Genomic DNA, 144179 nt, shown 5'->3' with positions numbered 1-144179 from the left:
TCAATAAATCCGGGCACTTGAAAATTTGAAAAATATTGGCAAGTATTTAAGAGATGTGCTGAGGTATCAATAAAAATTTCTCTTGAGATATGATGTCATTATTAATTGTAAGAAATGACAAAAATGTAGCCTCTTTCTGACTAAAAAAAAATGTTTTATAGGAAAGAATCTGGCTCTGAAGGGTTCATCATCCAGCAATCATGGAAAATCATGGAAATGTCAACACTGAATACTGATCTAAACCAAAACTGTACTATAACTTCTCGAGGTAGTGGGAAATGTAAGGAAAACAGGTTTGCTAGTGTGAAAAATGTAAAACATTATTTACTGAAACAGGATATGATAAATAAGTCACGCCAGTATGAGCAGATGAAACATGGAAGTAAACAACAGGGAAAAAAGGCATATCAACTGAAAGCTAGTTCATTTGAGAAATGAGATAGAGATGGGCAAGGGTTTATAATAAGAAAACTATACAGGCTGGCACAATGGCGTAGTAGGTTAAGCCTCTGCCAGTGGTGACGGCATCCTATATGGGTGCATGAGTCCTGACTACTGATACAGGTTCTTGTTAAATGCCTAGGAATTCAGTGAAAGAGGGCCTAAGTCCTTGGGCCCTGCACTCACATGGGAGAATTGGAAGAAGCTCCTGGCTCCCAGGTTCAGACCAGACCAGACCACTTCCAATGATTGTGTCCCTTATGGAAGTGAATCAGCAGATGGAAGATCTGTCTCTCCTCTCTCTAAAACCTTCCTTTCAAATAAAAATAAATAAATCCTTTTTTTAAAAAAAATTCACTAATCTTTTCTATATAATTTTAAAAATGTTCTTGAAAGTCAGAGACACAGGGAGAGATACACAAAGAGAGGTCATCCATCCTTGGATTCTCTCCCCAAATGCCTGCAACAGGCTGGGGTATTCTGGGACAAAACCAGAAGCCAGAAACTCAATTCAGATCTCTCAGGTAGGTGGCAGGGACCCATGTGCTTGGGCCATTACCTGCTGCTCACCAGTTGCGCATTAGAAGGAAGTTGGAAAAGGCAGTAAAGCTGAGACCTAGCTGCTCTGATTGGGGATGTAGGTCCCAAGGAGGGCTGCTGGGAAGTTTTCAATTAGAGATCACAAGCTAGAGACTCTGAAGAAGGCAGGAAAAGTTAATGGATAACCATTCTGGCCACCAGCCCAAAAGTGTGTCTCTGGGCAAATTAGAAAATAAATATCCAGGCCTGGTGTGTTGACTCAACTGGCTAATCCTCTACCCCAAGCACTGATATCCCATATGGGTGCCAGTTCTTGTCCCGGCTGCTCCTCTTCCCATCCAGTTCCCTGCTTGGGGCTTTTGAAAGCTATAGTGGATGATGCAAAGTGTGGGGATCTTGCACCCACATGGAGACCCAGAAGCAGCTCCTGGTTCCTGGCTTAGGATCTCTTCAGTAATGGTTGTTGTGGCAATTTGGTGAGTAACCCCGTGGATGGAAGATCGTTCTCTCTGTAAACCCGACTTTCCAAAAACAAACAAAAACCCCAAACTTCAAAGAAAATACCCTCTACTGTTTTATCATTTTACTACCATCAGCCAAAAAATCAAGATGATGAATGCCAAAATCCCTCATCCAATAAATCCTGCACTGCACCACCTTGGCACAACTGTCTGCAACAGTCCTATGTATACTTAGAGTGAGAATGGGCTAGTGAGGGGGCGCTGGTGGTTGGCACAACAAACGAATCCTCCAACTACAAGAGCTGGTATCCCATATGGTTGCCAGTTCATGTCCTGGCTGTTCCAGTTCTCATCCAACAGCGGAGGATAGTCAAAGTCCTTGGGACCCTGTACTCAGGTCTCCATGTGGGAGACCTGCAAAAAGCCCTTTGCTTCGTATTGGCTCAGCTCTGGCCATTATGGTTACTTGGGGAGTGAGCCAGCAGATGGAAGATCTTTCTCTCTCCTCTCTTTAAAATATAAATGCATACATATACTTTTAAAAAAATACTTTTTTTTTTTTAAGGAAAGGACCTGTGAGGATTGTGAGCATGCTCAAGGAAAACACCCCTTGTCTCATAACTTCCTTAGTATTATTAAAGCAGATTCATAATTTATTTGGTAGATTTTAACAATACAAGAAATATTTCCCAAAGATTCTTCTCCACTAAACTAGCAGCTACAAAGATTGCACATGTGTCACACTCATTTCAGTCAACTTCTACTAACAACTAAGTCTCTTAATATCAATGACAGTGTCACAATTGATATTTCATTTTTAACAAATCCCTTGTACATCACCAAGAATTTAATTTTTTTTACCTCTAAGAAGTTATGCATACAAAACTAAACTTTTTGAGTTCTAAAGGTAAAACAGGTTGTCAATCATTTGTTTTACCTTTGTACACAAATATGAAAATATATGTACATGTATGTTATCATTTGGATACTCAGGGGTCACAGGATAATTCAAAATTGGTATATGAGGGATATAAAAAGATAAATCATTTCCTTGATCTAATCATTTTAAAGTGCATCATTCATGATTAGCAGCGGTTAAAGTCCTTGCCTTGCACACACACCAGGATCCCATATAGGCGTTGGTTCTAATCCCAGCGTCCCCACTTCCCACCCAGCTCCCTGCTTGTGGCCTGGGAAAGCAGTCGAGGATGGCCCAAAGCCTTGGGACCCTGCACCCGTGTGGGAGACCTGGAACAGCTCCTGGCTCCTGGCTTCAGATTGGTACAGCTCTGCCCATTGCTGTCACTTGGGGAGTGAATCATCAGACGGAAGATCTTCCTCCCTGCCTCTCCTCCTATCTCTATATATATATCTGACTTTGCAATAAAAATAAACAAATCTTTTTTTTTAATTAATTTTATTTATTTATTTATTTTTATTACATTGCATCATGAGACACAGTTTTACAGGCACTGGGATTCCCCCCTCCCCTCCCCAAAACCCGCTCCCCCCCCCCATGGTGGATTCTTCCATCTTGTTTAGAGCCTTACAATTTTACAATTCTTTGATGTAGATCAGAAGCAGTCTACTCATATCGATTATTGATTCCTTGATTACTTCACAATATCTTATTGCATGAGATACAGGTTGTTTGGGGTTGAAATAATATTACTGTTTCAGATTGACATCAATTTATAACAACCACATCAACAACAACACTAACAACATCGACAACAAAGTATATCACCCTGAAAAAAAGTAACACCACTGAATAGCCAACACATGCATGACAAAAAGGAAAACACAGAAGTCTCTCGGGAAAAATGGTGCCATCATATACTTCATAAGCACATGATGAATTCTACTAGAGAATAAAGATTATTTGGAAGCAACCAAACTGAAGTAAAAACATCAAAAAACCAGCATAGATTGGACTGTTGGAGTTACCCTTTCCATGTTGGCTTCCTTATATGAGAGAGAATATATGGTATTTGTTCTTTTGTGATTGACTCATTTCACTCAGCATAATGGTTTCTAGTTGGGACCACCTGGTTGTAAATAGAATAATTTTGTTTTTCTTAATAGCTGCATAATATTCCATGGAGTAGATATACCACAGTTTCTTTAACCACTCTTCCTTGGACGCACATCTGGTTTGCTTCCACGTCTTTGCTATTGTAGATTGTGCTGCTATAAATATAGAATTACAGATCCCCTTCTCACAGGCAGATTTCACACCTTTTGGGTATATTCCTAGGAGCGGGATAGCTGGGTCATATGGCAGGTTTATTTGCAATTTTCCCAGCACTCTCCATACTAATTTCCATAGTGGTTGTACTAGCCTACACTCCCACCAGCAGTGAAGGAGGGTACCTTTCTCCCCACATCCACGCCAGCAGGTGTTGTTATTCGAGTTCTGGGTGTAGGCCAGCCTCACTGGAGTTAGGTGGTACCTCAACGTGGTTTTCATTTGTATCTCTCTGATGGCTAGGGAGCCTGAGCATCTTTTCATATGCCTGTTAGCCATTTGAACCTGTTCTTCTGAGAAATGTCTGTTCATTTCTTTTGCCCATTTTGTTACAGGGTTGTTGTTTCTGCTGTCCCTGGGTTTCTGAAGCTCTTTGTAGATCTTGGATATTAGTCCCCTATCACTTGTGTAGTATGCAAAAATTTTCTCCCATTCTGTTGGTTGCTTCTTCACTTTATTAATTGTTTCCTTTGCTGTACAGAAGCTTTTTAGTTTGATGTAGTCCCATTTGTTCATTTTGGATTTAATTGCCTTTGCTTTGGGTGTCTTTTCTAAGAAGTCTTTCCCTGTTCCAATATCTTGGAGTGTGTTTCCTATATTTTCCTTTAATAGTTTGATGGTTTCTGCGTGTAAATTTAGGTCCTTGAGCCAGTTAGAGCTGATTTTTGTATAATGCGACAGGTGTGGGTCTTGCTTCTTTATTCTGCAAGCTGCTATCCAGTTGTCCCAACAGCATTTGTTGAATAAACCAGGTATTTTACCTGGATTGTTTTCCGTTTTCTTGTCAAAGATTAGGTGAGTATACATGTGTGGATTTCCTTCTGGTGTTTCTATTCTGTTCCACTGATCTTCTTCTCTGTTCCTGTACCAGTACCAGACTGTTTTGATAACCACTGCTCTGTAGTATGTCTTGAGGTCTGGAATTGTGAGTCCTCCAGTTTGATTTCTATTTTTCAGGATAGCTTTAGCTATTCGTGGTCTTTTGTGATTCCAAATGAACTTTTGTATCATCTTTTCTATTTCCGAGAAGAATGTTGTTGGGATTTTGATTGGGATTGCATTGAATCTGTATATTGCTTTTGGTAATATGGTCATTTTGATAATGTTGATCCTGCCAATCCAAGAACATGGTAATGTTCTCCATTTTTCAAGGTCTGCTTCTATTTCCTTCTTAAATGATTTATAGTTTTCATCATAGAGGTCTTTCACATCTTTAGTTAGCTTAATTCCTAGGTATTTAAGATTCCTCTCCTCTATTTTAAAGGGGACAGTACTTACAATTTCCTGCTCAGCCGTGGAATTATTTGCGTACACTAGCGCCATCGATTTGTGTTCATTAATTTTGTATCCTGCCACTCTGCCAAAGTCTCTTATGAGTTCCAATAGTCTCTTGACTGAGTCTTTTGGCTCCCCTATGTAGAGAATCATGTCATCTGCGAATAGTGATAATTTCAATTCTTCATTTCCAATTTCTATACCTTTAATTGCTTTGTCTTGCCTAATAGCTCTGGCTAGGACTTCCAAAACTATATTGAAGAGTAGCGGTGACAGTGGACATCCCTGTCTAGTTCCAGAATTTAGCGGAAAAGCTTCCAATCTTTCCCCATTTAGTATGATGCTGGCATTGGGTTTTTCGTAAATTGCTTCGATTATGTTGTAGAATGTTCCTTCTATGCCTATCTTGCTTAGGGTTTTTAACATGAAGTGGTGTTGGATTTTATCAAATGCCTTCTCTGCATCTATAGAGAGGATCATATGGTTTTTATTTTTCAATTTATTGATGTGGTGTATCACATTTATTGTTTTGCGAATGTTGAACCATCCCTGCATGCCTGGGATGAATCCCACCTGGTCCGGGTGAATGATCTGCCTGATGTGTTGTTGGATCCTATTGGCTAGTATTTTATTAAGGATCTTTGCATCTATGTTCATCAAGGATATTGGTCTGTAGTTCTCTTTTTCTGTTGTTTCTCTCTCTGGCTTTGGTATTAAGGTGATATTAGCTTCATAGAAAGAGCTTGGGAGGATTGCCTCTTTTTCTATTGCTTGAAAAAGCTTGTGTAAGATTGGGGTAAGTTCCTCTTGAAATGTTTGGTAGAATTCAGCTGTGAAGCCATCTGGTCCAGGACTTTTCTTGGTTGGGAGGGCTTTAATTACTGATTCAATCTCAGTGCATGTTATTGGGCTGTTTAGATTGTTAATTGCTTCTTGATTCAATTTTGCTGGATTGTATGTGTTCAAGAATCTATCCATCTCCTCTAGGTTTTCTGATTTGTTTGCATATAGTTGCTTGTAATAGGTCCTGATGATTCTTTGTATTTCTGAGGTATCTGTTGTTATATCTCCTTTCTCATCTCTGATACTATTGATGCATATTTTCTCCCTCCTTTTTTTGATTAGTTGAGCTAGTGGAGAGTCTATTTTGTTGATTTTCTCAAAGAACCAGCTTTTTGATTGATTGATCTTATGTATAGTTCTCTTGGTCTCTATTTGGTTTATTTCCTCCCGTATTTTGACAATTTCGTTTTTCCTACTAATCTTGGGACTCCTTTGTTGTTGAGTTTCTAGTTCTTTCAGTTGTAAGGTTAGCTGATTTACTTGGTGCTTTTCTAGTTTCTTGACATAAGCACTGATTGAAATGAACTTTCCCCTCAGCACTGCCTTGATTGTGTCCCATAAGTTTTGATAAGTTGTGTCGATGCCTTCATTTGTTTCAAGCAATTTTTTAATTTCTCCTCTGATTTCCTCTCTAACCCATTGCTCATTTAGTAACATATTATTCAGTCTCCACATGTTTGTAATTCTTCCTTGGTGTTTTGACTGCTTGGTCTCAAGCTTCACTCCTTGGTGGTCTGAGAAGATGCATGGTATGATTTCAACTTTTTTAAATTTGCTGAGGCTTATTTTATGGCCTATAACATGATCAATTCTGGAGAAAGTTCCATGCACTGATGAAAAAAATGTGTATTCTCTGTCTGTAGGATGAAAGGTTCGATAGATGTCAACTAAATCCATTTGCTCTAGAGTTTGGGTGAGTTCTATTGTTTCTTTGCTGAGTTTCTGGCTTTTTGATCTGTCCATTTGTGTTAATGGGGTATTCAGGTCTCCCACTATGATCGTATTGGAGTTTATTTCTCCCTTTAAGTCCGTTAATATTTGTTTCATGTAGCTAGATGCTTTGGCATTTGGAGCGTAAACATTTAGTATGCTGATCTCTTCTTGCTGAAGGCATCCTTTGATCATTATGTGGTATCCTTCTTCATCTCTTTTGACGCTCTTTACGTCAAAGTCTATGTCATCTGATATAAGAATGGCTACACCTGCTCGTCTTTCCTTACCATTTGCTTGGAATATCTTTTTCCATCCTTTCACTTTCAATTTTTTCTGATCTTTGTAGGTGAGATGTGTCTCCTGTAAGCAGCAGATAGTAGGGTTTTGTTTTTTGATCCAGTCCTCCAATCTATGGCGTTTGACTGATGAGTTTAAGCCGTTTACATTCAGAGTTATTATGGATAAGGGGCAGTTTGGTCCTGTCATTATGGCGATGTGTTGTTCTATAATTGAGTCGTTTGTTAGCCTTTTAGTGGGATGTTCTCCACATTTGCCTTTGTTGCTGGTGGTTGTTATTTCTTTTTTCTTTCATGGGAAGATCCTTGAATATCATTTGTAAGGCAGGTTTAGATGAGGCAAAATCTTGAAATTTTTCTTTACTGTGGAAGAATTTTATTTCATTTTCAAAGACAAAGGAGAGCTTTGCAGGGTAAGTTATTCTGGGCTGAAAATTTTTCTCTTTTAGGATCTGGAATACGTCACTCCATTCTCTTCTGGCCTGTAGTGTTTCCTCTGAAAGGTCAGCTGTGAGTTTGATTGGAGCTCCCCTATAGGACACTTGATTTTTTTCCCGTGCCCATTTAAGGATTTTTTCTTTTTGTTCAACTGAAGAGAACTTGATTATCATGTGTCGCGGTGAAGTTCGGTTTTGGTCAACTCTGTTTGGAGTTCTGTATCCCTCCTGTATATAATTTTCCAATTCTTTGCTCAGATTAGGGAAGTTTTCCTTTATTATTTCACTGAATACTCCTCTAATGCCAACTTCTCTTTCTGCACCCTCTGGAACTCCCATAACTCTTATGTTGGACCTTTTAATCATATCTTTTAATTCTTGGATACTTTTTTTAGCTTGACCTAGCTCTGCTTCCAGCTTTTTGCTTGTTGCTTCATGGTGACAGGAAATATCTTCTAATTCTGATATTCTTTCTTCTGCTTCATTCATTCTGTTGTTGAGACTCTCCACTGTATTTTTAATTTGCTCTACTGTGTTTTTAATTTCTGATATATCAGCCTTAATTTGATGTATTACTGCTATTTCTTCTTTGAACTCTTGTTTGTACTTCTCATTGTAGACCATCAGCTTTGCAACGAGTTTTCTGAGTTCTTTGTCCCCCATTTTCTCAATGTCTTCCTCAGTTAACTCTGAGAGTGGGCGGAGCTTTTGCTCTTTTGTTGGAGAGTCTTCAGTAACATTCACAGTACTTTTGTCTTGTCTTTTACCTTTTGTAGTTGCCGCTCTGTTTGACGAAATCATCTCTATGGTATATTACCTACAGGTCTATAAGTTGATTTTTATGTTCAATCAGTGCCCCGGATGTGGGAAACACAGCTGTCCTGACAATTGCTTTGTCTGTGGTACTGATTTTGTAGGCAGCACTGAGCTTGTCGCCCGCTGCTGGCCGATAAGTCAGAGTACCTCCTGGGGGTATTTTGGGTGGAGTTGGTGGCGTGCCTTGTATGGGCTGTTTTCTCTGCAGCTGTGCAGTGCTCTAAGATGGTGGTATTTTTGTCCCCAGGTCAGTACTTGGGTGACTCAGCTGTTCTCCCTTCAGTGTAACACTGTCTGGTCCCGTGACACTGTTATCTGAGAGCTGCCGAATTAGCACATGCGCAGATTACCACTCCTCCTCTTGCAGCTTATCAGTGGTTGGAGCACTTGCCACAGTGTCCAAGATGGCGCCCGTAGGGGCACCAGCAAAGGTCGGGAGGTGGGGGGGCTGTCCGCCGTCAGCTCCAGGGACCACACCAACCCTGCAGGGAGCGAAGCTGGCGTTTCCCTCCCCACGTAGATCAGTCCCGGGTAAACAGTCAGAAAGGAGCTGCTGTGCGGCTCTGTCAACTCCCCGTTCTGTCTCTCCGCACAAGATGGCGCCCTGAGTCCCCTGCTCCCTCCGCCTATTGCTGGTTCCAGTCACTCAGCTTGATTGTCAGCGCCCAGACTATATTAACTTTCCTATTCCCCACGCGGACCCAGGCTCTCACCTGGCGGTCACAAGAGCTGTGTGGAGGCCGCTGCTGGATGTTTGGCTGGCGCTGGAAACGGATCGCTAGAGCCTGGATCACTGGGATCTGAGTTGCTACTCGCCAACTGCTGGTGGGTTCTTCGGTCCACTACAACACTGCTGTCTCGTTTCCGCAGCTTCCCTGTGTCCAGGGGAGTTCCAGGTGCCCCCTGCTTACTGCCTGAGCCCTATTTTTTCCCTGAAATCTACTTATTGTACCTCTCCTTGCCTAAAGACTCTCCATTCCACCAAACACGTCTGCACTCTATGCCGCCATCTTAGATCTCCAAAAATAAACAAATCTTTAAAAAAACCCATGATCATATAGTTAACACATTCTTTCTGTGGGAATGCTCTAAGGACCATCATAAAGAATGAAAGTGTATTATTCCTTTGTAAAGCCTTCTTATTAGTTTATATGAGAGAGAGAGTTTATGGAGATGTGTTTTGAAGGGAAACAATATTGTTTTCCTGTGGGAATCAAAGCTCAGTGTTGAACATAAAGACATTGTTGAGACATAGTAGGATACGAAAGGTGGATGCAAATAACATGTCAAAGCGGACGTCTGGGTAACGGGGTTGGGGTTCTCGGGGAAGATGCAGCTCAGCAGTCACGATCATCCTCGGCCCTGCTGTGACTGTTGCCATATGATGGACATGTATTCACGGCTCTGTCTGTGGCTCACAGAGTCATGTTTGCAAAGGAAGGAAATGACAATTTGCACAGTCAGTTCTAACCTTAAGCTTTAGTTCATATTCTTCACATCTAATTTTTCAACTTCTCACATTGAAAATATGCTGAGTTAAATTTGAAGCTGAAATCAACCAGCGGATTTTCCTTTCTTTGGTTCTATAGGTATGTCCCAATATTTCATAGGATATATTTACTCTAAAAATATTCATGGTTTATCTGAAATGCAAATTTATTTCTGTATAATTCATTTTCTAAATCTGCCAACCTTACATGAATAAAATCACACAGTTGTGCCCATGGAACTGGTACCACTACACAGTTTCCAGCTTCAGTTGGGCCTTCACTTTCAGAGGCAGCAGCACTCTCCCTCTCTCAAGTGCACTCTCCTTTTTCTTCATGACACTTTCCATTCTTCTAGACTCTTTAGTTTCTCAAAAAGTTTCTGGGAAACCCAGTACAACAGCCTCATGGCTAAATCCTCTCTTTGCATGGTGTCAGGATCCCATGTGGGCACTGGTTTGTGTCCTGGCTGCCCTACTTTCTATCTAGCTCCCTGCTTGTAGCCTGGGAAATCAGTAAAGGATGGCCCAAAGACTAGGACCCTGCACCTACATGGGAGACCTGGAGGAGGCTCCTGGCTCCTGGTTAGGGATCTGCTTAGCTCCAACCATTGTGGCTACTTGGGGAGTGAACCAGTGGATAGAAGATATATCTCTCTGTATATCTGTTTTTCAAAATAAAAAAAAAAAGCTTCTGGAAACTTCCATCAGATTCACATTGAAAAGGGGTTGGGGAATGGGTGTGTGTATGGGAGCTAGGGTAGGTGTAAACGGCTCTCTTCCTTTCACAACCTTTTGTACCTGTGTCCCTATCCTTTCTAATGTGGTTCAAAAATTAGAACTGAAAGTGTTTGCCTTGCATATTGTCCAGGATCTGAACCCTTCCCCTGTTGTTCTTACTCCCTGCTTGTTCTCTTTCCCTGGATCAAGGTTGTTTGAAAAAACAAGTTATTTGTTGTTCAGTCAAAGCCCTCCCCCTCCCTTGGTTTTTTAACTGCCACCCTCTCTCTCCTCTATTCTTGGCAGTCAGGCACTTGGAGAAGAAGCCTACATTGGCAAGTCCCAAGCCCAACAAATTGTCAGCTTTATCTGGAAATGTTATTTAAGTGGTTTATTTCACATTCCTCTCCAGTCCCACTAGAACCTGAGGTGCGATCCCCCAAGAGAGTTTGACTCCTGACAGAAATACTACAGATGGCTTTCACTTTCTACAGCCATGCAGGATACTTTCACTTGGTTTGGTCCTCAGACTGATGGCCACATATTCACTCCTTATTTTCTCACATTAATGACTTGGGTTCCTAAAATGACTTCCCCTTACCTTCAGAATAAAATCCACATTCCTTATCATGCCCAACAAAATTCTTTTTCTTCTTTTTCTTTAATTTGATTAGTATTACCACTTTATGATACATTTCTATATGCTTTGGGATTTCCCTTACCCCTCCCCAAGTTCCCCTATATTATTACTATTGTATAGTTCTTCATAAACAGTCACATATCCATCACAGGCATGGACAATAGGATGCTGGAGTCTCTGCAGATGACAAGTCTAGCTGTTGGATCCCTGCTATCACATGGGTGGAGCTCTTGTTTCTTGGCTTCAGCCTGGTTCAATTCTGGCCATTGGGGACATTTACATAGTAAACCAGTATGTATAAGATCTCTTTTTTGGGCCCAGCACAATGGCTCAGTGGCTAAATCCTTGCCTTACATGCACCTAGTCCCACATAGGTGCCAATTTGTGTTTCAGCTATTCCATTTCCTATCCAGCTCCCTGCTTGTGGCCTTGGAGAGCAGTAGAGAATGGCCCAAAGCCTTGGGACCCTGACTCCTGTGGAAGAAGCTCCTGCCTCCTGGTCACATCAGATCAATTCCAGCTGTACAATCATTTGGGGAGTGAATCAGCAGATGGAAAATCTTTCTCTGTCTCTCCTTCTCTCCATAAACTTGCTTTTCCAATAAAAATAAAAGATGTCTTTAAAAAGGAAGGGATCTCTTTTTTTTCTTTGTGCCTTTCAAATAAGTAAATAAATAAACAGGTAAATGCATAAGTAAACTTCTAAAAAGTGTAACTCAGATTTGTACATGTACCTCATCAAAACCAGCTGGTCATGTATTCAGTTGTTTTAGGTTTGCTTTGTATTTTTTGGCTTTGTGACCTGTATTTTGTATAACCTCTTCCCCACAAAATCATTCAATGGCTATCAAATATTCCTAATAAATGTAGAAATCCAACTAGTAACCTCAACTAAGAATAGTGTGCCTTTTAAAAAATTATTTATTTCTATCAAAAAACATACCTACAGAAAGAAGGAGACACACAGAAAGAGATTCCTTTTTCTAGTTCACTCCCCAAGTGGCCATCATGGCCAGGGATGAGCGCATCTGAAGCAAGGAACTTTCTCCAGGTCTCCCACGTGGGTGTAAGGTCCCAATGCATTGGGCCGTCCTCGACAGCTTCCCCAGGCCATAAGCAGGGACTGGATGAAAAGTGGAGTAGCCAGGACACAAACTGGCACCCATACAAGATGCTGGGCATGCAGGGCAGAAGACTAGTCAGCCAAGCAGACTTGATTTTATGTGCAACAATGCTGGCCTCATAGTGAGCACTGCCTTTTAAAAAAATAATTACTTAGCTTAGGATGCTTAGAGACACAGAGAAAGTGAATGAGAGAGCTCCTTCTCCTGGGTCACTCCCAAATTCCTACAATGGTTGGTAACAGGTGAGGCTGAAACAGGAGATGGGAATTGAATTCAGGGATTTATTGGAAGTGATAGAAGTTCAACTACTTAAGTCATCACCACTTCCATCAAGAATTTGATTAGGAGCCAGAGTTAGGCATCACATCTAGAAACTTAATATTGAACATGGGCATATTAACTGCTGTCTTCAACCACTAGGCTAAACACCCACTTCTCAAATGCATTCTTAATTGCTGGGCTATGGCACCTTGTTGCCATAGGGAAATTATTGTCATGGGAAGAATTAAGACGGAATGATTAACTACTTGTTAAGATTGTTTTCACAGGGGTTGGTATGTTGGCCAAACTATCTAATCCTCTATATCCAAGCACAGGCATGCCGTCCATATGTGTGGAGTTTGTGTCTTAACTGCTCAATTCCCAACCAGCTCCCTGCTTGTGGCCTGGGAAAGCAGTGAAGATGGCCTAGAGCCTTGGGACCCTGCACCGCCTGGGACACAAGGAAGAATCCCCTGCCTCCTGGCTTCATATGGCTTATTTAGGGAGTGAATCAGTATATAGAAGAGCTTCCTCTCCATCTCTCTTTCTCTGTGTAAATCTGACTTTCCAACAAAAATAACTCTTTAAAAATTGTGTTCATAAAATTAGTCATTCATTATCCTTAACTTCCCTCTGAAAAGACTATGCTTAACAGGGAGTGTTGTGGCATAATGTTTACGGAAGTGAACCAGTAGATGGAAGGTCTCTCTATCTTTCCTCTCTGTAAATTCCTTCAAATAAAAATAAAATAACAAATCCTAAAAAAAAAGTTTTCAGGCCTGGCGCAGTACATAGCGGCTGAAGTCTGCCCTGCACGCGCCAGGATCCCATATGGGCACTGGTTTGTGTCCTGGCAGTCCTGCTTCCCATCCTGTGGCCTGGGAAAGCAGTTGAGGGCAGCCCAAAGCCTTGGGACCCTGCACCTGCATGGGAGACCCAGAGAAGGCTTCTAGCTCCTGGCTTTGGATTGGCATAGCTCTGGCTGTTGCGGCTGCATGGGAAGTGAACCAACAGACAGAATATCTTCCTCTCTGTTTCTCCTTCTCTCGGTAAATCCGATTTTTCCAATAAAAATAAATGTTAAGAAAAAAAATTAGCTGTGAAAATTTTAAAATAAATTAAAAAATCCTTCATGGATTATTACTATTTAATATAAAAGGCAATCCAAACCTAGCTTGATTCTGAAGTTTGTAAAAAATTTTTTGAAGGTTTGGACATTTATTTTATCAATGCTCATTGTAAGAATTAGGTAAGTTGTAGTTGAATCTGAAGAAACTTTTATTTATAATAAATTGTTAAGTCCGTATTACTTAGCTGTATGATTTCACTGTGCAATAAACAAAATGAAATATTGTCCTTAAAGAGACAAATCATTAATACTTTTGAAAACTGCACTTTTTTATTTGCAAAGAAGATTTTATATATAGAGTAGGAGAGACAGAGAAGTCTTCCATCTGCTGGTTAACTCCCCAAATGGCCGTTAACAGTCAGAATTGAGCTGATGTGAAGCCAGGAGCCAGCAGCTTCTTCTGGGTCTCCCACTTGTGTGCCGGGGCCAAGAATTTAGGCCATCCTCCACTGTCTTCCCACATCATAAGCAGAGAGCTGGAAGGAAAGTAGAGCAGGCCTTGGCGTGATGGCTCAGTGGCTAAATCCTCATGTTATAAGCGCTGGGATCACAAATGGATGCCAATTTGTGTCCTGGTTGCTCCACTTCCTTCCCTGCTTGAGGCCTGAGAAAGCAGCAGAGGACGGCCCAAAGCCTTGAAACCCTCCACCCACTTGGGCGACCCAGAAGAAGCTCCTGGCTCCTGGCTTCAGATCAGCTGAGCTCCAGCTGTTGTGGCCACTTGGGGAGTGAACCAGTGGATGGAAGATCTTTCTCTGTGCCTCTTCCTCTCTGTAAATCTACCTTTCCAATAATAAAATAAAATACATACTTTAAAAAAAAGAAGGAAAAAAGTAGGGCAGTCAGAACTTGAACTGTTGCCCATAGGGGATACCAGTGTTGTGGGCAGAAGATTCACCTGTTATGTCATCATGCCTGCCCCAAAACTGTACTTTGTGAATTGCTACTTTAACCTCTCCAAATTTGGTAAACAGATTATGGGTAGAAATAAATCATTTTTCACAAATGATTCCTGTCTTTCTTTATTGATTTTAGTATTTTAGAAGCCAAAAGTAATTTAGTATATGCCATTTATATACATAAGATGACTTTTCATAAAGCCAGAAATATATTTGATGCACGAGTCTGGATACCTCTTAAGATGTACAGTGCAGACTCCAGAACTGTCTGCCATCAGCATGAGTAATGCTTCTCACTGCCAGTTGGTGATACCTTCTACACAGTAGAATTCTACACCAGAATTTTTTTTACTCATTAAATTTTTACTTCAGTCCAGTGAGATGGATACTTTTGTTTTCTTATTACAAATGAGGGAATTAGGATGCAAAAAGAATATTCTGTTTGGCAAGAGTCAGTGGCTATGAATTGACAGAGTCAGCTTTAAAATATAGGATTCCCAAGGTGAGTAGCTGTGAAGAGGGAATAAAATAACCGAGGTGGGGCCCAGCGCGGTGGCGCAGTGGTTAAGGTCCTCGCCTTGCGCGCCCGGGATCCCATATGGGCGCTGGTTCTATCCTGGCAGCCCCGCTTCCCTTCCAGCTCCCTGCCTGTGGCCCAGGAAAGCAGTCGAGGACGGCCCAAAGCCTTGGGACCCTGCACCTGTGTGGGAGACCCAGAAGAGGCTCCTGGCTTCGGATTGGCATAGCATGGACCGTTGTGCTCACTTGGGGAGTGAATCATTGGACGGAAGATCTTCCTCTCTGTCTCTCCTCTCTGTATATCCGCCTTTCCAATAAAAATAATAATAATAATAATAAATAAATCTTTAAAAAAAAATAACCGAGGTGAAAACATGATAGTGTCCTTTCACGAATGAAAAAATAAAGGAAATGTGGTCTACAACACAGTGGAATAATATTTAGTTAACTACTACACTGTGGAATGTAGTTCTGACACATATTACAACCATTCCCCTTTACCAGTGGTTTTGCTTTTCATTTGGTCTGAAAAATCTTACACGGAATATTCCAGATATCACTCCACAAGTTCTACACCCTATGTGATTCTGAAGAGTGTGATGAATCTCTCACTGTCCTCTTTCACCCTTCTCAGAATGCGAATCCTCTTTTTGTCCAAGCACGCTGCACTCTAGCTGCCACCCTCCCATGAGTCTCTTTGCTCTCTTGTTTATCACATCGACTGCTTTGGTATTGTGTGGGTATGTACAAAGAAAAAAGAGTGAATATGAGCCTACACATATAACTTTCATTGTATACAGTGTTATAATCGTTGCATTTTATTAGTAGTTCTGATTAATCTCACATGGTGCCTACAAACACAGGTATGTATTTATAAGAAAACATGCAGTGTTTATAGAGTTTGGTACTATACTTGTCTTTAGGCATCTGCTGGGGGTTTTGGAGCATAAACTTTGCAGATAAGCCAGACCTACTGTACGAAAAAAAAAAAGGGGGAAAGGAATTCTGATAGCTACAGCCACGTGAATGAAAGTTGATAGCCTTACATTAAGTGAGACAAAACAGACACAAAAAAGCATCTGTCAGTTATCTGGGTTAGCCAAAATCATAGAGTACAAAAGGTGATTGTCAAGAGTGTGGGAGGGGATAGAGTGGAGGGTTATTTGAATTTCAACTTGGGATAATTAAAAAGTTTCAGAGATGAATAGTGGTATTAGTGCAAGCTATTGTGAATACATTTAATGCCATTAAAGTATATAATAAAAGTATTAAGATGGTAAATTTATACTATCTATATTTTTCACCATAAAAAATAGGTCACTCATGAAAATTCTATTTATAGAGGAGTGCCATGAGACTGTTTCTGTAAAAATGGAAAACACATCATTAAGAAGACTTCATTCAAATGATCAAATTTCCTTCAGAAAAAATTTAGGGAAAAATTCATGGACAAGCTATAGCAAACTTTTGCATACAGCCACAAAGTATGACACTTTTGCTAGCTACTGAAATGCTTCTTACTGGCATTAAAAATTCTTAATAAACAAGATAACATCATATGATTATTTATGTAGAACAACTGAAAGGGAATCTCAAAATCAATTTTAATTAACAAATCAATAAGGAGAGCCTTCTCCAGACAGACACTGCATTAAGCAGGGAGGGTGGACACATCTGAAGGCAGGGGGAAGGAAGGGCTAAAAGGCTGTAAAGTGAACTCTTAGCCAAAGTCTTCTACAGAGAATGTCAAAAGGAATATGTTGACAATTAACTAATGCTCTTACAGATGAACAGTCAAGCTTTTATTTCCTCAAATTAAATGTCAAAACAAAATAACTTCAACTAACCATTTACGAGGACTAATTCACAACAATTTGTTCTTCCTGTCCCTATTTGTAGTATGACTTTTATCCCCGTTCATGTTGCGTATTTTAAGTAGCAGTATGAGGCAGAAAGTGAGGTGTGTTAGTCACATCTGTCCACTTACGTGCAGCCTGGTTCCTAATGCCAAGAGTGTGCCAATATCTCTAAATCTAGCCTCATTTATATATTTAAGAAAGTCAAACATTCAGGACAATAATATGTTGTTGCAAATCCAAGGGACAAAGATCAAATAACTCAACAGAAAAATTGGCAAATTAACAGGTCTGCAAAGCTTTTTAGGTGGCAGGTCCAGTGCAGTAGCTTAGCAGAAGCTCCTGGCTTCTGGCTTCAGATCAACACAATTCTGGCTGTTACAGCCATGTGGGGAGTGAATTAGCAAACAGAAGATCTTCCTCTCTGTCTCTCCTCTGTTTCTGACTTTCCAATAAAAAGAAATATAAATCTTTCAAAAAAATTTCAGGTGGCTAGGAAGCATATGAAAAGAAGTTTTCATTTTATTACTTAACAGGTAAATTCAGATTTAAATCATAAAATGTAGCTAAAGTTCTGTCAAAGTGATTATAAGAAAATATAAATAACATGTTATATGGTATATAAGTGTAGAATATACATTATATACTATATATAACATATGATATATGGTATAAAATATAATTATATATAATATACAGGCACATAAATATATAAATGTAAATATATATGATCATTACATGTATACACACACACACATATATAATACCAAGTGTGTGTGAAGCCGTGGCTCACATGGAATTCTCATGCACTGAAGATGGAAGGGAAAAAAAATCATATGACCATTTTGGAAAACTGTTTTTCATGATCTATTAAATAAGGCTATAAATACTTACACAGCATCATTAAACATAATCATTTCTAGGAATATATTATAAATGACTTCATACATTTTCTAAAACATGTGCAAGGATATTTGTAGCAATGCTGTTTATAATGACTCTCTTATGGTTGTAACTTGCATGCTACCCAATTCATATGTGGATTCGTGGCCTGAGAAGACGAGCTTACTCAGAAATAGGGTTGCTATAGACGTTGTTAGACAAGATGAAGTATTGCAGTAGTTGTGTGAGCCTCTAATCCGCTCTGACTAGTGACCTGGTAGAATGCGAATGTTTGGACACAGACATGAACACAGAAAGGATGGCATGTGAAGACAAAGGCAGAGACTGAGATGGTATCTTTACAAGCCAATGAATGCCAAAGATCACCAGCAAGCCACCAGCAACAAAGGGAGAAGAATGTAACATTCTTCCTTAACAGTCTCCAAAGAAACCAACAACGCTGAAAGCCTGACCTACAACTTTCAATTTTCAAAACAACAAGACAACAACACATTTCCATATTACTGGCACTCAGTTTGTGGTATGGTGCTACAGTGGCCCTGGGGAACTAATGAATATCTCAAACTGGAAACAACCAACATGTCCATCAACCATATTTATTCATTAAGATAGGTAAATATATCATCAAACTGTAAAATAAATAAATTTTTAAGAACAGTAAAAATCAGGCAAAGAAATGACATATACACAATATAACACTATGCAATAGTGCATCAATAAAAATCTGATTTTGTATTAATTTTTAAATATTTAAAAATTTTAAAGATTTATTTATGTATTTTTTAAAAAGATCTTATTTTTTTTTTTGTAAAGGCAGATATATAGAGAGGGGGGAGAGACAGAGAGAGATCTTCCATCTGCTGGTTCACTCTCCAGGTGACCACAATGGCTGGAGCTGGGAAGATCCGAAGCCAGGAGCCAGGAGCTTCTTCTGGGTCTCCCAAGTGGGTGGAGGGTTCCAAGGCTTTGGTCCATCTTTTGCTGTTTTCCCAGGTCACAAGCAGGGAGCTGGATGGGAAATTGAATAGCTGGGACATGAACTGGTTTCCTTTGGAATTCCAGTGTTTGCAGGGGGGAGGATTAGCCAATTGAGCCATTATGCCAGGCACTTTTTATTTGAAACGTGGAGTTACAGATAGGAGAAAAGAAAGAAAGGAGAGAGAGAGCGCGAGAAATTATGAGTATCTTCCATCATCGATTCATTCCCTATATAGCTGCAGTGGCCAGATTGCCAAAGCTGGGCCATTCTAAAGCTGGAAGCCAGGAGCTTCTGTGTCTCCCACATGTAGCAGGGTGTCAAGAACTTGAGACATCTTCTGGTGTTTTCTCAGGCTACAGCAGAGAGCTGGATGGGAAGTGGAGTAGCCGTTACCTGAACCAGTGCCTATATGTGATGCTGGTGCCATAGGCAGAAGTTTGCCCGACAATGTCACAGGGCCAGTCCCAAACTTACTCCACCTTACAAATGAAGATTTTGGAAAAGAATGACTCAAGAGTGTATAGCATCAAGCTAAGGGAGTGGGCTGACTGTGGGAACTTGAGATTCTCCCTTACTATGCTACAGCTCCCACTGGTGAGCATGAGAGCTGGGGCTAGGTGTAGGTTGTGCAAGGTTGCATTACTTGTTGGCATGAGTGTGGGCTGGGCTGGGCCAAGCCATAGCACTCATTGGCACATGCAGAAGCCAAGATGGGGTGTGGGCCACGTTGGGCTATTACACCAACCGGTTCACACGAGAGCCAGGGATGGGGACAGGCTGGGCAGGACTAGGCTGCAGCACCCACCAATGAGAGTTGTAATGGGATGAGTTGGGCCAGGCCAGGCTGTAGTATCAGATGGCAAGTGCTGAGACTAAGGGCAGTCCATGTTGGGTTGGATTAAACTACTGGCATGTGCAAGATCCAGGGCTGTGGGAGCAGGCAATATAAGGGAACTAAGGGGATTCCTCTGCTGGGCTACAGTTTCTACTGGTGAGCACCAGAGTTGGGTCTGGGAGAGGACTGGGCAGGGCAAGGCTGCAGTACCTGTAGGCATGTGTGTGGACTCGGTCTGGGGGCATGCCAGACTGGTCCAGAACCTAGCATGGGTTGGTGCTCATGAGAGCTAAGAGTGGGTACAGGTTGGGTTGGGCTAGTTACAGTAGCAGCCAATCTACATGAGTCTGGGGGTGGACAGGGCTGGGCCAATCCATAACATCCTTAGGCAGATGCGAGAACCAGGATGGGGTGCAGGTGAGGTAGGGTTGGGCCACAACACCTGCCAGTTCAGGTCCAGATATGGGAGTTGGTTGGGTTAGGCTGGGCCAGACTGAGCTGAGCTGTAGCACCCACAGGTCCATATGAAAGTTGGGTCTGGGGACAAGCAGGGCTGGGTCAATCTACAGCACCAGCAGGCAGGTACCAGAGCCTGGCAGGGTGCAGGCCAGGCAGGATTGGTGTGGGAGATTGCTGCTGGATCTCTGCCTGCTTGGCCTATGTGGGGGGCCATAGGGACTCAGCACACTGTGTCTCCAGGGAGAATCCCTTGTCAATGGTCTTGGCTCACTGAGACCTCAACTGGCCAGATCACTGATCATACAGGTGAGAGTGGTGGGCTGCACCCCATTTTCTCTTCTCTGTCCTTGGATGAGCTGTGCTGAAACTCCCCTGATAAGCAACTCTGAGAAGTCAGTGAAGTCCCATGCTGCCTGCCAGCCACATGTGGTTATGTATGACCATCAGCTGATCCACAGCTACACATGGTGAATTTGACCTGCAGCACACCTGCCAGCCATGTGTGTTCCACATGACCGACCATGACTGGAGGGTCCAGAGAGATAGAAATGCCTTCTAGGGCCCGGCGTGGTGGTGCAGTGGTTAAGGTCCTCGCCTTGCACTCCCGAGATCCCATATGTGAGCCGGTTCTAATCCCGGCAGCCCCTCTTCCCTTCCAGCTCCCTGTCTGTGGCCCGGGAAAGCAGTCGAGGACGGCCCAAAGCTTTGGGACCCTGCACCCGCGTGGGAGACCCAGAAGAGCTCCTGGCTTCAGATCGGCATAGCATGGACCGTTGTGCTCACTTGGGGAGTGAATCATTGGACGGAAGATCTTCCTCTCTGTCTCTCCTCTCTGTATATCCGCCTTTCCAATAAAAATAAATAAATCTTTAAAAAAAAAAAAGAAATGCCTTCTAGCCAATTACAGTATCATTATTGGGTGGGAGGCCTTTCGGGAGATGCCCTTCTTCTTACCCCTTTCTTACTTTATATAAGTTTGCACCTGCTTTATTATCAATGGACATGCTCAATCAGACTGTCTCTGGTGGTTCTTGCTGTGGAACATGGCCACCGCCTTACCCTCTTAGTGGTTGCAGGGGCCTGCTGGTCAGAAAACCCCCAAAAGGTTGGACCACATCATCAACCACATGAGGGCTAGGCCAGGAGGTTTGCCAGGCTTGGGCTGGGTTGGACTGGGTTGGGTGGTAGCACCTGCCAGCATGAGCTGGGACTGGGGGAGGCCAAGCAGAGTCAGGCTGCAGCACTGCCAACGATTGCTGAGGCGACGTGGGTCATGCCTGACTGGACTGCAAACCACCCCTTTCACCCCTAACAAGACCCTATGTGAAGGGTGAGCCTGGCAGGGGAATTTCAGGGACTGCCCTGCTGGGCAACTGCTCTCACTAGTAAGTGTGAGAGCTGGGAATGGGTGCAGACCAGGCTGTAACACCTGTCAGTCTGCATGTGAGATAGCTTTGGGCAGGGCATGGCTTGGCTAGGTTAGTGCATCCCTGGAACATGCAAGAACCAGAATAAGTGTAGGCCAGCTGGGCTTTGTTGCATCACCCGCGGGCAAGTGCCAAGACTGAGTGTAAGTCATATCAGGTTGGACCCTAGAATCCCCTGGCAAATGCAAGAGCTGGGGTTGGGAGCAAGCCTAGTAGGGAAACTGTGGGCACTCCTCTGCAAGGCTGCAGCTTCTTTTGGTGAGAATGAGTCAGGGCTGGGGATAGGTCAGACTGTATAAGGTGGCAGCACCCATCAGGATATGTGTGGGCTGGCTCTGGGGGGTGGGTACGGCTGAGCTAAGATGCAGCACCCATGGGTGTATACAATATGGAATGCAGAACAGGCTTGACTAAACTGTTGCATATGCTGGGGGTGGTCCTGGGTTTTTTGAGAGGGTCACCCCAATAGGTTGCAGTTCTTGCTGGTGTATGTAAAGCTTAGGTTTGTGGTGGGCTGGGTTAGGTTGGGGCTGAGGATGGAACTGACCAGACAACTGTATTCACCGATGTGTGCACTGACTGACATGTGTGACAGACTGAACTGGAGCCCGCACCACCTGGTGCACACAAAAATCAAGCCTGGGGTCAGCACAGGTGAAGTTTCTTGGGGGACTCCCTAATTAGACCTCTGGATTCAAATCTTGGCCACAGGGAAAAATTACAAGATATGTGGTCCAACCTTGGAGAGCATGTATTGGGACTGGGCCTCCTCAGTTCCTGATAACTGTGCAATGGATAGCATACCCAGATTGTTCACAGGAGACATGACAGCCAGCTCATCTAAGCCAGCAGAGGATATCAAGTGCCACATCAGAGGATGGAAAGCAGAATAGGATGGACAACTCTCCTGGCCAAGCTTTGGCAACAAATGTCTGGGGTGTGTGAATGCACTAAGGTGGATTTGATCAGCCAATAGACCTTGCAGCAACCAAACCAGTGATGTCTCAGAACCATCAAAAAACCTCAAGTAATAGCTTCAGAACATTCTTCCTCATATCGGAAGCTCTAAGATGTCATCTAGTGGCTGTGCCCCATCCCTGGGTATTGATGTAGTTTGGCAACAAGGACTGGCTCCCTTTCCTTTATCCCCTCCCTACAGATCCAGGAAAAAAAGAATAAAATTGAAAATGTTTATCTCACTCACTTTCCTTCATGCTTCACCCTCCCTGCACTGATCAGTGGCCCACATGGGCATACATCCTTCTCAACTATACAAACAACATTAAAAAAGAAAAAAAGAGTGCATACCATGATTCCATGTATGAAAGTACCTAAAAATATTCATGAAAAAGTGGAATTAAGTGAAATTTATTTTGGCACAATTTTTAAAGTTCACGTATTTCTTTAATAATAGGCATCTTTTGTGTGGTTCTTAAAAATGCCTCAAATTATGCATTTCAAGATTACTTGCATCCAAGTAAACATCTTTTATTTTCCATGAACTTTCATTTGAATGTTTATTTTTATTTACTTGAAAGGCATCTGTTGGTTTAGTTCCTGAATGTCCACAACAGCCAGAGATGAGCCAGGACAAAGCCAGGAGCCAGGAACTCCATCTGGGCCTGCCCTACAAGTGGCAGCAGCTCAAGCACTTGGGCCATCCATCATCTGCTGCTTTCCAGAATGCAATAATTAAGCAGAAAGACAAATCAACAGCAGAAAAGCTGGGGTTTGGGCCAATGCACAGATATGGGAGGTGGGTATACCAGATGCAAGTGGGAGCTTAGGGAGCTGAGCCACAATACCTACTCTCTATGAGAAGTTTTTTTGAAATATTGTCACATAGGAAGCTGAAAAGTATTTAAGACTAATTTGTGGTGTTGTAAATCAGGATAATGGTTATTCTTTGTCTAGCTGTAGAGATAGGAACTAAGTCAAGTAATCTTTCGAGGTCTGAAAATACTTTCTGCTGTAATATGAATATAGGTTGTATGGATTTCTTCAGTTTATGAAAACCTCACTAAGGTACAACCTTATGAATCATTTTCCTGTATGTAAGTATGTCACAATAAAAAGTTGCTGAATTAAATAAGGGGCAGGTGTTGTGGTGCAGGTTAAGGTACCACTTGGAAAGCCTGCATCTGAGTGCTGATCTGAGTACTGAGTGTTACGCTTCCAATCCAACCTCCTGCTAACACAGTGGCAGGCAGTGGATGTTGCATCAAGTCTGTGTGCCTCTGTTCTCCACATGAGTGCTTCGGATGGAGTACCTGACTCTCTCCTGGTAGTTGTAGGCAATTCGGACAGAACCAGCAGTTGGAAGATCTCTTCCTGCTTTTCAAGTTGATGAAAATAAACCTTTGGGGTCCTTTAGTTAATGGTTCAAGTCCCAGCTGCTCCACTTCTGATCCAGTTCCCTGTTGAAGTTCTGGGAAAGCATCAGAAGATGCTCCAAATGGTTGAACCTCTGCTGCCCACAAAGGAACTCCTTGCTCCTGACTGGCCTGACTTAGTCCCTGCGGTACAACCATTGTGGATTGAACCCAAGGATGAAGGATTTTGCTACCTCTCCTTCTCTAACGCTGATTTTCAAATAAATCTTTTAAAAAGATATTCTTAGTTTCTTGAAACGTGGAATAGTAATAGCAGAAGTATTAATTCCTCATATTTGTAGTGACATTATAGTGAGATAATTTACTTTAAGCACTTAGAAAAATTGCTAGCACTCTATAAATAGCAGTTAGTATTATCGTACTTAAAATGATCATCAAATACACTGTGGAAGAGTTTTAACAAACATCCATGAACATACTTTCCGTTTTTATGCACACTAAGTCTATACTGCTTATGTTATGATAAGTCACAATATGGAGTATGGAACCAATCATTCAACCTAGAAAACCAAAGGCTAAGGAGAGAGAGAGTTAATGAGCTTCAGTGTTCTAAGTATGTAGTTTTTATCTTAAATTACAAAATTTATTTTATTTTAAGTGATAAGGTTTTATCAAAAAAATTACTTATTTGATTAAAAAATGGCAAAGAGCATCCAGGATTAATAATACTCTATATTTGTGTGGTTACATTTTCACTTGAGCTTCATAGCAACCCATGAGACATATAACGAAGAAATTATTGTTCTGGTATTAAACTTGAGCAAACCAGCTCAGCAGGTTAAGTGACATAGCCAGGGGCCATATTACTCAGATACAGCAGAGCTGGGACAAGGTTATTACAGAAGTATTTGGATAGCTCAGGAAATGAAGCAATAAAGGTAACTTGAGGTTAATAAATAGGGTTTTTTTTCCTTGGAATTTAAAACTATATTATGGTTCTTAATTTTCTTTTTCATTTCTTCGGTGACACATTAGTCATTCAATAGCATGTTATTTAACTTCATGGCATTTTTAATTTCTTCTTTTCTTCCTGTTATTGATTTTGCTTTGTGGCTTTTCAATTAAAGGGGTGTACAATAACTGTGTAATGGAGACTGTCATATCCAATAGCATGTTATTTAATTTCATGGCATTTTTAATTTATTTTTATCTTCCAGTTGTTGATTTAATTTTGTGATTTTTCATTTAAGGGAGTGTATAGTAACTGTGTAATGGAGACTGTCATATCCAGATGTGAGGATACAATGCAGTATGCATCTCTACTTCCAGACAAAGATGGACTCCCGGTGACACTATTAACTATATCTTGACATTAGGATGCTGGACTCTCTGCCATTGTCCATGCCCGCAATGATAGACATATGACTGTTCATGAAGAACTATACTACAGTAATAATATAGGGGAAGTGGACAGATCCTGAGAAGGGCATAAGGGAAATGCCAGGGCCTATGGAACATAATAAAATAATAATAATAAAAGAAGTAAAATAAAAAACAACTTTATTATGAGGCAAGTGGTCCATACCAGCACTGTCACAATACTGATGACATTTCAGCACTTGAAATGTGCACATTGTGACTAAGAGACTGAATTTTCAATGTTATTTAATTTATATCTGAGTGGTGACATGTGGAAGAGGGCTACCATATTGGATTTTAGCTACATTGCTTCAGAAATTGCAGCAGTCAAGGAGTAGGAGATAAGAGAGGTAGAGTCCCATTCATTTCATATTATATCCCAAGTTTATATAGATGGAAATGCTTGTATGGGGTTACTACTGGTTTATTATTAAGCCCGAGTGCATAATACTACATATCTACTGTATTCCTAAGGACCCTATTTGTAGAGAACACATTTTATAGTACTTTAAACAGTAAATATTTTATTTGTTCCACAGTAAGTTTTGGAAGTTATAACTATCTTATATTTATGTTTCGGTAGCAGTACATTTTATTTATTTTATTTGAAAGAGCCAGAGAGGGAGAGGTAGAAAGACATCTTTTCTTTGCTTGTTCATTTCCCAAATGGTCACAATGACCATGGCTGAACCACGCTGGAGCTGGGAGCCAGGAGCTCCAGCTTCTTTTGAGTCTCCCACATGGATGCAGAACACCTGACCATCTTCTGCTGCTTTTCCAGGCACATTAACAGGAAACTGGATTGGAAGTGGAGCAGCCAGGACTCCAATGGGTATCCATTTGGGATGCCTGCACTGCAGATGACAGCTTTAACCTATGCAATAGTGCCAGGCCCTGGTAATACATTTGCTGGTCATATTAGTTCCAAAATAATTATGCCATGTTGGCATTTATCATGCATTTGAGCTCTGCATTTTTTTTTTTATTATTACCGATGTGGAATAAATTGGAAATTCTAGTGGACTGACTTGGGAATAGTCTGAGTGTTTTGAATTGTTTTATGAACTATTTGAATCAAGGAGAAGTTGACTGGGAGCTGATTCACAGATACAGTGTTAAGGAAGTATTTACTTCTCTAAAATTCTTCCTGTCTTCAAAATGAAGCTACTGGGATAGATGATCTCAAAGTTTTACGGAAAACAAATATTAAAAGTTGTATGGCTCTAGGAAAATATACACTTGTCTTTTTTTCTAGACAATTGGGTTCTAAGGAAGTTTCAGGGGTCTGTGTTCAGTTAAATCACTTGTCCCATGCACACAAAAGAATTAAGCTTGATATTCTCCGAATGTGCCACATTTGTGTGCACATGCATATTTTTGTAACATTTATGCTTTTGTTTTTAGAAGTCATTATCTGAGGAAAGAGGATGATTTGAGTTTTGTGACTTTACCTTCATTGTCGAAACTATGTCAGATGTTTTAATGTTCATTTTTCACAAGCAGAATTTATCGACATTTTATCATACATTTAAATATTATTAAGATATGAAGTAAGATACTGTTTACATTTTAATTTATTCTAAGGTAAAATTGCCAGGTGTAAAAGAACTTTTTGGTCATGACTTTGGCTTACTTTGGCTCTTTGAAGCCATTGATTTTTTTTTTTTGTAAGGCTAGAAAATGGGTATAGTTCTTAATGCTGGAAAGGTAGCACCAGGTAAGTCATCTGGCTTGTCACCTTTTTTAAAAAATGATTGACCGACTGATGTGAAAGGCAGAGTGACAGAGATGCAGGGAGAGAAGGGGAGAGAGTAGAGAATCTTCCACCTGACGGATCAGCTCCCCAGATGGCTCCCACGGCCTCGTCTAGGAACAGGATGAACCAGGAAAAAGGAACTGAACCAATGTCCCACTGCATGGCAGGGACTCAAGTACCTGAGCCATTATGTGCTCCCTCTCAGGCACATTAGCAGGAAGTTGGATTGAAAGCAGAACAAGCTGTTACTGAAGCCTGCTGTGTCCAGTGCCTGCCCACCATCATTTTATGTTCAGATGGTGAACATTTCTTTATTCTTAGTACTGAAATAAGGCAATGTTGTTAATATGATGACCTTATTATTATCATGACCTCATAGTATTTACAGGATTCTTGATCTTAATGTGAAGCAGTGCACTGACATCAGATGTGCTTAATGAGCCAAAGTTTCTCTTATCAATGAAACAGAATAAACACATTTAAAGAAAATCTTGACATGCAGGAGATAGTTTTATCTTAATACTTTATACAGAGACATAAGCACACACAGTGTTCGACTTCTTACATAAGAACACTGTGAGTCAGGGCAAACCTGCCATAAAAGGCAATATATTCGGTGTCACTCCTCTCTTCTATGAGCATGGCCAGCTTGCGTAAATGAGACGATGAGCAACATGTAACATCTCACTTTCTTATGGTCAAGGAACAGTGTTCCTTACTCAAGATAAAGGAAAGAATATTTAATGACTTAGGAGTTATCCCAGTGTCAAATGAGAAATCACTAAAGCAAACTGGTGTTGATTTTCTCAAATTTGCTGCCCATGATCAAGGGGAAAATTAAAATGCTAACAATAAGCTGAATATGGTGCAGCTTATTAGAATCCAAAGCCTTCCTAATTGTTGTGTAGTGATGTCACCCTATAGACACACGTTTACATATAAAATAAAGTTGTTGGGAAACTATTATTTTAATTTCTAAGCTAACTTTCTGGACCGTCCTCCCTTTCCTCTTCCTTCCTTTCTGAACTTATCCTTTGTGTTTATCACACAGAGAACATTTTAGCTGGTGATACTGAAGTAAACAGATGATACTTTCTTTTTTTTTTTTTAATTAATTACATTGCATTATGTGACAGTTTCATAGGCTCTGGGATTCCCCCAACCCCTCCCCGTGCCCTGCCCCCATAGTGGATTCCTCCACCTTGTTGCACCTTGTTCAAATTCAGTCAAGATTCTTTCATTGCAAGCATATACCAAGCATAGAGTCCAGCATCTTATTGTCCAGATCAATTCAACAGTTTCTTGGCAGATGATACTTTCTTTACTAGTGTGACTAGATTATAACTCCAAGTATTAAATCAAGTACTGATCTAGGCATTGCTGTAATTACCCTTTTTTTTTTTAAAGATTTTATTTATTTTTATTGGAAAGTCAGATACACAGAGAAAAGGAGAGACAGAAAGATCTTTGGTCTGCTGATTCACTCCCCAAGCGGCCACAATGGCCAGAGCTGAGCTGATCCAAAGCCAGGAGCCTCTCTGGGGTCCCCTACTTGAGTGCAGGTTCCCAAGGTTTTGGGCTAGTCCTAGACTGCTTTCCCAGGCCACTAGCTGGGAGCTGGAATGGAAGCAGGGCTGCCAGGATTAGAACCAGTGTCCATATGGGATTCCACACGTCCACAGCGAGGAGTTTAGCCGCAAGGCTACTGCGCTGGACCCCTGTAATGATCTTTTATAGATGTAATTAAAGTCTAAAATTAGTTGATTTTAAGATTATTCACTAGATGATGGAAATTTCAATTTATTAAACGTACTTGAGAACACAACTAGGTTTTCCCTTGAGAAGAAATTCTGCCTGCAGGCAGCAGTGGCAGCTCCCACAGCAAGAGCTGCAGAGGTCAGAGCTATGAATTTCAGACTTGCCTAACCAACCTCCCAAACTGCAGAAGCTTAATTCCTTGTACCAAATCTCTAAAGACACACATTCCACTCACTCCTTTTCTCTGGCTGAACTTTAACTGATTAAAAACCTCACTCGGTTTTACATTTTTATTCTGGTTTTACTTACTTGAAGAGCAGAGACACAGAGAGATCTTTCTTACATTTGCTCCCCACAAGCCTGCAATAGCTGAGCTGGCCAGACGGGAGGCAGGGCTCGGACTCAGCCTGGGCTTCTCATGTGTGGGTGGCAGGCACCCAAGCACTCAGCCATTACTTACTGCCTCCCACAGAGGGTGCTGGCAGCAAGCTGGAATCTAGGGCAGGGTTTGGACTTGTACCAGGTGTTCTGTCCCACGGGGCCTCTTCACCACTTCACTAAATCCCTACCTCTGTTTGGCAGATTCTACAAGATACTGGAAGGGAATAAAAAGAGGGAGAGGAAGTAGATACTTGATTATCAAAGCACTCACTTTAGCTTTCCTCTCTAAAATTACGGAGATGAACAGATGACAGAAATCACAGAACCAGTTAAATAAGGAACTCTATGTGAAGCTAAATTGAGATTCAGCCTACAAACTGTTGACAAATCCATATATATGGTCATAAAGATAAAACCTGGAGCAGTAACTGCTTATTTTCATTGACTAAAGTGAAAAGCAACTGGTTCTTTAAAATATACTTTATAACTTAATGTTGAGAAAACGATGGCCTGTGAATTTTTTTCTTTTTTTAATTTGGGGGCAGTAAGAGATCCTATCAGTGATTTCCACCCCCCCAAATGCTGGGCAAAAGCCAGGATGTGGGAAGTCAACACAGGGCTGCCATGTCCGTGGCAGCAGCTGCCTCCCAGAGTCTCCAGCAGGAAGCTGAGCCAGTATCTGGAATTCACACCAAATCCTGGTATTCCAATATGCTATCTGAGCATCTTAATCACTGAGCACCAAACACTCACTCCAGCTTGTAAATCTTTGTTAGAGATAGAAATCTTCAGATAGAGAATATGCAGAAATCATGATACTTCAAATGCAATCAAGCATCAAGTTAAGGGGTCCCCCCTTAAGTACTGTAACCCTGTCAATTTAAGTATTTGCAGCCCTGTGAATTTGTTCTATATTATGTGTTATATCCCTTGTGATACAAGAGACGATTAAAAAAAAGACCCTGAAAATCGCTAAAGTGAAAAAAATTTGGAGCATCAGTCTGCCTGTGATCAAGGTCTGTGGAGACTGCCCTCGGCAGCCAATAGCATGTCTACTGGTCGTTAAACGGGGGAATCCCACAAAGAATTCTGGTATACATATGAGTGTCAACATACTTGGCTACAAGTAAGAAGAAAGAGTGGTAGCTGATATGAAATTAATTCATCTCTAGAGGGAATGACTCTGTTGCTAGGAAGTACACATGGTTCCAAGAAATGATATGTCCCAGACAAAGAGGTACCTATGACCCGAGGGAATCACTGTATGGGGAACATAAGCCATTCTGAGTGGGAAAGCTGTAAAAATATTACGTCCATATGAGAAAAATGTTCTCAGTGCAAAACACTGAGTTCTGTTCTGGAGAGGGAACATCAACATCATAAAAAGATAAGTTGGTCATTTAACACCTTAAAAAAATAATACTAGCACTGTTCTATACTTGGACATTCTGGGAATCTGCCTAGGTTTTTACAGAAATCCGATACTGATGTAAAGCCGATTGCACAAGGATCGCTGGGACTGACATCCAAGACAGGGGAAGAGGACTGAGTAGGAGGAACTGGCACAGTGTGGGGCGGAGCAGAGCAGGGCTCGGCCAGCTTCCTAGCAAACTGTGAAGTAGTCAGCCCCCAAGAAAGCTCAGTGCTGGGCAGACCCAGGTTTGAGTCTTGCGCCACTGCCTTGTTCAGGGAAAGCTTGGTGCCACTCTAGAAACAGCACCACCTCGGGCTGAAACCTAATGATGACCCTGGCAAAGCTAACAGCTAGAAATGACTGGCTAGCCCCATTTGTCGAAGCAGGGCAAAATGCGCTTTTCTGAAAGTGATCTGGGTGTAGATATTTGGTGTACTGATGAAGACACTTTGGGGAATGCCTGGGTTTGAGTCCAACTCTGCCTCTGCTTCAGCGTCATGCTAATGCACGCCTGGGAGGCAGCAGCTGATGGCTGCAGTGGGAGGGCTGCTTCTCCCCAGGAAGAATTGAGTTCCGAAGGCTCACATTTCGGCTTGGTACAGCAGCCTGGCTGGCTGTTGTGGTTATTTGAGGAATGAACCAGTAGATGGAAGAGCTCTTGTTTGTCTTTCAAATAGATAAAAAATTGTATTTAAAAAAAGAAAAAAGAGAAAGGAAATATAGCAACTTACTTTCATGTTTTCCTCAATACTGCAATGTAATATAAATAGCATTCTGAGATGTTGTGTCTCTGAAGCTGAAAACTGATTACATCAGAACAAAGGATGGTGGTTTTATTCTTCAACATTTGGAAATTCTTAAGTTAGCCAATTCTTTTTTTTTTAAAGATTATTATTATTATTATTATTTTAGAAAGTCAGACACACAGAGAGAAGGAGAGACAGAGAGGAACATCTTCCGTCTGATGATTCACTCCCCAAGTGGCCGGAACAGCCAGAGCTGAGCTGATCTGAAGTCAGGAGCCAGGAACCTCCTCTGGGTTTACCACACCGGTTCACGGTCCCAAGGCTGGGCTGTTCCCCACTGCCTTTCCAGGCCACAAACAGGGAGCTGGATGGGACGCGGGGCTTTTGGGGTTAGAACTGGCACCCATTTGGGATACCAGCGCATTCTGGGCAAGGACTTCAGCCACTGGGCTACTGCACTTGGCCAATACAGTAACCTCTTATCAGCCTGGCAGTCCTCTCTACTGCTAGATGCAATGAGATATCAAAAATAGGGAGAACTGAATAATGCTTGAGGAAAACTATGAGGAAGGCTTACCTTTCTTAATTGATGATCTCTCAAAGAATTTCTATCTTCATTGGATTTTGTCATTTAACCAGCGTGTCCTTATTCATCACGGGAATCTTCCTCTGGATATTCATGAGGGAAATAGAGGGGGTGGGGACTCCAGGTCCCCCTCCTCTATCCCTGTAGGGGGTTTCAGTGTAAGATTATTTAGGGAAAAATAAAAAAAAAAGAGTTCAGCTATCTTAAAAAAGATATCTAGGCCAGATCATGTGGGATCATACCGCGCAGATTTTAGAAAGCGAGTCTTTGTGTTAAAGGGGACTTTTCCTTGCTCTGTCACACTCATGTACTTGCTAAGGAAACATGCTCTGTGGCCTGCATGCCACACACATACAGTAGGTCATGTGTGGGCACTTAGACTGTGAGAGCACTACAATGCCCCACACGAAGGGATTCCTTACTGTTCAAGCTTCGATGTTGCTGGTTTTAGGACTGTGAAGATACAGTCCTACCTCATTTTATAACTTCTTTCTACCCTTCCAGTAACCGAAGAGACCTTTGTGTGAATGCACTGCAGAGTCTACTGGATTCTGAAATGTCTTACTCACCAGAAAAAAGACTTTTTAAATCTTTTAAATTATTTCACCAAGAATTTTTAAAATTGCTTAGGAGGCAGAGAGACAGGAATGGATAGCTCTGATCTGTTATGCCCTCACTGGCTGGATTGGCTCAGAGCAAAGTGAGGAGCCAGTGAATTATTGGGATTTCCCATGCGAGTGCAGGAACCACCTCCTACAGCTACAGTGGAGAGCAGGAGCAGTCAGGAGCTGGAGCAGGGCATCGAACCCAGCCACTTCCCTGGGGGACGCACTGCTAGGCTACGCTACTTTTCACACCGGAAGTTAAAAATGTGATTATTATCTATTTTAAAAGGAGAGCATGACTCTTCCACGTTCTGGTTCACTTTCCAAATGGCCACGTAACCAGTGCTGGGCCAGGCTGAAGCCAGGAGCCAGGAACTCGGTGTCTCAGGTGTCCAACAAGAGGGCCAAGACTCCAGCAGACATGGGACGTGGACTTCCCAAGCCAGGGTTAACCCATTCTGTCACAGCGCAGACCCCTCGCATACAGGATTCCTGGGGTAGTGAAAACATCCTTTACGCAGTGTAATACACATTGGTCCAAATCTCTAGCATGTATAACCCTACTATAAGCTGTGGACGTGGGGTGATAAGGATGTGCTCCTGTGGGTTTATCAGGGATATGGACACTGGGGAAAATGTGTGTGCTGGGAAAGGGGGACATGGAGGAGACCTAGGGGATATCGCTGTACCTTCCCTTCAATTTTGCTGTCAATCTGAAGCTGCTTTAACAAGTCTTTGGAAGAAAAAAAAAAAGCGAACTCTTACCTCACTAACAATTTTGAACCAGCGTTTTAGGAATGTCACAGAACCAGGTCTCCTTGCGATGTCCTAGAACAGGTAATAATGGGAAGTGTTGGGTAGACAGGCCACCTGTGCTCAGGTGTTCTAAGAACGGCCCCTCCCGCTCCGACATCTGTCTCTGTGGCGTGATTGCGCACTGGCTCATCCCAGCGCGAAATCTGTGCACACGGAAAAGGCCAATTACGAACGTGGATTTTCCTCCTCCTGCTTCTGTTCCTTTCGCCACCGCCCACTCCCGACAAGCTGACGACGGAGACAGCTCCCCGGGACCAGCCTTACTTTTCCATCTCCTCCCACCCAGCGACAGCCCTCCCACTCGCTGCGCGCATGGGCCGCTGGCGGACGCAGCGAGCATGCGCGAGCGTGCCGAGCCTGCGCAGAGGCGCGCGCGGCTGCCCGGAGCTGCTCCGGCCGTCGGCGAGCGACGCGGACGTCTCTGCGGCTGCTGTGGGAGCGACAGGAAGTGAGGCGGCTCCGCCGGGCGACCGCAGCGGCCGAGGGCGAGGCGGAAGGGGCGCTGCGGCGGCGACGTCGGCGGCGGCGGCGGGGGTGGAGGTCGAGCGAGCGGAGCGGCGGGGCGAGCTGCCGGCTCGGAAGCCGGATCCCGAGCCGGGCGGGATGGATCATCACCAGCTGGCGACTGGCCGCTACCAGGTGGTGAGTGCCCGGGCTCCGGGGCTCCGGGAGTCTGGGGTTCTGGGGATCCGGGGGTCTCGGGGTCCCGGGGACCCTCTCCCGAGGTGATTCCGGAGGGGACGTGCGGGCCCCTTTTCAGGGTGGTGTTGTGGCCTTTCTGTCCTGGGCTGTCCGCCTCAAGGCGCTGAGTTTGGACCCCGCTTGCCTTTGGGGCCCCGAGTCTCTTCCCTGGCCCTCACCCGCACCTTGGGTCCTCCTCCGGAGAGTCACGTTCCTTCACACACGTCCAAAGGCGTTAGCATTGCTTTATTTTCTGACTCAGTGGCTCCCGAGACGTTCTGTTCCATCGCGTCCTGGAAATGGGGCTGGGTTCACGGACCTGCCCAGGGAGCTTTCGGCGTCATAAATGGGATGGGTGGGAAGAGAGGTGAGCCCCGTGTAGGGTGGGGGACGTGGCTTGGGTGTCTACGTGCGTTAGGAGTCAGGGAGCTGGAGAGAGGAGTTGTAGTAGGGATCTGGTCTCTGCTCTAGTTAACCTTGATATGTTCCTTTTCCATTATGTTAGTATTGAAGGTGAAGCCCCCCCCCATGGGACAGCAACACAGTCTCATTAGAAACAAATTATAATCTTGTTTGAAAAATTTGTTTTCATTTAGTGCAAGATTTTCTGCCTTACACCTTAAAATATGTGAGATGTGTTTTTCCTGTGACAAAATTCTTTTCCTTTTTTTTTGCCCCTTTGGTGTTTTCATTCTGTAGAGTTGTTTGGGACATACGTATCGTAAACCCTGTTTGAAAATGGACTTGAAAATGGTTTCTTCTTTTGAAGCGGGGTCGGCATACTCTACAAACTTTGAGTTGTTAATATAGTTAAACTTATTTACTGAGGCTGAGGGGAAAAGCACCATGAACTGCTGATGGTGGACTTCAAGGTTTCCTTTCACAATGTACGTGTGTTGTCCCAGATTGTACCCCTAAAATCCTTTTGCAGACTTACTGTGTACTGAGGGTTTCTATTAATAAGTACATTTTGACAATATGAAGGATGTTGAAGTATGAGGTCTCACTGTGTAATTTTGCACTTTTATAAAGCAGGGGATGTTCCTTTTGAGATGTGCTTTACATCTTGAAAAACCTCCAAGTTACCCGTGCTGTGAATGTTATGAAAATATTTTTGCTGCCAACAAGGAAGACATTTTTATGTTGTCAGTATGTATGCTTGTGGCAATTTCACTGTTTTGAAAGTATTCTTACTCTTAATAAATAGTAGCAAAAAATAAAACGTGGACGATACATGTTGAATCCTGGTATCGGTTTGACCTGTTTCATCCCTGTCTTATGTTTCCCTTCATGGTCTAAGCTGACTTGAGTAGTTTCTCTATGGGTGTTTTTGCTAATTGGACTCAACCTTGTTCTCATACTCAAATTACTCCTCAAAACACTTTTCATGGGTGTAATTGTATCTTAAAAATAAGCGTTCTACAAGTATCATCACATATTTCAAGACATGTGGGCAGTGTCACATTTTCAAAGAGAAGTGGTGTCCTAGCAGGTTGGGTGGAGGCCTTTCTTGAGTACAGAGGGCAGAAATCAATCCCCAAGGCACTAGTCAACTGCAGCAGAAGGGATCCGATTGCCCTTGTTTCCCTTAGACGGCAGAATGGTAGAGAATTTTAGCACAGTTTACATTTGGATTTTGGTTTCAGTGATTTTGGCTATGTAACATAATTCTTGTTAGTTTCATTGAGGATGTTTGATAGCCTTGTGTATCCCGGAGAGGGCTGCTGAACTGAAGTTGGCAGTTGTCTTTTTAACTGAGGCTCAATTCCATCTCTGCCTCATAGGGTCATGTGATGAACACAAACATTTTGTGGCTGTCTTTGTTTTTGTTTTGAAAACTCTGCACAGATAAATGACTGGAGCAGCCAGCTTCATTTTGTTGATCTGTAGGAGATAGACAACTATATGTAGGGCAAAATGATGTGCGGTCATAATTGAAAGGTTGCTTAAAGAGTTCAAATTCAGTTCTCTAGTTTGAAAACCTACCAGGGATGCCAGGAACACCAGAGCGGCTCACTACCCTTAACTACCCTTAACCAGTGGACAGGCTACACCTGAAAGCTGCTTTTTTTTTTTTTTTTTTTTTTGCTCACTTCTTTGCTTTCGTTGGTAAAGGGGCCCTATCTGTGAAGCAGTGGGTAATGGTATAAGAGCTTCCTTGTTGCTCTTCTAACTTAAGGGGAAAAAAGACTAAATATGATATAGACTTCTCATTGTGTTATGGGAATTTTTTAAAAAGGATTTATTTTTGTTGGAAAATCAGATAAAAGAGGAAGATCTTCTGTTCACTGATTCATTCCCCAAGTGGCCGCAACGGCTGCTGCTGCGCCAATCTAAAGCCAGGACCCCCAAGGCTCTTCCAGGTCTTCAACATGGATGCAGGGTCCCAGTGCTTTGGGCCGTCCTCGACAAGCAGGGCTACGAGCAGGGAGCTGGATGGGAAGCGGAGACCCCTGGGATCAGCGCCCATATGGGATCCTGGTACATGCAAGGCAAGGACTTTAGCTGCTAGGCTAACTCACTGCTTAGTACTGGAGCAGAGTTTCATGGCCAAAGTATAAGGTAGTCAGATGTGGCTTGCAGCTGTTATACTACATTCTACCTTTGATGTTCTCTTTTTCAAGGATGATTTATGTACCTGCACCAAGCTGACTACTAAGATTTAAAGTATTCTGTGTATAAGTTAAATGGGCAGTAGGGTTTATAACAGTAGTTTACCAGGCTGTATTCCAGGGTGATAAAAGGTGTTCTGGTAGGATTTACAGCATATATTAACATGTTAGAACAAAGGGAAACTCTTTAGTAATGACATTGATTTGGATTTGTTTACCCTGGCTCTAATCTTTGACCAACGACCAAAGTTTTTGTGGTTTTGCGTAGGCTTTTTTTTTTTGCCCTCTTATTTTGTTTCTCTCTCTTTCCTTTCTTCGTTACTTGTTTATTTCTTAATTTATTTTTATTATCTGGTGGGTCACTCCCCAAATGACTGCAGCACCCATAGCTGAGCCGATTGGGAGCAAGGAGCCGGGCGATTTGTCCTGGTCTCCCACCTTAGTGCAGGGTGCAAAGGCTTTGGGCTGTCCTCTACCGCTTTCCCAGGCCGTAAGGAGAGAGCTGGATTGCAAGTGGAGCAGCTGGGACTAGCGCCCATGAGAGTGCCCACACTGCAAGGGGAGGGCGAGGGTGTTAATGCCACTGTGCCGAAACACCCCCAGCCTCCTTTATTTTTAAAATTTTAAGATTATATTAACTGTATTGAAATGTTTGTTTTCAGAACGTAATTTGAAATCCATAATTTTGATGTTATTTTTCATACTATTAAGGTGTGGATATGTTGCTCTTGTTTCTGGAGTGTTTACGTTTTTTTGGAAATGAACCCTAACAATTAGCTGATTAAAACCAAGCTTGAAAGTCATTCAGGTTGTGTGTTTGGGAATCTGTGAAACATCAGTTAAAGTCTGTTTCTTCATATTAGCATATACCTCACTGTGGATTATTGTGGGAGTTAAGTAACATAAAATTTAGAGACTGATTCATGATAAGTAAGAACTCTGTAAACTGACAAGTTTGTTAATGTTTGCCTGATGGCAGAGAACCTGGGACTCTCAGGTCACAGTTGACATTAGTCACAGCTGGACAAGCAGCCTGAACATCAGCATATTTGTGTAGGTTTTCGCAAGTGTCACCGGTCGAGTGAGTGTTCACATGGGCTTGTGTACTGGCGTTCTGTCACGTCTGAGAGACTCAGGGTCTAGGGTGCAGGCAGCACACTAGCAAGCAACAAGCTGGCTAGTTCTTTCTCCTTGGGAGGGAGGTTACGTGCTGTGGTTGCCTTAATCTTTTTTGCTTATGTTACTTATTGCAAGAATCAGCCCAGTATCAGGAAGTGGCAAGCTTTGTAGATTAGCACACTCAGCAAGAATGCATAGGAACACACAGCTGCAAGGCAGACTGCCTCACCTAAGAGAACATATTTTGGATTAGGGGCATCTGTACAAAGTTGAAGAAAAATTTTTGGAAAAATACTTCATTCTTCATGGAAAAAATAACCTTGGACCTAAAATCTTTTTTTTTTTTTTTCAAAAAATAAGCTTATCTTTTAATTACATTTTCCACAAACATGAAATATCCTCATATACAGTATTTTTTCCCAGAGGTTGTGAATTCCTTTCATTTTTTTCATTCTTGTTACGTTACATTACATTATGTTTTCTTATGTTATAATACGTTACATTATGTTACATTCAGTTATCTGGAAGGCAGAGTTAAAGAGGGAGAGAGAGATCTTTCATCTACTGGTTCACGTCCTAGATGGCCACAGCTGTGGGGGCTGGTCCAGGCTGAAGCCAGGAGCTTCATCCAGATCTATGTGGGTGCATGGGCCCGGGCCCTAAGACATGGGACATCCTGTGTCGTTTTCCCAGGCTCACCGGTAGAGGGATGGATGGAAAGTGGAGCAGTGAGAACGAACTGGTGCCCGTAAGAGTTGCCAGCATTGCAGGCAGTGGTTTACCTTGTGATACCACAGTGCCAACCCCAAGCACTGGGGTCTTTTACCTTGTGCTGATTATCACCTTTTATTGGCTAGCCTGATCGCATTGATATCACTTCTTTGTTATCTTTGAATTGATCAGTAAGCTTAAATTTGGTTTATTTTTCTACCATATTTCTTGTTTTATACCCAGTTACATAGTTTAACAGGTACTTTTCTTATCTTGCTTGATTTCCTTATCATATTGACACTGTGGACATTCTTGAAATTTCTTCTTTATTCTGATACTAAGAAAACCTTTTACCTCTCTTTTTAAAAAATTTCAAATATTTATTTGAAAGGCAGAGCAACAGAGAGGGTGCAGATGTCATCATTGGCTGGTTCACACCCCAAAAGCCTGCGACAGCCAAGTCTGAACCAGGCTGATTCTAGGAGCCAGGAACTCCCTCTTGGTTTATCACATGGATGTTGGGGGCCCCAAGCACTTAAACCATCTCTAGTGCCAGAGGTGCTTTAGCAAGGAGCTGGCTGGAGAGCAGAGCCTGGCCATTTCTGTATGGATGATGGGGCGTTTTGAGCTTCTAGACCAAATGCCTGCCTTGGTATTTTCTCATTTTCCTGACTTTATATGTGTTTGTTACCTGACATTCTCTCTTTCTCCCTGGTTTGCTTGCATCAGGAGATCCCCTTTCTCCCTTTCCTCCTCTTCTCCTTTTCTTTCATTCTTTTTCTTGCAGATTTATTTATTTACTTTGAAAGAGTGAGAGGGTAAGAGGTCTTCTGTCTGCTGTTTCACTTCCCCAGATGACCACAATCTGTCATGAACACTGGGCCAAGCTGAAGAGTTGTGAGGTCGTCTAAGTATCCCACACTGGGTTACAGAGGTCCAAACACTTGGACCATCTTTTGCTACTTTTGCCAGGCTATTAACAGGGAGCTGGATCAGAAGTGGAGTAGCTAGGATGGAAACTAGTGCTCTTCTGGGATAGTTGCATTGTGGGCAGCGATTGCTGCTGCCACTTGGGCTTTGAGGTGTTGGTGATGGTTATTTTTTGGATTTTCTTCCAGCTTAACACTATTGCTTAGTTTCCCTTTCCTCGTTCCTGTCTGAATGATGTGTCCTGGAGTTGTTGAATAAGGAAACCCAGGAAACATACAGTGGCTCTGCCTGCTATGCCTTCATTGACTGTGAAGTTGGGAACATGGTTTTGAATTTCCTCATCTGTTTTATGTTGATTATTTACAAACTGTTTTGATTCTTTCCTTAATATGTGACCTGCATTCTAAACCATTGTCTAATTGTGTATGTATTGGTAATATATTACTTAAAATTTTATATATATTTTCTATGAATATTTATAGTTCTGGTTCAGTTTAAGTAGCTATAAAGTACATTGTTTTAGAGCAAACCAGCAGATGAAAGAATTCTTAACTCTTTCAAATAAATAAATTCTTAAAAACAATACTATCAATGGAAATTTACCAACAAGATAATTTTAAGTAAGGCTAGCTTATTTACCAGGTGATTGTAAATCATCTAATGCCTGCTTTCAGGCTATGTTGTTAGTGGTTTCGTTCAGAAGAAATTGTAATTAAAATGTGGGTAAAAATCTTGTTAAAAATGTCCCAAATACAAGTTGGAAAATGCTATAGTAGCTCAGGTTTACATCAGATTATTTCAAGGTTTGGACTTGCTTAATTTTAAGATGTGTTTGAACATGAGCAACTTAATATTTTAAAGGTTCAGGAATGTACTGTGGTTTACTTTGTCTATGACGTTTTTCCTGAATTGCCTAAACCATCATGTAAAGAAGTTGTGCTGTTTGGTCAGAAGCTTTGAGAGTATAGGAGTTACACTGGATTTATTCTGATGAAAGATCTTTTAATGTGATGATGTTAACCTCTTTACTTATTTTTGGGTCTTAAAATTTGTAGTCTGTTAGTTGGACTGAAGAAATCTGATAGTGAAGCTATAATAGAATATTTATTCTCCTTATCTCTGGGAGACTTTTTATTCATCTGGGATAACATTATGCTTGATTTCTCTGAAAATGACACTAGACATGTTTGAGGCTTTTGTTTGCAGCCTTGGGAGAACAGCCTGAGCCAGGGCTTACCCCTCCCCTGCCTATGTTATTCCATTGCACGCTGCTTTGGGGAGGAAATAATCTTGCTCTCCCACCTGCCACTCTCCAGCCACCACCAGAAACCTTGCTCTCTCTTGCTTTCTGGCCTTTGAACATATTAGCTCGTTTTATTCATTTTTTTCCTTCTTGCTCTGGGACTAATTTGTACTCTCTATCCATGTCTATGTTTAGATATTATTTTCTTTAGGAAATATTCCCTCATCATCTGCCCCATCACTCCCATTTCATTCTCTCTCAAACATTCAATATTTGAAAGGCAGTATTACAAAGAGGAAAGGAGGGTAGGGAAGAGGAGAGATGGGAGCTAACAGTTCGGTATGGCCCAGGCTGAAGCTAGGAGCCAAGGGTCCAGAGCCAAGGGCGTTCTCCATGTTTCCCGCTTGGGTGAGAGGGGTCCAAACACTTGGCCAGAACATCTTCCGCTGCTTTTCCAGGCCACAAGCAGGGAGCTTAATGGGAAGTGGGGCAGTTGGGCTGGAAGCCAGAACCCATATGGTATGCCTTTGGTGCATGTGGCAGCTTAACATATTATACCAAAACATATGCTGGTGCCTCCATTTCCACTCTCTCTTTTTTTTTTTTTTTTTTAAGATTTATTTATTTCTATTGCAAAGTCAGATATACAGAGAGGAGGAGAGACGGAGAGGAAGATCTTCCGTCCGATGATTCACTCCCCAAGTGAGCTCAACAGCCAGAGCTGTGCCAATCCGAAACCAGGAGCCAGTAGCTCTTCTGAGTCTCCCACACGGATGCAGGTTCCCAAGGTTTTGGGCCGTCCTCAACTGCTTTCCCAGGCCACAAACAGGGAGCTGGATGGGAAACAGGGCAGCTGGGATTAGAACCAGCGACCATATGGGATCCTGGCATGTTCAAGGTGAGGACTTTAGCTGCTAGGCCAACGCACCTGACCCCATTTCCACACCTTAAGTTCTGTGCATTCTTTTAACGTGCACTTAATTTATCCTTCTCTTGACTCTTAATTTGTGGTGTGTATTTCCTCGCAAGATTGTAAACTGTGGGATGTAGTAGTTTGCACTATTGTTCTGGTCTTAAGTTAGGTACCAAATAAGTTATTGAACAAAATGAGTTCCTTTTCTGCATGTTTAAAGTTGCGTACATGGGGATAATGGTATTTTTATAAAAGGTTACATAGTTTGCAAAATTCTGTGCTATAAAAGTAGTAAAGAATAGCTGATATAGTGTTTGAATCTTTTATTTTTAAGATTAATTGTAATTTACTTGAAAGGCAGAGTTACAGAAAGAGATCATGGGTTTCCTCTGAAATGGCTGTAGTAGCAGGGAGTGGACCAGACTGAAGCTGGAGGCCAGGAGCTTCTTCTGGGTCTCCTGTGGCTTCAGGGGCCAGAGCAGTTAGGGCATCCTCAGTTGCTTTCCCAGGAGCATCAGCAGGGAGCTAGACAGAAGTGGAACAGCTGCAGCTCAAGCCTGTGCTCGTGTGGGCTGCTGGTGTTGCAGACCGTCGCTTGACCCAGCACGCCGTAACACGGGTGCCATATGTTAATATACTTAATGATCATAATTTAGGTGTGCCCTTTGCTTTTAGAATTAGAATTGTGCCAGTGAATGCATTTAGAGTAATGAAATATGGCCGGTAAGACATATTTTTGTGTAATTGTCTTCAGACCAGTAGATTATGTTTGCAAACAAGTGAAGTGGTTAAGTTACTGGTCTATCCATGGGCAGGAGAAAAAGTGTTTCTAGATGTTATGGAAGGAGAGAAATTCTTAGTATCATTTTCTTCACCCTCTTTTTTTTTTCTTTTTTTTTTTTTTTGCCTCTTTTTTGGGCATTTAACTGCAAGTTAGCTTTTATTTTTTAAATTTTTAAAAATTTTAATCTTTAAATTGTTTTTGACAGGTTCAGTCTAATTTATAGATACAGTTCTGAGAACATAATGGTTTTCCTTTCTCCTTTCCCTTGCTCCTGTCCCTAACACCCTTTTCCTTTTATCTCTTTTTTTAGTTTTTGAGAAATCTTATTTTAAATTTGCATTATGTTAAAAAAAAGCTTAACGCTTCTCCAAGTAAGTTTAGCAAGAGCATAAGGATCCTAGTTTAATGGGCATACGGTGGTGTAAATAACAATCGAATGGAAACATAACCATCTCACCCATATTTAGTAAATTGTAATGTAATCACAGATCATTGAAACTACAGTAGTATATTATTTTTAACCTTGGCTTGACAAAAGTATAAAACAAGGTTTTACAAAATTATATTTGCAGCAGTACTGATAGAGACATTTTGTTGTTTAAACGTTAGCTCCCACATACGTGGGAGAACATGCAGTGTTTAGTCTTTCTGGATCTGGCTGATTTCACTCAGCATGTCTTCCGTGAATTCATTTTTGCTTCAAATGGTAGAAGTTTATTCTTTGTCACTCTTTTGTAAAAAAGATTTATTTGCATTTTTATTGGAAAGGAATATTTATAGAGAGAAGGAGATACAGAAAGATCTTTTTTTTTTTTCCCCAGAAAGATCTTCTGTCCACTGGTTTGCTCCCCAAGTGGCCACAATGGCTGGAGCTGAGGCAGTCAAAACAGGAGCCAGGAACAACTTCTAGGTTTCTCAAATGAGTGTCAGGTTCCAAGACTTTGGGCCATTCTTTACTGCTTTCCCAGGCCACAAGCAGGAAGCTGGATGGGAAGTGGAGCAGCCAGGACTTGAACCAGTGCCCATGTGGGATCCTGGCACATGCAATGTGAAGATTTAGTCACTGAGCCATTGCCCTGGGCCCACTTTATTCTCTTTTCAAAGATGAATGATGTTCTCATCTGATGATGGACACTTTGATGGAATCTAACATTTGGCTATTGTGAACAGAGCTTATAAACATGATGGTGCAGGTATCTTGTTTTTATCATGTTGAAATCTTTTTGAGTATATAAGCAGTAGTAGAATTGCTTGGTATAAATTAGGTTTTGATCCCATTTTAAAATGTTTATTTACTTATTTATATTTATCTATTTGAGAGACAGTGACAGAGATGGAGAGATTTTCCGTCTGCTGATTGATTCCCCTGAATGGCTGCAACAGCTGCTCCTAGGTTAGGCCATAGCCAGGAGCCTAGATCTTAGTCCAGGTCTCCTGCACAGGAGACAAGAACCCAAATACTTGAGCTGTCACCTGCTATCTCCCACACAGTAGCAGGAAGCCACATCCTAAGGAAGTAGGACTTGATCAGGTGCTCAGGTATGGAATCTAGGAGTTCATATGTTAGATTAACAGAGAGCAACATAGTGCCTGCCTCGCTTCATTTTTTTTAAAACTAAGATTCTGTTCATGATTAGGCAGCAGAGCTTATTATTTATTATTTATAAACATATCTGCTGAGTCAAAAATCATGAAAGGCTGTAGAACTTTAATTATGATGTTATTCTGTTTGTAGTCATGCAGGACCTAAGAAGCATGTAAACATAAGAGTGTGGTGGTTGGGCTGGATGTGTGGTATGGTGGTTAGTAAAGTTGCTAGTTGGGAATCCTCTGTCCCATATCAAGAATGCTACTTCACTCTTGAATTGTGGGTGGAGCTCAGGTGAGTCTGGGCAGAGGTGCAGGTGCTTGGCCCTCCCAGCTGTGTGTCTGCAGTTGGGAGGGAACCAGGGAACTGGGCACCAGTGGTGCTGCGTGAAGCTCTGGGGTTGCTCAGTGGTGCACTCTGGGGACTTGGAGGTGTGGGATTGTGGGGGGAAGGGCAAAGACCTGAGGGCTCAAATCCAGATGAGTTCCAAATGAGGTTCATGTCCACATGAGCATGGACAAGGCCACTCTACTTGAAGAGCTACAACATGGAACCCACCAGCAAGCATCAGAAAAGGGAAGGGGAACTGTGAGACTGGGCCATGAACTTGACAAATATGTGAGTGACTCAGGTCTGGGGGTACAATCTGCATGGGAGTGTGTGGGCCCACCCATGTGGAACAGCGGTCTCTGTTGGCACGCACAAGAACAGTAGCTGGGAATAAGCCTGGTTGGGGAGCTAAGAAAATGTCCTGGCTGAGCTGGAATTCCTACTGGTGAACACAAGAGCCAGAATTTGTGCATTGTCCTGGACTGAACATGGCAGCAATCTCCCAGTGCACTGGTGTGGACTAAGTCAGGAGAGGACCAGATTGGGATACGCTCTGGTACCCACTGGTACTGGTGAGAGTCAGAGTGGGTGTAGAACACGCTAGACTAAGTCTCAGCTCTTGCTGGACCATGTGAGAGCTGTGTCTGGGTACGGACCAGGAGTATCTGGGCTGCAATACCCAACAGTAAGAACTGGTAAGGGTATGGGCTGATTGTGCAAGGTCACCATTCCTGCCAGGACAACAGGTAGACAAAGTCAACCTGGGCCAAGCACCCACTGATACGTGCAAGATCTGCCCCTGGGAGGAAACCGGATAGAGGAGTTTGTTGAATTCGTTTGTCAGGTTGCAGTCCTTGAAGTAAGCACAAGAACCAAGGCAAAGGAGCAGCCCAAACCAGACCAGATTATAGTACCCACCGGCATACATGTGGGTCAGGTCAGAGAGTGGGCCAGGCCCGGCCAGTTCATAACATCCACTAGATTTGATAACCAGGTTGAGGTGCAGGAGGGGCCAAATTGGGCCACAACACCAACCACACTTGAACTGAGGCTGGGGGATGATTGGGCAAGGCTAGGTTGAAGCACTAACCAGCACAAGCTGGAACTGGGAACAAATTGGATCGAACTAGGCTGAAGTACCTGCTGGTGGATGCCGAGGAGAAATGAGCCATGCCAGTCTGAGGGCACTGGGTGCCGGGTCCGAGAGCCCTTGGACCTGCTTGCGAGGTGGGTGCTGGATCTGTGAGCCCCGGGGGTGGGGGACGGGTTCATTAGGTCCCAGGTCATGTGGCCCAGGACTTTCAGCCCGCCTGAGTGAAGGATCGGGGGGTCTGGAGAGCCCTAGGTCTCCTGGCCCAGGTGACTGGGCCTGCCTGTTGGGTGCTGGATCCAGGAGCCCCAGGGGTTGGGGACACAGAGGGGCCTGGGCATAGGGCATAGGGCCCTGTGTGGGCATAGGGCCCACCTGTGTGGTGGGTGTTGGGTTTGTGAGTCCCAGGGTGGGGGGGTCTGGGTCTCATCTGTGTCCTTGGACCCATCTGTGTGGTGGGTGCCATGTATGTGAACCCCAGGTGTGGGGGTTATGGCTTGGCCCAGATCGCCTGGCTTAGGTCCATGAGCTTACCTGGAAGAAATGGGCCTCCTCAGTGTAAAGGATGGAGTGCTGGATGGCAGACCATTGGGGCCTCCAGAGGACATCACCATAGCAGAGAATGGATAACAGAACATACAGACAACTACCTCAGCCAAATGATGACAGCAAATGTCTAGGTGAATGGAGACTATGAAGTTGATTGTGTCAGCCAATGGATATTGGAAGGAATTCTTCATTCATAGATCGATGAGATTGACAACATTTTGGAACTATTGCATCCACATGGACAGAACCCTCGGAGCATGTGCCACATTGTGACTCTGCGTTGGTATTAGGTGGCATTGCCCCATCCTCGGGCATTGGGATGGTTGGGAGGCTGAGTATGGCCTATCCCCTTATATCCCCCTCCCTGCAGAAATGGGGAAAAGAAATACAGAGTTTGGAAACAATGATTATTCCCCCTAACCCTATATCATTCCCACTCTGGTTGACTATGTTAACATGATCTAAATTAATTTTTTAAGATGTTGTTGATGTTAAAAAAAAAGAGTGCTGGATTTGACTCGTAGGTACTCCATTTATGATCTGGCTTCTAGCTAATGCTCAGCCTGGGAGGCAGCAAATGATGGCTCAACTGTTTGCATCTCTGCCACCCACTGCAGAGACCTGCCTGAGATCTGGACTCCTGGTTTTGGCCTGGCCCAGCCCTGGGCTTTTAGGGAGTGAACTGGTGATCAGAAGATCCCTCTTTGTCTTTTCCTGTGCCTTTCAAAGTAAAGCTAAATGAATTTAAAAAATTATAAAAAGGTTTGGTCATCAACTATTGGGTAAACCTAAGTAGTTTCACATTACTCACAATAATCTTTCATTGAGCTTGATTCAGCTTGAAGGCAAGTTTCTTTTAACTCTTGGTTTTGTTTTTTTGTTGTTTGTTTGTTTTAAACAAACATTACGATTGAAATACAAATGATAAAGACCCATGGTCTCCTTTATCATTCCTTGTTCTCTGGGTCTTTGAAAAGAAAACAGACCTATGGCTTCTTGTTTGGATTAACTCCACTTTCTTAATGTGGACATTTTCCACTCCTGGCTTTCTTTTCCACTCCTGGCTTTCTTATTTTATGTCCTGAGTTCCCTGCTACACCACGATCTCTGCGCTTCTAGCTGTTGAGTTTAAATCTAGATTCTTTACTCTTAAACATTGTGGATACATCCCATGGCTTTTCAGTTTTCATTTTTGTGTTATCCTATTAATTGCTAAGAGGTATTAAAATATGCTGTAATTATGGGAGTATCCCCCCTTAATTTCTTGCTTTAGATATTTTGAGTTCCACTTTTATGTCTGCCACTACTCTTTGTCTTCAAGATTTGCTTAGCTTGATAATAATGTTGGCATGCCAGTTGTCTTACTTTATTACTATTATTTTGCATGGTATATCTTTTTTTGTCTGCTTGCTTTCAGCTTACCTAAAAGTATCATTTATTGCTACCCTCTAGTTGGGTCCTTCTCCCAGCAGATCACTCTGTCTTGAGTGTTTGTATTCAGTGTCACTATTGATAAGATTATTGATAAGATTCCATTATACCATTCTTTTTTTTTAAAGGCAAAAATCTTGGGACTGGCATGGTGGCAAGGTACCCTACTCCTCTGCCTGAGATGCCAGTGTCCCATTTGAACGCAGTTTGACTTGTGGCTGTTCGACTTTTAATCCTGCTCCCTGCTACACTGGAAAGGCAGCCGAGGTGGCCCAAGGCCTTGGGTACTTACACCCAGGAGCTCCTTGTTCCCAGCTTTGGATTCGCCCAGCTCTTGGCATTGCAGCCATTTTGCGGTGAGCCAGTGGATGAAATAGTTCTTTTCCTGTAACTCTTTTTCAAGTAAAATAAATCTTACTAAAAAATAAAGATAGAAAGCTTAAATAACACATTGAATGTGATTTTTATAGGCAAACAACGAAGAGTAAGTGAAACATCTTTGTTATTTAAAACCTGAGTTCTGGGGCCAGCACTTTGGTCAACTGGCTAATCCTCCATCTCCAAGCGTTGACATCCCATATGGGTGCTGGTTCATGTTCTGACTGCTTTCCTATCCAGCTTCTTTCTTATAGCCTGGGAAAGCAACGGAGGATGACTCAGTGCCTTTTACCCGTGTGGTAGACCCAGGAGAAACTCTTGGCTCCTGGCTTCTGCTCAGCTCAGCTCTGGCCATTGTGTTCATTTAAGGAGTAAGCCAGGAGATGGAAGATCATTCTCTCTTATCTCTACTTCTCTCTGTAAATCTTTAGAATTAAAAAAAAAAAAAAAGCAAAAAGCAAAATCTGTGTTCTGCTCAAGAAAGATAAACCCAAAGTAGAATACTCTTACATTAACACAATGAATTTAGTGTTATATACCATTATTTGCCAGATAAACTCCCCTTTGTCCTGAGTCCTGGCCCCTTGGCAAACAAATAAGTGATTGAGCTCTGTGTTATGATGCCATAGGTGAGTAACTATGGTGGAGGTTACACCCAAACCTGTACCTACATCATCCAAAGACAGTATGGCTCATAGCAACAGCCATGGCTTTCCACAACATGGAGGATGCTGTCATCAGATGTCCTGGTGCTGGAGACACTGCCCATGTTCTTGTGCCCATCTAATCCTTTCAGCCGGTGCCTCCCCTGCCAGGAAGCTGGAGCCTCTCTGGCTTCCTGTACTTTGGCAGAGGTCAGTGGCTAATCAGATTCTTTGCTCGTCCACCTGACACACACAGCAGGGCAAAGGTAACTCTAAAGCCAAACGAACAAGTTTGCCATCTTGGAGTCATTGGTGACCCTGAGAATGTCATCAACAGAGACCAGACTAGAGATGAATTAAAATATATTTGCTTTCAAAATGAAGTCTTGACTACAAATGAATATAGAAGACACTGTCTTTTCACCATTGATTTCTCTCACATTTTGCCCACTTTTGAACCATATGTGTTCTTGCTTCAGGAGAATATTGCCGGGCAAGAAATGCTCAGCTTTTGGTGGTTGTGTTCAGGCATGTCCCAGGAGCAAAGCGCGTTCACAGAGGAATCTGCGGAGCGCTCGGTCAGAGCCCTGCTTCGTCTGTGGACTCTGCTGAACACTATGGTCCAGAGGTGCCGAGTTGCGGTTCTGGAACTCTGTTCCAGCAGGTCATCAAGGGAGCCTGTCACAGCTTCTCACTGAGCCTTGTTGCTGCAGAGATGGATGCTATAACTGCACGGTCCTGGGCACACATCTCACGGCTTCGAGGATAGATCATCTGATCCTGGACAGAGCAGCCCATCCTTGTGAAGTGTGACCCTGGCACTCTGTCCAGGTAACAGTGAGGTCTTAGATGCTTCCTGGTCTATTTACTCTCAACATAATGCTCAACATTCCAATGCAGAGTGTGCTGGACTGTGTGATTTATCTGCTAGCCATAATTTTTTGCTTGCGGTCCGCCATGCGTCTGTACAGGTACTACTCACCTTGCACTGTTGAGAGACAAAGCTGCAGCATGTAAATCTTGAGAGGCAACCCTTTTTTTGTTTTGTTTTGTTTTAAAATTTATTTTTACTAGAAAGTAAAAGAGAGTCAGAGATCTTCCATCTGCTGGCTCACTCCCCAAATGGCCGTAGTGGCCCGAGCTGGGTCAGTCCAAAGCTAGGAGCCAGGAGCTTTTCTGGAATTTTTCCACGTGGGTACAGGGTCCCAAGGCATTGGGTCATCCTCTGCTGCTCTCCCAGGCCATTAGCAGGGAGTTGACTTGGTAATGGACCAGCCAGGACTCTAACTGGTGCCCTATGGGGTGCCAGCATCGCAGGCAGAGAGTTAGCCTGATGCAGCACTGAACGGGGCCAAGGCTTTACAACAAATAAAAACTGAGCTTCCGAGGACAGAGTTAGAGGAAATTGTGTTTGAGAGAAGTCTGCATTATTTGAGAGATACTTAAGTTGATCTGTCCTACTCAAGCTGATCAGATGATCCAGAAGGTTAGTATACTGAGTTGCTCTAGGCCCTGGGCCTGGTACCATGCTCATACCAACTAGGTGTGTTCAGGATGCCAAAACCTCCTGTTTTAGGGTATAGAGCCTCACACAGTGTTTGCTGGTGCTCTCATTATATTGTTTTTTATTTGACTCTTTTCGCCCTTTTCTGTGTTCTTTTGAATTTTGTCAAAACAGTTTTTATATGTCTCTTTTAGTACTTCTGCTGCTTTTCTTGGTTTCCCTGCGATTACAATAAACAGGGAAAGGTTAAGTTCTATAGTTAATATTGTATCATTCATTTTCATCTGAAATGTAGAACTTTGTAACTATATGGGTCCCTTTAACTCCTTAGTTAACCTTGACATTGTAGTTGTATGCATTACCTTGAAATAACAACAGTATTATAAGTTAAAAAAAATTTTTAGGGCATTGTGGCAAACAGGTTACAGTGCTTCTGTGGACTCTGGCATCTGCAATGAGAACGATGGTTCAACTCCTTTCTGCTCTTGGGAATCAGCCACAGATGGCCAAATGTTAAGTCCTGCACACCTGTGGGGCTAGCTTTGCCCTGGCCCCGCCTTGGCTGTGGCTGTCATCTGGGAAATGAACCAGCAGAAGCAATTTGTCCTGTTGCTCTGCCTCTTCAGTAACTGAATAAATCTTAAAAAAAAATTTTAAATGTAATTTTTAAAGGTTTAAATGGAAAAAAATCTGTTACACTTGTTTAGATGTTTACCACTGCCTGTGCTGATAGTGTTGGCCGGTAGGTAGCCACTGCTTCCAGGAACTAAAGCCAGTTACAGTTTGAGATTTTTTTCCCCTTACTATTTACCTTAACTTTCCTTCTAGTATTTTTTTTCTTTTCATGTTGGAGGTTTTCTTCAACCTTTTCTTCTTCCCCCTGTATTTGTATCTTAGAAATTTTATTTTGTGTTCTTGATTTGTCACTATATGAGTTTCAGTAATGTGTCATTTCTTGTGAGCCATCCTTTCCACTGGGGACTTCCCAAATGTCAATGAGTACAGTTTAGTTACAGAGCTGTGCAGTAGTTTAGTTAAGGTACAATAATGGCTTGGTGTGGGTGGGAAGATTGGGCAATGTGTGCAGTGTGTTCAAAGTTATAGGCAGATAGGAGGAGTAAATTCTGATGTTCTGTTGAATAACAGCTTAACCCCAAAATTGCCATGATAATACTGGAAAAAAAAATGTCTTGAGTTAGAGTGGTGGAATGTGGAGCAGTAAATGGTAGATTCATCCAGAGATGATGATGTGTGTGTGTGTGTGTGTGTGTGTGTATTCATTACAACTGTTCACAAATATTGGTTTGTGGAGAGAGTTGGAACATGATAGTTTGCTGCCCAGTAATTTTTATTGGGGCCATCTTGAAATAGAGTCTGAAATCATCTATTTTATTTATTTATTTTAATACTATTTATTTTTATTGGAAAGTCAGATATACAGAAAGGAGGAGAGACAGAGAGAAGATCTTCCATCAGTTGATTCACTCCTTCAAGTGACCGCAACAGCTGGAGCTGAACCAGTCTGAAGCCAGGAGCCAGGAGCTCTTCTGGGTCTCCCATGCAGGTGCAGGGTCCCAAGGCTTTGGGCCATCCTCAACTGCTTTCCCAGACCACAAGCAGGGAGCTGGATGGGAAGCAGGGCCACTGGGATTAGAACCGGTGCCCGTATGGGATTCCAGTGTGTGCAAGGTGAGGACTTTAGCAGGCCCCTCATCTATTTTATTTTATTTTTTAAAATTTTGTTTGAAAGGTAGAATGACAGAGAGAGTGAGAGACAGAAAGAAAGTCTGGATTTACAGATGCTAAAACCTGAGTCTGATTCTTGATGCTGTCCCTACCTGTGTTAATTCTTTAAAATTTGTTTCATCTCTGATAAAAGGCAAAATGATACCCATGTTAGAGAATTATTGTAGGGAAAAAATAGATTATACATATTAGATGCCCTTTTTTGTTTTTTAAGCCAATATGCCTTTAGCATAACAGGCGTCAGTCTTAAGCTTTTAGAGTTATTAATTTTTGTAATTCTCATAAATTCATACAAAATATTTTTGATTATAGATGATAAAAATAAAGCCTGTGGGGCCTGTGGTGTGAAGGAATGGGTAAAATTGCCACCCATGATGGTGGCGTCTCAAATGGATGCCAGTTCTATTTCCAGTTTCTCCACTTTTAATTTGGCTCTCTGCTAACGCTCCTGGGAAGGCAGCAGAAGATGGTGCAAGTGCCTGGGCCCTTGCACCTAAATGGAGACCTGAAAGAAGTTCCTGGCTCTTGGTCTGCTCCCATCCAGGCCTTGAGCCAAGTGGGGAGTGGAACACTAGATGGCAGATCTCTCTGTATCTCCCCACTCCCCCACCTCTGTAACTATGCCTTTCAAATAAGTGAGAACATTTTTAAATAAAATACAAAGCCTAGCAGGCCACAGAATGAGTAAGTACTGGGGTTCGGGTTTGAATGTAGACTACTTGATTCCAGCGTTAGTACTTAATGGTGTACTTTGACTAGTGTTTGTGGTGGAGCATAGGTGTGGAGCTTCTGAATATTTTCTTATTGAATCTGTGCATTTTTACCTATACATAATATATTCCATTACAAGTGCTTTTCATTGACCTATTTAAACAAAATTACTGTATAATGAAAACTTTTAGATCCTCATGAGTATTTTAGATTTCTCTTTAAAGCAAAATTCAGCCTTTTGAGAAATAGCTTAAATTTAGACTACCAGATTTTTAAAAAGATTTATTTATTTCTATTTAAAGGATGGAACTACAGAGAGAGAACTGGAAAGAGAGATCTTCCATCTATTAGTATACACCCTAAATGAGTGCAACAACCAGAGCTGGGCCAATCTGAAGCCTGGAGCCAAGAGCTTCTTCTGGGTCTTCCAGATGTGCAAAGGCCCAAGAACTTGAGCCATCCTCCACTGATTTCGCAGGCCGTAAGTAGGAAGGTAGAAGGGAAAAGCAGCAACTGAAACTAGAACCAGTGCCCATATGGGATGCGGCACTGCAAATCAGAGCATTAGCATGTTGAGCCATTGCACTGGTCTCACCAAGTGAAATTTTACATTCTTGTTACTCAGGGTTGGTTTAACATTCAAGTTAGTACAGGCTTGGTACAGTAGCTCAGTTGGCTAATCCTCCCCAGGCTAGTGCCAGGGTCCATATGAGCACTGGTTTGTTCCTGGCTGTTCCACTTCCCTTCCAGCTCCCTGCCTATGGCCCAATGCGTTGGAACCCTACACCCATGTATTAGATCCAGAAGAAACTCATGGCTCTTGGGCAGATTGTTGCAGCTCTTTGAAGAGTGAACAGTGGATGGAAGATCTTTCTTTCTGTCTCCTTGTCTCTGTAAATCTAATCTGCCTTTCCAATAAAAAAAAACTTTTTGAAAAAGCCAGTACAATCAGTTGGACATACTTAAGAAAAATCACATGATCATTTAAAATAGGCAGAAAAAAAAAGAACTCATCAATGTGAGAGGGAAAGAAGCCTGCCTGAAACATAGCTTACAGTGGAAACTCAAAGCCTTCTCATTAAGAATGAGAGTGAGGCTTGGATATCCCCTTTTGTTGCTACTGGATGTCCTAGCTACTAATATAGTAAGATAAGAAATGAAATAAAAAGTGGAAATGAAAATTTTATTTTTGGATTGTGAGGTTGTCTATGTTCAAAATCTCCAAGAATCGACACAGACACCCCCCCCCCATCTCATATATAAAGTTACTGAATACCAAGTACTTAAATCTAAGTCAGTCACTTTCCTCCACACATGATACATTAGTGAAACTTGAAAATAAAAGCACATGGTTTATATAAATACTCCCCAAAATAAATACTGCTTATAAATTTAACAAAACACGTACAAGATCTTTATGAAGATAAGTGCAAAGGAGATTGCAAGCATGTTCCACATTGTTGATACAGTGTTGTCGAGATATCCTGGCTCTTTGCAGTTTGATCAGCAGAATCGTAACATTCCAAGTAAAATCCAGCATGTTTCTTTGTGAATTTTGACAAAGTGACTTTTAAAGTTTATATGGAGAAGCAAATGATTCAAAATATCCAATATGAAACTTTCAAAGAACAAAGGGAGAGTTCTGACTCACTTCATTTTAAGACTTACTATAAATCAGTGGTAATCAAAACCATGTGATAGGGCCTGGTGTGATAGCGTAGTGGTTAAAGTACTCGCTTTGCACGCGCTGGGATCCCATATGGTGGCTGGTTCTAATCCTGGCAGCCCCGCTTCCCATCCAGCTCCCTGCTTGTGGCCTGGGAAAGCAGTTGAGGACGGCCCAAAGCCTTGGGACCCTGCACCTGCATGGGAGACCTAGAAGAGCTCCTGGCTCCTGGCTTTGGATTGTCTCAGCACCAGCTCTTGCGCTCATTTAGGGAGTGAATCATCTGATGGAAGATCTTCTTCTATGTCTCTCCTCCTCTCTGTATATCTGACTTTCCAATAAAAATAAATAAATCTTTTAAAAAAAAGTGATATCAGTGAAAAAATAAATCATTTGAACAGAATGGAGAAACCAGAAATTGACCCACACGATTGTAGTCATTTGATGTTGGTGAAGGTACAAAGGCAAGGATGGACATTTTAACAAGTGTACTGCAAGAGCTGGTCATCCATGTGTACGTAGAAAAAGGATGAAAAGGGGGAGAGAGAAGCCAGATGCTGAGTGGTACAGCCACAAAGTGAGCTCAATATCAAGATGAACCTTAGCCCTAAATGTAAAACCTGTAAAACTAGTAGATAACATGGAGAAAAAGACCTAGATGCTCTTGGCTTTGGTGATAACTTTTTCTGTACAATTCCAGACACAGTTCGCAAATGAGATAGCTAATAAGCTATACCTCAGTGAAGTTAAAAATCTATGACCGCAAAAGACACTGCCAAGGAAATAAAAAAACAAGCCACATATGGGAGAAAATATTGAAGATAGGGCCTGGCACAGTAGCCTAGCAGCTAAAAGTCCTCTCCTTGCATGCACCAGGATCCCATAAGGTACTGGTCCTAATTCCGGCAGCTCCACTTCCCATCCAGCTCCCTGCTTGTGGCCTGGGAAAGTAGTCGAGGACGGCCCAAAGCTTTGGGACTCTACATCATGTAAAAGACCCTGAGGAGGCTCCTGGCTCCTGGCTTTGGATTGGCGCAGCTCAGGCTGTTGCTGTCACTTGGGGAGACTGAAGATCTTTCTCTGTCTCTCCTCTCTGTGTATCTATCTGCCTTTGCAATAAAAAGAAATCTTAAAAAAAAAAAAAAGAAAATACTGGAGTTAGGTATCTCTGATAAGGGACTGTTATCCAAAATAGACAAAGAACTCTTAAAACTCAACCATAAGGAAACAGACTTATTTTTAAAACACAGGTAAAGGCTTTAAGAAACACCCCACCCAAGAAGTCATTGAGCCCCTAATTATTAGAAATAGGAAGTTCTGGTGACTAATGAGGTAGACTTTGTACCTATTTGCTTTACCCAGCATTGTATCCGGAATATATAAGGCATTTTGTAAATGTTGGTTGTAAAGCATACTGAATGGCTGAAAGAAAATGCATGACTCACAAGGCAAGCAAGGCTGAAAAAAGTTAGCACAGTCAAGGTGATTCAATTCAAAGATCTTTATCAGATTTAGATATCCTGTCAATAACAAATATGAATTTTGCAACTAATTGATATTCTAGAAGATTGTAAAATCCGATTAGACAGTATAGCTTCTGATTTTTAAAATGACAAGGGAATGCTTATAATAACTTTTAGCAGTATTACTTTAGATCAGTTGATTTAATGTTCTTGCAAACGAAACTAAACAAAGTGTGTTACACAAAACCAGCTTAACCAAGTCACTGGGTTAGAAACAGTGTTTACAGCTATGCATTCAGTTTTAGGTGAGATGCTTTAAAGTCAGTAGAGGAAATGAGGACCCCCTATGAAACAACCAAAATGGTTAATACTTACAGATAGAAGGAAAACTAGATGGGAATAGTTTCTGGAAGCTAGAGAAAATTAAATAGAAATGTGGTTAAGTCTATTGAATGCATGAAAGATTTTAGGTAGGATTAGGAGTTAACACGTAGGTCATTATTATTAGGGAGAGTTGTTTGAATGAGAGCCAGATGGTAATGGATTTGAGTCCATTACATTCAGCTAGAATTACAGTGCAGAGAATGAGAATAAGCACATTCTCCCCACCTTGCTCTTCAGGATGTTTGTCAGTCAGGGAAATGGAGAAATGGAAACCGTTCAAGAAGCAGGAGAAAAAGTCATTATTTTTAGCTAGGGCATTATTTTTTTAAATGTACGTGAATAGAAGGTACATTTGAGTAGAGAGAAAACAGTGTTGAAAAGAGAAACTGAAGAAAAAAACATTGCTTTGGGAGGCAGAATCTTTGTGCGACTGTCTGACATTTGGAAGTGAAAAATAAGAAAGGAAGCCGTAATGTTAAGTTTAGAGCTTTAGGAGAAACAAGTTGGAGAGATTTTTGCTTGAAAGATTATTTCCTTTTGTGAAGCAGAAAGCACAGACTTTGTGAGTTCCATGGTTGGAAGCAGGGAAAGGAGAATAGCAGAATTGAAAACACCTGGACTGTTGTTGCAGGCCTACATCATAGTAATAATATGGGGAAGACTGGGGGAAGAGGAATAGGGAGGAGGGAAGGGAAATTGCTGAGCCTATGGAACTGTATCATGGAAAATAAAAATTAAAATATGAAGAAAGCAAGCAAGAAAGCACATGCTATGATAGTAATTACAACAGCTTAGCTGGGATGGGAAACTGTCAGTGATGGGGCCAGCCTATAAATGTAATTTGTTTCTCTGCACCAGAAAGCTGCAGGCAGATTTTAGTTCGTATTGGGTTTTGGGGGAGGTGTGGCCAAGGATCAATGGACTAGAAAACTGAGGATGTATGGTGTTGTGAAAGTTCATTGTCCGACTGCACAGAATTATAAAGGAAAATTTGGTGGCAGCCAATGGAGGGCCCAGAGCATGACTCAGTGGAAGTCGGGGAGTGGGAAGGTAAAGCCTGCGAGGGTGTGCTCAGAACCCAAGATTCATTAGATTTAGTGTTTCTGAGAAGAAGCAGTTGTAGATGATGGCCAAATCAGCAGTCGTCAGGGATAGAGCGTGAGCTACTGAACTGCTCAGCCCACTGTTACTTCTTGTTTTCAGAGCAGAGTTGTTAAGAGTATTTCATTGTTCTGTGTTTTAGTAAAATTTGAGGTCAAGAGGATGATGGTGGGGGAGAGGGCAGAAAGTGGGTTAGTTAACTAATTTACTGGAATGATTTGGACCCTTGTAAATAGTGTCTGTAAGAATAGGGTAAGAGGCTGTATGTAGTAGGTAGTGTGGACAGTACAAACTTCAACAGATGTCTGTATCTGGAATTGACAGTATCTAAGACAGGTTTCTTTTTCTTCTTGATTCCAGGTAAGGGAAAGGGATGGGAGGATTAACATTCTTATTTGAGAAGGTTTGGAGAATGTTTTACCGTTCAGGCAAAATTGATTTGTTATAACTGTAGAGAGATCATTTTGTAAAGCAGCTACAGATACAGACAGGTCAGTGATTTTACAGGGTTTAGAGTGGAAATTTTGGACACTGAATTTTAGGGTTTTAAATTGATGTTTGTTTTTATATAATATGTAAAATTGTACTTACTCTGTAACAAGTTTTGTTTCTTTTGATTTAATTAAAATATTTTAAAATAAAGATTTATTTATTTTTACTGGAAAAGAAGATTTACACAGAGAAGGAGACAGAGAAAGATCTTCTGTTTGCTGGTTCTCTCCCAGTGGCCATAGCAGCCATGGCCAGGAAGCTGGATCCCAGCGGGTGCAAGGCGCAGATTTAGCCAATTAGCCATTGTGCAGACCCTATTTAAAATAAGGCTAAATATCAGACTAAAATTATTTTAAGTAATTTTAGGATTACAGGAGTGTTTGGTAAAAATACTACAAAGAATTCCTGTGTATCCTTCACTTTCTAGAAGGACTAACATGTTACCATATTCTGCTTTGTGATTGTTTCTTGATAGGTATGCATGTTCTCACATATATGCTTTTTTTTTTTTTCTGCCCTAAAATATTTGAAAGTAAATGGCAGAATTTACTTTCCCTTTACTTCTGGTTGTTTCATTGTGTATCTCCTAGAAACATTATCTTTCATGAGTATGGTGCGACTATCAAATTCCCTGCTATTCATATGATATTATAATCTGTAAATGAACTTCACTAGCTTTCTCCTTCCATGCAGAAGAAGAGTGTTTAAATTGGGATCTGATCTGTATGGCTTAGTTGTGGGTCTCTGAGTCTGTCTGTATTTGGAGCAGTTCTGGCTGTGTCTTTTGTGACCTTATTTGGAAAAGGCTCAGGACAAATGTCTAATGTTTAAAAATCATTGTTTCATCAATTGGTATTAGTTTATTGATTGTTCCTGCCTGAATTAATTTTAAGATTGGTGATTTTCTAATTCTGTCATTTTTCCCTAAAGGCATTAAATATTATTCTGAAAGGAAGATGTTTTCTTTGTTTTTCAATTATTTACCCATTTAGATCAGTCTGAATTCATGGCTTCACGTTTTATATTATTGTTTACAGTTCAGTGCTGTCATTATTTTGAGGCCCAGATCGTTCCTGATGTGGCCAGTAGGAACCTTTTTCATCTGTCCTGTATCCTTGAATTGTGCTCTATGATTTTTACTCTTTGTTTTCATAATCCATTTAGATATCATCTGATTTCTAGAATGTAGCTTAAGTTGAAGAAGCCCTGTTTATACAGAAGGCAGGAGTTGATGAAAAATGACCAACAGCTTTTGCCTTAGTAACTGACTGGTACTGTGCTGGGTGCTTAAAGATGTTTTCATGATAGTTACTTGTGGGAAGTTTGTTTCAGTTTTTTGTTAGCTAAGATTTTGAAAAAAGAAGCTGGAATATTGCTAGTATGTTGCAGTGTTAATGTGCCATCCTTACATTGAAGTTCAGAGGGGTAGACAGTATTACTGGATACCTGTAAGAATGTGTAGACAGATATTTAATGCAGGTAAGAAGTAAGTAGTTAACAGCAAAGGACACCATCGAGTTGTGGTATAATTGACAGAAAGACAAACCCTTTTTATATAATTGACAAAAAGACAAATCCTTTTGATTTCAAGGCTCAGTTTTGTTAGAAAATGAGACTAAAATGGATACCTGGTGGTATTGCTTCATGTATTAGTGCTATAAAATGATTAATGGAATTAACAAACATGATCATATGTGTAGTTATGTACCTGACTTCGTTTTCTTGTGAAGATGCTAGTGATTTTAAAAGGCTATTGAATAAATGTAGAGTTTGTGGTGATATTGAGTATCACTAAGACATTTTAGAAATGTGAATTTAACAACATGTAGAACTTAGTCCTTTAAGCATAGGCAGCTATCTCAGTGTGCAGCATTCTACCTGCAAAAGCCAGGGCTGGGCAGGCTGAAAGCAGGACCAGTGCTCCATGCAGATCGCCCATGTGGGTGGCAGGTATTCAAGTTCTTGGACCATCATCCACTGCCTTACCAGGCACATTTACAGGAAGCTGGATCCGAAGTGGAGCAGCCAGGACTCCAGCCAGCGCAGAGATAGGGGATTCAGTGTCACAAGTGGCACCTGAACCTGTTGTGCCACAACATAAGCCCCTGGTTTTTGTTTTTACTTTTTTTCTTTTGAAGACCCATGAGTGCTATATATTTTTTGTTTTCTTCCACATTTGACAATATGTCCCTTGAATTTACCTCTGGAAGACAACTTGGTTAGTTCCACTTTTTTTTAAGTTTTAAAATTTGTTTGTTTAGTTTAAAGGTAGTGTGACAGGGAGAGGAGGAAAGAAAAAAGTCTTCCCTTGGTTCACTCGGCCAAATAGCATAATGACTAGTGCTGGTCCAGGCTAAAGGCTGCGGTTCAGAACTGTACCCCCATCTCCACGGGGGGGTGGGGGAAGAGGGGGAGGGGAGGAGCCCAAGCACTCGAGCGGAGCCGTCTGTGTATTATGGGATGTAGGAGTTCCAAGCTCAATCGGGTGTCACAATGCCAGCCCTTGTTTTTACAGTTTTGACATTAAACCAATGAAACATTTAAAAGGAAAAGTACAGAAAATAGTGTTAAAGATAATTGCATATTCAACATGGAGATAATGTATGTGAGGATTTGCTATATCTGTTACAGATTTTTAAACTTTTTTTTTTTTTGGTTTCGTTTATTTTTACTGAAAGGGCAGATTTACAGAGAAAAGGAAATAGAGCGAGATCTTCTATCTGCCGGTTCACTCCCCAAGTGGCTGCAACAGCTGAGCTGAGCTGATCTGAAGCCAGGAGCCAGGAGCTTCTTCTAGGTTTCCCATGTGGGTACAAGGTCCCATGGCTTTGGCCTATCCTCCTCTGCTTTTCCAGGTCACAAGCAGGGAGCTGGACTGGAAGTGGAGCAGCTGAAACACGAACCCATATCAAATGGGATCCTGGTGTGAGTGAGGCAAGAATTTAGCAGTCGAGGATGGCCCAAAGCCTTGGGACCCTGCACCCCTGTTGGAATCCCCGCCGTCCTTGACTGCTTTCCCAGGCCACAGGCAGGGAGCTGGATGGGAAGTGGGGCTGCCGGGATTAGAACCAGCGCCCATATGGGATCCCGACACGTTCAACAAGGCAAGGACTTAAGCCACTAGGCCATCGCACTGGGCCCAAATAAATAAATCTTTAAAAAAAAAAGTGTTACCTTGTTCTAAGAAATGGTGCCATTTTGTGACAGGGCTGTGAACACAGGGAATGGAGTGTGCCACGGAGAGTATGTTGTGTTCAATGACAGTCTTCAGGGTCTATTGTATTTATGTTGCAGCTTCAGCACGTGAAAAGAAGTTTAAACAGCTGTGGTGTTTTTTGAAAACAAATCTGTGAAGATCTTTACCCATTCCCCCTCCCCCCCCCATTTGTTTGGTGTCTTTGTTCCATGTTACTTGAAAAATGAGGAGGAAGAGAATGTGCATTAAGACATTTCTATTGACTGGTTCACTCAGCAAATGACTGAAGAAGTTACAACTGAGCTAAGCTGAAGCCAGGAGCCAGAAACTCCATCTTGGCTGCCCTCACAGGTGGCAGGAGCCACCTTGGACCATCTTGTGCTGCTTCCCAGGCACATTATCACAAGTTGGAAAGGAAGTGGAACAGCTGAGACCTGAGCAGGCATTATGTGGGATCCAGTGTCACAGCAGGGGACCAACATGCTGCACCACTACTTACCCCTCAGCTGGATTTGGGGATTAAACTTTGTTTTAAGCAGTTGTTCCTACTTGTTCAGTGATGGAGACTCTGGAACTGTGGAACAGCAAGAAATGCTGTTATGTTCTGTCCCATTAACAAGAAGTTGACTTTCTCATTAGTAAAAACATTCAGTACACATCATTAATACCAGCTACAAACGTGCCTGGCGTGGCGGTGGGAGATGGCCCAGGTACTTGGGCCCTGCTTCCCACGCGGGAGACCCAGGTGGAGTTCCTGGCGCTTGCTTGCAGCTTGGCCGCGCCCTAGTTTTTGTGGACATTTGGAGAGTGAACCAGTGAATAGCAGATCTCTTTCTGTTTCCCTGCCTCTGTGATTATGCCTTTCGAATACATAAGTTACAAAAAAATATATTTTTTAAGCTGGATAGCTATAGGTGTTTCTAAGATAGTCCTTTTGTCTTGCCTTTTTCCCCCTCTCTAGCAGTAAAGAAAAATCATGATTAATTAAGTATGCAGCACCCTAGATACCATGTTTCAGGCATATTTTCATTTTCTTGTGCTGTATACTGACGTTTATTTAGGGGCTCCCTAAGTAGGAAAAACTGGAATGGCAGATTTACCCATTTATATGAAAGTCAGAGTTACAGAAAGTAAAGGAGAGAAAGAGGCTTGCCATCCATTGATTCACTGTTCAAATGACTGCAGCAACCAGAGCTGGATCGGTCTGAAGTCAGGAACCTGGAGCTTCTTCCTGATCTCCCACAGGCGTGCAGGAGCCCAAGCGTTAGGACTGTCCTCTGCTGCTTTCCAGGCCTGTTAGCACGGAGTCACTGGGACTGGAGCTTCACAGGTGGCAGCTTTAGCTGCTGCTCCACAATGCTGCCCGTTGGAACGACAGTTTTTCCCCGGGACAGTCCAGGTCATCACTTCTTCACTCTGTATGACTAGGTCCCTTCCTTCCTCTAAACACCTCCTTTCCTTTTTTTTCCTTTTTTTTCTTTTTTCCTGTTTATGTAGTTGTTACTGTTGAAGAGTACAAAATGAAATCATTGGACAGGATGATTAAGGGAAATTATTCCCAGTGGCATTGTCTGATTTGGCAAACAAGTAATTTGATTTTAATTCTTATATGAGTTTATTAAAAAATAATCGAAGTAGGTTACTTTATAGAGGTTTTCATTGCGATCAAAGTTGTCAAAATTACACTGTTGCATTTCAAGTAAATTGGAAGTTAACATTCTTCAGTGGGTTGAAGTTGTTGACTGTATTGCTAAATTTCACTCTGTATTATAATCCTGTAAAAGTAAAAGTACAGGTGTTAGGTAGTTAAAATAAAGATATATTTTACCTGTGTTTTATAGACTAAGCTTTACAATGGAAATCTTAAGTTAAAATCTCTGTACTTTCCATTCTGATGATTAAGTTTAACAGGTTTTAAAAGTGAGTTGATTCTTGTGGTGAACCCAGACATGTGGTTGATGTATTAAGAAATGTTTCTTGTGAAAAATTGCAGTAGAACGGTTTAGTCAGATATATATATTTTTTCTTTAGTAAAGTTCCTTGTATCTATGTTGCATTTTTAGTAAGAGACACACAAAAGTAGTTGTCCCTTCACGTGACACCTTCATTATTAGTTGTTTAGTTGATCTGCCAAGGACATGTCTGTACTTTTGTTTTATTTGACTCATCTAACATTTTTACCTGTAAGTGTAGTCAGTAAAAGATGACTGAATGAGAGCTGTCTCTGGGTACCATGCAGTGAGGAAGCAGAGGAGGCGCTGTGTAATATGAGTCCACACTAGTGCTGGCCAAGAGGGCAATCACTTAGTGCAGGTAAATATAAAGCCCATGCAAAGTTCACGATATGATTGTCTTTATAATCCAATTTCTGTGAATTTCCTTATTATCTAAGTCTTGGTGCCATTATGTCTGAGAAGAGTTATTTTAGTCACTTTATAAGTTATTTTTGTTTGTGATAGTTTTGTTAAAAGCTGTAATGCATTTATTAACTCAAAAAAATGTTTGCAGGCATGATCACTTGCCAAAATACACAAATAGTAATATTGTAGATTGACCTAACATTTGACTTTGCCTATATAATTTTTATTTTTTACAGATGAGTAAGTAATTGGCTGCTTATTGGATTGAGAGAGGGTGCCACGTATGTCTGTTTTGAGTTCATGACATAATATCTACTAAATAAGAAGGAAAAAGGGGGAAATTGGTCTGTTGTCTTCTGTGTGTTGTTATGTTAGATTCCATTCCTTGCATTTGCTTATTTAATTCTAAGATTTATTTATTTATTTGAAAGTACAAGTTACAGAAGAAATAGAGAGATTGTCTATCTGCTGGGTTAATTACCCAAATGACTGCAATGGCCAGGCCGAGGCCAGGCTGAAGCCAGGAGCTGGAATTCCATCCAGGCGACCCGCGTGGGTGGTAGAAGCCCGAATACTCATCCTTAGCAAAGCAGGACTTCTTGGACTGGCATGTTGACTCAGCTGGCTCATCCTCCACTGCCAAGTGCTGCATCCCAAATCAATCAATCAATCAATCAATTTTTTAAAAAGCAGAACTTTTAATAATGTAGCAATACTATCTCTATGATTGATTGTAGTATAACTAGGAATGGAAAAAAATAAAGTATTAACTGTTTTTACATTCTAAAATGTGACATGCTCTAGATTTTCCAGTGAATCAAAGAATAAATTACAAAGCAAAATGAATCAATATTGTATGTAGAATTGTAAAAAATATTGGTTATAACACCAGATTTATGGTGATCTAAGTGCTAACATTATGTGAAATATATTATCATTTAACTCATCCTTACAAGTGTGTGAAATACTGTTTGTTTGTTTGTTTGTTTGAATCTTCAATTAAAAGAGACTTAAAGTAACTTGTAAAATACCATAACATCTTAGAGTGGGCTGAGCCTCTGCTGTGAATGCTCGCCCCCAGGAGAGAGCAGGTTCAGGTCTTAGCTGCTCTGCCTCCTGCCCAGCTCCCTGCTAATGCCCAGTGCAAAGCAGTGATGGCCCATTGGGTTAGCTCATGTGGGAGGCTTGGATGAAGCTTCTGTCTCCTGGTTTCTGCCTGACTCACCCCTGGCTGTTTGGACCATCTGGGGAGTGAGCCAGTAAATGAAGATTTTACTCTCTCTTCTCTTTCTGTCTCTCCTCTCTGTACATCTTTAAAGTAAGTAATAAATCTTTTAAGAAATTTTTTTTTGTTTTTCTGTGTAGTATGTGTATAATATTGAAATGGGAGTTACTTAATATGTACTATAGGCTTACATGGATTTGAGTCTTTTGAATCGTAATTTGCTTCATAGATTAAACTTCATCTTTACAATAAAGAAACTAAAAATTCTTAACTTTTTGATGACTTATTTTTAGATCTTTTTACTTTGTGTTTGGCTCAAAAGTAATCTGTTTAAAATCACCTTTTAAAATATAATTCAAAAATGGTAAGTCGCATTATGTTGTTTTATTTCAGCTGCACAATGAAGAAGATAATTCAGAAGCATCGGTGGTAGAACAGCCATCTGCTTCCAGTTCAACAGCACAGGACATGCAGACAGCTGCCTCGGCACCAGCACCTGAAACGGACTCTTCTCCTCCACCTTACAGTAGTATTACTGTGGAAGTCCCTACAACTTCTGGTATGAAACGGCTACCAATGTTTTTAATTACTCATTTTTGTGAGGAAAGGAGTATGGCACACTGAAGTTACCAAGTTTATTAATGAGCTTCTAAACATGTATACACAGGTGCATATACCTACGTATGTATATATACAAGTATAGATGTACACAAGTATGTGTAGAACTTATTGTCCAAACAAGGTGTTAATGGGAAGGTGCTGAGAACCTGTGGCTGGAGGTGAAGGGCGTGCATAGTGTTATTCATATGTTAATACTGAAATTTTTACTTCCTACTGTTCATCTGATCTGTTCAAGTAATTCCAAAGGAGCATCTTATCTGTTTCTCTGGCTACAATTTGCGTTTTCCTAGTAGTGTTGGGTTAGTCGTTAGGATGACTTTTATACACCACTATGGTTTTATATATTGTTTGGTTTATATCATGGCATGATTTTATAAACTATCATAACTTCTCTAAACTAACGTTAACTTCTCTAAGTAGCATAATAGTTTCTAAATGAATTCATAATAATTTCTCCAAGTATTTTGTATACTTATCACGAAGTGTTTATTTTTTAAAAAGTTACTTCAATATATCTTAATGGTAAAAGTCTTTTGCTCAAATATTTTGTCTTGTTTACTTCTCTGTTAATGTCATGTACTTTTCTGACTTAGCCAACTTTTTCTGGTTACCATTTTTGTGTCTGATATGTTAAAAGAAGCAACACTTCTTCCACCAAACACTTTTTAATCCACTTTCTGAAAATCATCTTCTTGAAAGTGTGGTTCCATGTGATGGATAGACAAAGTTTAGAGGTCTAGTGCTAAACAGAGGGAAGAGTTACAGCTGTTAGGGATCCAGGGCAGAGTGGGCTGACTGCAGAGAAAACAGGGAAGTGGAGACATTTCACTGTACATAAAATGCAGAAGAGCAAAGGATTCGTAAAAAATATTGAAATTTTGTTTGTACATGCTGGTTTAATCAGAGTGATAGTTCACTACCATTTCATGCACAAATTTAATATTTATTTTCATCAATTTTATATCCTTTTAGTTGGAAGATTTTACAGCTGTTTTTGTGCTTGTTAAAATTCATTATGCGCTAAATTTTCTTAAATATTTACAAGTTTGCACAATGTTGTAAAATGATTTTGTACCCCAAATTTAAAAAATGAACCTGATGAGTTGTTTTTTTGATTATTTTTGTACCTGAAAAATGAAAGATACTAGGTTTCTTAAAAAATATTTTTATTGAAAAGATAGATTTATGGAGATAAGGATAGACAGAAATATCTTCCGTCTGCTGGTTCCCTCCCTAACTGGCCACAATAGCTAGAGTTGAGCCAATGTGAAGCCAAAAGCCAGGAAATTCCTCCAGGTCTCCCATGTTGTGCAGGGTCCCAAGGCATTGGCCATCCTTGACTGCTTTCCTAGGCCACAAGCAGGGAGCTGGATGGGAAGTGGAGCAGCCGGGACATGAACTAGCACTCACATGGGATCCCGGCTCAGGGAAGGCAAGGATTTAGCCACTAGGCTATTGCACCAAGTCTAAAAGATTTATTGAGGCTGCTATAGCTATATCTCTGTAACAGTCAGCCCCACATTTAATGGAGTGAAATAGCAATTATTTGTTGCTGATTCTCATGGTTCTGGCAGTACTCTGGCCTGTGCTCCCCAAGAGTTTCATGTGATTGTGTCTGACGATGGCTCAGGTTGACGGTACCACAAAGGCTTTCTTTTTTTGTGTTTGTGATTGATATTGGTGTCTACTAAAATTTTTTGTGGCCAGTGATTCTTCACTGAATAGTGCGTGGGTTCTAAGAAACATTTTACAAACTTAAATGAAATGTATTTCACCTGTTACCATGTTGCTTTAAAAGTCATAGAGTGTCACTTTTGCTGTATTTGATTTGTTAGAATTGAGTCATGGACTTTAGTCCTTATTCAAGAAGAAAGGAGTTCGTTTCTATTTTCTTGGTAAGAAGTTTCCAAGCACTCGTACAACTTTAGAAGAACCACAATTGCCTACTTCCTTTCTCTTCTACTGCTTTCCCCCTTTGAAGAAATGACTCTAGTAAGAGTCATCTTTTTTGGTAATTGATACAAAATTACATGATTTTTCTCCTTTAATTATTGGTGCAAAGCAATGTAATTGTTAGAGTTCTTTTTTCTGTTTTTATTTTTTAAAAATGCATTTATTTTTATTGGAAAGATAGAGAGAGAGAGAAGGAAAGACACAGAGAGAGATCTCCATTTTCTGGATCGCCCCTAACTTGACATAGTGGCCAGTTGGGTTGCCTGAAACCTGGAGCCAAGAGCTTCGTCTAGGTTTCCCATCTGTGTACAGGGATCCAAGGTCCTGGGCCATCCTGCACTGCTTTTTCAGGCTGTAAGCAGAGAACTGAATCAGAAATCGAGCAGCTGGGACTTGAACCAGAACCCGTAAGAATTGTCAGCTCCATAGGCAGATTTAACTTACCATATCACAGTGCAGGCTCTACTATTTTTTATTTTTTAAAGGTTAACCTATTCATTTGAAGGGAAGAGTTAGAGAGAGGAAGTGACAAGGACATCTTCAATTTTATAGATCACTCCCCAAATGGCCACAGTGGCCAGGGGCTGTGGGCTTCTATCTGAGTCTCCCTGGTGAGTGCAGGGATCTAGATTCTTGGGCCATCCTTCGCTGCTTTCCCAGGTGCTTTGGCAGGGAGCTGGGTCAGGAGTGGAGTAGCTGGAACACGAATTGATGCCCATAACAGGATATGGGATGCCAGCATCGCAGGCAGTGTGGATTAACCCCCTCTGCACATGCTGGCTCCACCACTAGATTAAACAAAAAATACATCTATTGCTATGTTCTGGAAGAAATTGCCATGTTTTTCTCCTCATTGTTTCTGGATTTGAATTTGTTAATATTTAACTTAATTTTTTTGCAGCTTGGATGGGATGTGTAACATACGTACTTTTTGGTGGTTACTCAGCAAGGTGAATTTAATTGAAAAGTTTTTCAGTTTTTTGGATCTGGGTCAATATTGATAAGCATATGTTTTTTACGGGTTATATAAATTTCAACTGTAAAATCATTTGAGCCTGGTACTTAGATATTCAGTTACCCTAGTCTGTAAAATACTGGTTATTTCTAACTTTTTGCATGTTGTGCCAAACGTCATTCATAACTTTAATTGAGTACAAATGCTAAGTTAATTCTAGAGTTTTGTATGCCTCTTAAACTGTGGATATTCCTCTTTAGATTTTTGAAAAGTTTTTTTTTGTGTTTTAAGCATGGGCTGTGCTAGTTTTCTTTAGAGCTTATATTTGTACCTAGGTCAGGGCGTGGCCAGTTACACAGTTCTCTAGAATGAACTTCCATTTTGTCCCACAGCAGTGAATAGTCTTGTTGGATCAGTTTTTAAATTTTATTTTATTTTTATTGGAAAATAAGACATACAGAGAGGAGAAGAAACAGAGAGGAAGGTCCTCTGTTGGTTCACCCCACACGTGGCCACAACAACCGGTGCTGTTCCAATCCGAAGCCAGGAACTTCCTCCACGTCTCCCACGTGGGTGTAGGGTCCCAAGGCTTTGGGCCGTCCTTGACTGCTTTCCCAGACCACAAGCAGGGAGGTGGATGGGAAGTGGAGCTGCTGGAATTAGGACTGGCGTCCCATTTGGATCCCGGCGCGTTCAAGGCGAGGACTTTTGCCACTGAGCTACTGTGCCAGGCCGTTAGATCAGTTTTATGTGTGGGATAGTAGAGCTTTGTGTGGCTTAGTGATTTGCTTGAGGTTGCACACCTCTGAGAAAACTTAGTGTTGGCACTCCCCAGACTATGTCCTCTGGTTAAGAAATCCTCTGGTAGAAGAGTATGTATAATAAAAGGTGAAATTTAAAGTTGTAATTCTCTTTTCCAAGTCTCATCTCTTAGTAACGGAGATTTTTTTTTTAACTGAAATGTTAAATTTTTTGTAAAGTTTATGTATTTTAATATAGAAAACACATCTCAGGTAGTATCATAATTCCAGTTTTAAACATTTACAATTTTAATGTCGTTGCTGTACAGTTCATAAACATTGTCTTCACTTATATTTTCCTTTTATGTTCTTAGAACTGAAGATATTTATTTATTTACTTGACTGTTGAGCGTGTTTTTGTTTCCTGATAATAAATATTTCTGAGTGTTTAGTATTCTTATGTTTTCTGGTAGATACATGTCATGTTCAATGTTACACTGCTGAAACACTTCTCTTGTTAGATTGAAAATGATCTCATTTTAGATTCTTTATTCTTATTGATGGTATTAAAATTATTTAAAAGCCTACACTTGAGAAAATACAACAGGTAAAATAATTGCTAGAGTAAAATATGTCATGTTGTAAATGCAAGAAATTCTGATGGAAAACATTAAAAGTGGTATAGAAATTATAAAAATGTTGTCATTGCAGAAAATCAGATAGTTAATGCTGAAGTTGTGCTATATGTATGTTACTTTTAGAACCCACCCTATTTTTTTTATGTCAGTGACTGATATAAGTCTAATCAGTTGATTGGCACTTTTATTTGTACTACCTACACTGGAAATAAATGATGCAGTTTTATTTTAAAAATATATCAGTCTGGGGCAAGCATTATGGTACAGCGCTTTAAGGAGCTGTTGGGACATTTGTGTCCCTTGCCAGGCAGGGTGCGTCCAAGTCCCAACTCCTCTGCTTCTGATCCCCTTTCCTGATCACAAATCCTGGGAGGAGACAGATGATGGCCCAAGCGCTTGGGCCCAGCCACCCACGTGGGAGGTGTGGGAGACCTGGGTGTAATTCCTGGATCCCAGCTTTTGCTCCGCCCAGGCATGCTTGTTGTGGCCATTTGGGGAAATGAACAAGGTGGTGGGAGATCACTTTGTCACTGTGCCTTTGAGGTAGATGAAAACAAAGTCTTTTTTTTTTTTTTTTTTTTTTAAGTTAGGGCACTTGCTAAATAAAGTCAGTATGTGAGTAAATAATCACCAGTTTGTGTTATCAGAGCAAAGTATTTGGACTTAGAAACTTCCTAGGTTTGCCACTTATTGATTGGTAGGTACTGGGTAAGTCACCTAGTTTTTTTGAACCTGAAAGTTACAAGATTAAAGTATGTAGAAATAGTGTTTGGAGTGGCTAGTGCTATACAAATGCTTGTTTCTTTGGGAAAATGGGTGAGTAAATTAAAATCTCTGTATTTACTAATAAACAGGGTGAGGATGCTCATGTATTTTGAGATTGTTACCTGCATTGTATGACATTCCTTTTCAGTTCTGCCTTGAAATTCTTGTCTAAGATTCAGCTATGATATTTATCATTTTACCTTTATAATAAATATAGGGCTAAAATAAGATATGTAATTCTAACAAATGTGTAGCTTATAACACAAAGAGGCATAGCAATAGCAGTCTTCAGTGGCATGCTGTAAATTATTAAATTATAATGGCAATAAATCAACAATTGTGTTATGACTGTGAAATGATTGTTTTTAATGGTTATGTTTCTTCCATGTTTTTCTTTCAGACACAGATGTTTACAGTGAGTATTACCCTGTGCCACCTCCCTACAGTGTTGCTACCTCCCTTCCTACGTATGACGAAGCTGAGAAGGCCAAGGCTGCCGCAATGGCAGCGGCTGCAGCAGAAGCATCTCAGAGAGTAAGGAACGACTTGATTCTCCCGGCAGTGTTTCAGTTGTGTAGTAGCCGCATGCGTTTGATAACACTGAAGGTGGCTCTCTGTGTAGAGTGTATGTGCATTTTCTCCAGAATCTTTTTCTGATATCAGGTGTGTCATTTGTAGTGAGGTTGGCGCTCTCCCAGTTAAATTCACCCTCTTCGCTTCTTGAGCTCATCGTCTCTGTTGCTCTCTCAGCCTGTCCCAGCTTCTGGCCACCTGAGACCTTACTTTGCCAATACATTTGTCACTTCCTACATTTTTATTTCAGATACTTCATGTACCAGCTTCAACCTTTTAAACTCACTCTGCTTGGCAGCACCCCAACAGTTGTCTTCTCTTACCTGAATCTCAAGCCGACTCACCTGCTCACTGTCACGCATTTTATTTTGCCTTTTGCATAGGTTGGTCTCCTTGGTCTGTCAATGAGTCATCTTTTTTTCTGTTCCTGTTTTGTATATTAGCATGGCTAGTTTAGTGACTCCGTGAAAAAGCTCCGAAGCAGGCTAAAAAGCACAGAGAAATACAAGTAATGGGGCTTTAAATTTATTTTTCATAGCTTTTTTCTCTCCTTTTGCCATATCCCATCCTAGAACTTTAGATTAGTGGTCATGAGTCTCCTGTCCTTTTGCCTCATCTCGCTGATTAACAGAGCATGCCACTGGCACGAAGAGTGGCTGTCGTCACAGTGTGGCATCAGCCCTGTAAAAGGTGACAGTTATTGACGCCTTAGTGTGGCTGCAAGCAAACCTGGGGTTTGTTGTTCTTTTCCTTCCTTCACATTTCAGTGGTGCCTTCTCAGATCCTTGGAGTCATCCCATTTTGTTCAGGAAAAAGACATAGAAGACATTAAAAAAAAGACCTCATGCAGGAAAGTCAGAATTAGATGAGGAACTTAGGGGGAGGGAGGTGCTTCCATGTGTGGCTTTGTCTTCTCCCAGAACCACCCAGGAATCCCTACGAGAGCTGGCCATGTTTCATCAACTGCAGGGCTTGCCACTCGTGCTTTTTCACTTGGCCTTTAACACAGAGCAGTGATGACTTAGATACCTTATTACGGAGTGCTGTAAGAACCTTGATTACAAAGTTAAGGTGGTAAATTCCATTCTTACTCTTCATACATTTTTCCTCTTAGAAGGAAAAAATGTTTTTCTTTCTTTCCTTCCTTTCTGGATACATTTACTTAAAGACAGAGTTACAGAGACAGGCAGGAGTGAAGAAGAGAGGTCTTTCACTTGCTGGCTCACACCCCAAGTGGCTGCACTGGCCAGGTCTGGACCAGGCTGCAAGCAGGGCCCACAAGCTTCATCCATGTCTCCCATGTGGGCATAGGGGCTTAAGGGCTTCACTTTTCTTAGGCCATTAGTAGGGAGCTGGGTTAGAGGTAGAGCAACTGGGACATGAGCTGGCACTCATATGGGATGCCAGCATTGGCAGCAGCAACTTTACCTGCTACGCTGTGTTGGTGGTCCCCCAAGTAACTTTCTTAAGACTCACAAAGGGGAAGGACAGATCTACAAGAGGGGACTTCTGTCAAAAGTCACTTGAATTGGACCCAGTGCAGTAGCCTAGTGGCTAAAGTCCTTGCCTCGCACACGCCGGGATCTCATATGGGCTCCGATTGATGTCCCAGAGACATCACCATCCAGCTCCCTGCCTGTAATAAATAAATACATTTTTAAAATGTATACAATTTTATTTTTATTATGAATAAGTTATTATTTACAAATAAATTTAATATTTTTTGTTTTATTCTTAAATTTCAGAGGAAAACATTATGTTACTGAGCTGTTGCAATGTTTGTGTCTCGCAGATTCAGGAGGAGGAGTGCCCACCGAGAGATGACTTCAGCGACGCAGACCAGCTCCGAGTGGGGAATGACGGCATCTTCATGCTGGCGTTTTTCAGTAAGTGAGCTTTTCAAGCTGTTTTTCTTTCTTTTGCGATAAATTGGCTCTGTGGGTTTAAAGTAACATATAGTAGAGCAGATATTGTTAATGTCTGTCTTGTTTAAAATCTAAATTTTACTGATAGATGATGAATACTGTGATTATATACAGCAGTACAAATCATATCATTGTAAAACACTTGCTGGATAATTATGCGTTACAGCCGTTGCAACAGGTGCTGACTCTATGGGTGACTTCTAAACAGGATACAGGCATGTGTAATGAAGCCAGGTAAGGACTTGTTAGAGAAATCGTGGGACGCCAATGTCCACTCAGTGCTTAGGAGCATAGAGAATGAAACTGTCAATTTTGCTTTGTGACATGGCAGATTTTGAGCGTCTTTAAGCTAAAATAAAGGGTAGGGAAAAAGAGTATCCTGGGCAACTGGGACAGTGTCACAGACATGAAGGCATGAGAGTGTAAATCTTAGCTGATTGATTACATGATCAGAAACTTCAGTATCATATTCAGCAACTTGTAAAATTCTCAGTATTTAGCTTACAAAGTACAGAAGCTCTGAGTCATTGTCTTCATAAGTTCAGTTGCTGACACTCAGAAAAGTCATTAAATAATATTAAGGTGTTTATTAAACTGTAAGTTCCTGAACTTAAGTAAACATTAGACTGCAGATAACTAACTTCCATTTACTTGGGTAAATGGTCAAGCTTTGCTACTAAGTTGAATAGAATATTCATTTAATTCATTTTTTTAAAGATTTATTTGTTTATTGGAAAGTCAGATATACAGAGAGGAGGAGAAACAGAGAGGAAGATCTTCTGTCCAATGATTCACTCCTCAAGTGAGCGCAACGGCCGATGCTATGCCAATCCGAAGCCAGGATCCAGGAACTTCTTCCTGGTATCCCACGCGGGTGCAGGGGCCCAATGCTCTGGGCCGTCCTCAACTGCTTTCCCAGGCCACAAGCAGGGAGGTGGATGGGAAGTGGAGCTGCCAGGATTAGAACTGGCACCCATATGGGATCCTGGCGCGTTGAAGGCGAGGACTTGAGCCGCTAGGCCAAGCCACCAGGCCCCATTTAATTTATGTTTAAACTCTGTTTTATCTTGTGGTAACTCTGAAGTAGTTTGCTAATTCAACCGCCACATTAAGTATTCAGTCTAGCAAAATTATGTATCCCCGTGTGGAGTAGCTGGGTTCAGTACCTGACTGGCGCTTCTGTCTCCAGCTTCCTGCTCATGCAGGCCCTGGGAGTCACCAGGGATGGCTCAAGGAACTGGGCTCTGGCCACTCATGCCGGTCTGGACAAAGTTGGAAGCTGGAACACAATCGGGCTAGGCCGTGATGGGCATCTGGCGGTAAAGCCTCTGTTTACGCACACCTGAGCGATCTCCCTCTGAGCAGTGGACAGTGTGAGAGAGAAGGAAGGAGCGCGTGAACTGAGAACTGAAGGGCCATATTCAGTTTAAAACTTAAAAAGTGAATCCCGGGCACTGAGTTGCTTTTGAGTCTGGAAGGCTCCGTTGTGAGATGATTTCTTGCTTGCTTTTTCCATCTGCTGCAGAGCAGAAGTAGAGCGGGGGAAAGGGTGGGATATGGTTGGCGGCTAGCTGATGTGTACAGTGTTCAAAACTTCTACCTAAATATTGGTTAAAACTTCTACCTAAATATTGGTTAAAACTTCTACCTAAATATTTCCGTGCAATGCAAAAGAAATGAATTCTGGTTATAATCGACTGCTGTGGAACTAGTGAACCTTAGTTTTTAATCCTAATTCTAGCTTACTAGATAATCCTTTACATGAACTAACTTTCCACATATTTTGTTTTAAACAAAAAAACCAGCTAATCGGTAATTCCTTTAATGGATGTTTCCTCTAAAAGAACCTAGATTTATTGTATTACTTTTAATAAAAATGTCTTCCCTTTGAATAAAAACATTATTTGATGCCATCTAATTATTTGACTTAGCTTGGTTCTTATTTCTGCATTTTTTTTATTTCATTTAATTCCCTCATTGCCTTCCTTTTTATTTTTAGATTTTAAAAGATTTAACTTCTATACATGTTATATAGTCATGGTAACTTAGACACAGTGGTTGATTTTATTTTTGGCCAATCGTGGTATATTGTTTAATAAATTTGATATATTTTACTAAATTTGTACTGCATTGCTTTTACATCTCATATTTAATTCTCTTAAACATCTCCTAATTAATTCTCTGCATTATACAGGCATCTACAGGTATTTCACCAGTATTACAAGAATACAGTTATTTTTCTTCCTTTATTTCCTGGTACATTTTCTCTGATAAGACTGTAGGCCTAGAGCTTATTTATTTTGATAAGCCTAGATTTACTTGCCGTTACTACCACCTAGTGGCTATATTTCAAATTGCAACATTTCTGGAATGTATTTTGTAACTTAAGCATTTTAGGTTATATAATATGTACAAATAAGATGAATACCTATAAGAAAATGTCATTGAATTTTTGTTTTAATGTTTTTATTTTATTGTTTTAATTGTTTAATTGTTTCAATGGCTATGTTTTAGTGTTACCTCAAATAACTTTAAATAATTTTACACTTATATTGGATAAAATAATTGTGTATTCTTGTTTAGAAATTATAGAAGTGCGTGTCCCTAGGCAGTATTTTTGCTTCTCATAATTTTTTAAAGTTACTGCTGCAAGATGTCTCCCTGCATGTCTAACGTGCTTATCTTGGATTTCATTCTTAAGGTGTTTTCTAAGAGAGTGAAATACAGTCTGTTCATTTACTCATTTTATTCACTATAAGTTAAAATTTGATTCACTGGATAATTGACAATCTATGAAGTGAGTTTGAACTCCAGTCATTTGAAATGTAATAAATTTGGGGGGTTGGTGCTATGGCATAGCTGGTGTATCATATGGGTGCCAGTTCGAGTCCTGGTTCTTCCACTTCTGAACCAGCTCCCGTACTAATGCACGTGGGGAAGCAGCAGAGAATGGCTCAGGCGCTTGGGCTTCTGCACCCAGAAGGGAGACCTGGAAGAAGTTCCCAGCATTTGGCTTCATCCTGGCACAACCCTGGCCACCTTGGCCATTTGGGGAGTAAATCAGTGAATGGAAGATCTCTCTGCTTCTCTTTCTTCCTTTCCATAGCTCTGCCTTTTAAATAAATGAATAAACGTTTTCATTAAAAAAAATGTCATAGACTGCTCGGAGTAGAGGTTTAGCCATTTGTATGAAGTGAGGATTTTCCTGTGATTACACTGTTGTAATTAATCACATGAATTATTTTCATTTTGGACCCGAGGGAGACAAAAAATTAATTTTATAGCTTTAAGATGAATCATAAGAATGTTTTGAAGTGTGAAGTCTGGTTTCTGAGAAGTTGACAAGGTGTCTTCCAAAGTGGCTGTAATTGCATGTCCCCAAGCAAAGAATGAGCGAGTCCTTGTTGCTCCGTGTGAGTAGTTTGTAGTAGCACTTGTCTGTATTTTTAGACATTCAGATGTGTGATGGTATCTCACTGCGGTTTTAATTTGCACTTGTATAATGATTATGTTGATCAGTTTTTATTTACTTATTTTACTTTTTTTTTACAGATTTATTCATTTTTACTGCAAAGTTAGATATACAGAGAGGAGGAGAAACAGAGAGGAAGATCTTCCATCCGATGATTCACTCCCCAAGTGAGCGCAACAGCCGGTGCTGTGTCCATCCAGAGCCAGGAGCCAGGAACTTCCTCCAGGTCTCCCATGCAGGTGCAGGTTCCCAAGGCTTTGGACTGACCTTAACTGCTTTCCCAGGCCACAGCAGGGAGCTGGATAGGAAGTGAGGCTGCCGGGATTAGAACCGGCGCCCATATGGGATCCCAGCGTGCTCGAGGCAAGGACTTTAGCCATTAGGCCGCCAGGCTGGGCCCCATTTTTTATTTTTTACAAAAAGGTTTATTTGTTTGAAAGGCAGATTGAAAGAGAAAAGGAAAAGATGAGAGGAAAAGATCTTCCATCCACTGGGTCACGTTCCAAGTGGCTGCAACAGCTGGAACTGAGCTGATCCTGATTCACTGCCAGGAGCCAGGAGTCGGGAGCTTCCTCCGGTCTCCCACATGGATGTAGTGTCCCAAGGCTTTGGGCCGTCCTATACTGTGCTCCCAGGCCACAGGCAGCGAGCTGGATGGGAAGTAGAGCAGCTAGGGCACAAACTAGCGCCCATATGGGATCCAGGTGCATGCAAAGTGAGGACTTTAGCCACTAGGCTACCACACTGGGCCAAGCCTGAAAGCAGATTAGTGGTTGCCAGTGGCTGGAGGGAACGGAGGTGGTGCTAATGAGTTTTGCATTTCTTATTGTGAAGATTGAAATATTTTAAGACTGGGTAATAGCAGTAGTTGTACAACTCTGTTAAGAAAAGGTACTATATGGGCCCAGTGTGATAGCCTTGTGGCTAAATCCTCGCCTTGGATGTCCCAGAATCCCATAAGGGCACTATGTTGTGTCCTGGTTGCTCCATTTCGCACCCAACTCCCTGCTTGTGGCCTGGAAAGCAGAACAGTGTGACCCAAAACCTTGGGACCATGCCCCCTCATGCGAGACCTGGAAGAAGCTCCTGGATTCAGATTGGCTAAGCCCCAGCTGTTGCGGCCATCTGGGGAGTGAACCATGGAATGGAAGATCTTTCAGTCTCTCCTATCTGTAAATCTGTTCTGCCTTTCCAATTAAAAAAAAAAAAAACTTTAAAAAGAAATAAGACTTTGATAATTTGTTCTGTAAAGTAATGTTTTAATATAGCCTTTGGATGAGGTTACGTACTGCAGTTGAATCTGAAGAAGAATATTGAAGAATTATAATTATTCCTTAAGAAGCCCGTAAGATGGGCCCAGCAGCGTGGCCTAGCGGCTCAAGTCCTCACCTTGAATGCTCCAGGATCCCATATGGGTGCTGGTTCTAATCCCGGCAGCTCCACTTCCCATCCACCTCCCTGCTTGTGGCCTGGGAAGGCAGTTGAGGACGGCCCAAAGCTTTGGGACCCTGCACCCGTGTGGGAGACCCGGAAGAAGTTCCTGGATCCTGGCTTCGGATTGGCATAGCACTGGCCGTTGTGGTCACTTGGGGAGTGAATCATCGGACGGAAGATCTTCCTTTCTGTCTCTTCTGCTCTCTGTATATCTGACTTTCCAATAAATAAGTAAATCTTAAAAATTTGTGAAGTACTAAATTTTATTTCTCTATTTAAAGTGTTACTTTAAAAAGTCAGTTTGGTTGGCAAACACCATATTTTGAGCTTTTTGGTGGATGCATATGTGAACAATTTTGTGGTCTGTTTTTTAACTAGTTTAAAAATGCAGTTTCAGCTGCTACAGGAGCTCTGAGGGATTGATTCCTGTTTACCAACTGATAAGAAACCATGCTTACCTGTTTTTAATATTATGTTTGTGTTAATTTGTTTCTAAATTAAAGTCTTTTAACTGTGTTGCTTTTAGTGGCGTTTATTTTCAACTGGCTTGGATTTTGTTTATCCTTCTGCATCACCAACACCATAGCTGGGAGGTACGGCGCTATCTGTGGATTTGGCCTTTCCTTGATTAAATGGATCCTCATTGTCAGGGTAAGTGTGTGTGGCTACTGCCTCTGCAATGAAATGGTAGGAAAGTCCCTGTGTGGGCTCATGACTGCACACTCCTCATTAATTCAAGGCTTCTGAAAAGTTATTCACACTTTGTAAATGCTATTATTCTATAGTTAATAATTAAAATGCATAAGTTGCAAAAATATTTTAACATTGGTTTAACGAACCAAATCCTGAAATTAGTAAAATTACAGATCTGTCAGATCCTCTTAAATACTTCAGTTTGAAAATACCACCTATATTATTAAACGTATTAAAAAGTACTATATTCATATCTTCATTATTTTAATGTTTATTTTATAGATTCCCAGGATTTCAGTAATATTATCAGCTCTTGTCTTAGGTCAGAGCAAATTATAGGGTATGGTTATTAATCAGCTTATTCTTGTTTGGGACTTGTGGGACAAGTTTCTTCCAAGGTGATTTAAAATCTGATTCATGTCTTCTGGCAGTTTCTTGTTTTACCTTTTTTTTTTCTTAAGGATTAAAAATATGTATTTTTAAAATTTATATTAATAAGGCAGCAATAGAGAGGACAGAGACGAAGTAAGCCTCCATCTGCTGGTTCACTCGTCAAGTGGCTGCCGATGACCAGGGCTGGACCACGTTGAGGCCAGGACCCTGGAGCCTCCTCTGGGTCTCTGACATGGGTGAAGGGGCCTAAGCTCTCGAGCCAGCTTCCAGCTGCTTTCCCAGGCATGTTAGCAGAGAACTGGATTGTGTGTCCACCTGCCACCCGTATGGCGTTGCAGGCTGAGGCCTAGTACCTGTGCCACAGTGCTGGCCCCTGTTGGATTTCAGATGTCCACCGATTCCCTTCACAGAATGTGCAGAGATGAAGGCAGAATCAGCCCTGCGGAAGTTATTGTGGGTAAACCTCCAAAGAGTTTGCACCAGATCTGTCGGTCCAGTCTTGATTCTGATACTAATAGAATTAATGACTGTTATTCAGATAGAAATGTCTCATGTAAATCATATACCATAGAAAATGATTTCACAACTATTTTCAATTTTTTTTTGTTTGCTTTTTTTTTTTTTAAAGATTTATTTGAAAGAGTTACAGTAAGAGAGAGGGAGACAGGAAGATAATTTTCTATCTGCTGACTCACCCCTAAAATGGCCACAAATTCCAGGGCTGGGCCGTGTGGAAGCCAGGAGCCAGGGGCTTTATCCAGGTGTCCCATCGTCTGTTGCTTTCCCAGGCTTTTAGCAGGGAGCAGGACTGCAGGTGGAGCAGCTGGGGCACGAACCGACATCCATATGGGATGCCTGCATTACAAGTACTGTGTTAACTCCCTGTACCCCCACGGCAGCCCCGAGGATTATTTTCTTAATTCTGAAGTTTATAAATTGCTCACATTGTTTTAGGTGGGTAAAGAAGTTAATTTATTAAATACAGCTGATTCCTTTAAGGCATTGGAGCCCCGTTCTCTCAATAGAACACGAAGTTGAAGCTGTAAACTTGCCTGGTGATCAGTTCTGGTTAATGTGAGAAGGTAGGGCAAGATAGGAACTCGGAATTATGCCGGAGGGGATGGGGTGGGAGGTATCACTGTTCTAAATCTGTACCTGAAGTCTGTGGAATTGGCTCACTTATATAAATTAAAAATTATGACTTGGACTTCATACAGTTTGTGGGGTCAAGTTTAATCACCCAGACTGTTTAGTATCCCCTTAAGATAACTTAATTGAGGTTGGTATTAGGTTTAATGTGTATTAAGAATTGATAAAAGAGAAATAAAAACCTTTGTATTTGATTATAATAGCTGCCATTCACTGATGATTTCCTGTGTTCTGTGCATAATTGGTTAAAAATCCCTTTTAGCTCTTTCTATTTCTCTGATGCCGAAGATGGTCCCACCATTTTTATTGATGATGAAACTAAAAATATGAAGAGTCTAAGTAGCTTGGTTAGGGTCCCGCAGCTTACATGTCCATGTGGATCTGCCTGGGCTCGCTCTGTCCCGCACGTTTCACTCTGCTTGAACTTTTATTACAGTGCACCAGGCAGGAAACTCCTAGCATTTAGTGTGGAGAACTTTTCTCCTACAAGCCTGGTGTTTCCTTTCATTAGATGGTAGGTAATTTGTAAGTCATGTTGCTGCTCCCCCCTGCGCTGCCAGGAACCTCACATGCTGTGTAAATATCTTGAGCCAGGATTCTGATATTACTTCTGTCTAAGGCCTTTCGTTTGCTAAAAAATACGTATGAAAAACTAATATTCTAGTTGAAAGAAGACGTAAGTATAAAATATCACTGTCATATTACTAAGATAAAACCAGATGGGTTGTTAATGTTGGCTAATTTATTCTCCAAAATTTGATTCCTGCAAGCCTATAATTTTGACCATGACAGGTTTTTTGGTTAAACAGGCAAAAAGCAGCTTAGCTTAGCCCTATTATTTTAGTATTGGAAAACATTTTTTTATTTTTCCATAATGAATCCAAAAGCTTCTTTATCTTTTTTACTTGGTACATTTTTCTTTGGCTTAAAGGTAAACTTAGTATCTCTTTCATTGAGGCATAAATAAGAAAAGAATTTAATGTTTCTGGAGAAGGATGGCTGTGTTGTTGGTTTTCTTACATGTACAGAAAGTGGACAACGTATTGCCTTGATTCTTCTGTTTTATTCTTGCAGCCTCTAAAAGCTGTCTGAATGCTTTTTCTAAATTTCTAGTTGTTAGTCATTTGATTGAAAGCTAGAACAATACATTCCTACTTTGTAGGTAGTATTTTCCAGCTCTTCAGGGTCTCCTTTGTTGGACATGGTTTAGGGGCGTAGGACTACGTGGGGCTTACCTGTTAATAGCACCTCGGAGTCGTAAATCTTTAAAATTTCCTAACTCTTAAGCTGAGACTTTAGATTCTGATTTATGATTGAAGGCATTTCCTGAGAAAACACTTAACATGTATTTAAAATAGTGTAGATATTTATGCTTGGTAATTTCCAAATGATGACATTCTTTAGTTTGTAAGCATTTTAGTTAGTACCAACACTTCAAGATTTTTTTAAAAAGATTTATTTATTTATTTGAAAATTGGTTGCAGAGAGAGAGAGAGAGAATATGTGCTGGTTCATTCCCCAGGTAGCCACAATGACCACGGCTGCCACGTGAAAGCCAGGGCCAGGAGCTTCATCAGGTCTCCCACGTGGGTGAAGGGGCCCCAATCCTTGGGCCCTCCTCCACTGCTTTCCCGTCACCAGCAGGATGCTGGATCAGAAGTAGAACAGCTGGGATGCAAACCGGGCTGTGAGCCAGCTGCCGCACGTGGGATGCCGGCAGTGCAGGCAGCATCTTTACACCTGATGGCAACTTACACACCTGTGGCATTTACACAGCGTTGACCCCAGCAATTTTAAGCTTATCCGGAAGTCAACCATTCCATGAAGTTGGAAGCCCTTTTAAAAATTTTGGATTTGAGTGCAAATTTTTGCCTAATAGAATCATTTTTAGCCCATTTGGAAACTTAAAAACAGAGCAGTTAAAATAAGCTGATTTTTAGTAGTTTTGGAGTAGGTTATATTGAACACATAAGCAGTTATTTAGGGACATTATTTAGGTACTAAAGAGTAATATGGAAAAAAATAAGTAACTCAAGAAATGTGACTAGTTATAAAGCTTTGTAAATCACTGCTAGTGTCTAGAGTGCAATCAGGAGAGAACGCCTCTCTGGTGTTGGCAAATCCTGCCTCGCATCTGCCCGTTTCTATTCCCACCTCACAGAGAACATAAAACTGTCTGTCACTGCTGCGAGCAGGAACTGCGAGAAGTCTTCAAGGTTCATTTAGCTGCTCTCATCTCACTGTTGGGAACTGAATGCTGGAGTGTTCAGTGTGAAAACTGAAAGATGGATTAGTTGGGGGTCTTTGTGCGGCTAGTATTTGGGGTGGTGATTAACAGCAGGAGGTGTGCAGAAGGTCGAAGGCTCTTCTTTCTAGAGGCCAACAGAACATCCCCATGTGATAAGATTAGACTAATGTGGTCTTTGGTGTTGATCTCCAGCACAGCAGGTTGCTGTAGTTTGTTTGGGACGGTGGTTGTGGCTTTGGGAGATTGTGTGCAAAGAACTGACATTTGAACTCTTCAATAAGAAAATATCGGATTCAGATATGTAGTGTTTTTTTCTTGTGTCTCAGATATTTTATATGTTTGCTTACTGTTTGCATAAGGAATGTTTAATATATAAGAGTATTTCAAAAAGTTCATGGAAGAATGGAATTTAAAAATGCTTATTTTAAAGTTGCTTTGAAATGCTGGAATAATTTTGAAATTGTGAATAGTGTATAGCTATCCACATTTTCTGTGAACTTAGGAAGAACTTCCTTTTTTGCATATCATTAATTACATATATATATTTTTTGTACTGTTGTCAAATGTTAAAATGTGAGTTGTCATTTTAAAATTGGGGTAACCTGTGATTTTCAAATTTAGGTTTCTAAGTAAAGTTAATATTTGTTTTCATTCTATAGTTTTCTGATTATTTTACTGGATATTTCAATGGACAGTATTGGCTTTGGTGGATATTCCTTGTACTTGGTAAGTTTTTAAACTGATTTACATTTAGTCTAACTTTGATATTTCATAAAGTTGCAAGATAAATTGTTACAACTAATGCGTGAATAATTTTCCTAATATAAAATTCTTTTTCAAATACCTATTTCACTTTTCAAATAATCCTGTATATGACTTCAGATTTTTTTAATGTTAAATGTATTTAAGCATTCAGTTGTTAATAAGTGCTGCAGATTTTGCAAATTCCAACATAATTAAGGAAAAATGCATGGAAAATTTTTTTATTTTGGCAAGTTTATGAGTAGCATGGCTTGGATAAGTCATTCATTTTCTCATTTCTGGATTGTGAAGTCGTTGTTGATGCTTTGGAAATGGGCTCTGCGTCAGTCATTAATCACCCAGGCAGGAGAAGCAGCCTCATGCCGGATAAGCACAGTGGCTCTGTTTAGTTGTATTCCTACAGAGTGGCTCCTTTTATTAATATTGATGAATGTTATGGATTTTCAATTTTTATTCTCTTGTGTTTTTCACTTTGGTAGCTTGATAATTAAGTTCACTTTAAAATCACCTTATCACTGTAGTTCACATTTCAAATGTATTTAGTGACAGGAAGAAAACATTTTGTTTCTTCGTAAATTTAAATGATCACTTTTTGAACAAAATAATTGTGACTTGAAAATAATAGCATTTCAGTAGGTGGCAGTCTTCTCTGTGAGTTTTTACTGAGTCACCACATTGGATCTTTATGATCTTTTTGGAAAACAATTTTTTGGTCATCATAATTTTGTTTGATAACTATAGTGAAATTATTTTAATGTTGTGATGTTGTTGGGGGAGTCTGACTTGCATTAAGGTTAAGCCAGTTTCACCTGAGTTTTGTGTTCTCCACTGAACTTCTTACCTAAAAGTGAATGATTTATAAAAGAAAGCACAGTAAATGAGTATATTTGCTTGTATTTATTATTAGCAAGTTAGAGGAACGTTAGGAAGGCAGCTGTTTGGCAGAGTGAATTGCAAATCAGTCCCAGTTCCCTGTCAGAACTCTGCACATCTGGCAGTTGAGAACGTGAGTATCTAATCACTTGTAAAAATATTGTTCTCACATACTCAAAAGAGTATTGAGCACATTTGTGAGATACTGAGAGAAACAGTTGCTGCAGAGTGAAATGTTTTTCCGATATGAATTAGCCTAAGCAGAACAACATGTGGTTAACAAACAGCAGCTAGATGGACAAAGGAAAGGATCTCACAAGTAATTTTGATTTACGTTTTTCTGAAAGGCTTTCGCATTTGGGTGATGATCCCATGCTCTGAGCAGCAGCTGGAAGGGAGGGGGCAGGGTGGACTTGGGAGAGAGAGCACAAGTGCACGGAGTAAGGATGGACTGAATTTAGCTGAAATGTATACCACTTGCATGGAACTCATTGCTTGTGTAGCTCATCTGGCTGTCTTTTCTAACTTATTACAGCAGTGCTTATTTTTCTGTACTTTGATTACTGTCTTGGAGTTAGGGTACAAATTTAATTTGAGATTTTGTATTTTAAATTTTAAATTTACAGATTTTTTTCAAGGTAAAAAAAGTTGCATAAGTATGTATCTTCTGTTTTTGTACCTTTCTTCCACTATTTAAATAGTTATAAATTTCTTGGAGTTAATAATGTTTTCCTAAGAATGATATAGCTAAATATTCAAAGCTTTGCAATAATAACTTTGCAGTAATAATAACAACAACAATACTTGTGTACTTCTAATATAGTTCATCTGATGCTTTGAAGTATCCCACAGGCATTTTTAAAAATTATTAAAGATGTCTTAAGTGGCTCTTACTTTAAAGTATGATTTTACAAAGAAAACAACTGAACTAGACTTAAGATACATCTTAAACCAGAAGTCCTTAGAGTGACTGCTTCCCAAATCTTCTTTCCTTACTCTTCTTACCTTATTTTTGTTATAGTTTAGCCTTTTATTCCTTGAAAATAAGAGCTTACAATTAAAAATGTGCACATAATCTGTATATGATCAGATACTGATCTCAGCAATGACAGGCCCTTGATGTCACTCTGTGGCCTTGTGGGCTTCCCCACAGGATTAGTAATTGTTTGTGTATAATACTTTATGTAAGTAAATGTATCTCAGCTTGCTCTGTAGTTATACTGATTGAAAACTTTCCCGCCAAATGAAACTTCCTATGCGTTGAATTACTTAAAATTCCTGAGTAATTTTATTATTAAAAAAATAAATGTATATTTTTATATAATTCTGAATTTTCATAGTTGGATTTGCTTTGCATTAATTTTAATGCATTTAAGCTTAACACATTGGAGGAATGGAGGTGGCGATAAAATTTTGTTTTTTTCTGTTACTTATATATCGACAATAGACTGCTGGACTGTCTGCCACTGCCCGTGCCTGCAGTGATGGACCTATGACTGTTTATGAAGAACTATAGTATAGTAATGATACAGGAGAAATCAGTGAGGGGGGACTTGGAATGGGGTTAAGGGAAATCCCAAGGCCTATGCAACTGTATCATAAAATAATAAATTATAAACAGAATAGTCAGAACACACCAAAACAATTTTGTTGTTTCTTAATTATGGAGCTGACAATATGGAGTAATATTATGGAATGAAAGGAATCTTGCAAATTAAAATCCTTGAAGCCAAGAGGAAAATGTTTATAATCGTGTGTTTTCGAATTCCCATGCCTTATTTCTATGCAAGAACGTAATGTATGTATATTATTTCAACTTTCCCAGGCCTGCTGCTTTTCTTCAGAGGATTTGTTAATTATCTGAAAGTCAGAAACATGTCTGAAAGTATGGCAGCTGCTCAAAGAACAAGATATTTCTTCCTATTATAGAGGTAAGAAATAGTCATGGATTAGTTTATTTCCTTATGTATTCAAATCTATAAGTTACTTATAAAATGTTTAATATGTACTCAAAATTTTTACTCCGCCTACTAAGTATATGTTTTAGCTTTTAAATTTTAATTCTTAATTTTTTAACGGATTCATTGTAGTTTGTACGTACAGTTCTGTGTGTGATCTTAGCCCACCAGCTGAGAAGTGATGTATGCAGTTCTGAGAACATAATGATCCTCCCCACCCCGCCCCCCTCCCACTCTCCTCCTTTTCTCCTTCTCCAGTGCCCATAGCCGCTGGGCTACTGCACCAGGCCCTAAAACTTAGATGTTTTAAACTGAATATGGAAAATCTTAATTTTTTAAATGCATTGGATCTTTTAATCAAACCTTTCCTAGGATTGTAGATGGACCACAGGGTATGTTTGATGTGCCAGTGGCATAACATTGAAGGCTCAAGAAGCAAAATATACAAAGTATTTATACGGAAGGGATGGCCATTTTGCCTAAAATAATGTGAAATCTGTATAGACATCTGATGACAAAACAAAAAACAAATCTTTGAAAACCAGTTTGTCATGCAGTCATTTTAGAAACCAGGATCAGGGAATTAAAACTGTGAAGAGAGCAGGAGTTCTGCTATGTTTTAAGTTGTGTCAATTTAGATTTTAAAAAATGGTGGTTACAGCTGGAGTGAATGGGAGCATAAAGGATGTACACAAGTTGTCTTCATGGTTATCAGTGAGCTTGTAGAGGCTGTAATAGCTTTTATTTATTATATAGCTAGGTATTTCATTTTATTTATTGTGCAACCAGAAGTCACAAGTATTTTTTTAGCTGTTCTATTTTGTTTAATGTACAATGTAATTCATATCTGTAAACAACTGAAACTTTTTTAAAGTGTTTGAGTTCAAAAGCATAAGGTCTGCTAAAATACTTATCTTCTGGACAAGGTATTTCAAATCTGAGAATTCAACTCCAGGTTTTGTACTGCTTAGATTGATCTGTCTTCCTTGTATCTGTGTTCCTTGTGCAGACCTTCTTAAATGATACAGTATAATAGCTGTCTACCTGGCATTTGTGTTGTGTTAGGCATTATTATAAGTAACATAGACAGGATTTTTGAAATATATGGGAAAATGTGCCTAAATTATGCAAGTAGTACTCCATTTTATATAAAGGACTTGAACATGCTTTGATTTTGCTATCAGTTGGGTGGAAAGTGGTGTCCTGAAACCAGTCTCTGAGGGCCTGGCTTGCATATTTTGTAGAATCTATACACATATACCTGTGTGTGTGTGAGTGTGTAGTGCTTGTGACATGTGGTTGCTTAAATCTTATTAATAACTTATGAGGTGTGCATAAGCCCATATTTCTGCTGCAATACAATGAATGCAGATGCGATTCAGGGTCATATTGATGTTTCATTTCAAATAAGACTTCTATAACAGGTTCATTTCCACAGGACATGTTACGTTTCCTTTTAACCAGTAAACTGTCTTTGCAAAAAGTGACGTGAGGAGTTTGACAGTGTTAACAGATAAAGGCAGAGTGGTTTCACCGGTTTGAGTGGCAGTGTAAGTCTGGCTGTCCTGTGTGCGTGTTGTGTGCTCTGAGGTATAACGCTAAATGCTTTCTGGATGGACGGAGCTTTAGAGTTTAGAATATATTCTCTGCGTACTACTTTGTGTTATTTTTCAAAGGAACATTATGACCTTCATGTAATACTGCTATAAAATGGATTTATGTTATGTAGTGTCTGAAAGAAATGCAGTGTAGTACATTTCAAGACTAATTCTTTCTTTATTCCTAGACTGCATCAATCCAACATTCCTTTCTTATGCCAATGTGAAATTTCAAGATCATCTGTAAACCTACAACTTTCATAGGATAGAAGACTACTAAAAGCAGAAGACAAATTAGTGAAGATAGAGCGTCATAATTGAATGGCAGGTGGTTTATATTTAAAAGCCATTTTGTTCACTTTAAATATTTATATTTCTTTTGCGCATTTGCATATGTGCCCATTATAGAAGATTACATATACTTGAAAGAAACCATGAAGTTGTAGCAGTTAAGTCCAGTTACATTTGGTGAATCAGTGTTCTGATGCAATGGAAAGAGTCGAGTGATTGACAGTCTTCCAGCACGTAAATGCCACTGACTTCTGACCCGACGTTTAGGATAATAAAAATGAAGTTGTTACCCATGTCATTTGCTTTAGTTTCTGGCCTTTAGAAGCATCTAGTAACTCTACACATGAGGCATTCTTTGTTATATATAAAGTTTACTGAAACCTGCAGTGCTGATTATTAGAAAGAATTTGTCAGATTTTTGAATATGATATTTGGGAAAACTTTCTGTAAATAACCACTCATAAATTACATTCTACCTTGTTTTCTTAGAAATCGTATCTAGATATCTTTTTATTAATTTTAAATTAAGTAAGAACTAAATATGTCTAGAAACTTTGAGTACTAAAGATAGAATTTCTTTTAGGAAAAATTTTAAGAGAATGTGGATTTACCAAATGTCCTCTATAAAACAGTTTTTAAGGGGATTAGTATTAGTTTTAGGAATTTTCAAATGAGAGGCTTCATTTTTAGTATTGCTTACCTTAGAGATTCTTGCAGGAAGAGATTGTACTAGATGTTTTATTTATTTCTTTTAAGACAATTTTAAAACTTAATTTCCCAAGTAAGATGTTCTCATTTGCTTATGTCTTTTAAAAAGCCAATAAAATTATCTTTCAATATCATTGTAATAATTTTTATTCAGATGTTTAATTTGTGAAACAAAACCATTTTTATTTTATTATACTTTTCTGCTTTATAATTGTAGGATTAATCTGTAAAACCATATCCTTAATTGAGATATGTTAGATACCCATCTCAGAGTCAGGAAAATATGACTGGAGTGTGTGTGTGTGTGTGTGTGTGTGTGTGTGTGTGTGTGTGTGTGTGTGTGTGTGTACAGTGTAATCATTATTAAGACTGGAATTGACTTCATACTCATAAGCTACCACATTTCACATCTTGAAAGTCATTTTATATCTTACCTGTTTTTTTTTTCCATTATATTTTTGTTTTTGAATGCCAGCAGTTAAAATGGTGGGAATTATATCATCTTTTAAAGTAAAAATCATTTGAAACAGCTATACAAGACACACAAAATTGGTTACTTATTACTAGGTACTACTAAAAGATACATTAATTATTCAGGGACATTTTCCCATTACTAAAAAAAGTAAAATTTACTATGCTTTATATCCTGCTGTATTTGGGTTTATTTCTGATTTTTTCATTGTCTCAAATCAATCAATCATGCTGTTTTGTTTTGCAGTTGAGCCTCTTATTTTTTGTTTTGCTTCATTCAGTTTACCACCTGCATAAATTTTTATTATCAGTTAAAGAGTCTGTGTTACACCCTTTTAAACAGTTGCATGAGGTAAAGAAAGCAAAGTAATTAGCTGCCTAATTTGGAAATAATGACATTGTACTAATGTATACAAACACATACTAAAGCTCCCCTCTGTCACTGGAATCACATAGTCCTAAGCACTTTTAATAATGTATAAATGAAATTAAACTTTGATACATAATACTTTTAGTGAAGCTATCAAATACCAGCTTAATACAGTTTTGTTGTAGATTATGATATTCATACTTTGTTTCTGAATATTGATGAGTCACTAGTGATCCAATACTGAAACTTTATTTTTTATTTTCTTCCCAAATCTGTAAGATTTGACTGTGCATATTAGTTAATCCTCTGTAATTGGTATTATTCAGTGTTAGCCTTATCTCATCGTCACCCAAGTAGAATAATTAGAACTGTTTTTAAAAAACTTAGCATTTCCCTTCAGGTTTACAAATTCTCCATACTTGCCTTTATTTTCTGTGCATTTGAATAGCTGCTGTTGAGTTTTAGGGATACTTGACACCTTTACCTCTCTGCCTTAAAAACTGAAAATCAAAACCTTCTTTAGAGTCTAAACGTTTCTTAGTGAATGTTAACTGGGGCTTGAGAGTTTATGCAAAAATGTCTTAAATTATATTGTTTTTGAACAAGCTAGTTATGGCTAGAATAATCCATTTTTGTGTGTTTATGCAATAAAATATCTTAAGGCAAAACTACATTTTTCTGTAGTGTTCAGAACAGATCATTAAACTAAAAATTCCATTACAGTCAGTTAAGGTACAGCCCCTTTTTGGATATGCCTCTAAAGTTGCTTGTAATTTTTTACCTGTTAAAGTAATAATTAATAGCATTAAGAGCCCAGAATCCCCTATTTGGAGATTTCAGGTTTTCTTATTTCCGAACAGTTTTCTTCAGCTGATATATATTGTATCAAAAAGCACAGATCAGATCATGGTAGATCTGCTAGTGCACATAACAAGTGCCCCATATCTTGAATTTGTTGAGGAGAGTAATGGTGACTCCCGCTTTCCCAGCTTCCTGATTCTTTTCTCGCTGTTCAGGCGCTGAGCTGAAGCATCAGTTACATGATCATTTATAGACCATTTCACATTGTTTTGCGTAATGGTTCCCTAATTCACTACCTTTGGGAAGGAGGACCTGGGATAAGGACAGGTACCAATTATTGTCACAGCCTTTTCTGTTCAGCATTTGTTGGGTCTGGAGCATAAGTAGCTTTTCCCCTCTTTTCTTTAAAGAAGTTGTTATATTTGAATAATTGAAGCTTATAATACATTAATAACTTACATTTTAATTGCTGTTAAATATTATCTTAGTTGTTTAGTTATTCTCCAATAAGTTATGAAATATTGCTGTATTGCTACTTTTTAAAACTTTATCTCGATCAAGTTCAGAATGTCCCATTATTACAGGAATGTCTGTGCATATATAAAACAGGCTGGCATGTAATTCACTCATTAATAAAGTTGTATAGATGTAAAAATATGAGCCTATGATGCATCCTTTTCAAAATCAGTTTAAGATCCTCCTTGGTGGCCTCACCAAAAGGTTTATATGGCAGACTTCTGAAGATTTGAGATGAAAACAACTGTGGCACAGAATTAGGTTGGAGTGTACATCATTGAACTTGGTACTGTGTACATCACAGTTACTTGGTAGGAGATGGACTGCAGTCTAGTTTTTTAATAGATGCATAGATCAGCCTTTTAAAACAATTTTTTAAAGTTTTTTTTTTTTTTTAAGTTTTGTTTGCTTGAAAGAGTTAGGCAAATAAACAGGCAGATCTTCCATTCACTGGTTGGTTCACTTCCCAGATGGCTACAACAGCCGGGCCTGGACCGTGAGCTTCATCAGGGTCTCCCATGTAAGTGCAGGGGGCCAAGCACTTGGGCCATCTTCTGCTGCTTTTAGTTGACAGGGAGCTGAATTGGAAGTGGAGTAGCCAGGTGTACAGGCACTGTAGGTGGTAGCTGTAGCTGCCATGCGAACATACCAGTCCCTGTGTTCATTTCTGCATTGCAAAAGATCGGTGGTCACCATAGGTCACACTTGGTAATGGACTTGTATTCCTTTGGGATGTATGACTTGAAAGTGCAAGAACTTCCTTTAAATTACTAAAAAGACAAAATAGCTCGTTTCATGTTTGACATGGAAATATTTATTTTTCATGTAGCGTATTTGTTTGTTTTACTTTCTAGGTCTTTACAGCTTAGATTTCGTATTTTTGTTTTGAGAGTTTGAACTTTTGGATTCTAAAAAACGTGATTTTAATGAAAAGCTTAATGATAAAACTCAATGCTGGTTAATTAAACAAGGAAGTATTATCCCATTAGGTGACATTGAAGCAAGCCATAATCATAATTGCTGTTTTTGGAATCTTGAGTTGGCTCTATCTCTTCATGCTTGTGAAAAGCCACTTTATACCTCCCCACTTGTGTGTTTTGGCGGTGGGGTGGTGGTGGTGGTAATCACATCAACACATCATCATTGACAGAGAAGGGACACTCTATCCTTCCTTGGAGCACGCTTTCTGTTCTTCCATGCTGCTTTTCCTAAAAATATAGCAAAATCAGTGGGTAAAGCAAAACTTCTCCCGAAGCTCAAGAGAACCTGGAGAACAGCAATAGCCACTTGGAAGCAAACGCCCTGTTGGAAAGTATGGACTTTTGGGGCATGGGTGAGAGGATGGTGCTGGTACAGCAACAGTACTTGTGTTTAACTTCTTTGTGTGGAAATAGATTTATTTTCCATCAGACTCAGTTTTTTTAGCCATCTGATTTCCCACCTAGGAAATTTTTTCAGCTATGCAGTCTGAATGATTGGTGCTGTGAAATTTGGATTCATATATTATTCAGGAAAATAAAGACTTCAGTTGCTAGTAAACATTTGTAACCACTTGTTCTAATAGGTGGTGATTGAATAAGTGAAATAACTTTAAAATGCAAAGCAGACCATAAAAAACATGTAGTACTAATGTGTTGAAGATTGTCAACTTTTAAGACATCTGAATTGGGCCCTGCGAAGACCTAGTGTGTAAATCCTCGCCTTGCAAGCACATATGGATGCTACAGATCTGCTCTTCAGTAAACATAAGTACATCTTAAAAAAAAAAAGGCACCTGAATCTTGCATTTCCATAATTCTATGGGATACTCAGGGATGAATTATTAGTTGAGTGATTTTTTTTAAGAAGTTCATTAGAAGGGCAGATTTAGAGAGAAGGAGAGAGATCTGTCCTCTGGTTCACTCCCAAAATGGCCACAATGGCCAGAGATGAGGTGACTGAAGCCAGGATCCATGAGCAGCTTCTGGGTCTCCCATGTGGATGCTGGGTCCATAGGCTTTGGGCTATGTTCTGCTGCCTTCTCAGGCCACAAGCAGGGAGCTGGATGGGAAGTGGAGCAGCCTAGTTACAAACCGCTGCCCATGTGGGACCCTGGAGCCTGCAAGGTGAGGATTTAGGCACTGAGCCATTGCACCGGTTCCTAATTGAATAATTTCTAAAGTAGTTCATTCCATAGATTATTATTCAATGTGATGCATTATTAGCTGCTGTAAGTTTGGGGAAATTTAGCATTCTAGACTCAATTACCTGAAGTTCCAATGCATGTTAGGACTAATACACAAAAGTACTTCAAAAACTTTGTTGGAAATAAAATTAAGAGTTTAGGTGGAAGTGGAATTAAGAGCTTATATTTTGCCCAAAGTTGTTGAAATTTTCTTGCGTTATAGGTCTTGGATAGCAAAGGAAAGCCATGTGAAATCACATCCCAAAGTTTCTGCTATGTCTCCTGAATGAGGTCCCTGCTGTTCTTTCTGCATTTATGCATACACCCTAGCCCTGCAGGGCCCTGTCAGCGAATCCGCAGGAGTGTGGAGCCTTGGGACTGAATGTAACAGTTTGTGCTGATGTGGCAGTTACCTACTGTATAATCCTGTTAAGTAAGCAACATTGGGTTGCTCTAACATGCCGTCCGTTTGTCCTGTTCACTTACCAAAATTGGTGTCCATTGGTACTGCTTTCTTTGTTCTGAGGAGCATGGAGTTACTGTGTCAGAGAGAATGGATTTTAGAGCCCTACCACCTGCAGACTTGAATACCAGCTGTCGTAGAGGCTCTGTTAGCCTGTTTCCTCACTTGTTTATTGAGAAGCAAACTGTGTGTCGGAGGATTAGGTGAGAGTCTGTCAATAAAAAAGATATTATTTGCTGCATCTTCATCTTTGTGTTTCCTGTCTCGCGTGCCTATTAGCCCTTGCAAATATCCGCATCACATGAACCCAGAGTTTGCTGTTTATATCCTCTACAGCAAGTGCAGTTAAAACAGAAGTTGCCTGGATGGCATTGATTTTAAGGGCCACGATTAAGCAAAGGGGAAGGGAATTGCCTATTTACCAGACCATAAAGTGTCCTGGCTAGTTGGGAGGGAGGGAAACTGGCTAGCACAGCTCACCCCAGGCAGAAGCTGGGAGGACTCTGGCCAGTTCCTCTGAACTGATTAAGTTGTATTACTTTATAACTGGTAACTTTGGTTTTGTTTGTTTTGGTTTAGGGAGTTATGCACTGAAACCTTGGCTAGGGATGATAAGTTGAGAAGGTTGTGTCTGATTTGGGGATAAACTATATCACCAACTTTTCCTGTGATCACAAACCAAACCTTGATGTGTTTTCCCAGATAAGCATTATTTCTAAGGAGTAAGTTGAGATGGGAATTAAGTCCCCTAGACTCTGCCTTGGTCATAATTCAGTTTATTTTTGAGTGCCTGGTTATTGTTCTTGAAGGGATGGTACTATTGTCAAAGCATGAAATTCTTTCATAACCTACCCTTTTTTCTACTTTCTTTAAAAGGAACTGATTGTCTCTCTTCCTCTTTGAGTTTGGATTTCTTGCTTCCCAGAATCCTGTGCTTTATTTCTGTAAAGATGCTTAGGAGATGATGCTGTAATTACTGATTTTTGTATTATTATCCTCAGTGATAGGCTACACAGTGCTCTGTTTTGCATGCCCCCATGATGCCTAGCACAAAGCTTAGTAAATTCAATGAACGGGCGAAGAGATGCGTGTTAGAGCCAGGCTCCTGTATGCACCAGGATATCTAAAAAGCTCGTGGGCCTTGTCACTCACAGGTTTATAATTAGGAAAATGTAGAGATAATGATTCATGGCTTCGGGTAATTATATTCTGGGTGAAATGGCATCCTTCACTATGGAAATGACATTGGCAGTAGGTCTTACAGAATAAATAGTAACCAGCTATATGTTTAAGCATTTTATAAATTTATTCATTTTTTCTATCTTTTGCATAATGCTCTGCTCTGCCTTCTTTGATCTTCCTCAGAAGTGGGTAGTTAACTTTTTAATTCTCACAGCATTTCATTAAACTGCTACTAATCCACTTTCTACTGTTGTGTCACAGAAGTATATGTTCAGCCCTCACCACTTCTGCATGAGGATAAGATCTGTGTCTGGTGTGACAACCATAGTCCCAGGTGTGCCTTGCACTGAGCACTTAGTGCAGGGCTGGCGTGATGGCCATGGGGAGTCCCTCACTTTGGTTCTGCCTGTTATCACCAACTGGATATCCACACAGATACAGACATTTTCCTCCAAATACACTGCTACAAAAATCGTGCGGAGACTAAGTTGTAAATATTCTCTTTATACAGCTTCCAACTCCATCTCTCCAGAAATAATCACTCTTCTCTTGACTTGTTACATACTCTTACAGACTTTTGTCCATGTAAATGTTTATTAAGATGATTTTGTGTTCAATGATGTCAGCATAACTTCTGATTTCAAATAACAGTAAGATAATCCTAGATCCAACGTCTGAAAATGTATACCATGAGACCAACATTTGGGAAAGGAGCTGGACTATTCCAGGAGCTAATATCTGCAGTGTTTAAGTCTTCTGCTTTATGATCTTACATTTCTATTTGGTGAGAAGTTGTCTGGGACCAAGTGGCTGGGGGAATAGGGTCAGGATTGACAAGAAAATCTGGCCAGGGTAGACCTAAAACCAAAATGATTCCATGTTTATGTAAGTGTGCGTACATGTGTGTTTACATATGTATGTATGAAAGTAGATGTTATCTATTATTTTGGAATTGGTGCAGGCAGTTTTGAAGGTTGAGAAGTCTCACTTCCTGCAGCCTGTAATTCAGTGTGAGTCTCATGGTCCACGTAGATGTGTAATTCACAGACCTCAAAGCAGGTGCTAGATTATTGATAAAAGACCTGGAGTCCCAAAGCCCCAAGAATGAGGACTGGAGCAAGAAGGATGTCCCAGTTGGAAAAGAGAGGATTCACCCTTCTGTTTATATGCTTTTTAGTTGTTCCATCAAGACTCAATTGTTTGAATGACACCTGTCCTCTTTAGTTAAGGAAATCTCCTTTACTGATTCAAATACTGGTCTTCTCTGGAAATGCCCCTCACAGATAAAACCACAGATGTTTCACCAGCTCTTTATCCTGCCTTTGCTCGGTGAAGTTTACACATCTATCATCACACTCTTTTTTCCCCTCCCCTAGTTCCTTTAAGATGCTTACCCTGTCTCCTTACAAATGACAGGCCTGCTACTCAGGCCTTCAGAAGCCACCAACATGTGAGAAAGAGTCAAGTCTTGCCTTCCCACAGGAGTTACTGACCACCCAGACTCCTTGCATCTGCTTTGTTTTTTATTTATTTGCTTTATTAATTAGAAAGGCAAAGAGAGGCCCATCCATGATTTCACTCTTCATATGTTCCAAACAGGGCTGGGCCAGGCCCAAATCAGGAAGTCCAGGGTTGCCTCAGGGTCTCCCATGAGAGAGACCAGGACCCAAGTGTTTTATCCATCACCTGCTGCTTCCGGGGTGCATTAGGAAGGTGGGGCATGATACTGGTTTAGCGTGTGCTGCAGCACCCTTCCTGTGCACCTGGTTTGACTGTCACTTGCCACAGTGGCAATGTCAAAATGGTTGATTTGCATTTACTTGGCTCTCCTTTATTAATTGTTCAGCTATAAGTCCCACAAGGTGAATGCGTTCCCAATTGCTTCAAAAGGTAAACTTAGTGTGGGACTGGCGTGATGGCTTAATCATCTGACTGCCAACAATGGTATCCATATGGGATGCTCCATTTCCCATCCAGCTCTCTGGGAAAACAGCTGAGGATAGCTCAAGTACTTGGGCCTCTCTTGGGGTTTAGACCTGCCAGCAGGCCCCAAGGTCACTGAGGGTGAGACAGACGGTGGCGTTCAGACACAAGAACCACCGGAGACAAGCTGGTGAGGAATGTCCACTTTATTACGCACAGGTTACAGGTTTTAAAGAGTAAGGAAGGGGAGGGCAGGAGGAAGCCTTCCAGCAGACACCACGCCCACCAAAACACACTAATTGGTTGATGACAATGATGATCATCTGAGGCCATCGCCCACACCTCTGCACCTATGTGAGAGATCTGGAAGAAGCGCTTTCTCTCTGGCTCTCCTTCTCTGTGTAAATCTGCCTTTCCAATAAAAATCTTTAGAAAAATTCTAAAAGATACACTTAGTGAGAAATCAGTGGCCATGTTCAACAGTTTTCTCAAAGATAGCTCACCCTGACCAAGAAGTCTGCCAAGGGATGCTGGTGCCTTTTAAAATCTCTGCATGGTCAAACAACACATGAGAATGGCTACGTGAAATAAGCACACCTGTTATAGTAATCCAGCTCCCAAGTGCATGATCTTGGCCCAGTCCTGACTGATATAAACAACTGGAGAGTGAACCAGTGAATGGAAGATAGCTCTCACTTCTCTGTCACTATCACTCTGTCTTTCAAATAACTAAGAAAATCTTAGCATGTCCATTTCTAAAGTGTATTAGTATTGATAATTTTACAGACCTGGGGTTTTTAACATTCCCCTATCTCTAACAGGGGCATGAGGAGTGCATGGCCTGCGCAGTTATGTAACTGAGTATTTCTTCCCTTGATTCTTGAGAAAATCAAGGAGCCATGTGTTTGCTTAGAGGTAAATGGGAACTGAGCGTGAGGAGCTGGGAGAGGAGTGGGAGATGCTGCGTTCTGCCTGATGCTTGCGCCCACCCAGAACGTTCCATAAAACCTTCTCTGTTGTTATCTACAAAACCAGCCTTCCTGAATTCACCACATAAACTTTTAATGAGGGACTTGTTTGCGCGACTCCCAGGTTGCCAGAGTGCAAACAGATGGAGCACCTGTATGTTTTACTTCTTGTCGGCTCCTTTTCCTCGTATTTTTTCCTGTTGATTGTTTTCAAGGTGAGATCTCCTCCCCTCCCTGGAAAAAAGCCATTAGCCAAAAAAAATTTCTTAAAAAAAATAGCATTCTGTTGCAATTTAAAGCATTTTAATATAATGATTTCAGAATCCAATGGACTAGGTATCTAGGTTTAAAATAGTAGTATCTGCTTTAGAAATAGAAGTTGTTCAATGTGAAAAGTGCTTATTAAATGCTGAAAGCTTTCTAATAAAGATAGACTTAAAAGCAAGAAGGAGGAAGAAATGATGCCTGTTATGGTTTGATTCAAATCAAGCTATTAGAACACATTAGTGGCTCTTAGATATATTTTAAGATTATTTTATACATAGAGGAACTATCTCATTCACTTGTTCACACGAAGGAAAGCCACTTAATTCTTGGTGTTGTTTCCTTCCATTGTTTACTTTTGTTACTCTAGAATTTACATAAAAGATGTCAATGAAATCAATATCTGAATGATGACTAAAATATGAACATTATTTATTTATTCAAGTGGTAAATCAGCCATTGTTATGCCCTGCACACAACCATTGTTCATATTTGTGAGAAAGAGTAGTAAAAAAAATAGAGTATTGTCATTTTTGGCTATTTTTCTGTAGCTGTTTTTGGTGGTGGGGGGAAGCAAGTGTTTCAGTTTTATTATTTTTAAGTAAAGTCTTTTATTATTATTATTAAGAAGTCAGGTTTATAGAGAGGAGAGACAGAAAGGCTTTCCATCTGCTGATTCACTCCCTAGTGGCTGCAATGGCTGGAGCTGAGTTGATCCAGAGCCAGGAGCCTGGAGCTTCTAGGTCTCCTGGGTGGGTGCAGGCTCCCAATACCTTGGACCGTGCTCGACTGCCTTTCCAGACCACAAGCAGGGAGCTAGGTGGGAAGTAGGGCAGCTGGGACACAAACCGGCACTCATATGGGATCCTGGCTCATGCAAGATGAGGGTTTTAGCCACTACACTACTGTACTGGGCTCTCAGTTTTACTTTTTTCCGTCTGTTTTGTCTGCATGGAAGGAATTAGGGAGGCCACTCCTTGCTGTCAAACTATATCAGCACCAGGGACTGAGGACAATAATTTGATGTCATTTCAGACTCTAGTGTGGAGAAGAATACCCCAAGGGTATTACTTGAGTGTTTTTGATAGTTCTGAATAGTTGTTGGTTTTGATACTCCAGGGCTGAGAAAATCTTTCCAAGGTCTGTTGGCTGATCATGTCCAACTTAGTGAATCTGCAGGCCCAGAACATGTTGCAAAGCTTGTCCAGGAGAGTTGTCCAACCTGTTCCGCTTTCCATCCTCTGATGAAGCCTCTGCTGGCCTAGATGAGCTGACTGTCATATCTCCCAAGTGCATCTGGGCATGCTGTCCACTGCACAGGCATCAGTAATTAAGGAGGCCTAGTCTGGATACATGTTCTTCAAGGTCAGACCACATACCTTGTGATTTTCCCTGTGGCTGACATTTGTGGATACGGTAGCCAGTAGGGGAGTGCCCCAAGAAACCTCAAACTTGATTCTTGTGTGCACCAGCAAGGTCAGATTTGGTCTGTCATTTGCATCAGCCTGTGCACATACTGGTGGATGCAGATGCCTAGTCAGTTCCACCCCTGTTCTCATATCTCACGTGAAAAGATGGATGCTGCAGCCCAGCCTAGCCAGCCTGCCCAGACCCAGTCCTCATACACACCAGTGAGTGCCACAGCCTAGTTGGGACCACCTGCAGTAACTCCCACCAAGCCCATCCTCAACCCACTTTATGTGTGCTAGTCAGTGCTGCAGCCTAGCCCAGCCCATCCTTCATCCCATCTAGCTCTTGTGTACACCCATGGGTGCTACATGTTAGCTCAGCCCCACCTGCCCCAGACACAGCCTTTATTATGTATGCCATCAGGTACCACCACCTTGTTCAGGCTGGCTGCCCCTGCCCTGGTTCTCCTGCTCACCAGTGGTAGGTACAGCCTAGCGGGGAGTGCCCACAATTTTACTGCTAGGCAAGCTTCTGGTCCTAGATCTTGTTACTGCCACAGGCTACTGTGGTCCAACCTGGCATTACTTGCACCTGTTCCTGGCACCGCCCCCAGCTCTCCAGTGTGCAAATTAGTGGATGCTACAGTCCCACTGAGGTAAGCTCACAAATGCCCTACAGAATCTGCCCCGGGTTCTGATAGGTGCTGTGGTCCAGCCTGGCATGTCCCACACCCTGCTCTGACACTCGCAGGTGGATATGGTAGCCTAGGTCATCCAGGCATTGTCCCTCAGGCCTAACTTTTGTGTGCACTGGCAGGCAGTGGGTGAGTGGTTAACCCAGCCCAGGTGGTCTCCCATGTGGATCTGTGTTATGGGCTGTACACGTGCCCTCTGGTGTCCCCCTCTAAACCACCCTGTCTCAACCCCTTTCTCTCCCTATGAGTATAGTGGTCCAGGAGCTATTTTTCGAATTACGGAATTACAGAATCCCCAACAATGAAAACATGGTTCATGCATTTAAAAAAAAAAAGATTTATTTTTATTTAAAAGGCAGATTTACACACAGAGATTAGGAGAAGCAGCGATATCTTCCATCCATTGGTTCATTCTCCAAATGGTTGCAATGGCAGTGGCTGTGCCGGTATGAAGCCAGGAGCCAGTTATAGTATGTCAAGCAATGGTGCATTTTCTTTTTCCTTATTAATGTTTTCCCCCAAATTTTTATTTGATTGTCAAGCTATAATTTTTAATAGCCTAATATGTAGGGGTTTATCAATTGGAAACATTCCTCAGAAACAAAGCAATACTTTAGTTCCTGCCAGCCTCACACATGCAAATGGAATAGCGTATACAGGTGTTGTCCAGCTGTGGTAAGTCATGGCCTAGAAACCGAATGAAGTATGGTGTTACATACACTTCCAACAGTAGCCAAGAGAATGACAATTCTGATTATGGCTCTTTGTCATCTGAAGAGGCTCCAGCAGCCAAGATCTTTGGCCGCAGGCTGAATCATCACTCAAGCCTTCTTCCTGTGTGATGTCTTGGACAAATCAACCGACTTGGCATTCAGCAGGTGAGATGAGAACTAATGGGTGTGGGAGTTGCAGCCCCTCTTTTGAGCTCTGCAGTCAGGCGGCAGAGAAGGCGGCACTGTTCTCAAAGTATGGTGGTTGTAACAGTGCTGAAAAGACTAAGAAACAAGGAAGTTAAGGAGCAAAATGTGTTCCATGTCAAATTCTCAAATACTCATTTGACTTCCTTGGCAATCGTGGGAGGAAAACAAAAAGGGTTTTGGTTATAGAAATATCAGTGTCAAAACCCAGAACTTGGAAAAATTGAGGGAGAAAGTTATGCCACCAAGAGAGGCGCAGCAGAATACAGAGTGGGTCCCGACCTAGGCTAGCCAAGTCAATAAAGTAGAAAAGGAGGGCCTCCGGGGGAGGCTGGCGGGCGACAGCGAGGGACTCCACCTCCACCTGGGATCATACAGATAGGCTGTATGGCATTCACTCATTTTTTCTTTGCATAACTTTTTTTCTTTAAACATTTTTTATTTTTATTGCAAAGGCAGATATGCAGAGAGGAGAAGAGATAGAGGAAGATTTTCCATCTGATGATTCACTCCCTATGCGGCTGCAATGGCCAGAGCTGAACTGCTCCGAAGCCAGGAGCCCAGAGCCTCTTCCAGGTCTACCATGCGGGTGCAGGATCCTAAGGCTTTTGGGCCGTCCTCGACTGCTTTTCCAGACCACAAGCAATGAGCTGGATGGGAAGCGGGGCTGATGGGATTAGAGCCGGCACCCATATGGGATCCGGGCAAATGCAAGGCAAGGGCTTTAGCCACTAGGCTACCATGCCAGACCCTGCATTACTCTTTTGTTGAAGTGTGTTATTTCTTTGTAGTTTTGTTTGAGATATTAAGTATTTGTGTCAGTGTGTTATTGTGCACATTTTTATATATTATACATTTATACTTACATAGATTGTCCACTCAGATTTTCTTCTTTCTGTTTGCTTCCTAAGAGGCAAGACTTTACCTTGTTTTGGAAAGATTTGCAGGCCAGGGGGAGTGGACTGGATGTTTTAGTTACATGAACTTTGAGTTTCAGCACAAACTTTGAAAAGCCGAGAGCTGGTACAGAGCGTCCCCTGCACTCGGCAGTCCGCAGTCTGGCCCAATGTGAAGTCTGATTAGGACTACATTTGTTCTACTTGATGTGCCAGTGTTGATACGTTCTTATTCAGTCCATACTTTCCTCAGGGGCCCCCAGTGTGTTACTTACCTTTTAAATCGTAATTTGTATTGTTGTTATTTTTTATGTTCTACGATTCTGTCTTGAACCCGGATCTCTGCCTGCTTAGCCCATGTGGGAGGCCAGAGACACACCATGTTGTGGGGGAACCTCAGCCTGGCCTGCTCCCTGAGCATGCAGCAAGAGCGCTGGGTTACACCTCAGTCTCTCTTCTCTGTCCTTGGATGAGCTGCATTAGGATTTCTCTGATAAGCAACTTTAAGAAGTCAAATGTGGCCCTTATCCTGTGCATCAGCCTCATGTAATGAATATGAAAGCATAGCTTCCATCCCAGGTGCTAGATTTTGTGCACACAAGTGAATCTCAGCTTACCTGCGCATCCATGGCTTGAGGCACAGTTTTCAGCCCTGCATGCAAAACATGATCTGTGATTGGGTGGTTTAGAGAGATAGACATGCCTACTAGCCAATTACGATGTTATTGTTGCGTGAGAGTACTGTCAGGTCCGCCCTTATGCCTAAACCCCCTTTTAAACTCTATATAAGCCTTAAGTTCTTCCCAATAAATGGAACATCCCTCACCAGTTTGCTTTTGGTGGTTCTGTGCCAAAGAACACTGTCACCTTATTCCTCCGTGGTCTCAGAGCCTGCTGGTCAGGAACCCCTCGAGATGTTATAAGTAGCCGTCTACCTCTAGTGGCTTCTCTGGGTTTCCTGAGATGTCTCTCAGACTTCCCTCGCCTTGGTGACCTTGGTTGTTTGGGGAGCTTTGGGTAGGTGTTCTGTTCTATGTTCTGCAAGTGACATTTGCCTGATATTTTTCTCATGATTAACTAGGAGTTACAGCTTTTGATGAGGATGAGCAGACATGACATTCTGACGCCAAAGGGTCCTTTTACCAGCGTGAATTTTACTGTTGCTATTGACCTTGATTACCTGCCTGCAGTAATACCTGTCAGGTGTCTGCTCTCTGAACTCCCACCTTCACCCCCTCCCATAGCCTTGCAGAGGAAGTCCAGGAGAGTGCTCACACTCTAAGACAGGGGAGTTGTGTTCCACCTTCTGAAGGGCACAAGCGGCTCTGTAGCTGACTCATACTTTTCTGCAGAGCTTTGTCTTTTGAAAAGCTGACCTCTGTAACCTTAATAAGCAGCATGTCCTTTGCTACTGGCATTGTCCCTGGCAAGACTTTTTACCTTCATGACTTTGAATTCTGTGTTTTTCACATTCATATATATTTTTTTGAGGCACAAAAGGCCAACATGCTTTGGGCTTTAGAGCTGTGAGTATGTGAAGATTTTCGTCACTGTTTTCCATGGTTCATCTTTCTTGTTCTCCTAAGAGGAGCCATCTGCATAGGCTTTCTCCCTGGAAATGGAGACTAGGGGAGCAGCCAGGGCTGGAGGAAGAATGATGGTCTAGGGTGGGGACAGGTAGTTCCTGCCACAGGAACCGATCCCGAGGTGCAAGCAAGGGATTGGCTTTGCCTAAAATCAGTTCCTTTCCTGCCAGGAAGGTTCCTCATCTGGGGTAATTCCTGCAGCCAGGATTACACAATATAGTTGTCTGAGGGCTACTAATCAGGTCAGAGGTACAAGGGAAGGAAGGGCTCGATTTGATTGGGCAGAATGAAGAAAGTCTGTGGTCTGGGACATTCTGGCTCATGGAAGTTGCTGCCTCCCCACTTCTCCTTTTGTGTTAGTGTTTGTCTCAGACTCTTCTGAGAATGTCGCTGTCTTTTGTGCAAGTACCCGAGGCCACTGCAGGCTGCGGTGGGAATGAGTGTGTTGATAAGAGAGGCTCACAAGTCAGGTTCAAACAAGGCAAACACACGTTCTCTGCAGAGGATGTTGAGCTGGTTGACTGGAAGCCTGCTTGCCAGAGCAGGATCCTTCTGCATTCACCAGAAACAATCTGCTATTGTCTCCAGGGAGAAGTCACAGCCAGAAAAACACAGCGACTCCCAGCCAAGGGGAGGAGCACCGCCTAAGCTGCACAACTAGAAGTCCCTGTGGGAAGGGAGCGCGAGGCAGATGCTTGCCTTTGTTGTTGGCCTGGAAAGGCATGGTCAGACACATGTGCTCCCCAGCACTGGGTCTGTTACATGGACACGAACACCTCACTTCCCTTGGGCAGGGGTTTCTGTTAGAGGGCTCCTGCCATTCTGAGAGCTCTCTGCTTCCAGGGCAGGAGGCTGGGTGCACTCTCAGGGCCTTTGTGTTGGCCTTGGTCTCTGCAGCTGTTACCATAGGGACGAGGCCAGACCAGGACGTAGGGAAGATGTCACACTTGGCTTTTAGGATTCCCTCAGGGGAAGGGGATGGAATGCAGTGTTTGTGGAGGGTGCCAGAAAAAGATAAACGAGAGAAACAAAATCAGAGTAAACTCAACTAGGTAATGGGGAGGCTTGTCTTAATTCTATTTCTTATTTTTTATAGAATTTCAATTTTATTTTTAAATGTTTTTATAGAGTTGGGAGGGATGCACGCCCATATGGGTCTCTGGTTAGGGAGGACTGAGATATGGAGGAAGGTGGGTGGGACAAATGCTTCAGTTCTTTTTATTGCTGAGGTGGATGTGGGGATCATTTCTTCCTGCCGGTCAACATCTGGGAATGGAGGACAGTCATTTGAGACGCTAGAGACCTTCATGTGGGGAAGAATGTCTCAAGAGTTACTTGAGTGGTTTTGATAGTTCTGAGACACTGTTGGATTTGTTGCATCAAGATTGAGAAAATTTTTCCAAGACCTACTACTGGCTGACCAAGTCCGCCTCAGTGTGTATTAGTAGACCTAGACACATGTTGCAAAGCTTGTTCAGGAGAGTTGTCCAACCTGTTCCGCTTTCCATCCTCTGATGAGGCATTTGATAGCCTCTGCTGGCCTAGATGAGCTGACTGTCATGTCTCCCAAGTGCATCTGGGCATGCTGTCCACTGCACAGGCATCAGTAATTAAGGAGGCCTAGTCTGGATACATGTTCTTCAAGGTCAGACCACATATCTTGTGATTTTCCCTGTGGCTGACATTTGAGTCCAGCCATCTACTTGGGGAGTACCCCAAGAAACCTTGCCTACGGTGACCTCAGACTTGACTCTTGTGTCCACTAGCCTTTTTAGGGTCAAGTTTGGTCCATTACCTGCACCAGCCAAAGCACATTTTGGTAGATACAGCTGCCTGGTCAGTTCTACACCAGCCCGTCTTTCATACGAACCAATGGGTATTGTGGGCCTACTTGGCATGGTCTACCCTCAGACCTGGCGTTTCCATGAGCCAGAAGGTGCTGCAGCCTGGCCCATTCTGGTCTCCTCTCAGCCCTGGCTCCAGCAAATATCAGGCGAATTCTTAGGTTCAGTCTGGCTTAGCCAGTTACTACTTCCAGCTCTCCATGCAAGCCAGTGGGTGCTGCAGTCCAGCAGAGGCAAGTCCCCAAGTTCCCTGCAGAATATACCCCCAGATCTGATTCTCTTGTTTTCTGGTGGGTGCTGTGGCCCAGCTTGATGTGGTCCACTCCCTACTCCAGCACTTACTGTGGCCTAGCACAGCCAGGCATGTCCCTTAGCCCCAGCTTTTGCAACAGTGGGTAGCAGGTAATGCTAGTTAGCCCAACCCAGGTCTCCATGTGGGATCTTGGCCAAACCTAGATATTCCCTATGATTTCCCCCATCTAAACCATTCTATCTCAGCTCCCTCACCTATCTGTAAGTGCAGTGCCTCTGTTCATGGAAGACCCCAGAAAGCATTCATCTCCTGAAAAACATCAGCTGCTCCTACTCCACATCCCTATACACCCTTCTCTGAGCAATTTACAGTCCCCCACCTAGAGGCTGGCATTCTCTGTCTTCCCCACAAATTTAAAAAAAAAAAAAAAGAATAAGCATAAGCTGATTGGGGTGACGGACTGATTTGGACCCTGTACTAGCAAGCACACACTAGAATCAGGTCTGGGATCACCTCGGACAAAGTTTCTTTGGAGATCCCTCCAACTGAACTGCTGATCTCAGAACCCCAACCCTGAAGGGACTTTGTCAACCAGTAGATTCTGAATAGATTTCATCCCATCTGCAACGGCGAGATTGGCAGTAATTCAGAACTATTGAACTATCAGAACTGCTTAAGCAGAACTCTCGAGGGGTGCTTCACATTGGGGACCTGGGATGGGAGGGAGGATGGGTAGGGCTTTTCCCTTTATTTCTCCCCTGACCCCAGATACAGGGGAAAAAATGATATTAGTGTGGAAACAATGGTATTACCCACTTTCCTGTAGCCCTTGATCCTTTATACCCTAAGTAAGTAAGATTGTAAAAATAAATAAATAAATAAAGTAAAATTAAAAAAAAGAATAGACAATTATGCTACACACTGGTGCAGTTAACACAAATTTGGCATTAACTAGGGCCAGAATGCCTGGCAGCTACTGGCTGCTTTTCTTCCGGCAGTGTAACTCTTGCCTAGGTTCATGACATCATAGGCAGTTGTCTACAGCTGGGAGTTACCTTCATTCTAATAATTCTTTCACTTATGGTTTAATGACCATGGAGGCAGAAAAGATAGAAGTGGAAATAGGATTCTCAAAGTCCCCTGTCTCAGGTTCTTCCTCTTTGGGTGAACAAAAATAAATGGAGATTCATTACATCTTTGTGGGAACTCTACTTATTTGTCACATTCTGGGAGCTTTTGTCACTCACAGAAACTCATAGAAAATTCTGGTAAAATTCCTAACCCTTGAGGTCGGCACAGTGGCGTGACCTAGGATTCTAATCCTCTCTGCATGCTGGCATCCCACATGAGCACCAGTTCGTGTGTCCCAGATGCTCTGCTTCCAAGCCAGCTCCCTGATCAGGACCTGGGAAAGAGGAGTTTGGTCCAAGTCCTTGAGTCCCTGTACTTGCCTGGGAAACTTGGAAGAAGTTCCTGGCTCCTGGCTTTGGATCAGCTCAGCTCCAGCCATATTATAACCATTTGGTTAGTGAATCCACAAATGGAAGATCTCTCTTCTCTCTCTTTGTCTCTTCTTTGTAACTCTGCCTTCAAAAATAAATAAATACATCTTAAGAAATTCATAGCCCTTTATTTTTCACTTAACTTCTAAGTACATTGCTTTTTTGGCCTGTGTAATTATTGGTATTCCCCAAATTTCCTGTCTTCATTCATAATGCAGTTTGCTATTTTAAAGTTGGATACTGTGCAAGCATTCAGGACTCCGGAAATTGTCAGACGATGTAGTTTCCTGTGCGATATCACTGAGGGATAAATACCTGAACCTCTGGGTCATGGTTGAAGAGCCTTCCTGGTCAAAGCAGTTACACAGAACAGCCTGTTCTTGAGGTGCCAAGATTCCCAGTAGATCCTTACCAAGTTTCACATGTTACAAATTTGTCAATGAGCTTTGTCCATTAGCTGTGGTTGTTGGTTCTGGGTAAATTGCCCTTTCTTTAAAGATAGGTTCTGGGGGTCAGCATTGTAGTACATTGGGTTAAGCCATTCCAGTGACACCAGTAAATTACATAAGCGTTGGTTCGAGTTCCAGTTTCTCTACTTCCAATCCATCTTCCTGCTAATGTGCTGGAGAAAGCAGGAGGAGATGATCCAAGTACTTGCGCCCTTGTCGCCAATGTGGGAGACTCAGTTGGAATTATACACTGCTGGCTTTGGCCTGGTCCAGCTCCAGCCCATAGGACCATTTAGGAGTGAACCAGGGTATAGAAAATCTGTTTCTTCTGGAAATCTGTTTTTCCAAATGAAGATTTAAAAAAAAAAATTCAGGGTCTGCCTTGCCAATATCTGAGTCACTCTTGGGTAAGGTTCTAATATGGCTCCCTCCCCATTAGTCTTCTGAGTGTGTCTGATAATTTTTTATGGAATGCTGAACATTGTGTGTAGCAAACTGTAGGACAGTGGTAGAGGGATTTTTTCCTGCCAAATCTATTGGATATTTATGTCATAATCCATGGGCCATACAAAAGTATCATCTTAAAGACTGGCCTGTCATAGATTTATTGGAGTTTGAATCCTGCCAATGGTTGCGTTGGCAGGGCCAGATGCAGTGATTTTGTTGCCTTGTATAGTCCACAGGCTGAAACTTCCCTATCCTTGGGATGGTGCCCTATTCCTTCAGAGAGAATGCAACTTAGTTTGCTGAAGGCCATTAAATCCTTTAGAAAAACATGACCTTCATCCAATCAGGGAGCAAGTGATTTGAGGCTGTGTGGGGTTTGCTCTTACTGGTAGGGTGTAGGAAGTCTCGGAGGAAGCGCCTCTGTGGCAGAGCACCATGGTTGCTTTATCTACCCAGCCTGTTGAGTCTGCCAATAGTTCTGCCTCTTAGCAGTGTTCCAGCCTCTGAACCAGCGTGTTTGGGATGAAATTCTCTGTCTCCTGGACTGATCTGGAGACACAGGTGATGGCTTCCAGAGGAAAAGTGGCTTGAACCACGTGAGCTGCTTGTTTTCTTGTGATTTCTTTCTCAGATCATGGCTTCTCTCATTGTGCTATCATGGTAGTTAGGATCTGTGATTTCCATTGCTCCATTCTGAGAGATTGCTAAAAGCTTTGCTTAGCTTCTCTGCACTTCAGTGTCTAGTTTCTGCCCTACTTCTTTGCTTGGGCTAGATTATGTTTTGATCTTTCAAGGGTCTTAGCTAGTTTTGTAGCTCATCAGTGCTACTAAGTAGGGTATATTTTATTTTTTGTGTCTTGTTCTCTTTTTCCAGTTTTTTCTGGGACTGAAAGTTTTCAAGGACTAGAAGGTAGAGAACAAGTCATCTAGAAGCCACAAAGCAATGTCCTGCGTTTATCTAAGTGCCACAGAAGGAAACCATCTGCACTTTGGCAGTGAACTACCTGCTTGTGCTCCCTGAAAATTTGTCCCCTTTACGTGGTGGTTTTGGGAGGTGTGGCCTGTGAGAGGCAATGACATCCTGGGGAGGAGCACTCAGAACCTGTGTGAAATCAGAACTAATCTATAACACTAAGGATTAGTGCCCTTACCTGGGGGACCTAGTCGCAGCCTTTGCTCCGTCCACCATGTGAGAACGTGGAAAAGACTGCCACCTACAGGCCAGAAATGGGCCCTTAGCAGACACTGTCTTCCAGAACATTCATCCTGGATGTCACTGTGAGAAACAAATGTCTATTGTCTATAAGGCACCTAGTCTAAGGTACTTGGTTATAGCAGCTGAAAAAGACAAATTTTCTTTCTCTTATGTCATGTTTTGAATTTTCATTGGAATCCAAAGAACCAAGAGTAGATTTACTTTCTTTGAAATGTAGATACAGCAGGTCTCATATCTGGGATATGATACTCAGCTCTCTTATGCCTGTCACTATGACATAAGGGGCAGGTGCTCCAGGAAAACTGATGAATAAATTAACTTTGTAGTTTCTATCTTACTGGTAAGAAATTCTCCTCCCTGCGGGACCCAGCTGAATCATTCAGGATGCCAGCCAGATGGAAGTCCCTGCAGCAGGGCAGATCACATGCAAAAAAGGAAAGAAGGCGAAAGATAGATCATGTCAGTGTCTTCAGAGTGAAGTGTGTAGGGTGATGCTAGATGATCTCGAAGGCCTTTCCAGTTCTTTTTTATTTTTGGCTCTGTTACTGAACCCATCCTCATTTCTTGGTCCCTTCTGGAAGAGCTTGCTAAGGCCCCCTTTGGATTTTTGTTTTCTGAGGCCAATCACAGGCTTTGGTCAGGATGCTTAGTGTTCATTAACTTTGCTCACCATACAATGTAAACAAATGTCTGCAAGCCTAATGGTTTACAACAAGGGAAACGTGCTCTTTCAAAACTGCATGACAAGCCAGAGGGTCAGAAATCAAGCTGTGGGTAAGGTTGGTCCCTTCTGGAGGGCCTCAGGAAAACCCGTTTCGTGCGTCCTTTTACTTTTTGAGGCTCGTAGAAGCCTGGCTCTGGTCTCTGCCTTCATCTTCTCATAGCCATCTTCTGTTTGTCTTGCAGTGTCTCCTACAGGGACAGCTGTCACAGGCGTTAGAGCCAACTCAAAATCCAGGATGACTTAATCGCCAATCCTTAATTAGTTACATCTGCAAGGACCAATGATTCCAAATAAGGTCACATTCTGAGGTCTTGGGCGGTTATGAGTCTTTGCGAGATGCTACTCAGTCTGTTATCGCTAGCAGCATCAGTCTTAGAGCAATATTTATGAGGGCAGGACTCAAGTCTGACTCACTAGTATCTCAGTGCCTAATACATGCAAGGCACTTTGTATGTGTTGAACAAATGCATGAATAAAGTAGAAATAGGGTCTGCATGGCAGGAACTCAGCCTGTGCTGCTAGTTTCATTCAAACTAAGACGTAGTTTCTGAGCCAGTTCTCATAGGTGTTGTTAATTCATGAGTTTTCAATAGTTTGATATGAAGTTCCATGTGTGATTGCATCAGTAACAATGAAATCCATTATTGAAAAAAGTTGTTTTGTTGCTTAACTTTTGAGACATTAATCATACTCTTTCCATATTTTTATACTTTCTCATTTCTTTATCCTTTTTTACTGTTTGATTCATATGCTATTACCAGTTGCCAGTCCTCTTCTGCGTTTTCTTTTTTATTTTTTTATCCTTCATAATTGTGCTTTCAAAGTTTTGGGTCTTGAATTATGTATACACAAATATAATATGTATTAAATGATAAGTGTGTGATACATGTAAATGTACTAAATGTATAAATATGAAAATGTGTATCTAACATCTGTAATACATATTTAAACAAGAATTAGAACAAAGATATCCCAAATATTTAGGCAGATTGAAGTTTGGGAAAACAGAATGATACTTCTTAGTGATTTTATAGTTTCTGCAAAGAAAGCAACTTACTTCACATTTAAAATGAGCCATAAGAAGAAAAGAATTGCATGTCTTCCGGCACATGGTCTTTTAAGGTAATACTGTCTACATCTTTTCTAACTGCTAAACGAACACATAATGAGTGAGGCCACAGTCGACATAATAAGCTGCTGGCCATCCAACTAAGAAATCCTTTCTCACGCTATTTCCTGCAGAGTGGGATTGTGTGGATGGCTGCAAGTATCGAAGCTTTCTGCGTGGTTTGAACATCTCCCCGTTACCTTCCCGAGCCTCATGCTTTGATTCGTTCCCCCAAGCTCCTTAAAGCTTCTTCTATGCCAGTTTGGGTGGTGTTTAGAAATCCTGATGAATATGCTTATTATCTAATACAAAGTGACACTCTGCCACGAACTCTGCCACATAAGCATGCCCTTCTGAACTCCTGTGATTCATGCAGTACTAGATTAATAGCATTTATGTTATTCACATATCTCAGTTGACCTTGATCTGCTAGAAACTCCTTCCTTTTTATCTCTGTTCCGTACTGGGGAGGTTTTGTCCCGCAGGAACAATGGTTCTTTTGTACATGAAAGCACACACTCCCTCCAACATCCCAAGTTTTAATTTTGCTTGCATGCATAATATGTAATCTCTCTTCTGTTCACTGTCTGTTACTTCTTACCTATGCTTAATTGATGGATAATATAATTTTCTACTTACGCTGCAAAAGAGAAGTACTTGAAAATTAACCTTTCAGTATCAGAATTAAAGACTGCTGTTCTGTGAATGAAAAATCTTCTCAGAAATGGTTTCATTTTTCTTTTTTTCAAATTGAAAACATACAAGTAACACATTTAAACTAAGATCTGGCCTCTTATACTTTCATCTGAATAGCATATTTCAAGTATCTATGGTAATTTGTCCTGAAAAAAACATGCTTCATTGCCCCTATTTGAGTTGACTATATATATGATTTTTCTGCAAGGAACCAGATATTGAACACACATTTGTGGACAATAATTGTGAGTTTAAGTTAGCAAATCAGATCTCCCATACCATTCAGGAAACTTCATAGGAAAGCACTTACCCAAAGGCAAACAATCACACAAAATCAGCAACTAAATATAAAAATGGAAACTTTAAACCTCATAATTACTCTGTAATTTCTTTCCTACTATTAAGGAGACATTTCCCTTGTAAAGCACCTTGTTTTGCTCCGCTTATTTATTTATTTTGTAATCAATAAATACTGTTCTGTAATTGAGCAGTTCTGTGTGAAATATATGTAATTCAGTTCTCCAATGATTACGGTATGGGCAGCTGAGTGGGGAAAAGCCTTTTAAAATTTTCTCATGGAGTCTGATTTAGAGTGTTCAATGTTTCATTTTTACTCAAATATTAGAATATTTAATGTATTTATTTTTCTGCTTTCTTATTTCTCTGTGAGAACATATTTCACTTTTTTTTGTAAAAATACTTATTTTCATTTCATTTCAAAGGTGGAAGGGTGTGGAAGAGAGAGAGAGAAAGAGAAAGAGAAAGAGATATCTTTGATCTGTTAGCTAACTCCGCACAAATGACCTCAACATCCAGGCTGGGGAGAAGGGAAGCCAGGAGCCAGGCATTCTGTGTGGATCTCTTAGAGGTGAGGGGTGAGGGGGAGGGCGTAGGCACTTGAGTGCTTCTCTGCTACCTTCCAGGATGCTCCAGCAAAAGGCTGGGATTGAAAACAATGACAGGACTTGAACCTAGGCACTCTCACCTGGCACGTGATTGTCTTCAAGTGACATCTTCAGTGCTGTTCCACATGCTTGTCCCTTATGTATTTCTGATGCTAAGGTGTGTAATGAGGGTTATCAACCTGACTTTAAAAAGCACTCAGATTCTCATAGGGGCTGGTGTGATGGCCTAGTGGCTTAATCCCTCGCCTTGCAAATGCTGGGATCCTGTATGGGCACCGGTTCTAATCCTGGTGGTCCTGCTTCCCATCCAGCTCCCTGCTTGTGGCCTGGGAAAGTAGTCGAGGACAGCCCAAAGTATTGGGTTCCTGAACCCATGTGGGAGACCAGGAAGCAGTTCCAGGCTCCTGGCTTCAGATTGGCATAGCTCTGGCCATTGTGGCCGCTTAGGGAGTGAATCATCAGATGGAAGATCTTTTTCTCTGTCTCTCTTTCTCTCTGTATATCTGATTTTGCAATAAAAATAAATTGTTTTTTTTTTTTTTAAAGATTTATTTTTATTATTTTTTGATTGGAAAGGCGGATATACAGAGAGGAGAGACAGAGAGGAAGATCTTCCGTCCGATGATTCACTCCCCAAGTGAGCGCAACGGGCCGATACTATGCCGATCCGAAGCCAGGAGCCTCTTCCGGGTCTCCCACGCGGGTGCAGGTTCCCAAAGCCTTGGGCCGTCCTCGACTGCTTTCCCAGGCCACAGGCAGGGAGCTGGAAGGGAAGCGGGGCTGCCGGGATTAGAACCGGCGCCCATATGGGATCCCGGGCATGCAAAGCGAGGACCTTTAACCACTTGCGCCACCGCGCCGGGCCCAAAATAAATTGTTTTTAAAGATTTATTTTTATTATTTTTTTTTATTGGAAAGGCGGATATACAGAGAGGAGAGACAGGAAGATCTTCCGTCCGATGATTCACTCCCCAAGTGAGCGCAACGGCCCGATACTATGCCGATCCGAAGCCAGGAGCCTCTTCCGGGTCTCCCACGCGGGTGCAGGGTCCCAAAGCTTTGGGCTGTCCTCGACTGCTTTCCCAGGCCACAGGCAGGGAGCTGGATGGGAAGCGGGGCTGCCGGGATTAGAACCGGCGCCCATATGGGATCCTGGGCGTGCAAGGCGAGGACCTTTAACCACTTGCGCCACCGCGCCGGGCCCTAAAAATAAATTTTTTAAAAAAGTATTCAGAGTCTCAAACTGTAGTGTGCTTACATATGGCCTGAGTAGCTATTTAAGTATTTTTGGGTTTCATCCTGAGAAAAGCTGAATTAGTAGCTCTGGGAGGTGAGACCTCAGCAGCCCTGTTGATGCCAAAATGCTTGGCTACAAAGCACACTTTAAGAAATGCAGTTGTACTCTGCTAGGCTTAGTTCCCGATGGTGAGAACGAGAGCCAGGGCTGGAGTGGGCCAGGCTGGACAAGGTGGCAGCTCCTTTTGACATACATGTCAGCTGGGTCTGGAGTTGGTTGGGATCACTTAAGCTACAGTAGCATGTGTGTGTATGGGAGAAGGATGGGACTTGGGATAGGCTAGGGTAGACTCTTGTATGTACTAGCATATACAAGAACTGAGGGCGCAGCTGGGCCTGGTGGGGGTTATTGTGAGTCGTCCTGACTGACCACAGCTCCTGCTGGTGTGGATAAGGGCTGGATCTGTGGTAGGTTGGGTTGGGCTAGACTACAGCATGTGTCTGTTTACATGGGAGATGGGCTGGGAGAAGACCAGGCCAATGCATTCACTGATATGTGCATAGGTTGGTGTGGGTGATGGATGCACTGAACTGGACGCCATACTAGCTGGTGTACACAAGAATTGAGTCTGTGGTCCAAATTTGGAGTGCATGTGTGAGACTGGGTCTCCTCTGCTGATGTACCTGCAGTAGATAGCATTCCCAGAGGCACATGGGGGACATGACAGTCACCTCCTTTAGGCCAGCAGGTAGCACTGAGTGCCACATCAGAGGATGGAAAGCAGAACAAGTTGGACCACTTTCCTGGCCAAGCTTTGTGACATGGTCCTGGGCTTGTGGATGCACTGAAGTGGAATTTTTCAACTGATAGACCCTGGAAAAATTTTCTTAGTCCTGGTGTAATGAAACTGACAGTATCTCAAAACAATCAAAGCTGCTCAAGTAACACCTTTAGAACATTCTTCCCCATTCCAGGGTCTCTAAGATGACATCGAATGACCATCTTCCATCACTGTGTGCTCATGTAGTTTGGCAGCAAGGAGCTGTCTCTCCCCTTACCCTCCACCCTGCATATACAGGAGAAAAAAAAATGGAAATATTTGTCCATCCACCTTCTTCAGTAGGTCAACCATCCCTACACTAAGAGGCTCAAATAGACATACATTCTTCTCAACTATGTAAAAATATTAAAAATAAAATAAATTGATCCCCCCTCAAAGAAGCACAGTTATGAAATGATCAGGAGCAGAAGAATTGCTGAGGAATTGAGAGACGGAAGGTTTGAAGGATGCATAGAATGTGTCCATGGTTGTAATACTGTTGTCCTCAAACACCTGGAAAGACACAATACATCAACTAGAAAGATGAAATAGTTCACATATTTGGCTTTCAGTACCTTGCTGGAAGTATGAAGCCTAAGTTCTCAAAGGAAGTGGTTTAGAAAATAATGAAGACTGCTGTTGGGGGTATAACTGACCCCTGATAGAATCTGAAAAACAAAAATGAACTAGGTCCCATGATCACCCATGAAAATGGCTAGGTGAGCTAGGAAAATGAAATTACTCATCCATACAATTATACTTACTTTAAAAAAAGTCTTATTTATTTTTAATGGAAAGGCAAAGTTACAGAGAGAAAAAGGAGAGACAAAAAGTTCTTACATGTGTTGGTTGACTTGACTACCCCCCCCCAAATGGCCACAATGGCCAGAGTTAAGCTAATCTGAAGCCAGGAGCCAGGATCCTCTTCTGGGTCTCTCCTGTGGATGCAGGGTTCCAAGAACTTGGACCATCCAGGCCATAAACAGAGAGCTGGATCAAAAGTGGAGCAGCTGGGACATGAATTGGTGTTGAAATCAGATGCTAGTACCATAGGGTAAAGGATTAGCTTATTGAGCTACCACGCTGGCTCCAACTCTCTTTCCTTCCTCCCTCCCTTCCTCCCTTCCTCCCTTCCTTCCTCCCTTCCTCCCTTCCTCCCTCCCTTCCTCCCTTCCTCCCTTCCTCCCTTCCTCCCTTCCTCCCTTCCTCCCTTCCTCCCTTCCTTCCTTCCTTCCTTCCTTCCTTCTTCAAGATTTATTTTTATTGGAAAGTCAGATTTACAGACAGAAGGACAGATAGAGAAAGATCTTCTGTCTGGCTGCAGCTAAGTTGAACAGAAGCTAGGATCCAGACACTTCCTCAGGGTCTCCCATGCAGGTGCAGAGTCATAGGCTTTGGCCCAGTCCTCTATGCTTTCCCAGGCCACAAGCAGGGAACTGGATGGGAAGTGGAACCGTGAGGACATGAACTAATGCCATATGGGATCCTGGTACTGGCAAGTTGAGGATTTAATCACTAGACTATCACACCAGACCTGCCAACTCTTATTTTTTAAGTCTTCCAATAACTGAACTATAAGATTTTGAAAATAAAGCGACTCAATTCATTAGTCAGCTTTTAGTAACTCTAGAAGAAATTGTTCATTTCCCTGGGTCACTAGGCTAGGTATGTGGCTATACATGTGGCTATACATGAATACAATACCTACTTTAAACATAGGTGATACATTTAATCGTTTCCATCTATAGTTGGCTTTGGGTAATTGGATGTGATAATATGTGAATGTTTGTCACACACGCTCTGACTTATGCTGAGTACTTGTATGTAAAGAGCTTTTTTTTTAACACCTTTTCTTGGTCTCAAATATGCCATTAACCACTTGCTTCTCTCATTCACTGCTCACAAAATGCAGCAGTGAGCCAGTCATGTCCTGTTCTAAGTTTCTGGGTATTTGTAATCATTGTCTGATATGAAGAGCAAAGCTCCCGGGAACAGGGAAAGGGTGTATGCAAGGGCCACAGAGAGTCCTTTAAACCACATGAAGTATTCTGACATTTCGTCTGAAAACCGAGGAGAGGAGTTTGAAGAGTTTCAATCAGATTTGTGTTTTACAGAGCTTGCTTCCAGAGATGGCTCCAACCCCATTTTTCACACCCCCAAACCCGGTCAGGAGCATTGCATGCAATCTTCTGCCTCATTCATCCTCCTTCCAAATATGTACTCTCATTGTACACAGCTGCAACAGAACAACATCAACAACCCCCTCTCCCCCCGAAATCTGTCTATATTCTCACTGTACTTCAAATCTTTTAATGGTTTACCGATACCCATGGGGTAAAATCCAAATCCCCAAAGCTTATGGCTACTGTTTGCTTTCCAGCCTCTTCTCTCACCACTTCCCCTTCTCACACTCCAGGTGCTGTGAACTTGTTTCCGTTCTTTTAACAAGCTGTGGTGTCTCTTACTCACACCTTCCTGTTCTCCATGCCTGGGCATGAACCTGGCCAGTTCTGTCTGGGCTGGTGAATTCTTTAAGCTTCACTTGCTCCAGGTGCCTTTTTCCAAGACTCTGCTGTGGAATATCCCTGCTGGAGCCCCAGCCTTTCCCCCAGTTGTAATGTTTAATCACAGTTCTCTACTAAATGTAAACTCCATCAGGGTCTGCTCTGGTCACTTCCTGAGCTGCTGACCCTTGCCCAGTGCCTGCTATGTGGCAGGTGCTCACTACACACCTGAGAAATGATTGAGTGAGCCATATCCGTTAAGCTTCCTTCTAAAGGGTCATTGGGGAAGAAGAGTATGTCAATAATGTAGGTGAAACATTGTCTTCCTTCAGTGGAGTTAAAGGTAACTGAGGCACAGTGGATTGTCACAGCAGCTGAGATGCTGCTTGGGGTGCCTGCATCACACAGCAGAGAGGCTGGGAGTGAGTCTTGTAGATGCACACCCCAGGGGATGCAGTGATGTTTAAGTAGCCACCTACTTAGGAGACCCAGGCCACGCTCTAGGTTACTGGCTTTGTTCACTCCTGGATATAGCAGAGATTTGAGGTGTGCACTAGTGGAGATCTTCTGATCTCCCTCTATGTCTCTCATTTCTGAGGAAATGAAAGTAAATATATGTGTTTATGACCCAGGATAAGCAGATTCAGATTCCACAGGCCAGAGAATGACTCAGAACTGATGATGGGCTTGGAAGACAGTTTTGCCCCTAATGGTGGCAGGACCACAGGAGATAATGGCCTTTGTGTCCATGGCAGTGATTGGACACACACACACACACACACACACACACACACACACACACACACACACACAGCCACAGCCAGCCACCTCCACCAATAGCCACATACACACCCATTCCACCCGTAAACAGCCGTGTCTAAGCATGTTCCCCAGCTGCCTGTATGGGTTCATAGACAAAAGTCATCCACAAACTGTTTCATAACAGACTGTGGGCAGCTAGCCAAGCAGGTGCATCTGTCAGTTACCATAGAGGCACAGAGATACAGGAGCACAGAGATAAGGAGTCAAGGGCAAAAGGTGTGGGAACTTGATAACTTTAGCTTCCCAGATTCATCTCCTCAACTTTTTCTCTCCCTTCATACATATGCATCTATATATATACATGCACATATACACACACACAGATATGCATAAATTGACTCATTTATACATATATATATAAATACATGCTTCATATATATATTTATTAAAAGGTGGTAACAGGTTTAGTGTGGTGGTGTAATGGACTCAGTTACTGCTTGCAGTACTGGCATTCTTTACTGGAATGTGGGTTCGAGTCCCGGCTGCTCCACTTCCATTCCAGCTCTCTGCTAATGTCCCAAGTAATTGTGTCCCTGCCACCCATGTGGAGACCCACATGGAGTTTCTGGTGTTTGGTTTCACTTGTCCCTGCCCTGGTTCTTGTGGCTATTTGGGGAGTGAGCCAGCAGATGTAAGATCTGCCTCTGCTTCTCTCTGCTTTTCCAAATGAACAGTAAACGAATATAAAGGTAACTGAATTACATCCCAGACAGCAATATGGATCTGATAGGTCCTGGAAGTAAGAACATTTTATTTATTCTTAATGAGCAATGCCAACTAAGTTTTATGTGTATAAGCTTGATACATTATAAAAGATTTTCACTTTCTTTACAGTCATAATTAATACTTGAAAATTTTTTGTTTCATAAAGTACTTTGCATTGACATGATTTTACTCTCCTCTCAATCCCATATTATCATTATCTACCGTGAATTAGGAAATTGAGGCTTATTTATGATGCAGAGTGATTCTCTGGCAGTCAGTGGCAATCTAGGACTTCAATCAAACTGTAACCTCAAATCCCATCTCCTTCTGTCATTTTCTATTCCTCCCCTCAATATTGGAAAGAAAAATGAAAATAGTTGGTTACTTCTGGATGTAGTTTTATTAAAAATGAAGGGGAGGAAAAGAAAAATAATGGCAAAGATGAGTCCTCTTGTAGAGAATTAAATCAGTTCTTGAAATATTTGCCTAAATATTTGCAAGCAACAGCAGGGGGATTAGAATTCTCCTTAGGAGATCAACCATCTGAGAAAGAAGACATGCTAGAAGGAGGCTTCAGGCTGCTGTCAGAGTTGGCATTTTAAGAATAAGTCAACAGGGGTGATGAGCCTTTACAAGGTGCTAGAAGGAAGACAGAAGGCAGAGGTAAATTAGTAAGAAATGGGGGTCATGGCGGAGCAGAGGCTGCAGCCTGGGACCTGGAGCTCAATTCAGGACTGTGGGTGGCAGTGGCAGGGATCCAGTTATTTGAGGCAGCACTGCTGTTTCCCAGGGTCTGCACTGTCAGCAGCCAGAGTTAGGAACCAGATCTTGGAAATGAACCCAGGCACCTCAAAGTGGGATGCAAACATCTCCACCTCTAGAGTGAAAAACTTCTCCTTCAGTTTGTCTCTAAATTCCTACCCTCTTTTATGTTCACGTAACAAAATTTTAAGAGTTCAAAAGAGTGTTCAGTGAAAAACAAATCTCCTTTCTTCCCCTTCCATAGTTGTACGGCTTAAAGACAGTGGTCTGGATATTTCGCTATAGTACAACAAAGAGAATGCAGTGACAATTATTGGCTTAAATATCCTTCAAGAAAATTTGCTACAGCTTGCAAGAGACTTTGCAAAATGAAACACAAGACTATTGCAGGTCTTTTAATGTTTAAGTATTATCTAGTAAAATGTCCAATTGTTGGTAATTTATAAACTTTAAAAAATATGATGTGGCAGAAAAATACATAATTTTGCACATGCACAAGCATTTCCATAGGATAAGTTTCTAGAGGTATAATATGTGAGTCAAGGATACGAGCATTTAAACCTTGATAAATATCAGGTGCTCTCCATTTGGATGGAGTTATCCCTTCCACCAACAGCAACACCGTGTCTAGTTCTCCACAATATAGCAGGAAATCAAACTTTTTGGTCTGCCAATCTGAAAAGTGAAAAAGAAATTCAAGATAGTGGTAATAAACATTTTAAAATTCTCCAATTGAAGATTTTTTTTGTATTTTTTCAGAGATATTTGTGTGTTCTGTGATATATTTTAATTTTTGATTTTTATTAATCCTCTAGAAATTTAGAAGCAGCTGGTATTAGAAATATTAGCATTTTTTTTCACAAATTACAAATATTATTCCAGGTCTATTTTGGGCATTTTGACATTCAGTTATGGCTATATTGTTTATTTATTGCATATGGAACTGCTTGACTGTTATCTGAAAACTTTATGACTTCTGCATTTTGTACCAATATTAAAACTTTGCTCTTGAAACATCACCTAAAATATTTTTCAGTACTTTCTGCTAATGGTCCAATGCTTTATTTTCATATTCAAAAATCTTGATCAATCTTGGATTCCTCTTGAGTTATGGAGTAAAAAAAAAATTTGTTCAAAATGGCCACCCGATTACGCCCCCATGTTTTATTGAATACTCTGTTTTCTCCATTTATTGTTAGTTACTTTTATGAAATATTAGACACTTTCACATTCATTTCTGAAATTTTTATTCTGTTTTACTGATCTGTCTGCCTTTTTCTGTGTACCATTCTGTGTGTGATAGCTGTAGCTTTGTAACTGATTTTGCAGTAGATTAGCTCTCATTTCTACATTTATAACTTCAGAAACATTGTAGTTATGGTTTCTGTTTTACTTAAAAATTTCCTTTATTTTTTCACTTGGCTTCTCAAATTTGAAAATTCCATTATATTTGGAATTCCATTTTATTTGATTTCAGCTAAATATATAACAGAGAAATTCTAGTTGACATTTTGTCATTCTGTCAAAGGATGTCATATACCTCCCATCTTTTCTCTGTTTTTGTTCTTAAACCAAAGAAAGCTTAATTCTTTCTTTCAGAAGAAATTCGCCTTTAGGAAAGAGGAGAGAATATAATTTTGGGGGGTTATTTTTGTCCTTTAGATTTGGTCAAAATGTTCCTGAGCATGAACTTGCCAAAGTTGTGACTGAAATTACAGTGGAAAAAAAGCAAGTTGCTCTTGTAAAGTCTCATGGTTGAAAGTTGGAGTGGTGAGAAGAACCTTACCGGTGCCAACTCTGCTTTTTGTCCTGAGGCTTGGCTGGGAAATCTAAACTGTAAATCCTAACCACAACAATCCTTGCTCTTTCACCCAGTGTTTTGTAACTTCTGTCTAGTGTATCCTGTGGCTGTCCTTTTCCAAGGATTAATACACCTTGTTTTGGCCTTAGGTTTCCAGTAACAAGGGCAAGGTCACTCAGTTCAGGTATCAGCAAAGCAAGTAGCACACCCTCACTTCATAACCGACTTCACTGTCATCCTAAAATTCAGAAAAGATCATGTAAACAAACACTTGTTTGTTCAATTTGTTTCGAACCTCTCATTTCAGCTCTCAGGTTGTAAGAATATCTTTAACCATCCATGTGCTATAGTCACAATATCATTGTTTACAGAAGGACACAGATTACGGCTGAAATCCATTTCAGTTTTGTAAGGAGCCACTGTACAAAATCTTCTGAAATGATGTGACTTCTCTGCAAGCTTGGACTTGTCATGAAATAAAGAAATTCCTCTCTCAGCTAACCCAACTTTCTTGATTCTTCACTGCTTTAAGTTTTGCAACTGTCTGTTTCTCAAAGATGTAATTAGAAATGAGTAGGCATTATGTACAAGATATTTAATGTGGCATTTAGAGCCATGCCTCTATTCTAGGGGTCTCCTTATAAAAGCGTAAGTGTATGTAAAGATTTATTTTATTTGGGGCATGAATGGAAAAATTAAAGATGAGTAATAAATTAACCATAATGTGTGTGTAGATGCATAATTTGAGAAATAACATTGAAATATTTCAACATAGTCCTATTTTTTTGCTGTGTAGCTGTATAGGATCAGTTAGGGCCCATAACAGCATCAGAAGTTAAGATGTCTTTTATGTGTAGACAGAAGAGTGAGCTCTGGCTGCTTTTAATCTGTTTGATGCATCCTAACTTTAGGAAATTTAACCCATTATTTCCCTGTTAATATGGCCAGCTTTATGTGGTTCTGTTTGCTGAGCTTGAAGGTAGAATCAAATCAAATCAAATCAGTGATGTGTGTTAAGAAACAGGTGCACAACAGAGGAAGATGGAGTGGGAATTCGCAGCCAAATTGGACTTACTATCAAAGGGAAATACAAATCCGCAGAGGATTTCTGACTGTCCCTGTGGATAGAGTGAACGTGTGGCAGCGACCCAATCTTTCAGTTGGCTGGACTTTTTATAATTTGGGGTCTAGGGTGTTCCTAGGGATGGGGGGAATTCCTAGAAAATGGAGGAGTGGGTGGGGACCAGACCAGCTTTTTCTGAGGCATTCCAATCCTGTGGGGCAAGCATATGCAGAGACTGAGGTTGGGAAAGATTGTACTGGTCTTTTGAAATGCGGTCTGAGTTCTTGGTGGGAGATTCTGTATTAATTAACCCAAAGTATAAGGCCCAAACTTGTGTTCTTGCTCCCTTCGATTTGGTTTCAAGTTCAAAACCAGAGGTGTGGGGTACAGAAGGACTGGGGCTGTTAACTTTACCAAAGTGTTCGGGGAAAGCCAGTGGTGCCTGAGAAGAGATGTTGGACACATGAGAAGGAGTCAACCATGTGAAGACCTGGGAAAAAGTTTCGCAGGTTGAGGAATGACCACGGCAAAGGCTCCAAGTCCGATTCAGTGTATTCAAAGGGTGGGACAAAGGCAGGGTGTCAGGAGAGTTAGGCAACAAAGGTGAGAGGAGCCAGAGCTGGGATTCAGTGACAGCTATGGTCCCCAGCTTCAGTACCTAGTGATTTCTGCCTTCCGTATTCTTGTCCAGTAATTCACTCCTCTCATGCCAGGGTCAGACTTACAGACTCTCTTCTAACCAAAAGTGTATGGCAAAAGCAATGGAATATCACTTCTGAGATTAGGTGACAGAAAATTGCTTTCCTTTTTGATCTTCTGGATTTCTTTGGTTCATTCTGGCAAACTACTATGTTTTGACCTTCTTGAAGGACAGATTCATGTGACAAGAAATCAAAGGTGGCCTTTGGCTAGAAGCTAATGAATAATGACCAAGGCCAGCAGTCCAGCAGCCCACAACAAACTGAACTCTACTGTAAGCTTTCTGTTGAATATCTGGTGCTGGGGAATATATACAGAAAATAAATGTAGCTCACAATCTTGAAGCTGAAGTCCAAGGACTGGTGGTCCCATTCGTTTGATCTCCCATGGGGATTCTTCTTGCTATGTCTCAATGTGGTGGAAAAATAAAGGGAACCTCTACACGAAAAATTGATCATGGAGCCAGTGCATTGGCTTGACTGGCTGATCCCCAGCCTGCAAATGTTAGTAAACCATATGATCGCCAGTTCTAGACCCAGATGCTCACTTCCAATCCAGCTTTCTGCTTATGGCTTGGGGAAGCATCAAAGGATGGCTCAAATCCTTAGGCCTGCCCCCACAGGGAAACACAGATGGAGCACCTGGCTTGGACTTGGCCCAGATTTGGCCATTGTGGCCATTTGGGTAGTGAACCAATGAATGGAGAATCTCTTTCTCTGTGTGTCTTCTTCTTACTATAAATCTGCCTTATAAATAAAAGTAAAGGAATCTTATAAAAAAAAAGGGGGGGCAATAGGCATATGGGATAGTCTCATGAGAACGACATTAATCTTTTTAAGGATAGACTCTGCAATGCCTGACCACATTCCATTAGACCCTACCTCTAAATGGTTCCCCTACTTAACACTGCCTCACTGAAGACTGAGCTTTCAGCACATGAACCATTATGGGTCAGACCACATCTGTACCATTCATGTGACTGAGCTTGGAAGAGGGACCCCTGTAGCTGAAAATGGGACCACTTGGAGCCAAAGCCTACATACCTTGAATACAGATTGAAAGAGGCGCAAACAGATTTTCCAGCCAAGTTGTCCTGGGAATGCTTCCTACAGAAATCGTGAGACAATGAGTGTTTGTTTCTAAGCTTCACCATTTTGGGGTTGTTATATAACAGTATGAATAACTCAGGTGGTTAAAGGCAGGCTATATTGAGATTTGTAGACTGTGAGAAGGAGTGTAGGGTTTTAATGCAGTTCAAGAGGAAAAATGAACACTTTTTGAAAGATTATTCTGATTGCTGTGTGGGGATGCATTGCATAGGGCCAAAATGGAGGCATGATAACCACTGAGGAGGATTCTATAGAAGTGTTTGGCTACAATGCTAAGTGGCATCACTGGGGATCTTAAAACAGGTAAGAGGAAACTAAAGAATTCTAATTAACTTCTGGATTTTAGTTTGATCTTCTAAATGGTACGTGACCTTTGCTTACACAAAAGGAGGAGGTGAGGGAAAGAGTTTGAGGTGGAGATGGGAAGAGATGAGACATCCACAAGCAGCCGTCAACAGGAGAGGTCAGGGTTTCAGATGTGCCTGTGTCAGTCTGCGGTGGATGGGGCAATTTTAGAAAGAACGCATTTGTGTGAGAGCTCAGAAGCCTCCTGGGATGGTCCAAAGAGAAGTCACCATGCTATCATTTGTCAGAAAACAGACGGGAGTTAGAGGTGGGGTAGAGTCAATATATGGGATCCTGCATACATCAACTTATACTCTAGTTTTCATGTTCAAGGGCAAGAGGGGCACAATAACAGCCTTAACAAAAATTGAACACCTTCAATAAATTCTCCATTGAGATTTGGTGCCAACAGTCCTTCAGAACTCAGAGATGGTGGTCTCAGCATAGACATTAGCAATAATGAAGCAATGTTAGTGCTAAATCCATCAACATCCGCATTGATATTGATGTTGGTGTCACCACTGGCAGTGAGCACTTCTGTGAGTCATTAGCTGCTGAGTCACACCAGGTACATAAAGTCCTAGACAATAGTATTATTTATCATCTTAGCCAAGAAACTTATCAGTTTTATGTTTTAAACTATTATGTTTCAGTGGCTAGAACAGGCAGTTTTATTTGTTTTTATCCTCTCAGGAAAATCATAGATCAGTCTTACTCAATAATATTGATGCCTCTTTTCCTTAATTATGATCCTTTCATTTCATAGCTGTTAGTCTTATTGTTAAGATGTCTTTCATGGGGGCCAGTATTGTGATCTCTCTCTCACCCTTTCTGTAATTCCTTCAATAGTGTAAAAATATTGATTCTAAGTATATTAAAAACTAATACAAGTATTTTGGAGTGCCTATGCTATTATTTGTAGTTCAGAACTTCCTTCCTAATTTGTTCTATTCCCTGAAATCTTTAACTTTTCCTAAGTATTATAACCTTTTGAACAGCACATAGCTCTCAAAAAGCTAGCAGGTGGACAGTTTGCTCTGAGTGCACTAAGTGAAATCATGGAGAAGGACATACAAAGTGGCAAAGCACTTCTAATGGGCAGGATTCAACATGCCACAGTGCAAACGGTAGCTCTTTGCTTGGGAAATGCTGGAATCCCTTCTTAGAAAAGGTGACATGAAAGCTGAACTGAAGTTGTCAGGGATGCTGCAGGTAACACTAAATATTTATTGCTTGAATGGATAAAGAATGACAAAATAGCATTTAAGAGAGAAAACCAACTTATCTGAAGGTAGAGGCTCCCATTCATAGATGGGAGTGAGAAGCAGTTCCTAGGAAGAATAATGAAATCTCTGTGTCTGTCTCTGTAAATGAGAACGGTTTGCAAGAGGAAGTTGTGGGGAGAGCTGTGTCCTGACAGCTTCCAAGGTCCAGGCATGTATTCAGCTAATATTAGTGGGAGTACAATATGCCTCCCCCATAAAGGGGTTAGCATTAGGGTTCATAAAGAAGGTATATCTAAAGCAGTTTTGTTGTAATTGTTATGTGACTATAAGAGCAGTGATGTGGTCAGAATCAGGTTTTAGGAAGACAATTCTGAGAACATGTATCTAACAAGGAACAGAAGACACTTGCTCGTTTGTTTTATTCATTCTTTTGATTTTATTTCATTCCAGTTTGCCCCCTTGTTAGTTTTTTTTTGTTGTTGTTCCTTCTTCACTACCTGCTGGGATAGTTTTGGCATCTTCTACTTCGTTTAGAGAGGACAATCGTTTTTTCCCCATGCTTTTCAGTTAGCCTACCAATGTATCATCATTGCTTTCCCGAAGGATTGCTGCAGAGTGAGCGGAGGATGTGGCATTACGTAAGCTCTTTCTCACAGTTTGTGTGTTCTGCTCGATTGATCCAGTCCTGTGTGCAGCCCTGCGGTTCCAGCTAGTGCATCTCAGGGTCCTGCAGCAATATTATGATAGACTTCATTATTTTCCGGTGGAATTATGTTTTGACATAACTAATTATTGGTCTGCCAGCTAGAAGGAGGTAGATGAGGAGTGTGTGTGTGTGAGAGAGAGAGAGAAAGAGGGAGAGAGAGAGAGGGAGGGAGAGGGAGAAGAGAGATTGCAAGGTAGATACCTTCATATTTTAGGGAAAGAGGGAGTGTTAACCTTTAACCAGGGGCAGTGGGCTATACTGTTCTGAAGAGATGTTTCAGAATATCAACTCAGATAAACCCACTTTTTCATTGTGACTTGGAGTAGCGTGTGAGCCAGGATTTGGAACACAGCTTCCTTCTGGAGCTGCACTATTCTTAAAATAGATCTTGGGTCTAATCCCCACCCCCCAAGTTTTGCTTCTCCTCTGGGAGCAAAATATGAGTGTCTATATGCTGCCCAAGGAGGTTATCTGGCTAAAACAGGTCTATTTTAATGGGTAGTTAATCACTCTCAACTCTTTATTGTCTTTCCCCAAAGCACTGGTGGACCCCAGCATTATGCATCCAGCTGTGTAATACTTTGCTTCTGCTGAAAGTGGTTTATTTTATTTTATTATTTTTTTATTGATTACATTACATTATGTGACACAGTTTTATAGGCACTGGGATTCCTCCCTCCCCTCCCCAAGTCCCCCCTCCCATGGTGGATTCTTCCATCTTGTTGCATTACCACAGTTCAAATTCAGTTGAGATTCTTTGCTTGCAAGCATCTACAAAGCATAGAGTCCAGCATCTTATTGTCCAGATAAGTTCAACGGTTTCTTGCGGAGACCGTCTGTCTTCTGAAGGTAGAGCCGACAGAGTATCATCCCAATCAATTAAAAGCCCCATCATAACATCAGTAACAATTTATAACGTAATGGAATTAGTTGACATTGCATTGTGTAACCAGCATGTTAAAAGAGAGAGAGAGAGAGAGAGAGAGAGAGAGAGAGAGAGAGAGAGAGAGAAAAGAGAGTGCAAGTTCTGAACTACATCCTATGACTTCTACATTGACATTTCAATTATTAGTTTATATACAGCTGGGTTCTATACACCTTAAAATGGCTATAGATTACTATTCAGCTGTCTCATGTCTATTTTAATTTTAGTATTTAGCAGTTTATAGTGTTGAAGCATAATTTTGCAGAACCTGGCTGTTTTTCGGGTAGTCTAACTCTATAAATCTAACAAGACATATGTCAACAGTTTAGGTGAACATTTTTAGGAGGGGTGTGCAGAGAAACCTTCAATGCCCTACTGAGGAGTAACTAATCTTTGTGTCCCACCCAGTGAGTTATAAGTGCACTAACAGTTGCACTAATGCTGTGCTCTTTGTGCTTCACCCTGTGGAGATAATCCTTTTTCGCTTGAAGGCAAAAGTAGGAGTTCTTAACAATGAATATGCTCAGCAAACAGTACAAATATGTGTGTGTGTATATATAATAGCATGTGTATATGTATGTATAATAAATATACATATATATAATGTGAAAAGGGAAAGGAAAGAAAGACGATCTCATTACAGTTAGAGTTTCATAAATACCCAAGACTGGTACTTCTGGGCATCCAAAGAGACTAGACACAGACTCTGAGGAGTGTGCTAATTCCTGTTCCCTGATAGAACTAGGTCTAATTTGGGATGTACTTCAACAACAGATTCCCACTGAGAAAATTCCTGAAGAAGAAAGCAAGCCTGGTTAGTTACTGCAGTGGTTTTGCACCGAGTCATTTTGTTACCTTCTTTTTTCTCACAAACGTTAAATGGTTATAAGGAAACAATTCTCCCAAGTTTGACTTTACACAAGCTCTCAGTATTACACATAATTATGTAAGTCTTTTTTTGTTGTTGTTGTTATAAATAAACTTAACACACTGAAATTTTAGAGTTAATTGGACCAGATGGAGCTTTAAGAACGGGGCAGCTGTGCAGTGTTTGTGGTTCAAGACTCTGCCGAAGGGATGTTAAGGTCAGTATGGAAGCAAGGCTAAGAAATATCTGATTGGCAATGGTCCTTTGAAGGATTTTCTCAACCTCGGAGCAACAACAACTTGGACTATCAAAATACCCTCAGAAAATTCTTCTCTACATCAAGGTTTCTAAGATGATAGCAAGTGGAAATCCCCCACTTCCCAGTACTGATGTAGTTTGGCAGCTGAGAGAAGCCCCATACCTTCCTTTGTTCTATCCCCCAGTTCCAGTCAGATACAGGAGAAAAATGAAGAAAAGGAAAATTGGAAGCACTTGACTTATTCACCTTCCCCATGCCTTGACCCTCCCCTCTCTAATCAGTGATCTTCATGGGCATGCATCCTAGTCAACTATGTAAACAACATAAAAAATAAAAAATTTAAAAAAGAAACAATTGATTAGCTTGACTAGAGCAGTAGCTTTATTTGGATCATTCCAGTGGAAGGTCACTGGATCTAGTTTAGTTGGCAGTATCTGATTGGTTAACATCGAGTATCATCTTACTGTTTATACAGATGTGGGTTTTGGGTTTTGGTTTGCTTGTGTAGGAGTCCAGGGGGCTGGGGCTACGTCAGTCTCATGGCCTCCCAGTGAATCACCTTAACAGTTATTATTACCTGCTTTTAAACATGAGGCTAGCAAGGAACATAGGCATTAAATGAAATGCCACAGTTCTGCCTTCTAGAGCCTGTGACTGTCCTGCATGTTACAAGAGCCTGTACATATTATTTATAGTCTCTTGCAGTTGGCTTATCTATAATTCAGAAGCAAAGAGGGTGGAGGACAAAGTGCGTGAGCCCTTCTGAAAGGAATCCAGTTACATGGCATAGAAGAAAAGGTTCATTTTTCCTTGGGCAATGAAATACCTTGCCCCCAACTTGGATATAGGGAGGGAGAAAAAGACCAAAAGGATGTGAAGAATTCAAGAGCTTTACCCCAGGGCAGGGAAGTGATTCTGATGAAATGGCACCTGAAAACCACATTTGTTCTGGAAGCCCGAGACCAGGAAAGACGTAGACGTTTTCTTGGAAAAAGTTCAGACGAGAAGTGGAGAAGATGATAGAGGGGGGTCGAAGGGGCTAACATAGGACAGGCTAAAGGAATTAAATAGCTCACCTTGGCTGAGAGACAGAAAAGATAGGCCTTGATAACTAGCTGTAATTATTTGAATGTCTAAACACCAAGGAAGGTAAAGTGCTGGTGGGGTGGGATAAAGAGTATAATTACATGAAAATCAAGGCAATCAAAAGAAGCCTGAATATGAAACAACTCACATTTACAAGAATGTCTGCGATAGTTTCATTATAAATCCTGTGGCTTTAAAAGACTTTTTTAAACAATGATTTTATAAGTTTATTTGAAAAGTAGAGTTAGAGAGAGAAAGAGAGAGAGAGAGAGAGAGAATCTTCCATCTGCTGATGGGACTGGCCCGGCCAAAGCCAGGATCTTCTTCTAGGTTACCCATGTAGGCACAGGGGCACAAGGATTTGGACCCGCCTCCACTGCTTTCCCAGGCGCATCATCAGTAAGCTGGATCAGAACGGGAGTACCCAGGATTTGAACAGGAAGCCACATGTGATGTCAGCACTGCAGGTAACAGCTTAAACTGCTATGCCCTAACAACGGCTTCAGGACTGTTTTATAATAGATAAAAACTACAAAATGTTGTTTATAAGCTCAAAGAATAATCTTAGTGTTTTAAACTGAACCGAATTCAGGAAGTATGGAAGCAAAATGCTGCAAGATTATTCTAAGCAGGTTGCAGTCTTGTTCAGCTGGTACCTGGAACCCAAAATCATGGGCATTCTCTCCAGGACAGAGCTTTACTGGTCCCTGGGAAAGTCATTGCTGGCTGTGGCTGGGCAGGGTTGTAGGTTATTTCAAGTGCCCTTCCAGCTGGTTGGTTCTGTGAGCCCTGGGAAAGGAACTATTATTACCAGTAAAGCTCTATGGGTTCTTTCCTCAGCTTTGGATAGAAATTAAAAAAAACAAAAACAAAAACAAAAACAAAAACAAAACCCAAACAGACCATTGTGCCCGCCATGGGCACCGGTTGTGGGCATGAGGGCTTGTGAGGCCTGGGAGAGTGGTCTTGCAGGAGGACTAGGGGATAATACCAGTTGGGCTGTGTAGAGACCTGGGGATTCACACTGAGGCTGAGGCAGCCAGAGCAAGCCTGGGGATTTCCCCACATGCTTGGTCCTGAGAGGGTGGGGGGGGGGGAGGGAAAAGGAGAGCCCTAGGTTAAAATGCTGGCAGAGTGTGCTGGTGGATGGGGCTTGGATGGACCAGGAACTTGAATAGGTATAGGGGCAAGGTCCCAGGCAAGCACACATGCCAGGAGCTTGGGATCTTAGCAGGTGGGCAGAGCTCCAGGCCAGCATAACACCACAGAAGAAGGTAAGAAGATGTGTGAGAGAGAGGACCAATGAGGAAGAATGTTGCAGGTGAGGAATGACTTTTGCATGAATTCCATGGACAAGGTCACTGTACTTGCAGGTAAGTGGAGGGGTGAACTGGAGGACAGTTGAAGGTCAGACTGATACACCAGTCCATGTGAGAGACCTGAGCCGGACTGATGATCATTGACCACCTTTGACCAATACTCACTGGTACACACTAATGCTAGGGCTGGGGGCCTACCTGGTGGGGCTAGATCACAGTACCTGCCAGCAACAGTCAGAACAGGGGACGGGTGCTGTTAGGCTGGGTACTAACCAGCAAACAAAAGAATCAGGTCTAGGGGCAGATTCTGTGGGGATATGTGGGCTGATCCCTGTCAATCTGTAATTTCTGGTGGTTTGCTTAAGAGCTGGAGGTAGTAATGGGCTGACCATAGAAACCTCTGACACTTATGGGTACTGTGAAAGAATTTTATTTCATTTTCAAAGGCAAAGGAAGGATTTGCTGGGTATGTTATCCTGGCCAGACAATTTTTTGCTTTTAGAATCTGGAATATGTTGCTCCATTTTCTTCTGGCCTGTAGGGTTTCCTGTGAGAGGTCTCCTGTGAATTTAATTGCCATTCATTCATATGTCAATTAATTTTTTTTCACATGCACATCTAAGGATCTTTTTCTTATGTTTGGTTGAAGAAAGCTTGATTATCATGTGTCATGGTGAAGATCGCTTTTGGTCAATCCTATTGGAACATCTGTGTCCCTCCTGGTTGTTGTTTCCCAATTCTTTCCTTAGATTGAGGAAATTTTCCGTTATTATTTCATTAGATATATATTTAATCTCAGCTTCCTTTCTGCTCCTTCTGGGAATCCCATAACTCTTATATAAGGCCTTTTAATCGTGTCTCTTAATTCTTGAATACTTTTTTTTTTTTTAGCTTGACCCAGCTCTGCTTCCAGCTTTTTGTTTGTTTCCTCTTGGTGACAGGAAATATTTTCCAAATCTGAGATTCTTTCTTCTGCTTGCTTCATTCTATTTTGGAGACTCTCCATGGTACTTTTAATTTGCTCCACTGTATTCTTGATGTCTTGCTTAGTTAACTCTGAGGTTGGCAAAGGGTTTTGTTCCTTTGCAGGGGATTCTTCAGTAATATTAATTGTACCTTTGACTCTTCTTTTGCTCTTTATCATTGTACTTGTGGTTATCAGATTCTTCTCTTTGGCAGGTTTCTAAGTTGTGTCACTCACAGGTCTACAGTTCGATTTTACTTATTGTGGTTGGCACATGGCTCTTTGTTTGCAGTCACTTGTGCCACTCCCTCCAGTGAATTCTAGGTATGGGTTGTTATGTTAGACTTCCCCCATGGTCTCCGAAGCCCCAGCTCCTGGCTCACCACTCGCTGCCTTCTGTGATATTGTTCTGAGGCTGTACTCTTGTCTACAATCTTTCTCCTACTTCTGGTTCCAGTAGTTCCCAGGATGTGGGATACACCAGGAGTCCTGTAGAGCTAGGTTGTTGATGGTGCTGATCTTGCTGGAACCTGTTGGCTTTTAGATCGGGAGCCACAGAGACCTCTTTTGACCCGTACAATGCTGAAATCAGTGTTATTTCCCTTGTTGATAGTGGAGGTCCAGCTACCTGTGCAGTTCAGATTGCCGCTCATTGAATGTTGCTGGATTACTGATCACTGCAACACCACACTGCTGTGTTCATGCTTTCCTGTGTCTGTCAAGCTCCATGTATGTTTACTTTGCTAAATGCCCGTCTAAGAATTTGAGTTTTGCAAGCTGAAAAAAGTCTCTGAAATTGGATGGACAATAATGGGAGGTAGTTAATACTACTGAAGTATATGTTTAAATGATGATAAATTTTGTTATGCCTATTTTGCCATAATTAAAAAAAATCAGTCATTAAAAAAAGGAAAAGGAACATAGATTGTCTAAAATAATTTACTGTATTTTTCCCTTTGATGAAACATAGTCCATGGCACAATGTCTAAACTGTAATAACCTTGGTATTTAGGACATCAGCAATGTAATTTGTACAATTAGCCATGTCATCTCTTACCTGACCCTCATTGCCTGTAATCACCATTATGTAAACAGGGTTACAGGAAGGTTAAAGGCAGCCAGAACTCGCCCGTTTGCTGAAACATAGGATGCCTGTATCAGTTTTCTCTGATCTTGGCCATGGCAGAGTACAGACCTGATTAACTTTACCATCTCTTCTCCAGCATGTTTTCTTCCTTGGTTTTCACTTCTGTCAGTCACTTTCACATGGCACTTCCGGCTTTATCCCTGCCTGACAAGGTTAAGCCAGCTGATGGGCTGCAGCTCTGTTCAGCTTTATTTTTCATAGATTTCTTCTGATAACCACAGCATGAACTCTAGAGGATGTGTGAGGAGCTGAAAAGAAGCCAAAAGGTTTTTATTAGAGTTTGTGTTCCCATAGTCACTAATTCTCTGAGAGCTAACAATGTGTCAGTGTCCGCTAGGAAAAAATATAATTAGGATAAAAGCTTCCCCTCCCCGCTTTTGTTCTACACTAAACCAAATTCAAGTATTGCTTTCTTTTTAAACCAATGACATATATCTTTAGCCTGTCTTCAAAGTTAACTTTCTTAGTGTTTCTCCTTATCCAAGTTTTAGAGAACAGTTGCTTGTTACTTTTTGACTTTGACATCTACTGAGCTCATATGGAAATTGATGTCAGTATTTGATCTTTACGTTTCAGTCAATACTTAAGAGTATTTGCCTTCTGAATTAGATGTCAAAAGGAGGCTAGATAATGCATTCATTTACTCTTGTGTTCCATTGCTATAAGTATCACCTGCGATGATCTTAGTTGAGCTCAGCTTCCAACTTGGATGAGCAGAAGTCTTTGGTATTCATCATAGGAGATTGTGAAGCAAAACAACTTTCCAAAGTTCTTATGTGGGATCGACTTTCAGGATAAAGACCTATTACCCAAGTGGGAAACAAGATAAGTCACATCCAACTGTAGGAATGGAATCAGGAGAATCACTGACGTGGTAAAGAGGAGTTGATGGAAGGAAGAAAGTGATAACTGCGGACACTGTGTAAGATGAAGTCTTTTCCTTGAAGTCACTCATAGGTTAAGGATTAGGCATAGACTCATGCCCAAACAGCAACCAATGGCGAAGTTGTCATCTGCCTGGGTAAGGTAGGAGAACATCTATTTGCTTTCTTTTTTCAAAGATATTTCTCAGAATCAAAAAGGAATTATGATGAATTTTGAGTTTTGTATCAATGAAAGGGCTACTGAAACTTGAATCTGTAGGAACACACCCTGGATTTTGGAGGACCCATTGAAGCTAAGGGTGGAGACCTATCTCCAGATTTAGTTTTGAGTGACAACTGGCAGTTATGAGACCTGCAAACAAACAAACAAACAGAATCCATTTGCTAATGTATCAGGAGTCCCAGCTCTCGCTGGTCCATGTAGAAAAGGGGCAGAAAAGAGCATTACAGGTAAGTGGTTAGGAGAGGTGGGGACTTTCCATGCTATGCACTTGGGACTTCTTCCAGGCCCTTCTACCTCCTACCCTGCATGTGTATCCTTGATGGAGTGCTGCAATCCCTCTCCGAGCTGCAGAAAATGATCTCTCCGAGACAGGGCATCTTGACTTGTCAGCAAATCTTTTGTGCTGCTTAAGTGAAGTGACCTTCTTGGTCTCTATTTCAATCTAGATTCATCTAGATTATATCTAGATTTACACCCAACTCTACCATTTGGCAGGTAATCCAGAAGCGACTGTTTAGACTTTATGAATTCATTTCTTTATATATAAATTGCTTAACAGGATGCTTCCTGGCTGAAAGTTTTTGAGAGGTCTCACTGAAGACATTTCTGTCTAGTACCTTTGCAGAGTGCTCAGTGATGCTGTTTTCCTTCTAACAGCCTCCTTGTTTCATTTGATACAGTAACCATGGAGAGAGCATGACAGGGTGGGAGTCTATTCAGCAGCTGCAGAATGGAAGCTTTAGGTGGCTGTGAGTTACTCAGAGTAAGTGGCTGCTGATCAGAGGAACCTGGGGAAAAGCCAAGCCCTCTGACTTCTGTTCTGGGCTTTGCTCATTTAATGATGCTGCTTTTACCTAAAAGCATAAAATGGAACAGGAGAGAATTTATGGTCTGTCACTACTTGTGATTTTATTTTGTAAAATCTCTGTTAAACTTCCTAAAAAGCCTCTGTAGTACTTTTTTCTTTGCAAAATTATTGCTGATCTTGTTAAAAAAAAATTTGTTGTTGTTGTTAATTTACCCATGGTCAATATAGGTACTACATGGGAAGAAATAACCATTTGGCAGTCAGTGGCACACATTTAGTTTTCATGATGGAGTGGGACCTGCAAGTACTTTAAATGTGTACTTATTTATATTACTTATTCTCATTTTTAGGATGATAAAACTGAATACAAAGAATTTACACGGGCCCATGTTGTAGCACTGATAAAGAAGCAGATTGTGAATTTGACCCAAGTCAGCCTGGCATCAGAGCCTAAACTGCTTATTTTCTTAATTAGCTTTTTATGTAAGTGTCTAGTACCCTTTTTAATTTATTGCCATCTGTCTTGGCATTGTTTCATTGGTGAGTTGAAGATCTGTTTTCACGAGCTTCAACTGAGGGGCAGAGCCAGCACAAAGAAGGGGACTTTGGCTTTCCAGTTTACTGCAAGCAGGAAATAGCTTGGAAGACAGCTCTACTGCAGCCTCAGGCTAGTTCTCATGGAGCAGGAAGGATGAATCAGAGCAGGATCAAGAGCATCGTGAATTATTCATAGAGTGGAGGACTGGACTGGGCAGGGTGCAAACAATACCGGCCATAGTCATGTCTCTACACAGAGTTGACTGTTTGGCCTGTTTCTTGAGAAAGTGGACTCTCTGCTCATAATTTATACCTACCTGTGTAGTTGTCATTAGCACACCTGCTTATGCGTGCAAAAATATTTTGCTTGCTGTTTTCCTATTATCTGAAACTCCCCAGGAAATATTCTGTTATGTTTGCATGTATTTCTCAAATAATTCATCTTTTAAAAAAGGAAAACAAATATCTTAGTTTTTGCAGAATTCTATTTTCAAGGTTTTGATTTTTAAGTATTGTACACTTCAGGGATTTCACCATATACTTACGGGACTTCACCATTCAGGATTGTGGCCCTAACTTGCTAAATACAAAAGGCATGTTTAAAACAGTGATTAAGACCCCCCCAGGTAAAGTGAGGATCAAAGACAAAAAGCAGGTAGAAGCAAAAAGCATAGCAGTAGGAATTCTGATACTAGAGAGAATAAGAATTCCAGGCCCAAAGTATGTGAGCTTGAATATGACAAAAGAAGGACCCTTTTAAATGCTGAAGCCCGCATTTCACGAGCCACAACAGACACAAATATTTGTGTAATAACAACAGTTCAATGTCAAATCTGAAAAGATGCAAGAGACATGGAGACTACTAAGAGACATTACTAGAGGACATAATCCAAGCTAGATTAAACGGACCAGAAGACAAGATTTGAACGCTACTACATAAACACTAGTAAGATATTTCAAAGTTTGTAGAAAAATAGTATTAAGGGTTATATTTGGGGGTAAAAATTTTTGAAATAAATTCATAATGTTTTCATAACAGGCATTTTTATGAACTTAGTGGAGACCCCTTGAATATATATAAAATAGGATATGAGCAATATAGCATAAAGTACCATTTGGTGTTTACAGTATACACATGTGAGTGAAAGTATGAAGTATTAGATGGGTTAATAGGCAGTTAACTAAGTCCCTTGCAAGAGTTTATTCCTCAAGCCTGTGTTTGGCGCACTTGGTTTCACCAGGAAGGATGGCTGAAGAGCCAGGTGTTAATAGACTTAGCCCAGAAATATCCTCCCCCTCAACCCTCCTTCAGTGATAAGCAAGGAGACCTGTTGCTTGCAGACTAGACAGCTTCAATTCCTGTCTCCCTTATTGGTTGTCACCTGTTACCTTCACAGACCAATCAGGCGAGTGTATTTCTAAAGCTTTCTGCCCTGCCACTTACCAGTCAAAGGGTGACACTGTTTGGTGTGGTAAGAGAGCCCGTTTTTGTAGCCATAGTGGCTGCTGTAATAAGGGCCCCTTGATTTCAGTAAAACTTCTGCTTCACAATGTTCATGTGGAAATTCTTCCACGTGTGAAAGAACCGACATTATCCTTCCATAACAAAAGTTTCAAGTGTCAACATGGATGATTTATTTACCATTATTTGTATTTGACAGGCAGAGCTTTGAGAGTCAGAGAGAGGATCCTAGTATTTGTTGGTTCACTCCCAAAATGACCACAATGGCTAGAACTGGGCCAGTCCAGGGGTGGGAACCAGGAGGTTCTTTGGGTCTCCTACAGGGGTGCTGGTGCCCAAGCACCTGTGCCATCTTCCACTGCTTTCTCAGGCCATTAGCAGGGAACTAGATCAGAAATGGAGCAGCCGGGATTCGAACTGGTACCTATATGGAATTCTGGCACAACAGAATCCATTTCCTGTTGCAACATAGCACAAGTCCCAACATGGATGAATCTTAAGAACTGCTGGAGTGAAAGAGGCCAGATGTGTAAGCACAGATATTGTATTCTCAAAATGCTGGCAAAATAATAGTATGTTTTGAGGGGATGGGTGTTTGGCTTGGCAGTTGAGATCCTATATTCATATCAGAGTGTTTGGGTTTGATTCCCAGTTCTGGCTCTGCAGACCCTGGCTACAATCTGAACTGAGGTTTCTGCCCTGGCCACGGGCCTTTGTAGACATTTATGGAGGAGACCAGTGGATGGGCACTCCATTTCTCAGATGAAGTTAAAAGTATGTCATATATTATTTGGTGTGTATGACACATCACATAATAAAAAAACAGTTTCAGAATAAGGGAAAATGTTGCCTGGAAAATATTTACCTTATCAATGGTCTCTGGTCTTATTGGATGTCCTTTTTAGTTTAGAGAAAAATATATAGAACATAGTAATTTGTTACTGAGATTGAACAAGTTTTTTTACTAGATAGTTTGCTGTTGAAGAGCAGGGCCATGAGTTCCAAGGTTGTTTTTCTGATGAAGAAGAAAAAGTGAAGATAATAATTTGACTTCAGTTCTGTCCCACACTTAGGTTACTAAAGAACATTAGTCCACACTCAGCCATCTGCCATGTAATGTGCAGCCAGGCTAGGGAAAATAAATCGTGTGAATTCAGAGTCTTATCTCTCTGACATTCTGGCCCAGAAAAAAGAAACAGAGATAGAGTCCCATGCATTGAGCCAACATTTTCCCACAGTTGATCTCAAATTTCATAGCTCTTGTTAAGCAAGTGGATAATATCAGTCCTTTTCCCAGTGAGCAAATGTTAAATTTAAATAGGACGTGAGGAGGTGATTGGAAGAACCAAAATACTCATGGAAGGTGCTGAGAGATTGAGAGTGCAGAATATAAGAAACAAAAATTCTTTGCGCCGTCATTTTTCCAACTATTTAACCTTGTACTTGTGGGAGGCAAGGCAAAGCTCTGGCTTCAAGTTTTCTACTTTATTGGGAGCAGCTGCCGTCCTCTTGAGAATGCCCATTTTCTTCTTCCTCCATCCCCATTTTCTTCCTCTTCTTGGCTTTTTCTTTCCAATTTTTATGTCTCTGAATTGTTTTACTTTAAGATGTACCAGATGGAACCAAATCAAGATCAAAGGTGAAGTAGGGTGACTCGTGTTTCCTTTTTGCTTTAAACCTTGTTTGCTACAGGCTGGTTGTGAGGATGGGGAACAGTTTCCACTGCCAGGGCACTGTGAAATGCAGTGAGCAAACAGGTGATGTAAGTAGTGCCGTGAGATGGAGAGGATCTCCATCAAACATCTTTTAAAAATGGTGAGTAAATGTTGAGTGTTGAAACGTGACCCATCTTGATGCACAAGGTTCTGATCGCAGGAAGACAGCTCTGGTTCTTTGCCTGAGCCACACCTGCATACATTTCTGTGCAAGAGAAAAGGGTATTTAACAAAATTTTAGTATTATGTAGGCACTTACATGAATAGTTGGGCACATAATTTCCAGTTTGGTTAATAAGGGTAGAAAGAATCCATGTTATTTATTTATTTTGAGATTTATTTATTTCCATTTGAAAGGCAAAGTTAAAAATAAAGAAGGCAAAATAGTGATTTTTTTACCCACTGATTCACTCCCCAATGGCCACAATGGCCAGAGATGAGCTGGTTTGAAGCTAGGTGCCAGAAGCTTCCTCTGATTCTCCCACATGGATGCAGGGACACAAAAACTTGTGCCAGCTGCTGCTGCTTTCCTAGGCTATAAGAAGGGAATTGGGTCAGAAGTAAAGCAGCTGGGACTCAAACTAATGCCCATATGTGATTATGGTGCCATGGGCAGAGGCCTGGCTTGCTTTGCCACTGTGCTGGCCCTGACCAGATATGATCACCCACATGACCAACCACTGGACAGAAATGTTGCCTTTGAACACCTGTTGCAAGAGGCAAAAGCCTGAAAAGGCAAATGTAATTAATGCTTTGTCTTGTTTCTCAAACCTAACTAGTGTGTTGACAAGTCTGCTGATTCTGCCTCCAAAATATATCGGAGCTCCCTGCACTCAGCTCCATTTGCCTACCACTACCCTATAAATACCAAGGCACCATCACCTTGCCCTGCACGCTGCAGTACCTCCCTGCCCTCATACATTTCTTCTTCCTCTTCTCCATAGCACAGGAGAGTACTGTTATAGTAAATGTGATTGTATCACTCTTTTGCTTCCCCTATCCCTGCCATTGATCCCAGTTAGAAACACACATCCATGATTGGAAATACATATTTTTCTTTTAAAGATTTGCTTAGCAGTCAGAGTTGGAGACAGATGGGGAGGGAAAAGGAGAAGGAGAGATCATCACTGGGGATGGGCCAGGGTGAAACCAAGAGCTTCTCCCACATGGGTACCTGGGAGCCAGGCACCTGAGCCTTCCTCTGCCACTTTCTCCAGTCCATTAGCAGCTGGATCAGAAGTGGAGCAGCCAGTACAAGGACTGGCGCTTGTATGGGACTCTGGTGTTACAGACAGCTTATTCACCTGCTGTGCTGTGATGCCTGCCCCATCTGGAGCCCATTTCTCCCAAGTCATGTCTGCTCTCCTCTCCATCATACCTCAGTCACCTTGTTTATCCCCATGTCTGACTTGTCAGGATTTTTTGCCAAAGATTCCATCCCTCCTATACCATCATTTCCTTCTCATTGCTAACCCAGGTCTTAGTTTAAACATCAGCTTCTCAGAGAGGCTTTTCTGACAGTCCTGGACAAATAGCTTTCCTCTCCCTATGTCCTCACCTCTGCCACCTGCATTTCCTATATTGCATCATTTCTTCTTCTTTTTTTTTTTTTTGTAGCACTTATGATTATGTGAAATTACAGCCTATTCTTTGGTGAGTAAATGAACCTCCATAAGAGGAAGCAGCATGTTTATTGTGTTACCAACCAGGGGCTTGTCCACAATAGTAATCCATGATTATCTGAGGGATAATGACATAAAAGGAACAGAACTCCAGACACAGAAAGGACCAGAAGACTATGCCAGTCACCAAGGTCCCAAGCCCCAGACCAAAAGGAAGAGGCATTTCCAATGGGCAGCGCTCCATGCAGAAAGAATTAACTGGCTAATGAATAGGAGGTCTGATTGTGGGACATGCTCAATGTCCTCTCCCACAGATGGATGCTGAAGATGACTCAGTTCTATGGGATGGCAGAAGGACAGGACGGACAGAATCTGTATTCTTGACTGTTTATGTAATGGGAAGCTCTGCTCCCATGGAGTAGCTGCCCTAGACTGCCAGAGGAGGGAGAAAGAAGTCTGGTGTTGAAACCCTGGATTTTAGGGGTTCCTTGTTAGAACCACTTGGTTTTGACACAAGAAGCACTTTCTGGAATTAAAAATGGAGAGAGAAAGAAATATTGTCAGCCTTGTCGTATCTTAGAGAAGTATAACGTAGAAATTATTTATTGCCTGAACAGGAATCAGCACTAAATATCAGTGAAGGAAATTAGTGAACAACAAAGATCATTATGTTCAGCAACATTGGTAAATGTTTCTAATATGTAAATTAGCTCAGAGACTTATTTTCCGTATCTTCTAAGGTGACCGAATTGCCCATGTTGAATTATGGAGACTTGTAAAGCAAGTTAAAGGCTGTAATCTTTGCAGCCATCAGACAAGGATGATTTATTTTGATTTTTAGCATTGCTTATTCCTGCCCTTTTTAATCTTTGTCTGCCTTATTGTTTCTGATATTGCTTTGAGAGTAAGCCAGTAGGTGGTTAGAGCCTGTGTTTCTCCAAGTCACAGAAACAGCTGACATCCTGTCTCTCTCTATTAATGAGTAATGGACAGGTGGATATTTACCAGTGGCTCCAGCTGAATTATGGCAAGACCCGTCATGAGCCTGGCTGGGAAGCTTGTCTGCTGCGTAAGGGTGGCTCACAGAACAGCTCCTGGGGTTCTCAGCAAGTGGGGACAAGTTTGTACGTTGCTGGCTTTAAATCATCCTAACAGTTGTTTTTGTAAAGGGCATTACAATTATACTCTCTGCTGCTGTTTGGTAGGAAATCTCAGTTCGGTCTTTTGTAGGTGAAGCTAAAATGTGGAGTTTCAAAAAATTGCTGAGGATTAGCAATGGCAATAGGATTTAGAGTTCCTGAGACCTCTTCGTGTTCTAAAGACCCCTGAAAAGATATTTTTAGTGTAGAAGCTGCACTCATGATCTCAACGCCAAAGGAAGCGTCCTCTCAGTGGCTCAGTGAGGTCGGGCAGCTTGTTAAACTCCAGGTAAAATCTGCACACGGGAACCTTAGCTCAGGAAGCTTGCAGGATTTATGGGCATTATCACCTTCCTCCTTTCATCAAACCCTTCACTGAACAAGTGGGAGGTATGTTTTTATCCCTTCCAAAGGTGATAGGGACAAAGCAGTTAGCTGAAAGTAATGATCCGTCCATGGAGCCGTGTCTCTTCTCCCTGATGGTGTAAATGCAAGACATGAGGCTGGTAGTATCTTGCTAACTACCAGGAAAAACAAGTTGCAAAAGCAAATTGAGGGAAAGGGAGAAAAACTGGGTTGTATTCTTGTCTTCTAATTTGATCCCAGTTGTTAGAATGCTAGTGTTGACTGATGTATCAAGAGGGGACTGACTATAGTAAAAGGGAACAATTCAGATTGCTTGTTATGGGCCTTTAGATAGAACAGAGACATCTAATCTATTACAAAACCGTGAGCTGCAGCTTCATTAGACCTGTGTCTAAATATCTGACTTTGAAAGACAACACTACTGTGAGTTTGGACTTAACTTCTCATTGCTGCACTTTCTCTATTTGTAAACTAGGTTTACTTCTATTATCATAGTAAGATATTCTATTTTTTAAAGGATTTATTTATTTTAAAGGCAGAGCTACCTTATTAGGGATTCCTCTGCATGAGAGGCTTAATGGCTGTTGTTCTAATCACATATCTGAACAGTTATAATACATTAGCACACATAGAATGAATAATGATTTCATAATATATCAATTCTATCTTCAAATTTCCAATTACCTTATAGTTTCTTTAAAACATATTTTTTTGTTTATTAGGAAGGCAGAATTACAGAGAGGAGAGAGTGCAAGAGCATGTGAGCTTATATCTGCTGGTTTAATTCCCAAAGGACCTCAACAACTAGAGCTGGACCCGGGCTGGGCTAGTCTAAACCCTACTTGGATGCAGGGGCCCCAGTGCTTGGACCATTTTCCTCTGCTTTCTGATGCACATTAGCATGCACATTAGCAGGGAGTTGGATTGTCAGTGAAACAGCTGGGACATGAACTAGTGCCCATAGGGGACACTAATGTCAAAGATGGATGCTCTACTACTATGTTACAATTCCAGCCTCTGTAAATGGATTCTAAGGATCTTTGCCTGATTCAAATAAAATAAGAATTACTTATTATGTCAGTTGATATTTGGGTTAATCTTTTAAACTATAGTGCCCTTCTTAATCGTAACTTATTTTCTAGAAAATTCACTGTTCAACAGAAATATTCTTAATTTGGAATAGAAATTTACCAAAAAATAGAATGTACTTCCAAATTTAAAAAAATATGATATCCATTAACTAAATATTTAATTCAGCATCCATTTTGTACCAAGTACTATGACAAGTGCTAGTGATATAATGGTGAATAAATATATGAATAAGCAAATGCCATTGAATAATTTTACTTATCTTTCTTATCTCATAAGCAATGAAGGCAAACATTTACTTGGGGGTATATTTTGTGTCAGGCACAAGTAAATACTGTTTTGCTAAACACTATTTTCTCATTTTGAGCACAAAAGGATGAAGGGGCTGAACCTCAGTATTTTAATCAGTGAGATGTCCCAATCTGAATTGATCTTGAGTAGTTTAACTGAAAGTATAACCAGAGATTGTCCAGCTAGATAATTTTAGGCTTTGAAGACACATCTGATGCTTGTGTCTCTGGCTGCTTCTCCTTCCTATTTTTTTGCATTGCTTTAAAAATGTGAACTAGGATTTGGCTCCTAGTTGTGGTTTTCCAAGTCCTGCTAGCCACTGAAATGTAATGTCTCTTATGACTATTACGATGGTCACATTCAGAAACTTTGTCATGCTATGGGCCTTAGTCCATGGGGTACATCTGCTCTTGTTTTCATCATTCATAAGTGCATGTAACAAAAGGTTTGAGTTTCTGACCTGGATAAAGGAATATAAAGAACTTGAAGACACCCAAAATCAAGCAAATTCAAATATGAGGGAAGTTTATTTGAGTGATTCCAGAGCACAAAAGGTTGAGTAGCCTATCGAGGCAGAGGAAGTGGAATAGATAGCTCCCTTGCGCTCACAACTCCACTGTGGAGGGTCTTCCTTGTTTTCCTGGGAAGCTTACTCAACTATCAAGAATAAGAAGCTATAGAGAGGCTTTCTGATGGATAAAGATACCCAGAAAACTCAGCATCTTATGGAAGGAAACAAGCCACCTCCTCCTATGAATTGTGAATAAGGAGAGCCAACCCAGCCAAGGGGCTGGTCACAGTCACAGCTTTACCACCGAAACACAGTCAGCTCATGGCACTTTGTGGTCTACACATATGAAAAATCACAAGCCAGGCTCAATGTCATGAGTGAAAAATGAGGCCCAAGGTCATCTCACTGGGAGTTTGATGTCTCTTGCTGCTCTTACTGGGCATTTACTGTGCCATGGATTATGCCAGGCAACTTGTACACATTATCAATTCTCAGAACTTCATGAGGTTAGTTCCTTATGTCCGTTTTACAGATGAGGAAATGGGGATGCTGGTTAAACAATTTACCAAAAAGATCAAGGAGTTGGTAAGACTGGTACTCAAATCCAGATTTGTCTGATTACAAACATTGTATAGGTAATTTTTTGTACCTACTAGCTAAGCATCCAATAAATTGTACCAGAAAACTTTTAATACTGGCCACTGTGCTTGGTCCTGGGCAAATGAGGAATAAAGTGAAATTCCAGCTATTAATAAGGATGAGTCTCTTTTTTTTTAATCCCTTGCAGATATCTGTCAACACATTTCCTGTATCTGTCCATCCACGCATTCACCTTCATGTGTAATGACATTCGCTGTGCAGCTAGTCCACAGCTGGTAATTAGAAACACACACAGCTGTGTCTTTTCCTTAACGTTTTCCAGCAGCAGGAGAGAAAACGTATGAGAATAAACTAGGCATCTTTAATATTTAATTTGAAAAGCAGAGTTAGAGGGGAGGGGAAGAATGGGAGCTAGATATCCTCCATTTGTTGGTTCACTGCCCAGATGACCTCAACAGCCAGGGCTGGGCCGGACTGACACCAGGACCCAGGTGCTTCTTCCAGATCTCCCTCTAGCATGCAGGGGCCTGAGGACTTGGGCCACACTACACAGCTTTCCAAGGCACATTAGAAAGGATTAAAATTGGAAATGGAGCTGCTTGAACTAAACTGGCTTTCATATGGAATGCTGGCATTGAATGAATGACCTTACACAGTACACCACAATGTCAGCCCCAAACATAGATGTTTCAACAAGGGCTCTGTATGGGCTCTATATGTCTGTTGAAATGATTTATGACTTGAGTTGACCTATCAGAGCCTTTGTCTCTAACTAGAAAGAAGAGTAAGTAACTGTGATTGTTATCAGAGGAAAAAGGGAACATCTATTTTTAGAAGCAACCTCAAGAATAAATA

The 144179-nt window shown here is 41.3% G+C and overlaps 1 protein-coding gene across 2 annotated transcripts; it reads left to right on the top strand.

Moving 5' to 3' along the window:
• The first annotated feature begins 33653 nt into the window (after positions 1-33653).
• Positions 33654-88073, top strand: NDFIP2 (Nedd4 family interacting protein 2). Of its 2 annotated transcripts, none has more exons than XM_040991250.1 (8): positions 33654-33983; positions 64586-64751; positions 70265-70398; positions 72230-72323; positions 77855-77919; positions 82411-82477; positions 85212-85317; positions 87131-88073. In XM_040991250.1, exons 1-7 carry the CDS (start codon positions 33654-33656, stop codon positions 85313-85315), a joined length of 960 nt encoding a protein of 319 aa, XP_040847184.1. In that variant the 3' UTR covers positions 85316-85317; positions 87131-88073. The 2 variants fall into 2 exon arrangements, with proteins under 2 accessions (XP_040847184.1, XP_040847183.1); XM_040991249.1 differs by having other exon boundaries at positions 77795-77919.
• Positions 88074-144179: the final 56106 nt, after the last annotated feature.

Source organism: Ochotona curzoniae, unplaced genomic scaffold (assembly GCF_017591425.1).
Source record: "Ochotona curzoniae isolate NIBS_2020 unplaced genomic scaffold, NIBS_Ocur_1.0 contig_64, whole genome shotgun sequence".
Lineage (NCBI taxonomy): Eukaryota > Metazoa > Chordata > Mammalia > Lagomorpha > Ochotonidae > Ochotona > Ochotona curzoniae.
Note: the sequence above shows the minus strand (reverse complement) of the source record. Positions and strands in the feature narration are given on the sequence as shown.

Coding starts and splice junctions, on each gene's coding strand:
- NDFIP2 (XM_040991249.1), top strand. CDS start 33,654: ATGGGCCGCTGGCGGACGCAGCGAGCATGCGCGAGCGTGCCGAGCCTG. Junction 33,984..64,585: donor CGACTGGCCGCTACCAGGTG/GTGAGTGCCCGG, acceptor GTTTTATTTCAG/CTGCACAATGAAGAAGATAA. Junction 70,399..72,229: donor CAGCAGAAGCATCTCAGAGA/GTAAGGAACGAC, acceptor TGTGTCTCGCAG/ATTCAGGAGGAGGAGTGCCC.